At 46.3% G+C, this 144,179-nt stretch overlaps 2 protein-coding genes across 6 annotated transcripts; one reads left to right on the top strand and one right to left on the bottom strand.

Annotated features, from left to right (window-relative positions):
* The first annotated feature begins 6,646 nt into the window (after positions 1-6,646).
* Positions 6,647-31,202, top strand: Cby2 (chibby family member 2). 4 transcript variants are annotated; one of them, XM_041676831.1, is made up of 3 exons: positions 24,121-24,195; positions 24,498-24,578; positions 30,027-31,202. In XM_041676831.1, exons 1-3 carry the CDS (start codon positions 24,121-24,123, stop codon positions 31,200-31,202), a joined length of 1,332 nt encoding a protein of 443 aa, XP_041532765.1. The 4 variants fall into 4 exon arrangements, with proteins under 4 accessions (XP_041532793.1, XP_041532765.1, XP_041532775.1 ...); XM_041676859.1 differs by lacking the exons at positions 24,121-24,195; positions 24,498-24,578 and adding an exon at positions 6,647-6,684; XM_041676841.1 differs by lacking the exon at positions 24,498-24,578.
* Positions 31,203-72,914: 41,712 nt separating this feature from the next.
* On the bottom strand, positions 72,915-137,868 carry Siah3 (siah E3 ubiquitin protein ligase family member 3). 2 transcript variants are annotated; one of them, XM_041670913.1, is made up of 2 exons: positions 137,630-137,868; positions 72,915-77,092 (listed from the first exon to the last, which is right to left on the bottom strand). In XM_041670913.1, the coding sequence occupies exons 1-2, from the start codon at positions 137,762-137,764 to the stop codon at positions 76,424-76,426; spliced, it is 804 nt and encodes a 267-aa protein (XP_041526847.1). In that variant the 5' UTR covers positions 137,765-137,868; the 3' UTR covers positions 72,915-76,423. The 2 variants fall into 2 exon arrangements, with proteins under 2 accessions (XP_041526847.1, XP_041526855.1); XM_041670921.1 differs by lacking the exon at positions 137,630-137,868 and adding an exon at positions 80,020-80,072.
* Between the last annotated feature and the right edge of the window lie 6,311 nt (positions 137,869-144,179).

The following is a 144,179-nucleotide window of genomic DNA, read 5'->3' as shown; positions in this document are numbered from 1 at the left end:
TCTGCATCCTGAGTTGGGACTAACTAATGTGGGTCTTTAAGGCAGAAAGACACACCTTCAGTCCAGATCTGTTGAGCTGGGAAAATCTACCTCTAATCTGAGGCACACCTTCTGCTGGAAGCCTGTATAAGAACACGGAAGATGGAAGCTTTTGCTCTTTGCCTTCTTGTTCTCAACTTGTTAGCACCTCCATTCCTTTGCGGCGTTACAGCTTACTTCTTTCTATTTATAGAAAGGCTAGCCACCTCACTGCTCTGCCTGATGTCTTTGGGTTGATCTGCTCTTGTCAGTGACACCACACACCCACGGTGACAGCTGGGACTTCTGAAGAGCTCTTGATGCCGTTACCCATAGACTGTAGGAGGCTCCGGCAGAATCTTTGAGGCCTGTCCTCAGCAGGATGTGAGATTTCTTCTTTTCTCTGCAGAAAACCACTCTTGATTGACCATTCTGTTCATGAGAAGGGATCATTGGCGAGTTGCTGAACAGCTTAGCGATTCTAAAAAGAAATACCTAAGAGCTTCTACCAGAAACTATTGAGTCGGTGAGTGTGGGCAGGGAATGTTAGATAAGCCAGGGTAGCGCGTTCCAGTAAATCTTTTGACCCTTTGACATTTGGCATGCCCTGCCAGGAAGGCCAACAGAGTCTATCCGAAGGAGATAGCTCTCAGCCTCAGTCAGCTTAGAACTGGGATACAGGACAAACACAAACGGCTAGAGTGTGTACATGTGGTGGGTGTACCGCACATCCCACGTAGCCTTTGTCCCTCTCCTGTGCAATGTTTTAGCAGCGGGCCAGGTTTCAGTGGGATCAGCATATAAACTCATTGATACTGATCCAGTCACTCTTCAGTTTACCTATACGTTAAATTTACCTATACATTAATTTCATCGACTGGCCGACTCTTGTGCAGGTTTTATTGTGTAGACATGGCAACTGGGAATTCATGTGTATGAAAACAGTGAAAACCCAGAAAGCAGCAGTCTATGACACCCCTTCCATCTTCCAGCTCTTACATACAGAATACATAAAAGAAAAAAACCTAAGAAAAAGTAAGATCACCAATTGATGATAACATGGTTTGGTGTCAATGAATTTTGAAGAAGGTAATTTAGTTTCAGTAATCAATATGACTCCCAGCGATGAGTCAAGAAAGAAGAGAGGAGGTGTCCTAAGTACGGTCCATGGCACTCAGACCAAGCCTCAGTTTTACAGCCGTTAACACAGCCACCACAGTAGTGGGAAGAGGATACAGGTGTACTTTTACCCACCTTCCACAAACCAGACAGCAGGGCCAGACACAAAATACAAACAGGGATTTGGAACTTCCTAAGTTAGACACACTTCAAGGATGCGGAGAGGTAACTCTGCCTTTGTTTCCCCCGCTGACAGAGCTCACCATGCTGTGCTTTGATTTGTGTATATGAGCACACATCAAGAATACACACTTCAAGCGTGTTAAGTCTTTAAAGAAGAGCATGTGGGGTAAAGTGTTTGCTTGAAAGCGCAAGGACCTGAGTTTGACTCCTGGCATCCGTATGGAAAGAACATGGGCACAGTGATGCATGTGTGTAGCCCAGGACTGGAGAGGGGGAGGCAGGGGAATGCCTGGGCTACCCTGCCTGCTAGCCTTGCCTACTTTGGGAAGCTTAGCTTCAGGGATCAGGCACATTCAGTATGGTATGGCTGTAGGGGTAGAAGGATCATTCCTAAGAAAGCAGCTTTTGATCTCCCCATGGGCAGACAGAGTCAGGTCAACAGTGACTCCCTATACCAGAGTTCACAGGCCTGCAGTCTTAGCCTTCTCTCAAAGTATTAGGGAGAATATTGGGGGTGTACTCTCATTTTACATGATGGCCTGAGTCGAAATGAGTCTGGTCTTGGGGGAGATAAGGCAGTGATTCCTGAGCACAGTCCAGGGCACAGAACCAACTAAGAGCAGCAGCTTATTAGGCCCACACTGGGCTTGAGGGGCCTTCAATCAGCTGACGCCATTCCCCGCTAGCAAGGCTCCTTCCTACTCTGCACTAGGTACCTCTTGCCTATAGCAGTCATTCAGCCGTTACCCAGTCGTACAGGACTGATGACAGTTTTTTATTAGTCCCCCGAGAAGTCTTTTCTCTGGCTCTGAGAAGAGCCAGGAACAGGAGCCTGGCTGCTGATTGGGGCGGGCAGACGCGGATAATCACTCAGCTTGTATTAGCGCCGAGCGGAAAGTGACAAGTCTGCAGTTCGTGTTCTCACAAAGCTGATGAGCTGTCTCAAACCAGCAATTTAGCCAAAAATATGAGTCTGTGAGACTCCAAGTATGTTTGTCACTTTCTGTTCCCCTCCTTTTTCCGAAGCGTTAATGCAAATTTGCAGTGGAGTTTCAGATATTCTGAAATCGCCTTTTCTGGCGTTCACTGCTGTTCCACTAGAAGCAAGATGCTAAGTACCACATACATTGCTTGTGCAGCTAGACACACCTTAAAGCTGTGTGTGTGTATCTGTCTCTCTATGTGTATGTGTTTCTTTCTTTTTTTCTTTTTAACTTAAGCTTTACAGTCTTTCCTAACCCGACTTACAAACCATCTCTGCTATGGGATGCTTCTGTACATTCTAAGTATGTATTGTTCTCATTGGTTAATAATAAAAGCTGTCTGGCAAATAGCCAGGCAGCATAGGGTTAGGTGCAACAACTAAATTGAGAACTCAAATGAGGAGGGGCAGAGTCAAGAGAGACACAAGCAGCCACCTAAGAAACAACATGCTAGCACACCAGTAGAAGCCACAACCCCACGACAATATATAGATTAATAGAAGTGGGTTAATTTAGATGTAAGAGCTAGTTAGCAATATGTAGCCTGAAGTTTTTCTGTTGTACCGCCTGGTCTTGCTGGACCAGTTTCTCTCCTGCCTGCTGGTCCCTGTATCCACTTACAAAATAATCATTCGGAGGCTTCCTATTAATTATATTTGATTGACTGATGGCTCAGGCTTATTACTAGCTAGCTCTTACATTTAAATTAACCAATTTCTATTAGTTTATATTTTACCATGATGCTCATGGCTTTTTCCCTCTCATCTCGCTTCTCCAGCAGCTGCTGGCATCTCCTTGACCGTGCCCTCTTTCTCCCTGTATCTCTACTTGGATTTCCCACGTAGCTATATTCTGCCCTGCCATAGACCAAAGACGCTTTATTCATCAACCAATAAAAGCAACAGATACTCATAGCCCACAGAAGGGCATCCCTCATCAGTAATAAGCCTGAACTATAGGCCAGACAATTTGTAATCAACCTAGGTTTCTGTGTGATTATTTGGGACTATGTGGTCGGGGCACGAAAGCATATCATCTCATTTTGGTTCTAGAAGTTTTTGGTCATTCACTGCTACTATGTCAACAATGCTAACATCGCTCATGAGTGGTGCTCAGACTTTTTGCAACTGCAGACAGAAGTGTTTTCTCTGGAACTGAGTGACTGGCATCTGATTTCAGGATTTATTCTAATGTTCTTTGATGTCTGGAAAAACTTGAGAGAAAACAGTCCAACCCAAGGGACTGGAGAAGGACTCAGAGGACGTGTGCTTTGTAGAGATCCAAGGGAGAGGTGATCAAAAGTGTCTCTACCCCAGATAGGGCATCGCCAGATCGGGCAATGACAATAAACCAGAGAAACTACACCCGGAGTAGATTGGTAAACCTGTAAGCATACTGGGGTGACTTACAGCAGTGTGAGTGATGGGTTATAGGAACATGGATGAGCAAAGGCAGCTGCACCCCTGAAATGCCCACTCCAGCCTGGGTGGAGGCTCCTGGACCTCTCTGCAGGACTTCAGACAGCTCAGCCAGTAAGTAGAAGGGTCTCTTACACCAGCGGTTGCTACTTACTCCAGTGGTTGTGACCTTTGTGAGGGACTTTATAAATCTTTTATGTTTCAGTAGCTTCTGGAAAACTCTTTTGTTTATTTCCCCAGCTGAAAACAAATATTTTAATTCTGAGGAAACAGAGACAACTGTATATTTCACAAATTCAGACATAAAAGCCCTTGAGTTGCAAAGGGCATTATTATTTCAGGTCAGAGGCTCTCAGAACCTCCCAGAAGAGGAATTTGCCTGTGAAAATGAGCCTCAGCCATCATATAAATGAAATGAGAGTAGCCATTGCAGGGGGAGGAGTAAAAGGTGATGGGCTGAATTCTGGGACTCTCATTTAGATAATGTAAGTTTTGCGGATCCAGTCTTCAAAGGGTGATGGGCACATTATTTAGTTTTGCCAGCATAAAGAACAGAATCCCAGGCAAGCACTGCTGACCAGGGAAGGGATTATCTTCCTACTGAATAGCTCCAGTGTTCTGAGGCCAGTACTGCCTATGCGGTGTTGCTATAGAATGATGCCCCGTGGGCATGACACAGACCTTAAGATAAGAGCAGCTGCATGCCTCCTCAAGAGACACCCTCACCAGATCAGGAGTTTCTTTACTGGCCCTGGTGATGCTGTGTTCTTTCCAGTCTTCTTCGACCTGTTCTACATGTGAGCACCTTATTTGTACGGAGCTTTGGTTATTTATTGGCACTAAGGCTAAGCATGCCCCCTGGCAGCAGGACAAAGCCAAGGTATGGAATCCATCACTTGCTTCAATCGCCCCTGAGAAGCTGGAACAAGCAGGAAGACAAGGAATCGTACCGGGAAAAGCCTGTCACAGCTCCTTGTTGCTGTCAATAAAGATAATTACAGCTACAGAGCCCTCTCCCCCAAGGAGCTCAGACACTTCATAGATGCTGCCCCATTGATCCTGATAACAAGAGTGTAACAGAGAAGAGCGGGCACTGTCATCATTTTGAAGATGGAGAACTCTCCTCGGGAGGTGGAGACAGCTTGATTCACAGGGTTTTGGTGCAGAGATTTTATGATCTTTGATGTGCTATGCTAATCACCTCACTGAGGAGTGTCACCCCAGATCCACATTTCTCAATTAGGATGTCCACATAGGGAGGGGTGAGAGACTGGCTTTTCCAAAATGGAAAATCATTGATTTAAAGGTTATTTTGTTCTCTAGAAATATTTTTTCTCTGTTCTCTCTCTCTCTCTCTCTCGTGACTTGCTGTAAAAATTATATCTAAGGAAAGATGGAAGAACAAAGGCTAACATTGTATAATTATTTAGCTGAAATGGGCATTACTCATAAGGAGTATTTAAGATAATATTCAAGATCCCTGAGCTTTTCTAGAATGTCATGAGCATGAGGCATGAGTAAGAGGACATTTCCTGTCCTGACTGCCTGCTCTCCGACCTGGCAGCTGCCTCCAAATTACTGTTCAGAGACTTAGTGTTATTTACAAATGCTCAGTCAATAGCTCAGGCTTATTATTAACTAGCTCTTACATTTTAAGTTAACCCATATTCCTTATTTATACTCTGCCACATGGCAGTACCTTTATTAGCATGGCACGTTCATCTCCTCTCTCTGTAGACACTAGCAATTCCTGACGCCACCCTTCTCCTTCCCATCATCCTTTTTTTTTTTTTTTTTGTCACCCTGCCTGTACTTCCTGCCTGGCTACCGGTCAATCAGCATTTTATTAAACCAATTCTTAAACCAAAGTGACAAATCTTTACAGTGAACAAGAGGATTATTCCACAGCAGACAGGAGAGAAAGTAAGACAAAGCTGGTGGAAAATGTGAGCAGTTGTGAGCTATATCACATTAAAGCAAAGCAGTGGGCTTGATTCTTGCTAGTTGAGATGAAAAGGAAATCACGTTGATTTATGATGGTGTGTATCTAATAAAGTAAAATAATAACATATATGAGGCCAAGGGAGTTTAGATGTGTGAGCTCAAGGGGTCAAGGAAGCCTTCGAAGGATGGTCAATCATAAAGAGTGACTGTTTACCCCATAACATGGCCGTCCTCATCCCTCACCTGCTAGAGGAAAGAGAAATGAGGTTAAAGTTAGCACAATGACAGCTTGAGAGGGCTTGTACAATCAGAAAGCTCTGGGAGCCTGCCTGGTGCCTGGCAGGTGGGAGACCAGGGAGCCTCAGCCTCCAAATTCCTGTGATATTAGGTGATGGAGGACAGTCTTTTGGCTCAGGCACCCCAATCTTCTCCCTGACGTGCAGTTTTACTGCTCATCTTGTCCTGGGGTGCAGCATGCCCCTGAGTTCTGACCCAGAAGCGGTATCAAATGCCTTCTGTTGCTGAAAATAACTGGCTTCTTGCTAATTGGGCCTCTCTGAGTAGACAGAGAAGCTTTCAAATGTCCGAGAGTCACCTTTCTGAGGGCCATACGCTCAGAGACCTAGCTTTCCTAGAAATGCCTGGCAGATGTGTTAACAGCCCTATGCCTAAGTGTTGCCCAAAACACCAGGCTGACATTCTAGAAGAGCTCAGAGATCTTGAATGTTCTCCTACGTATTTCATATGAGCAAGGCCCATTCCTGCTAAATTTTACCCCCATGTATTTTCCTTTATAGTCAATGTGCACGTATAAGAAATGTTAGCATCCAGAGTGCGACAGAGAAGGCAAAGTTCCACAAATGTTGCCTTAGTCATATGATCACTCACGACATTTTCTGCCTTTTTAGCCAGGGATTAAAGACAACTTGATTTCGGTGCTGCTGATATCACTTCTGGCTCTTAAAGACCTAGGAAATGGAAACGAAGCTTTAAAGACTTTGCTGTTAATTGCTGCTGAGGTAAGTGTTTTTTTTTTTTTTAAACACCTTCATGCTGACACATAATTTAGAAAAATCAATCTGTGAGATGAGTCAGAATATGGGTCTGAAATGCTCCTGATTAATTACAGGAGGTCCTAAGAGGCAGCCTGGTACGGTCAGCAGTAGAGGGGCTGAGGCCGCTGTGGCAGGCTACAGGACAGTTGGGGCATCCCAGGTACAGTGTGTGGGGTGTACAGCAAGTGCTTGGGGGGTACAGCAGGTGCTTTGTAGGGGCTGGGAGAAGGGCTCTGTCTGTTGGGAGGATGATGCTTTTCCCTGGCCCACGTCAGCTCCTCAAGGGCTGCTTCTGCCAAACTGAAAGGCAGAGCTCTCAGTGTGGTTGGAGGTGGTTCCTAATTCCACCTAACGAATAACAGGCGCCATGTCCATAAACGTGGCCTTCTAGTTCAGGTCTTGATGGTCCTCCTCAGTTGCTCCTCATCAGCTTGGAACTATTGGGAGGTGGTGGTGGGACACTCAAGGGAGTGGGCCTGATGGTGGGTCTTAGGTCATTGGAGGTGTGTCCCTAAGGGGGGTTTGGTAACACTAGCCTCTCCTCTTCCTGTGTCTTCTGCACTGCTTTCTGGTCACCAGGTTTTTATCACACGAGGTGCTGCTGCCAGGAAGAAATGTCCTTTCCACGGGGACCAAAATCAGGATGGATTGACATTTCTCAACCCAGGAGTTGTGACAAAGCTTTCCTGTTTTTAGCTGGCTATCTCCACGATGCTGACATCTAGTCTGATACTTGACAATATTACAAAAATCACAGATTGGTCATTGACTGGAGCTAGCAGGCCTGAGCATGGCAACCATGGCTCTGGTAGGCCTTGCCTTTCCCATTTCCTCTTCCTTGCTCAGCCACTAGATTGCATCCCTAAAGCCACCAAGGTCTATTCCTGATTTGGCCACTTCCTACTGCTAAGATGGCTCACCAAGGTCCAGCTATTAAAGTAGTGAAGTCCAGCAACCAAATGCCTCCTTTTGAATCACCTATTAATATGCCCAATCAAAACAAAGAGCTCATGCTAATACAGGGGTGGGGGTGGAGTGTTCCCCCTTTCCCTTTATAACCTGCCATTTGCTTTAGGACGATGTCTGTCTCCTCTCCATCCAGAGGCAGTCCTTTGTCCTTCAGGGGCGAATACCCCTCACCCCTCTCTCTTGTCCCCTTCCCGGTCTTCTTGTCCTCTGTCTCCTGTCTTTGTCTCCTATTCCCTGCCCTCTGTCCCTCTTCTGAGAACTTGGTCTGGGTGTGTCCTGTGTTGCCTCTGGTCCTTTCATCCCTCCCTCTTTCTGAACCTTTTCCTCCTTCATGGTCCATCTTCCCATCTGTCGTTCTTACTATTCCAGAAGATATATCTTGCTACTAAATGCCATTACTTTTACATGAATTTTAGACTCTGCCTTTCCTCCCAAAGGACAACACTTGGCTCTTGAGAATCCAAGAACCGCTCTTTTATGAATAAATCACAGTTTTGCCAACACTTCACGTCCTGGTTAAGTTGCTGTGTATCTTTCTGGGCTACTAATAGTTCAATAATGAAAATATGGTTTGAATGAAATGAAGATATGATTGAGGAGAAGGTTTTTTATTGTAGATATGAGGGAGAGAACAGCCAGAAGTATCTAGAAGCTTCCAGAGCAGGGAGAGAAAATAGCACACTGAACATGATCAGTACACTGAACCAGGCCATGAAGTGGGGAGTGAGAGAGAGGTCAAGTGGATCAAGAGAGGAGTCAAGGACCAAGAGGACCAGGAAACACACACACACACACACACACACACACACACACGCACACACGCACACACGCACACACACACACGGCTGGAGAAGTTTAGGGTAGGGTGTGGTGTATGCCAGTCAGAATGACTCTATAACTGGTCATGAGGGAGCCTAGAGGCCAGCATGCTCTTTGGTATGCTAATAGGCACCACAGTTAGCCATTTGAGTTTCTCTGGATCCTAACAAGGTTGGGAAATACAAGGTAGGTCACAAAACTTTGACTCAAGACCGTATGGAGCCAGTTCTTAGGTGAACTTGGTTGGATCCTTTCTTTGGTTGAACAAGGTGACTGATGATTTTCTGGGGTAAACAGAAAATGCTTGCTACACGGAATCTCCCACTCCTACTGCCTCTTTAGAGAACAATGCAAAGCTGCCTTTCTCCAGCTTTCTCGCTTTCTGTCTAAGTGAACCTTTTATTTATTCTCAGAGTGAGATTTTTCGGCAACTGATCCTATATTTAACATCAGTGGAGGGACATATTGACTATTAACAAGTTTTGACAAATCTTGCAGATAAATACCCAGCTCTCGTATCACCGTCAGGGCAGCCAAGCAACACAGCAATCGAAGGAAGACATGCACAGGAAATTACCAACCCATAACTCTAATTCCCTACCTGGTAAATTGCTAAAGCAATCAATAGCTCGGACAGTCTGGGAGCCCCCTTGGGAAGCTAGAGTGATATATATTCTGTGATCCTGTCACAGAGGGGATGGGCAAATGGAGACCCTTTTCAGGGGGGACATTGGGGCTGCTATGGTAACTGTAATGTACCCTCCCTATCTCTGGCCAGCAGATCTGGAATGTACTGGTCTGGTTGGAACCAGCAAAGGGCAGTATTCACAGAGTGTGAGGTTTCTCTGTGGTGGGTCACGTGGTCATAGACCCATATGTGTTCGGGCACACAAATTTTTCAATGATAGCAATGGCCAGTTGACAGAGTCTTTGCCGGGCAAACAAGTATTACACTCAATTCACGCATGTGTCACGGTCACTAACGACCTTATTCTTACTTCCTCTCTGGTCATTCATCTTTTCGGTGACCCGAGTTTATGCTGTTAGTTTTATTAAACATTAAAGGCTCCAGTTTGAATGATTATGTTGAGCTTGTTTTACCCAATGCAGGCTGGCTGGCGTGACACCTGGCAGTCGGTGGTCACCTACACAAGGAGAGTGGTGGACAGATGGTCATACCCCATGGCCTGTGCATTCATGTAGATCAAGCAATTTGGAGAAATCTTTCCTTCTCCTGTTTTTTTTAATGATTCTCAGAATCCCGTGGAGGCTGCCCTTCATGGGCAGGTGGGCTGCACATGGTGGCCACTCTCATGTTCTGTGTTGAAGGCCTGGGGTTGTGGGTAACAGCTGAATGACAGGTGGAGCTTCCTTTGGGCACGATGTCTGGACAAAGGATCTGGGGAATCACGTCACCATCCCTGCAACCCAAGCCAGAAAATCTGGCTTCAAACTTCAGAACCCCTGAATTCGAGTTGACCTTGCACAAATCACATCTCTTTGATTCAAGTTTCTTACTTTGCTCCATGGAGCCGACTCTTCCTTCCTTGAGAATAAGATTGTGTGGGGCTGGGGATGTAGTTCAGTCTGTAGAGTACTTGCCTAGCATGTTTGGGCCCTGGAATTGATCCTCAGCCTTGAAAAGAAAATATTTGTCACGTGAAAGATGTTGGCATATTAGGAGTTCAGTGGATACTAAGTGTTTTGGTTTACATCTCATCTTTTGAACACCTGTTCTTTATCTGGTGATGCTGACTGAGGGGATTGTGAGACCTGTGAGAAGTGAGGCCAACTGATAGAAATCGGCTTGCGAGCCTCCTCAGCCCCTGGTTCCCGCCTCTCTTCCTGGTTTGCTGGGATGCGAACAGCCGCCATCCACACTTCCATTGCCATCAGCTGAGCCGCTCCATCTTGCCCGAACTTTCCTCAAGTTATGAGCTCAAATGGATCCATCCTTCCTCCAGTTGTTTCTGTCAGGTACCGTGGTCAGGGTAAGGCAAAAGTAACAAATCCATGTAGTCTAATTTCCAGGGCGGCCTCTCCCAGGCTGAGGCCAGGGAGTTAGCCACACTGAGTCTCAGGAAGGGCGTGATGCTCAAGGACTCCCAGGAGGGAGAGGTGTGTGTGGTGTCTCAGCTGACTGCAGGGGTCCCTCCACTGAGTAGAGCGTCAGTCTACTGTGTCTCAGTTCCTGTGTCTCCCTGAGGAGGTGGTGCTGGGGTGTCTGTGCCATCTCTACAGACATTGCTTTGGCTGGAAGTCAGTCTCATGACCTCAGCCCAGCTCACAGGGACTGGAGAACGCAGTCTCCGGCCGGTTACTTTCCAGCAATTGTCCTTAAGCTATGGAGGGACAACAGTGCACATGCCTGCCGATGGCCTGTACTGGCTAGTCTTATGTCAGCTTGACCCAAACCAGAGTTAGCTGAAAGGAGGGAACTTCAATCGAGAGAGTGCCTCCATAAGATCCAGCTGAAGGGCATTTTCTTAATTAATGATCCATGCGGGAGGGGCCTATCCCATTGTGGGTGGTACTGTTCTGGGTTGGCCGTTCTGGGTTCTATAAGAAAGCAGGCTGAAGCCAGCAGTGATGGGGCACAGCTTTAATAGCAGCACTTGGGAGGCAGAGGTAGGTGGATCTCTGAGTTCAAGGCCAGCCTGGTCTATGGAGAGAGTTCAAGGACAGCTAGAGCTACACAGAGAAACCCTGTTTCAAAAGAATAAATAAATAAATAAAGAGAAAGAATGAAAAAAGGAAAAGAGAGAAAGAAAAAGAAAGCAGACTGAGCAAGCCATGAGGAGCAAGCCAGTGAGCAGTACCCCTCTATGGCCTCTGCATCAGCTCCTGCCTCCAGGTTCCTGCTCTGTCTGAGTTCCTGACTTGACTTCCTTCAGTGATGGACTGTTACCTGAAAATACAAGCCAGATAAACCCTGCCCTTCCCAAGTTGCTTTGGCCATTGTGTTTCATCACAGCGATAGTGACCCCAAGACACTGCCTTTGCCACAGAGGTAAATGCAGGAGATTCCTGGCAGAAGAGATGGGTCATGGACAGTTAATAGGGATTAAGAAAAAGGGATTGCTAATCCGCCAAAGCCAACTTTCTTGTTATTATAAAAACGGAGAACTGTTTCTTCAGCACCTGACCTTCCAGCCCCTGTGTGTGAGTGCTTTTAAAGCCCACTCTCTGCGAGAAACTTAAGTGCCTCTTGACAACCATTTGGTCTCTCACTCATTGCAAGCAACATTTTATCGCAAAGAGGGACGCAAATATTGGCTACCATGGGATACAGCAACCGAAAAGAGTTTTCACTCTGATAGAGAGGCATATTTCATTTCTGTTCTTCATGCCAAGAAATTGGCAGGAAGCATTTAAAAGCTCTGGCTCAAGGCTACATGGAAGATTAATAGCCTGCCAATGAACAGGCCCCAGGAGTCCAGTCACACCAATCCATTCAGTGTATAGATCAATGTACCCTTTCCAGTTCCAATGTCTGCAGTCAAACACAGCCTTTTGGTTACCTCGCCTGTATTTACCAGCTTGCTTCTGTGCTGCTGCGATAAAACACTGACCAAAAGCAACTTGAGAAGGAAAGGGCTTATTTCATCTTACAGCACACACTCTGTTGCTAAGGGAAGCCGAGGGCAGGAGCTCAACGCAAACTGAAGCAGAGACTCCAGGAATGCTGTGTAATGACTCGCCCGACCACTGTTCATATACACCTTAGGTCATTCTGCCTAAGTATGGCACTGCCCAAAGTGGGTTGGGCCCTCCTGCGTATATCAGCAACGGGAAAATACCCCACAGACCACTCTGATGGAGGTAATTTCTCAATTGATTTCCAAGGTGACTATTTTGTGTCGAGTTAACAAAAAAAAAATACACTGTGCAAGAAAATAAGTAATACCTTCATTGCCACCTACTTCCTGTGTGTGTGTGTGTGTGTGTGTGTGTGTGTGTGTGTGTGTGTGTGTAGGCACACGTATGTGGAGGTCAGAGTACAACCTTAGTGTCACCCTTTAGGAATGTTCTTCACCTTATTTTGAAACAGGGTCTCTCCTTGGCCTGGAACCTTCCCCCACCCCATTTGTCTTGCTAACTATTGGGCTACAAGTGCACAACACCATGCCCTGATTTCTCATATGGGTTCTCATATGGTTGATATAGAATCAGACTCAGGTCCTTGTGTCTGGGAGGTGAGTACTTTACTGACTGAGCCATCTTTCCGCTCTTTTTTCAGAATTTCGTTAAGCCTGGGTGCGTGCATTGACTGGGAAAGCACTTTTGCAGAAAGCAATGTGGGTTTTAGATGTGCTGCGAGATTGGGCAGCGTAAGCTGTTTCTTCTGTTTTATTATGTAAGAAAATGGGCAAGGAGCAGGCCAATGTCAGGGTCGGGTTGGACATTCCTTGTGCTGCTTCTCGGAGTCTTGGTGTGTGTAAAAACTTGTATTCCTAGACCCAACACTTTTCTTCATGTCCTCTCTGGGATGAGCTGAGTTAAAATGGAATTTTCTTTAATGATGTAGGTGAAAGGAGTTTCACGGAAAGGAATTTTAATTTTAAGAGTACCGCGAGGACTCCTGGGAGTTTGTGAGTTTTACTGTATTGGATTAATAGACTTGTCTGATGCTCAGATTCCCAAGCACAGGCTATCAGACTTATTTCCTTGCTTCTTGGATTTGCTTCAAGGATCATAATGGGAAGGATGGTCTTTAAATGAAATATCCAAATGACATTATTGCCACCCAACAGCCCTCTTGCTAATATAGTTTGGCTTAGCCACTGGCACTATGGCAGGGCACAGGTTGAGAGTCTGGCTTCATGTGAGGGGTTTCCAAGGAATCGTGTCTTTCTTTGGGGGTGATTACTTGCATTTTCCACTCAGGGTAAAAGGACAATAATGATCAAAGTTAATCTTGTTCTGAGGCTCAACTGTCGTCAGGGTTAATCCTTGAGGCCACAGTTCTTTCTTTGATAAGAGCATTCTCAGTGAGGATACTATAATTGTTCAGAATGCAATTACTATATAGAGGGTTCTTAAGTGATTGGATTCTGTCGGGCTTGATTCTGTGTTGAGAAGGGGTTCTGTGACCTCCCTTGACATCTTCAAGGTCATTGAATGTCTTATAAAATTGGGTGATCCTATATATTGCTTACTCTCTTCCCACCTTCTTAACTCATTTCAGGGCTTCAGATGGCTGACTGATTTGGAAGCTAAAGGGTAATGGCAAGCCAGCATCATAGCCCAGGGAGAGCTGATCTGGCTGTCTTGATGGAAGAGATATGGTCCAGTCAAAAGCTATCTTAGTTTTCTTTTGAAACATATACTGGGAGAGATGGCTCAGAGGTTAAGAGCACGGACTGCTCTTCCAGAGGTCCTGAGTTCAGTTCCCAGCAACCACATGGTGGCTCACAACCATTTGTAGTGAGATCTGGTGCCCTCTTCTGTCCTGCAGGCATGGAGACTGAACACTGTGTACATAATAAATAAATAAATAAATAAATAAATAAATAAATAAATGAAACATATGCAAAATCTATAGCTAAAGGGTTAGAGAGATGGCTTAGTGGTTAAGAGTGCAGATTGTTCTTCTAGAGCCCCAGATTGGATTCCCAGCACCCACATGGTGGCTCACAAGGATTTATAACTCTAGTTTCAAGAGATCTGACATTTTCTTCTGTCCTCCATTGGCACCAAATGCCATATAGTATACAGGCATACATGCAAAACACCCATAGACATCACACACACACACACACACACACACACACACACACACACACGCATACACACACCAAGCTAGGAGAAGGACTGGCTTGAATGACTTAGTCATTCTCTTCAAACTTGACCTGCCCAGCCCGCTGAGTAGCTCCAGCTCTCCCAGGCCTGAGTGATAAGACCTTGAAGAGCTCTTGAGGAGTTGAGGTTATGGCAGGGGAAAGCATGAAGCCATTTCATTGTCATCCAGTGGATTCTGGAAACTTCCTTTTCCCCTCAGGGAGACTTCTAAACAAATTATGTCTTTGCTTCTTGGAAAAATATGCAGACTGTTTCTCATTTTCTTTCTATTTCAGTTTCAAGCTCACATTTGGGTTTGGTGCAAGTTGCCCCATAATTCCACAGAGGCTGAGCAGGGGCATGATTGGCAGATGGCCCTGAGCCATTCACTGCAATGTTACTAATACGAGTCCAACAAATTCTACTTTACAGGCAGAGTCACCTAGACACAAGGGACTAGTGTTTATCTAATTTCTGGTGAGTTGGCTGGGCAACATGCTGCAGGTGATGGAGTGTCGCTGCTTCCTTCAAGGGGTCATCAAGTTTGGATTTTTGTGCATACAGAGTTGACATTGAGAGTTCTTCTGGATTGTTCTCCACCTTATATATGGAGAGAGGGTCTCTCTGCTGAACCCAGAGTTTGCCAATTGTGGTTATTCTAGCTGTCAGCTTGCTCTGGGGTTCTCTGTCCCCTGAGTGCTGGGGTTACAGGCTATCCAAGTCTACTCTTCTTTCACGTGGGCTCTGTGGATTTTTAACTCTAGACCTTGCATGGTGAGCACTTACTGAACTATCTCCCCGGTCCTTGGAGAACATAAAACAACAGCAAAAACCATAAAACATAATGCCAATTGCTTCAGAGGAGAAAATTTGCAGTTTTAATTTTTAAATAGCTCCCAGACAAGTCTTCAATTTGGACAACTTGGGCTTTTGAATGTTTTCATCTTTAAGTTTTAAATGTTGACTTGGTCTTTGTTCCGTGTCACTGGTGGGTGGGAATCTGTTGGTTCAGAAGCTAGGGCCCACTCCTATTTGACTCGATGGCAGCCTCATTTGTTTCTTCCTTTACCGGTGACTGAAAGGGCCTCCGTCAAAGCAGTTTGTGAGTAGAGTTTCTCAAAGGACGTGTGTACCAAGCACTCTATTGAGTTGGGAAGAGAACATGATTCTAATTTCATAGAGCTTGAGACTTTTAATCTCAGGGTTGTGGCTTTGAGCCTCACGTTGGGTACCATTTGTAGATGGATCCTGTACTTTCATTTCCCAGCCACCCAGACCCAATAATCACACAGAAACTATATTAATGACAACACTGTTTGGCCAATGGGTCAGGTGTATTCTTAGCTAGCTCTTACATCTTAAATTTCTATTAATCTATGTATTGCCATGAGACTGTGGCTTACTGGTAATGTTTTGGAATCTTTCTCCTGTGGCAGCCACTGGCTGAAATAGCTTTATTCATCAACCAATGAAAGAAACATATGTACAGAAAGACATCCCACATCATTGATCAGATTTATTTTTCCATTTTTAAAATGCATGTGAGTATTCTGTCCGTGCATGTCTGTGTACCACGGGTGTGCCCAGTGCCCTCTGAAGTTAGAGGAGGGCTGGGAACTTAACCCAGCTCCTATGCATAAACAGCCTGTACTCTTAAGTAGCGAGGCATCTCACCAGCATCATTTTCCATCGATTTTCCCCCCCCAAAACAAACCAAAATAGATGGAAACTGAACTCTGTGAACCCACAACTCAAAGACAGACACTAGCATCTTTGAGTGGTCTCAGGGGTGTCCCTGTTTGATAGGGGGAGTGTTTTCATGAAAAGCAGATTCTGCAAGAACTGAGTAGGATCTCTTTCTGAGCATTGTGTTGATGGGTGACAGTTTATTTGCGCTAGATAAAGTAGATTTATAAACAACATTATCTGGTCACTGCTAGACCCCTTATCCGAGAATGGACACGTGGCTTACGATCTCCCAGAAGAGATGGGTGGGTCCGATGGAATTGCAAGGAAAGTGAAATGGACAATAGCAAAGGCCACAGTGGCAGCGTCTCATCCGCAACATTCTTTTTTACAATGAAGTTGCTAGGTATTGTACAAATACAGATTTATCTCCACATTCTGCAATGAAGAACCTCACCTAACTGTGTTATCTTGGGATACTCACTAATCAGAATTTGAAGTCATCATTTTTAAAAAGGCTATAAAAAGGTATGCTATATTTTTTAGTCATCTAAATCATGTACAATGCAATATTTTAAAATGTCAATAAATGTAATGGGAATTTGTGCTTCACGGCCTCTTTTGGGTTTGTTACTTAGTAGTGGGGAAAAAGAGTGGCATTTGTCCAGAGGAATACCAGTTCTTGCTACCACAATGAACACACGTGAAATGAAGAATGGAAAAATCTAAAGGCAAGGCTTTTAATCCCATTTGAACACTAACAAATCCTAAAATGATATTTCCATTCCAAGCACCTTCCTATAACTCCAGACTCTTGCAAGGGACTCTTTGCTTGGCTCCGATACTCAGTCCCGTCTCTAGTCTTTCCATGTCCAAACTGAATTCTGCATCTCCATGCCTGGCCCACCTTCACCTCCCTCCCAGTCCCCACCCCACTCCAAGAATTGACCTTTCTCCAGTGCTCGCATTAGAACTGTGTAGCCCTCTATCTCCCTTCTCTCTTACCCCACAGCGAAACTTCCAGCAAGTTCCACTGGTTCTGCATCAAAATATACCCAGAATCTGATTATCAGGTCCTCTGACCTTCACTAATGCACTCATGTCTGGTCTAGACAACTGGAACTGGTCCTTTGCTCCTGCCTTAGCTTTTTGCTGCCTACTCTCCACTGAGGCCAGAAAAGTCCTTTTCTACCTGTGTCACCTTATGCCATGTCCAATGCACACCTTCCAGTGACTTCCCATTGCCACTTAGAATAAAAGTCACAATCCCTGCCTTAACCTTCACAGTCCTCTGTCACCTCCCTGGGCTGCCTTTAGCCCTCTACCCTCTGACTCTTCTCTACCCCTCACTCTGACTCCAGGTGGACTAGCTTCTGTGGTCTAGTCAATTCTGTAAGGCTTCTGTTTCGGAGACTTTCTCCTACTGCCTTGTCTGTTGGCAGCCTCTTCTCAGAGGTCAGACAATCCCACTCACATGCTCAGAGGCCTCTTCACTGCCTAGAACCACTGTCTCAGGAGGCGGCTGAATTTGCCTGTGGGGATACATTTATTACATATAAAGTTGGTCCTCCACCTATCCTGGTTCCATATTTGTGGACTCAAGAGACACAGAGCAACACATTTGGAAAAATTTGAGTGAGCACTGAAAGTGTACAGAATTTTTTTGCCATCCCCTAAACAATCTAATCTAATCACTATTTCCATTGTTTCGTGGATATTATAAATAACTCAAAGATGATCGAACCATAAAAGATGTGGATAGGTTAAGTCACACACTATTTCATTTTGTGTTCATTTTTATTTCATAAGCTACTATTTTTGATTATCTTGATTAAGCAAGCAAGGCATTTGTGTCCTGGAAGCAATCCTCAGCAGATTCTACAGACTAATTTGTATTTGATTTCCAGACCTTGTCTATCATTGGCCTTTCTTTATAGGAGTGTAGCTTTATAAAAATTTAATTTTGTTCATTACTTCCTCAGACAGTGGCTGGCTCATTCAAGGTCCTCAATAAGCTGTTCCCGAATGATCGAATGGAGTGAATTCTCATCCTTTGCTGCAAAGGTTTTTTTTTTTTTTTTTTTTTTTTGCTGGTGGATGCGGAGAAAACTGGAAAGGAATGAGCGATGGAAATAAACCAGGAAGTGGTGGCTGTACTGTTGACTGAAATATAAATGCAGCTTCTGCTCTGACACTAAAAACGTATAGAATTCAAAGAGGATGCTGGAGGCACAGGTGGGGGGTAGTGTCATGCGGGAAATTTATTTGCCAGGCATTTATTTACTTAGAGTTATAGAGATTTATGTCTGATCACAGAGAAGTCGCGGCAGGAAATGGATGACACACCAGAGCACAATGCGGATGGAGACAACCTGCTCTTAAAAAGTAACAGGGTTGTTCGCCATGCTCAGAGAGTCCAGTTTTATCCCATGCTTTTTCAGTCACAGTCCAGCTGGCCTTGGTGAGCTCCCAATAGATCAGCTCCACTGTCTCAGTGGGTGGGTGCTCCCCTCGTGGTCCCGACTTCTTTGCTCATGTTCTCCCTCCTTCTGCTCCTCATCGGGACCTTGGGAGCTCAGTCCAGTGCTCCAGTGTGGGTCTCTGTCTCTGTCTCCATCCATCGAGGGCTGATGAGAACCCAAGGACAATGGCACGGGGTTTTGAACCTACGTAATGTGCTGGCTTTGTGGGAGCCTAGCCAGTTTGGATGTTCACCTTCCTAGAAATGCACGGAGGGGGGAGGACCTAGGACTTACCACAGGGCAGGGAAATCTGACTGCTCTTTGGGCTGGAGAGGGAGGGGGAGAGGAGTGGGGGGAGGGGGAGAAGGGTGGGAGGAGGGGGAGGGAAATGGGAGGCTGGGAGGAGGAGGAAATTTGTTTTTTTTTTTTCTCTTTTCTCAATAAAAAAAAAGTTAAAAAAAAAGTAACAGGGTTGCATGAAATTTGAGCGTCTCTTTTAGTTGATACAGAGAATGATGTGCAGTCATCTTGTTTGCTGGCCTTTGTGGTGGCAAGTGGCTGTTTACAGTGTGTTATCTTGGAACCATTTGAAAAGAAAGAAAACAGTCTTTTTTTCCCTTTTTCTTCTTCTTGCTAGAGATGATGGTTTAACAACAAGTTACTAAGAGTTTTTGAAAGAAGCATATCCAATGAAGAGGGCAATCTGAAAATGGTTCTGGAAAATATCTTCATTGATCAATGCATGCATTGCCCTCAGTCTGCACGAGATGGCCAGGTCTGACAGTGATGAGCATGTCAAGATGCTTAGTCTAAAATGTTTTTCTAGAACATTTAGGTAGGCTTTGATTTGGGGTCAAAAATCTTCTAATGAGTATTTTTTAAGTTGAGATTCTTTTACTGTGTAATTTTCCTCTTTTCAAAGCATATAGCAGTAATCTTTAGTTGCTCGTAGAGTTGCACACACACTATGCAACAGTTTCACCTTTCTAGCCACTGAGAATAACTGAGTAACACGAGGAGAAGTGGAAATTCCACAGGGAAGCTTTACCAGAACCTTTGCATCCTTTGGGCATAAGTTTGAATATTGATTATTATGATTTAGAAATTACAATCAGTAATATTTCGTTTATTTTATTATTTTATTTTTCAAAACTGGGTTTCTCTGTGTAGCTGTGGCTGTCCTGGAACTCACCCTGTGGACCAGGATGGCTTTGTACTCAGAGATCCACCAGCCTCTACCTCCTAAGTGCTGGGATTAGAGGTGTGTGCCACCACTGCCTCACAAGGGATGTCACGTCAATAATAAACCTTTTAATTTAGATTTTCAGATCTTTCTGAGTAGCCTCTTCAGGGATGGTAGGTACTTATTGCAGAACGCCAACTAAACTGAACTTACTCTGATGCTTGGCTCATAAGAAGGATGGGAAGCACATTTAACTGCACTGTGGTTCCAACAGGTGAGAATATCTGGACCCTGGATTTGGTAACTGTTGTACATGGGGGCACTTGCGAAGTATTGGGAGAAGAATGTTGCTTTTTATGTAAAAAATCAAATGATGTGAAAACCAATTCCAACCCACTGAACAATTAGGTTGGTTCAATAACTCCTTTTCTTTGCTCCTACCTCTTGTTAGCCCCCAGTTATGCTGTATTTTATTTTGATGCTTGCTCGTTGCCTTGTACAACATCTCCCATGACAGATTACCACTATTGCTAGAATTATCACCCATCAGGCTATGGTCCACTATCAGACCCTGGACCCCTTCAGTACAGTTTATAAGGCTCTCAGAACCTATAATGACTCCTCTCCATCATAAAATAAAACAGGGGGAGGTGTTGGAGAACCCTGCTGTTCAGGTTGCACTCCACCATGTCCAGATAGCTCCCTGAGCTCAGTGCAAAATGGGGGACTCCATTTCTCCTGGGGCTTCCGCTCCTCTGTCTAATCTTATTTGGAGAGTCTCTCTAAGCTCAGATCCTGACCTTATTTGGAGGATGACCCTGTGCAGAGCTCCCTGCAGATGCTGGATGACTCAGCACACAAGTCTGGCTCTTTCCTCCCACCTGTATGATAACTAGGTGCTGTGGCATGGCCCGTCCCTGAATCCTTATTATATACCTTACTCCTGGAGCAATAAAATGATCTGTTTCTCTGAAGCTGGCTCCCAGTTCTTTCTGTCACACTCACGGCCATCTGAACCTTGTTTGCTGCTTCTGCTCCCCTTTCCATCATGAGCTGGTGGCCCACGAACCCGAGGAAAAGTGATAAATTACCTTTTGATGAAAAAAATGTGTTTTTTGCATTATAAACGAATGAGATAAATAAAATGGCATTATTTGAAATACATGTGTGTATTTGAATGAAGGTCAGAGAACAATTTACAGGAGCCCTGTTTCCCTCCATCCACCACGTGGTTAAACTCTGATTGGGAGGTCTGTGGAACACATGTGATTGAGGGTTGCGTTAACCCGAGTAATAACAGGCATTTGGGGCAACTGGAATTTGGCAACTGGAATGGCCCAGGTAAAATGTCTCTTTAAAAATAAAAGTGAAAATCAATCCATCCAGCGAGCCGATAAAGAGGCCCTCGCAGAGGCTCTGGCATGGCCCTTTCTTGACCGCTCACAGCAGAAGTACCAATTGTGTGTCAGCCGGTAGACATTCCACTCGAGGGGTTGGGAGCAAATTTTGTATCAGGGAGCCCCCTCCAGGCCTCAGTTTGTTGGTGGCATTAGTTCTTCCGGTGACTTTAGACTCCTCTGCATCCAGGGGTGTGCAGGAATTTCTGTGGGGAACGTGCATGAGGAGAAATGAGACCATGCTTTCAGGCAGCACAGGTATGGCCTGCTGAGACCAGTGAGTGTTGGTGAGGGCATGGGGAAATGGGAAGTCTCCCGTTGGTGGGAAGGCTAAATAAAACAGGTGCTATGCGCAACAGTGAGGAGGGACCCCCCCTAAATTAAAAATGGAATTACCTTGTCATTGAGCAACTTTACTTCTGGGTACGTACCCACAATAATCCAGAGCAGAGTCTCAGAGAGATGTTTGCACCCTCGAGTTTACTGCAGCAGTGTTTGCAGCAGCCAGGGGACAGACACTACCCAAATGACACCTGCACACCGTGAGATGTCCTCGAGCCTTTCAAAAGAAGGAAAGAACCGAGACTCTGTAATTCCACGCACATAACACATCTCGTTGTGCTTGGTAGCTGTTTGGTTGGTTGGTTGGGTTTTCTACTTTGCACAAGCTAGAGTTATCTAAGAGGAAAGTTGTCAGGGACCATTGACAGGCCCATGGGCAAGCTTGTGGAGATGACTGTAGACATGGCATGGCCCAGCTCACTGTGGTTGGCGCTACTCCTGGGCTGGCAGTCCTGAGTGCTCTAAGAACCCATGCCGAGCAAGCCATGGGAGCAGGCCACTAAGCAGCACTCCTCCCATTAAATTTGCCTTTGTTCTTGCCCTGACTTTCCTCAGTGATAAAGTGTTACCTGGAAGCGTAAGATAAAATAAACCCAAATTGCATTGGGTCACAGTGTTTTATCACAGCGATAGAAACCCTAGCTTAGACATTAATGTGGTTTAAATCATAGAAACAGAAAATAGGAATGTGGCCGCCAAGGACTGGTGAGAAGGAAGAGGGAGAATTAGGGCTTAATAGAAGTCATAGTTTCCCAAGAGGAGAGAATTCTAGAGTGTTCTTACACAGCGACGTGAATATACTCAAAACTATTGAACTAGAAACTTAAAGATGGCAAAGATGGCAAATTCGGCAAATTCAGTGCTCTGCATTAATAACCACAATTTCATAATCAACTAAGTAAGTCTTGTAGCTCGCTCAGTGAAGTGCCTGCCATGCAATTGTAAGGACCTGAATTTGATCACCCAATCTTATGTAAAAAAGAAAAAGGTCAAGCCGGGCGGTGGTGGCGCACGCCTTTAATACCAGCACTCGGGAGGCAGAGGCAGGCCTCTGTGAGTTCAAGGCCAGCCTGGTCTAGAAGAGCTAGTTCCAGGACAGGAACCAAAAACCTTTCTCGAAAATCAGAATAAAAAAAAAAAAAGAAGAAAGAAAAAGGTCCTAAAAATCCTGCTGAGGCCCCCTCTTGTCAGGCAGGGCTGGCAAGGTGGATGCAGGCAGATCCCTGGGCTCACTGGCCTCACCTCACCTATTTGTCAAGTTCGGGGCCAGTGTCTTAAAATACAGGATGGATGGCAGCTGAGGGCTGACACCCAAGGTTGTCAGTCTGATCTCATGTACCAGCGTATGCACACACGCACACACACACACGCACACGCGCACACACACACGCACATGCACACACACGCACAGGCACACACACACACGCACACACACATGCACACACACGCAGCGCACACGCACGCACGCACACGCACGCACACACACGCGCACGCACACGCACACGGTTAAAAAACTTCCTTGAAGACATAAATTTTTTGGCAACGGAATCAGTCACTTGGATTTTTCTCTAGGTGCCGCTTTCAGCTTTTGTACATTTGAATTTTCTTATATCAAGATTTGCTTGTAATTTGGGTGTTAGGGACTCAAGGGGTTAGTTCTAGCATCTCTGGGGCTGCTCATTTTGGGTCATCACTCTCTTCCTATTCCAAGGGGCCAAAATCTCATGGAATTGGGACTCTGGAAACACAAGAGAGTTCTCTCGAAGGGCTCTGGAGGTCATGGAATTGACAGAATTAAGGATGGAGGGACCAGATGTTGTGGCCTTAATTGTATAATTGTACCAGAACCCTTGGGATTTCCTGACAGGACCTCATTGGAACACACATCAGTTTATGTTAGCTGCATGACTTTGGCAGGGTTGGGGGTGGGGATGGGGATGATTGCCAGAAGAACCAATCAGGTGATTCGAAGGTTGGAATTTTCAGCAAACTTCCCCCTCTGGGGAAGCAGGAAAGACTTGGCTTTAGTTAAATGATCAAAGGCCAATGATTTAATTAAATTTGCCTACCTAATGAAACTTTACAAACAACAGGATTCAGATACTGGTGAAGATGCTGGGAGGCGGGTGGGTCCAGAGAAGGCCTGAAGCTTTCCAACATCACCCTCCAGTACCCCACCCTTCATGACTACCATTTGGCCATTTCTGAGCTGCGTGCTTCGTAATAAAGCTGTGATCCTAAGTAAAGCACTTTCCTGAGTTCTGAAGACAACGATCGAACCCATGCAGCAGGTCAAGGGAGCCCCTGCACAGCTAACCAGTTACGAGTGTAGGTAGCCCTGGTCTGGGATTGGTACCTGAAATAAAGGTCATCTTGCAGGGCTGAGCCCCTAACTTCTGGGACCTGATACTAAGTCCATGTACCTATATTGGAGAGGAACTGAACTGAAGGCGCCCTCTGTAGTACCAAACCTTACCAGGTCTGGACAGTTAATGTTTCTCCTTTCCTGAGTAATATGGTTGAAGTAGATGCCACCTTTGAATGGAGATGGAGAGTTTCAAGCCAGCCTGGCCATGAGGTGTGCATGGCAGCGAGGCTGACCAAACAAAGGCTGGTGTTAGGGCTACTGTGTGTCACACTGACCCGGGCCGGACACCCGGGCACAGCCAGCGGCAATTCTTCCTTCCCGCAGAAGCCCTGTTCCCACCTGAGATGCTCAGAGGGAAACCATGAGCTCAGAAAAGCACCATATTGTTCTGTGATGTCACCTCTGGAATGTTCTGAGTGTTTTGGCGACCAGTTTATGCATAGGACCTATACCTGGCACCTCACGTTGGTATGGCTTTTTACTTTACATAGAAATAATAGTTCAAAACCAGGAAGAGCTGAAGTGATCTCTGCTTCAAAGACTTGCAAGAGGGTTATATCATTTAATCCCTGTCTTAATTTTTTGTTCAGTGATCAGTAAGACTTCTGGGTAGGTACCTTCTACACACACCTTTAGGCTGAGATGTTTTATAAGGGATATAATTGGTAAGAAGGGTATAAACGTGTAGAAAGTAGTTATGGGTTTCAGGTGAGCCACTGAGGCCCTGAGGATGGGTTGGGAAGGAGAAATCTAATTTTTTTTTTCCGCAGCACTCCAGGCCTAATTTTACAAGAAAGAGAGATACCAGATCTGAAAGCCTAGAAATTCCAATCAATGTGATTCTACCTCAGGTAGGGACGATCACGGGAGGATAGAACTTAACCAATTTTCGCTAGAATAACCCTGCTTCCAAACCTTACAGGATGAACAGAGAAGTCAGCTGCTCAAATTCTTGTCATATTGGTTTTTTTTTTTTCCTGGCTACGTGTCTAGGAGAAGATACATGGACTCTCTGCACCTTGGGATCCTCTGGCCTTGAATGAGGGGACTGGGTTGGAGGGTCAGGTTCTCCAGTGCTAGCTAGCCTTTCAAGGATAGATGATATTGTGAGAAAATTCTAACCTTACCAAAGAGCACCTCCCCTGCATGGTGGCATATAACCATTCTGGATATCTGTGGACAACTGGAGTTGACCTTGAATCCAGATGCTTGAGAGTAAACACAGGAGTTGAGACCCCAACATGCGGCCCATTTGCAGCCCTCAAGAGAATCCAGCCCTGCTATAGCTCAAAGATGGTTTACTGAGGAGGGACATTTACTTGTTTCTTTTGAGGCCAGTGAATGGTTAAAACCCTTACAACTTGTGGTTTCCAGGTCTCCTGCACACAGCAGCTGTCTTGGAGGGGGGGAACCCCTTTTAGTTAACTGTTCCTTCTGCTGCTATGTCACAAAGGGGGTGGCCTTGCTTTCTCCAGAGTCACCCAAGAGCTCACTGGAAGACCAGGGTCATGCAGCCAGTGGAGGTGAAATGTAGGATGGAGGGACCCAAGGCACAGGTAATTTACCCAAAAGTTTGGTCTAGGGAGGTACGAACGAAAGAGGAGGGATCTCTAGCTGGTGTTCTGTATTAGTGTGATTATAGCAAGCTCAGTAAATGTGGTCAGGAGGAGGCAAAACTACAGGACAAGGGGACAGCCTGGGTATTTGTTTCCCTTACAGCATTGTGGTGAGCAGCCACTGTTAGTTACGTCTCTTTCAGCTCGTGAAAGCTAAGCCAGAACATTAGCTAACTATGCCCTTGCCATGCTATAGAAGGACAAGGAACCTGGCTGGATCTGATCCCTAGTAGACAAAATGAGGGTGGACATGGTTCCTTGGGCATGTAGGGGCAGACAAGAGACACTGGCCTAGATGTGGGAGTAAGAAAGGGGTTGGGAATAACATTTGAAAGTAGTGATATGACTGTTCGCATTGTGACCAAAGACCCGGCAAGAAGCAAGTTAAGGGAGGAAGTCTTCATTTTGGTTCTTGGTTCAAGGGACAACACCAGTGTGAAGAGGAAGCTGCGGGGGCGGGGCCACTGCCTCACATCGTGGAAGATCAACCTGTTTTATTCAGTCCAGGATCCTAGATCATGAACACTAACCATCTGCAGTATGGGCCTCCCTTCTGTCAGTTCTGACCATAAAGTCCCTACCCTTTCCTTACTGTCACATGATAAAAAGATTAGAAAGATCCATCTACCCCTGGCACGACTTTCTGTCCCTAGCTCCCAGCACCAGTTTAGCAGTCAAGGAGGAAAGGGGGATTGAGAAGTCTTGGGTTTGTTCCGGTCCCCTCAGGCCTACTTCCTGTGCTGTGGGACCTTGGGTCTTGGATCTTGGATGACAGAGGGATATGGAATGAAGGGACCACTGCTGCCTGGAGATCTTTTATGGCTGGATGTGGCCTTGAGTACGCTAGCTAGGCTTAGTCAGCGGTCACCTATAGGTCACTTAAGCAATCAGCTGGTGTTGAAAAGCAGGAAGAGGAGATTTCTTCAATGTGGCAACCCTGGAAGGAGTAACTAGGAGGTCTAGTGATCCTCCAAGTCCATCTTGGACAGGAAGTTTGGGTTTAAGTAGAGTCACAGAGGTTCAGGTAGCTAAGCAGCACTGGTCTGGGCGTGGTCCAGCCCAGCATCATTGGGTCACCCCCAGTCTCTTCTGCAGGGTGGTCTGAAAAGTTATCACGACTCTGTGAAATCTCTTTCTGAGAGATAATCTTCCTCTCTGACTGGCTCCAATCAGCCTTCAGTCTTTACCTTCTCCAAACATAAGACTACTAGAGAAATTTCTTGGGGTCCATTGTTTCAATCATCTGATATCTAGAAGAATGGAGGGTATTTCTTTAGACTATCTTCATTTCTGCCAGGATGGTTACAGGCACAAGCCAGGCAACCTGCCAGGATACCCTCGACTGGTGGTCTTGGGTAGGGAGGTAGGCATGGATTACTAGATATTAACTGATCCTACCTATAGGGTTGTGAGAGAGGCCTGTACGCTCATGTGCTTCCCCAAATGAGATAGTGGGGGTGGCGGGGCAGGATTGCTATGAGTAACAAGGTGAGGAAGGATACTGAGGGATCATTGATGGTGTCATGTGCTGGCCACAGGGCCGCACAAGTGTAAAGCAGAGATTTCACAGCTCTGGGAAATGGGAGACTTAGTCACAAGGACAGAGCTGAGATGGAACCCAGGTCAGTGTCATGCCTGTCATTGGTACTTAGCAGGGCCAGGTGATGCCTTAGCTCTAATTCTTCTCTTGCTTCTAAAAGTTCTGCATCCTCTCCTCTTACCTGAACTGTTCTCGCTAACCCCCAGGCTGCCTGTATGTTTCTGCCCCAGGTAGCTTCATTCTGAGTTGAGTTCATTCCCTTTGGAAGGGCATTATGACAGTACCTCTGGCTCCCAGCTCCCAACCCTATTGGGTGGCTGGAGTTCTCAATCACACTGCAAAGGCCATGATTCACTAGTTTATCGCCTTTAGGTCTTTTCAGGTCTTATTGATTTTGCATTTTTCTTCCTCATGCTGAACACGAGCATTTTCACATCTGTTTTCTTCTAGCACATTAGCTTGTGAGCTATAGTGTTATTTTCTGCCCAAGCAACTAATCCCCTTCTACACGGAGACTCACTCTTCCAGGCATTCAAGCCTCCCAGTGAGCTCTCCGTGCCTTTCATTAAGTCCTTCAGTGCTAGACTGTCAATGAAAGACTAGTCTTAGGTCATCAATGAGAGTTCCACATCTGGATCAGAATACATCTGGATCAGAATGCTCTCTGGCACTACTTCCCAGTGCCCACTCCACTTCCCTTTGTCTTTTTCTCCTTCCTCTTTGGCTCACAGCAACACCAGCTGAAATAGCTTCAGAGCAAGATTGTATGAGAGCCTGTCAATTAGCATCTTCTTTATTCTGGCAATCTTCTTTATTCTCTTTGCTGTTAGCATTAAAAGTCTATCAAAACTAATCACTTTTACCTTGTGAATTATCTTTTCATCTGTTAGCATTTATTAAAGCAAACACTGTATTTAGCTATTTAGCATATCATTAGAGAGGTGAGAGGTTTTTTTTTTGTTGATTGTTTTTTCTTTTATGACAGTGGGACTCAGCTGTTAGCATTAAAAGTTAGCACTGTGGTTTTTCATTCTAGGACCCTGGTACCCTTCAGGTTCACATGCATTAAAAGCACTTCAACCGGCTGAGCTTCCCCTACTCGTTAACCCTCAACAGTGTTGGCAAAGCAGCCACTTTTAAAAGCTTGTTCGACTGGCTTGGGTTTTCTTGGGGCAGGTGGACATCTCGCCTGGGTGGTAGTAGCTACGTCTTTCATGGAAGGGGGGGAACTTCAGTGCTGTTTTCTCAGTTTTCTGTTGCTATAACAAAGTGTCCAAGGCCAGACAGCGCTCACAGAATAAAGAGCAAGACGTGACACTATCCTAGCTGCTGGTCATCTTCTGGCAAGGACCTTCCATTGTGTCTCAACATGGTAGAGGGCATCACTTGGTGAGATACAGCAAGCCACAGAGAACTCACTTGGTAGAAGGTTCCGACAACAGCCCCTTGACCCACGAATGGGGGTCATCCGTTTCCTCATGACCCAGTCCACCTTGCAAAGGTCTCACTTCTCAAACACCATTAGCATGCACCTTTGGGATTAAGTTCCAGCACGAGAAATATAAAAGACACATTCAGACCACAGCAGTGCATGTCAGCTGCTCGCTGTCCAGTCCTGTTCCCAAACTCTTTAGGGGGAAGGTCGGCAACCCCAGGAACTCCATCTAGGAAGATTTCTCCTTGAGAGTTCTGGCCCACCATGGTCTGGATCTCTCCACATCAATTAACCCAAGCAACAAAATCTCTCAAAAAGAAAAGAAAAAGAAAACCCCTTCTAGGTATTTCACAGGACATCCTAATCCAGATAATTCCTCACTGAGATTCTTTCCCCCCAGGTGATTCTAGATTGTGTCAAATTGATGATTAAAACCACCCATCATGGATGCTATGTGCAGGAGGCAGCGTCTAAAAGGGGGGTGGATTTCAGAATATTTGAATATTTACATGGAGATAGAAGGGGAGGGAGGTTTTCAGGGATGGAGCCCATGCAGAAACATTAAATCCATATCTATATCTGTATGTCATCTACAAATCATAATAATTTCGTGCACTTGTTTTAGTGCACCTGTGTCTTTGCATGAAAGGCAGGTGTGGAATTTTCCCTTATGGCGTCACGTGGATGCTCAGGAAGCTTCAGAATCTGGAGCACTTTGGAAGTGAGATTCTTCAGGTTAGGGATGTTCGAGCTGGAAAAATACTTTATTTGCCAGTGTGGTGAGAATTAAGTGAATTGCGTAGACCACATGCAACCAGATAACCAGCTGAGCAGCCCGCGGATGCCTGCAATTCCCTGCTCTGAGGGATCTGACACCTTCCAGGAGGCGTGGTTATCCTAAGTTAAAATTTTAGAAACGGAAAGTCACACAACTTGCCCAAATTCTTAAAACTGATAAGTAGCAAGGACAGGTCTTTTTTGTTTGTTTGTTTGTTTGTTTTTTGTTTTTTTTAAAGCCAGTACTACACGTACTGGCTTTGTGGGAGCCTAGGCAGTTTGGATGCTCACCTTACTAGACCTGGACAGAGGTGGGTGGTCCTTGGACTTCCCACAGGGCAGGAAACCCTGATTGCTCTTTGGGCTGATGAGGGAGGGGGACTTGATCGGGGGAGGGGGAAGGAAATGGGAGGCGGTGGCGGGGAGGAGGCAGAAATCTTTAATAAATAAATAATTTTTTTTTTTAAAAAAAAAGGTTGTTTCTAAAATCCATGCCTTTAGTTTCTACCATATGATTGGACCTTATTATCTGTGGGTTTTCATTTTCAGAGACAGTGTCTTTCTCTACTTCTGGTTGTCCTGAACTTGCTATGCAGACCAGGATAGCCTCGAAGTTCTCTGGTTATGTTCCTGCCTGCACCACCTCTACTTAGGCGGGTTATAGGCTTGTAATAGAAACACAATGATCGACTGAGAGAATTTTTATGGCCAGAGCCTTATAGAAAGCTAGCCCAGTATCTCCCCTAGGGAACCGTGGTTCAGTATCCATCCATTAATTCAAGAAGAAAGGTACCCACCCAGACTAACAAAGGCTGTCTATAGTTTCCTATGAGGATCCCGGAGCTCAGGGGAGGGGTCCCTAGGCCTCGCAGTCCACCAGCAGGTACTTTACCAGTTCCTCCGTTGACTGTTTCCCCGCTCTCTCCCACAGAGGGGCACCAACGAGCCCTTCCTGAGGCTTCACAACTTGTACAGCACCCCTCGATGCTCCCGGCAGGCCGCCTTGCCCCGGATGAGCCGCAGGGTAGTCAGCCAGCATTCCTACCCACTCAACCGCTTCTCTTCTGTGCCTTTTGACCCCATGGAGCGCCCCACCTCCCAGGCAGACCTGGAACTGGACTACAACCCTCCCCGGGTGCAGCTCAGCGACGAGATGTTTGTCTTCCAGGACGGGCGGTGGGTGAATGAGAGCTGCCGCCTACAGTCCCCTTACTTCTCCCCCTCCTCCTCTTTCCACCACAAACTGCATCACAAGAGGCTGGCCAAGGAGTACGTGCTACAAGAGGAGAACAAGTCCCTACGGGATGAGAACAGGGCCCTGAGGGACGAGAACAAGGCCCTCCGCAAGGAGAACAAAATACTGCAGGTCTTTTGGGAGGAGCACAAGGTCACTTTGGGCCAAGAGGAGAGTCAGTCCTCAGCGCCCCTGCTGCACAAAGAAGCAGCCTCCCAGGAAGCGGTGAAGAAAGAGAATGTCACCTTGCCAGCCCAGCGTAGCAAGGAAAACACCCTGCAGCTCATTCGAGAGGAGAACCGGGCCCTCCAGCAGTTGCTGGAACAGAGGCAGGCCTACTGGGCCCAGGCAGAAGACAATGCCACTGCTGCCGAGGAGAGCAAGACCATCTCCTCACCCAAAGAGGAGCCTCACCCAGATCAGAGCCCAGGCCTCTCGGCCGCGTTTGAGGAACCCAAAGGGCCCCCTGCAACACAGGAGGACTCTAAGACACTGCGTGCTTTGAGGGAGATGGTTAACAACTTATCTGGTTCCTCGGGGGAGGAGGAGGGCAAGGTCGCCCCCAGCCTAGGTGACAGCACCCAGTCTCTGCAGCTGCTGAGGGAGATGAACCAGGCCCTGCAGGCCCTGAGGGAGGAGAACCGGCTGCTGCAGGAGGAGAACCGAGCTCTGCACGTCCTGCGTGAGGAGCATCGCGTCTTCCAGGAGGAGAACAAGGCCCTGTGGGAGAACAACAAGCTGAAAAGGCAGCAGCGCCTGGTCATTGACACCGTGACTGAGGTCACAGCCCGGATGGAGATGCTTATTGAAGAGCTGTATGCCTTCATGCCAGCCAATAACAACAAAGACCCCAAGAAGCCCAGCAGGGTCTGAGGCCGTGGCAGCAGACACTGAGATCAGTCAAGCACAGCACACAAGGCCGGAGGGAACCCTCAACCTTCTTTGTCTCCTCACCTTCAGCGCCCCCCAGCGCATGCCTGTGGAACAGCAGAGAAAGGGTCATCCTACACCCAGAGACACAATAAAGGCAGCGTTGGCTGGGGCCAGCCATCCCCAGCGTAGAGTTTTGGCTTCTTCTCGTCCTCCTTCCTCCTTACTCTTTTAACTTACTACTTCCTCTTCTGCCTTCTGTCCTCCTTTCTTCTCCTCCTTCCTCGTCAATTTCCTTATTATTCAATCCCCCTTTCTCTTTCAACCCTTGCATTTTTTCTCCTTTCTACTTAGCTAGGTATGGTGGTACATTTCTGTATTTTTAGGACTCAGGAGGCTGAGGCAGGAGGATTGTGAATTTAAGGACTTATCTAGGCTACCATAGGAAAAAAGCAAGGGGCTGAGGCGGGGCACACTTTAGTCTTTAGACAAAATTGAGCTTAAAGTCAGAGTTCCTGTAGACCTTTGCTCAAACTCATAAACATCTCCTACCAAAATTTATAAAAATTGATGAATCTACATGGAGTCATTGTTAACATGCAAAGTCCATAGATTTTTTTTAAAGGATTATTTGGCTAAGTTCCTTAGACATTAAGCCAAGAACTATAAACCACCCCTCTCCTGGAGGCCTTGGCATGTTGTGACCCTTGGCACTCTTAGGACCCTATGTGGTGGGCTTTTTCATCTCTAACAGACGTGGAAACAAAAACTCCCAGACACTCACCGATAGGCAAGCTGAGTGGGCCTTCTACTGCAGACCAGGTCAGACTCCTTCTGTGAGACTCACTGCCAGGTTCCTAGTCTCTAAAAGGTGGTTTTGGTGCCTGTTTTCCAGATTGGAGAACTTGACAAGTGCTACTCCCCACAGCAGCATCAGAAATCCCAGAGGAGGGGTAACCATAGGAGAGGTTTTTCTCTCACTGGTCAGGGGCACGTTTGCTCTGCACACAGAGGGGACAAGTGAAGGATGAACGGGAGAAGGCCAGTCATTGTTCTACTCACGCCATCAGAATCTGAAACATGGGAACTGCTTGTTGATGAGTCTCTGGGCTTTAGTCGTTTTTTCCTCCTCTGTTTGTTAAATTAATTCATCGCTCAGGGTATCATAAAATATCACATCTGTTTAAGTCAGTGTAATAACATAACCCCAGTGTGTGTGTGTGTGTGTGTGTGTGTGTGTGTATTGGGAAGGGGTTACTTTTGTCTTTTGATGAAACCAAATTGAGTCTGTTACCCTAGACCACAGGAAGACAAAAGGCACACTCTCCTAAGCATTGTGTCCCCAGTATCTAGCTTGGACTAATCTATATACAGCAGTTGAATGTTGTCTCAGGAACTGAGACTGCTCAGAGAACTTAATACACTTTAGCCATGTCAACTTTCTCTGTCGGTCAGAATCTAAATGGATGAAAAACAACCCAGACAAGCCATAAGATGCCATTTTTATGGCATAGGGGAGATTTATTTGAGAACATTGCTTCATTGTACAGCACAGCGCAATCTGTCAGATTGTCTAGCGGAATCTAACTCCTGGTGGAACTGTGAGACTCACTTTTCATTCTTTTTTTTAAAAAATATTACTTATTTTTTATTTTATGTACATTGGTGTTTTGCCTGCCTGTATGTCTATGTGAGGGTGTCAAATCTTAGAGTCACACACAGTTGTGCGCTGCCATATGGGTGATGGGAATTGAACCCAGGTCTTCTGGAAGAGCAGTCAGTGCTCTTAACCACTGAGCCATCTCTCCAGCCCCTTACTGTTCAATCTTATAGGAAGTTTTCCTTGAGGCATCCCAACTCTAGGTCTGCCTCTAGTCCAGCACTGGGCCCTCATTGAATACTGAAGCTTTCTTTTTGCAAGGTAGATCTTGGAGCTGAGTCCCAAAGGTTTGCATTTGGAGAGTTGAACATCCCACCTTTCCTGTCTTTTATCATTTGGCCATCAGCTTGGCTGGCTTTCTTGGTTGCCACAGTCAACTACAATTCTTTGCTGAGTTGGCTGGGTCCTGTCCATGGGATTATCTAGCTATAAGTCGAAGGTCAGGGTCAACAGAACATATTTACAGTCTGAAACAGAAACAGCCCCCGAATTCATGGGGGCCTTTCTAACAGGTAAACCGTCTGTGAAAGGTACACCATTGTGTTCCTTTTTCTGTTATAATGACACAAAGCTGTGCCCTTATTTAAAATAAGTTTATATTAGTGCTGTAGAAATCCCTAGGGCATAGAGCTAGCCTTGGGCCAGCTCGGATGAGAACTCGTGGTGGGTGACAGTTCAGGGGTAGAAGTACACACGAAGAGATGAAATGACTTTGCAGCAAACCAAAGAAGCGGAGGCCCAGGCTGCTTGTTCTTTCATTTTCCTGAGACCTCATCAAAGGGTCTTACAAGAGTGGAGCTTTCCCAGGGGTCCCGGATCAGTTTCTCGTCTGCGGCTGTGATAGAACTCCCTGTATTTTGGCTTATGTGGTTCCAGGGGAGTATGGTCCACAAGAGCAGGGCAGCATGGCAGTAGGCAATAGGCAGCAGGCATAGGAAGCTGAGAGGACACATCTTGAAACAAAGCAAACGAAGTGGCTGGGGATCTAAGCTCTCCAGTTCCTTCCCCACTGATGCACTTCCTCAGGCAAGGCGCACTTCCCAAATCTCCCCCAAACAGCGCCACCAACTGGGAACCAAGTGCACAAAAGCTTGAGACCATGGGGGTCACTTCTCATCCAAACCACCCACAGGTCCCAATGACCGGAGACTCTTTCACTGTGTTCTGTAACCAGACATGAAGTCACATCTCGGTGAGGACAAAACCCAAACCAGCATGGCCAGGAAATAAAAGAGTGGAAAGAGATTTGTGACCTTTAGCTGGGAAGGAGAATATGGGGATTATTTCCAAAGTAATCGAAGCCTATGACCCCATAAAGCATGAGGACAGTTTCCTGGGGGGGTCTGTATGTACAGGAACACACGCTAGGGACAAGCACATTCCTGAGCATGCTCAGTTAAAGTTTATTTCTGGGCCTGTTCAATTTAAGGTCATAGTTCAGAAATATGGAGGCTATATCTTGCCATGCATAGCTCAAGGTTATGGAATACATGTGTAAAAAGTTAAAATGTTGGACATGAACACTTTGGCACATGCTAAGCTTGTGACTTTAAAAGTCAGGCAGGAATGCCTGTGGCCATGCTCAGTTTTCTCCAAAAAGTTTTTTTTTTAATTTTCTATCTAAAACAAAAGGAAATGGTCCTCTGAACGTGCTTTAGTATAGGAATTTGTCCTTACATGTTCATGTCAAGCTTAGTGTTTAACATTCCTACCTCTTAAAGGCCCCACAACCCTTTAATATTGCCACCCTAAATACCAAACTTTCCCTTGGATAAAACACTCAAGCTCCATTTAAACAGTGGCAGTCATCTTGATCTTTAGTCCACAATGGGAATGAATATCAGAAAGACTCGTAGGGAAGTCCTGGGTGATTAAATTCTATTCTTAAACTCTTCTCTTTGCTCTGGAGTCTCCATAAATTAGAGTGACTGTAGTCTCCACAGAGTCGGTGCTTACCCAGCGGTATGCTGGGAAATATGGGAGGCAGAAGAAAGAAGAGGCTGATGGGATAGCGTGCCTGACAGAGGAAGTTGGGTGATCTCTTAGTGCATCTCAATGCGTAGTTTGTTGTCTTCCAGTTGAGTTTCGAACGGGAAAGAACTCAGTGCGAAGCAGTCATTTTCACGCCGTGCTGAGAGTCGCTGATGGAAATGGGTTTTCTTTTCATTCATACTTTGGAGCCTCTCAGTGGGATGGGATGGGTTTCAGCAAACTTAAAGTGCTTGGATCTCACAAGGCCTCATTCACATGCAGATCTTCTCCAACCTGGGCTCTTATCAGTTCCTTCCCGCCTGTTCACTCCAACAAAGGCCTTTGTGACCAAGAACAGAGTTAGGGGTGGGAGACATTATTTTTTTGTACCGTCAAGACAAGTAGCGGTTTAATTTATGGCGCTGTCTTTCTAAGCCTGCCTTTATTCTTTGCAGACAGCTCAGCCCATTCAGAAATTCTTCCTTTGGAAACAGCAAGTCCAAATCGTTTGTTAAGAACTGGATCCTTTGCTCCCCAGGGAATGTCTCATGCACTACAAGAAATTTCTTGATCAGTTACTTTCTGTGGGTCTGTTTGGATGCTCCTCACCTTTGTCATCTCCTTCTCGTCCACACAGTCACCTGATTATCAACTCCAGGATCTCCCCCAAGACAGCCCTAGAACCTTCCACATCTATCTATTTACACTTGTCAAATCCTGCTCTGGCCAGTGTCTGTTGGGTGAGAGCTGCAGCTATGAGTTGATCACATTCTCCGTCTTGTAACCCGACTGATCTTATAAACATGAAAATAGAATCATGGTCCTTCTCTCCTTAACACCCACCATTCCCTGTCCATGTCTTTGGGCGAAAACTTTCCTATGGGTCTCTGACTTAAGTGTAGATGTTACTCACATTCTCCTGACTTTCTGAATTCACTGATATCATTGCTTCTTGGGGAGCCACTTGACTTCTTTAGATGGCTCCAGATGCCACCCCTGGCCCACGGAAGCACCAACTAGAGAGCACAGAGGGTTTTCCCTTTTAAGAAGGACAGCTGGAGGTCTGAGGAAGATGTGCTTGATGGAGTGGGAAGGGATAGCCCCAGGGCTGAATTGTGTCACCTCAAAATGATAAAAGGACTGAGCTGAAAACAGTGACAACCTTTCTCAGGAACTGGAGGAGGAGATTGTTACATGTCTGCAGGGGCTTCCCCTCCAGAAGAGTGCGACAGAAGAAGAGGATAATTCTGCTAGGAAGTTCCTGTAAGGGAACATAGCAGAGCTCAGCTGTAAGGGCTCTCTAGGACATGAGCCAGATTGCTACATCCTGTGGGGAGAGCATTCCCCACCGCACCTCAGCTTCAGGTAGCCTGGATTCCTGACAAGTCCGAATACCTCTTCCTCCAGGGCTGAGCTGCCCTACTGCGGCTCCAGCCTCGGGAGCTCCTCTATTGCGGCTCTAGGTATAACCTGGCTTCCTGATAAGCCAGGGTTTCTGGGCAGCCCCAGAGCTGTAACACTCACATTGGCTTACGCTGGGTGGTAGAAGGACACGGGTTGAGCAAGCCATGGGGAGCGATCCAGTAAGTTGTATTCCTTCATGACTCTCCTTTAGTTCCTGTCTTGGCTTTCCCTTAGTGATACAGTGTTACCTGGAAGTACCAGACAAAATCAGCCCGTTCCTCCGCAAAGGTCATAGTCTTCATCACACCAATAGAAAGCCCTAAGACTCTAGACAAGCGCTCTACAAACTGAGGCCCCTCTCTTGCTCCCCGCCCTCTTCCCGATCATGTCCTTTTCCTTTGTTGGGTCACTGACCCTGGTAGGGTCTCATCTCCTCTTGTCTGAATGATGAGGATCAAATCCTAAGTTAATCCATTTTGTTTTACCCTGTTCTAGGTGAGCAATTTAAAATATAGTCCTGGCTATTCCACAACCTTTCTGCGGTGCTTTTAACAGCTCATTATTTCTTTCAGTGAGCTTTCCCACTAGTACATTGGGTTCAGTTACAGCTGTGTAGGCATATTGATTCCTTTGGCTCAGAGTGTCCACGCTGTGAGCAGACTCTCTGACTCACTCCCGACCTCCCATCCTGTGTGGGCATCAATTATTGCAGGTGCCATGATGGGGGAAAGATGTATAGAAGAGACTCCAAGATGCTCAGACCACTCTCCTCATGGGAGGTCTGTCACTGATATCTTGCCTTGTGCAGTACTAATCCAGTTCCCTGGGTATCACTCTCCACCCTTGTAGTACTCTGTATCTAAAATATTCTTTGAGCAGGCTTGTTTATGTGTTTGGATTCTTTTTTTTTTTTTTTTTTTGGTTTTTCGAGACAGGGTTTCTCTGTGGCTTTGGAGCCTGTCCTGGAACTAGCTCTGTAGACCAGGCTGGTCTCGAACTCACAGAGATCCGCCTGCCTCTGCCTCCCGAGTGCTGGGATTAAAGGCGTGCGCCACCATCGCCCGGCTTGTGTTTGGATTCTTAATTATCCTTCAAGGCTCAATTGGGAATCATTTATTTCAGGAATCTCTCTAGAAGCTCAAGGCTAAGGATGACACATTTGCTCTTTCCCTTCATCTTTTCTGGGGTTAGAGCTAGGGGTTAGTGTAAGGTTAGGGGTTAGGGCTAGAGGTTGGAGGTTAGGGGTTAGAGGTTAATGCTAAGGTTAGGAGTTAGTTACAGTTGAGGTTAAAGGTTAGGGGATATATTTAGGGATAGGTCTTCTGTTATGTTAGCCCTGACAATATCACCAACATGCAGTTTTCTTTGCATCTGCGTCTCCTTCAAGACTAAGAGTTCCTTGAAGGCAAAAGTAGTTACCTTCTCCCCAGCATCATGCCAAGAACAGGTTAGTACTCAGTAAATTAGAAACTCGGGGAACATTAGGAGCTTGGGTACAACGCTCACTTGTGTGCTGGCAGAGCTAAAATCTTGAGGCTTGCTCCTGCATTTTATTTACATCTCATCAGCATTGCTTGCTAAAATTTTAAGTCCCATGCATTAATATAAAGGAAAAATATTCTCTAATTCTTAGCTGTCTTCAAATTTTTGAACAGCAGCAGATGTGAAGAAGCGTGGCACACCAGACATAGAGACAGGGAAGCAAGGATTGCTGTGTTAGAACTGGTACTCTATAAGATGCTGGTACTATATGATGCTGGTACTATACGATGCTGGTACTATATGATGCTGGTACTCTATGATGCTGGTACTATATGATGCTGGTACTCTATGATGCTGGTACTCTATGTTGCTGGTACTATAAGATGCTGGCAATATATGATGCTGGTCCTATATGATGCTGGTACTACATGATGCTGGTACTCTATGATGCTGGTACTATAAGATGCTGGCACTATATGATGCTGGTACTCTATGATGCTGGTACTATATGATGTGGGGTGGCTCGATCCCACCTCCATGGCCCCAAGGACTTAATGTTATTCTAGCTATTAGAGTCTATAGACTATTAGTTGATAGCCAACAACCATTTCCAACATCACATGTGCACAACTAGGCTGGTATAGAAACAATATTAGAAAACGATGCTACCAGTTGTTACAACCAACCGTCAGTTTATGAAAAACCTCACATTTTGTTCTTGGGTACCCCACCCCCACCTGCCACTCCCACACAGCGGAAGTTAGAGAACATGGCAATTTTAGAAATCTAATTTGTTGGAGTTCAATAAGTAAAGAAGCTTTTACCTGGGTGCTGGGCTGAGAGAGGTCTCCAGAGATGCTCGACATCTGTGTCCTGAACAGCACAACACTGGTGGATTCCAGTGTTGTCATCAGTGATCATCCGTGGTGAAGGCATGGTGAGGGAAGAAGGCTGCCACATCTCGGGTATCAGAGTGAAAAGAGAATGGGAAAACTGTGCTGGCGATTTTCTGACTGAGGAGAACGAGCTTCTAAGTGATGTATGTAACACAGCGTGGGGAGGTAGAGGGTTTGTACACTGTCTGCTGGGTACCCCGACCCTTACAGTGAGCACAGGATTATTCTCTGGAGCAGAACCAGGAGCAGGAACTGGCTCATGGAGTTACGGATGCTGAGACTCTGTCATCTACAAGCTGGAGAACCAAGAAACAGGCTGTATGTCTTAGGGTTTCTATTGCTGTGAAGACCTTAACCAGAGAGTGGTTCTTATAAAGGAAAACATTGAAATAGGACTGGATATACAGGTTCAGAGGTTCAGTCCATTATCATCATGGTGGAGAGCATGGTAGTGCATAGGTAAACACGGTACTGGAGACAGAGCTGACAATTTTACATCTGGATTGGCAGGCAGGCATGAGAGAGAGAGAGAGAGAGAGAGAGAGAGAGAGAGAGAGAGAGAGAGAGAGAGAGAGATACTGGGCCTGACTTGAGCTTCCTCCAAGCCCACCCCTAGTAACACACTTCCTCCATCAAGGCCACATGTCCTAATCCTTTCAAGTAATGCTACTCCCCCTATGAGCCCACGGGAGCCATCTTTATTCAATCCACTTTCCATCTGAAGGCCTGAGAAGTGGCCAAGAGGTAGAGAGGGACAGGCAAAGATGATGCAAGTCTAAGATCAGACACAAGACCCTCGCCTCCTCCACCTCTGGATTCTGCTGTGTGTGGCCGCAGTAGACCGGATGTCACTCGCCGGCACGGATCTTCCTTCCTTGTAGGCACAGCAAGAACGAATGCTTTCCCAGCTACCTGGGGGGTCCCATGGCCCAGCCGGTTTCACATATAAAATGAACGGTCACACAGTGTAGTGGAGAACGATAGGATCATTGCAGCTTAGCCCATTTGTCTGATACCAGGGACTCCAGGGATTTGCTGCTGTTTGAGCTAATTATTCTCCACCGTTAATGAATATTCATACCCCAAATGGATCAAAAGCCTGATGTATTACAATGACGCAGGGAGGGGAGGAAGGAGAGAAACTGTGAGATAAAGCTGAGCAGGGCACTGTGATAAAAGAAAAAAGCCTGTGGAGAGAATTACTCCACATCTTATTGGAATTCTAAATAGTACCTATATATCAAATTGGTTTTTCTCCATGCATCTGTGCCTGACGGCACAGTATGTGTGCACAGTAATCTTGGCTGGCATTTTCCAGTATGGAAATGGTTTTGTTGGCAAGTGTGCACTTACTTGTCTGGTTATTCCTAGAGTACAGAGTTAGAGTACAATCGAACTATTCATTTATATATAGTATTATATAATATATATGTATACGTGTATAGTACATAAATACATACATGGTCAAGAAAAATTAAAATACTGTCTTCGGACTATCCAAAAATATAAAACATCCAACTTAAGTTACACTTCATGAGAAAGCAGGCAAAAGAGATGCATACCAGTGGGTCTGTATTTGTTAGTTATTCAGTTACTTACCACACATTTACCATGGTCCAGGCTTCATTATGACTATTGAAGAACAAAACAGACAAGGCATTTACATTCTAACGGGGCAGACAGGTCATAGACAAGTGGGCACATACGCAAAGTGATCTCAGGAAAGTCACGGGAAGAACTGAGCTGGGAGTGCCGGCAACAATTTCATTATAGCATTATCAGGAGAGGACCCTTGAAGGCTTCTTAATTAAGACACGAGATGTTGTCATAACTTGTTCAGGCATCTTCTCTCAGCTACCCATGCCATCGCACCTTTGTCTTTTTCTTTCAGGGTTTTCTTTATCCTGCCACTTCCCTTTGTTAAGCCTCTTGCTGTCTTAGGGAACTTTGTTCTCTCTCAAGGATGTCCTGACTTTAGGCATTTTATTCCTCTGGGTTTTCTTCCCAAAGCTGGAACTTCAAGAATTCTTTCCTTTTTAATTTTGTATTCCCAGATTCGTCCCCCATATAGGCACTTGAGACTGGTAGACATGCTGCTGCAAGATGACTGGGCTGTCAGCTCTCCAGTGTGACAAGACCTGGGACCAGGGCTTCATATATATATATATGACACTATAAGTCCTTTTCTGCAATCCATGATGAGGGCTCAGTTTGCTTCTCTACACTGTGAAGACGAGAAGACTCCTGTGTGGCTGGAGAAAGGCTCCTTACAAATGTAAGGCCTCTGTAACCGATTATCACAGACTCAGTGACTTAAATCAATAGCAGTTTATTCTCATAGCTCTGGGGCCAAAAGTCTGAAATTAAGCTGCCCACAAAGCTGGCTCCCCCTCCAGGCTCAGTTTGTGTGTTGGAGATGGGGAGGCTTCCTTATATTTTTTGGGCAGCAGCAGGCATGCCTTGGCTTGTATTCCATCACCTCACTCTTCATCTTTCCAGAGTCTCTTGGGCTGAGTCTTCTCCTCAGTTTAAGGACCTTTGCCATTTGGGTTAGGGCCCACCTGTTTAAATGAGGATGAACCCATCCTGAGAGCCCAAGTGAATTAGAACCACAAAGACCTGTTTTCAAATAAGGTGGTTTCCACGGGCCCCAAGAGTTCCAGCATGGGCGCAGCTTCCACGGGCCCCAAGAGTTCCAGTACGGGCACATCCGTTTGTGATGAAGAAATGAGTGACAGGAGGGATAAATAATTCAGATCAGTTTTCCTTTTAAGGACTCGAAGTGTTTGCCCGATGCTCAAGGTTAGTAATTATAGCTCCAAGGAATGGAGATCTCATTTTAAAAATCCTTTATTTCTATTAATAAAAGGTGCCTCATCTCTGCTAATAGAACTGCCTACAGTGTTTGCCATGTGAGATTTCATGCCGCCCGGTGCACAAGCGCTTTGTATTTGGGGGCCAGTCAGACCGGGTTCTGGCTCTGGTTATCCCATTAAATTAGTTAGGACTTTGGGGGTAAATATTTTATTTCTCTAGGACTCAATTTCCTGGTCTGCAAAAGCCAGGCGAGCAATCGTAGTTATCTTAGAGGTACAGGAAATTTGGGGGCAAAGCATGCTTAGGGAACTTGAATTCTCAGCAAGTGTCTGTTGTTAGGACGTTCTCAGAGAGTAAGCTACCCTTCCTAGAGCTGGTCAGCACCAAATGGGATTGGAAGGACACACAGTATGAGGTCATTGAGTGTCCTCTGCACCAGCATAGGGCTGCAAAGGGAACAGTTTAACACAGCTTGTTGATGAAGTATCTGGTTTTGCCAACTCAGCAAACCTGGAGGGTATGCTCCTTTCAGCTCCCCAGGTCTGCTCTCCCTGAACCAGAATCCCGTGCACAAGGCCCTCCAGGCTCCCCAAGCTCCCAGGGAGGTGCAGTGGTAAATAGGAGTGTTAAGGGGAGTAGAAGGCATTTTAAATCCACCTTACAGAAGTGAGGGTGACAGTGGAGGCTACCTATGTGTCTAACGGCTTCCCATTGCAAATTGAACATCTTTCCTTTGATCCCATATTATGGCAGGAAACGAACACGACTCTGTGATCCCAGGCCAGTATCTAGAGAAATTACAGGGTCTCCAGGATAGGATAATAGAGTGTCATCAAGACTTCCAGCTTTAGGCAATTACTTAATCTCCATTCTCCGTGGCTGCTGCTTTGAGACAGCTGTGACAGAAAGGTCCCAAGTGCTATTGAAAAGAGCTCATCAGTTCAGAACAAAGCTGATTATGTAAATTGGGCATTAAGATGCAGCTCCAATTTAATTTTACTCTGTAAATAAATATCCCATTAGCATCCATCTGTTGCCAGTCAGGTAAGGCCTTCTCTGAAAGGATATGGCCAAGACCCCAGTGACTTCTCTCGAAATACTGAGGGGGTGTGGGAGGGTGAGGGTTAATACACTCAGATTCTCTGTGTAGAACTTAATTTTGTTCTTTAAATGGCAAGTCAGCTATAAAAATCAATTGAGGGCAACAAGAAGCTGTGATTGGCCAAAACCAACAGGACACCTCATCTAATTCTAGCCCTGCTCTTCAGGGACCTGCGAAAGCTTTCTCTGATTGTTGTCATGGAGATCAATAATAATTATAGCTAGCCGATTCCCTCCCAAAATAAAAACATTTCAGCTGACGAGAAGCGAGCACTAAATTAGCACCCGCTTTTTTGGCTGCAGGGCAATTTGTCAGGCAGAGCCACCCATGAGCGTTGTCTTCGCTGAACCTGAGGATACAGCTCCCCCTCAGAACAGTGGGTGTTGGACAATGGCACTGGCTGGGTGCCAGAACCGGGGGGGGGGGGGGGGGGGAGCGTGTTTTCTCCAGGACTGTGCTGTCTAGGATTCAGGAGGCCGAGTTCTAGAAGTTTCTGATATTTCTGGGGTAGTCCATTAACATGAGAAACAGAAGCCAGGCGAGTGGGGGAGTAAAACCTGTTGTATGTTTGGAGTGTGCTCCTGGTGGTGATGAGGGAAGAGGGAAGAGGAGAGGGATCAGCCAGCATCTGGGTACAGACCCAGGAGACCTGTTGTGGCCTGTGCACTCTAACCCTGAGTCTTTCTCTTCCGAGCGATCAGTGACTGCTGCAGCTGGCTAAGGACATCCCAAGAGGGATACAAAGCAGAGGATCTTCAGGCAAAGCTGCAATGCCACGGGCATAAATCAAGGTTTTTGAGCACATTGAAAGGAGGCAAAAGTAATTCCTTCCTCCGAGCTAATGATGCCTAAACCAAGGCCCATGGATGCGGAGGAAGATCCGTCCTTCTCCATATATTCTTTTCTCCATTGTAGGGCAAATTTGAGCCAGAGCATCTGTTCCAGGATTCCTAAGGCAGGGAGGGGCCTGTTAGCTCCCCCCCCCCCTTCTCTTTTTCTGGGACTTGAGGTTGACTATGAGGCCTGGGTCATAAAATCAGTGTCTTAAGAGCCTGAGGCAACACCTCATCCTGCTGTGAAGATCAGAAGGAAGCCGGTCTCTGATCCTGCACTGGCCTGGGACTGGCTGCCTCTGAACTGCTAGGTGAGAAAGCTAAATACTGTCAAGAGTTCTATTACTTTGAGTCACAATAGCCCAATCAAAACAGGCAGTGAGTGTAATAGCACAGCCATGATAGGGGCAGGCAGAGGAGCCTGGCGGGTTTACCTTCCCAGGCAGAGCTCATGCTTCTCGCTGAACTTTATGATCCCTTTCTCAGCATTCACCCTGCACTGTGACACCCTGTGTCCTTCCGCTCTGCACTGTGACACTCTGCGTCCTTTCATAGAGTGCCCCTCCACCCTTTGTTCTAAGGATGGTTCCTTCTGTACTTTTATCCTGAATTCTGAATGAATCAAAGATGTAGATTGAATGAGGCATCATGGGGACTGTCAGCCCTAAAGCAGAGGCTCAGAAATGGCTCTGTGTGCTGAAATGAGGTAAAACAGGTCAGTCTCCACAGGAGACACACAGCCTTCTCAAAGCCTGCTGGCTCCACATGCCAGATGCCTGCTCACATGACATAGGTGGTCAGAACTGATACCGGAAGAAAACAGAGCATTTCATGTTTGGGTCTCCCTTGATATAAAAACTGAAGGTGTGTGTGTGTGTGTGTGTGTGTGTGTGTGTGTGTATGTGTGTGTGCATGCGGGTCCTCAGGCTGTGCAGCAAGTGCCTTTATAACTGAGCCTCCTCCCCACTCCCTGCCTTGCTTGTTCTTGACTACTCTCCCACAGAGGTAGGTAACAGTTTTGCTTCTTCAGAGCTGACAACAGCTGACATTAAGCAATTTGCCCGCGTGTTTCTATGGAGCTAGTAAGTGATGGAGTCGGATTCTCACTTGTCAGTGTGGCTCCTGAATGCACACTTACAATCTCATGCTGGTGGAAGGAGGGACGCGGTGAAAGGGCAGGGCTGTTCTTACATGTGCCAGTTACTTCTCAGTCAGCAATGATGTTGACTGATTGTCTCAGTAGGGAATGGTGGCATATCAGGCGTGGAAAGTCACGGTCCCCAGAGTCATAGGCAGCCCTTGAACTCAAGTAGGTTTGAGCAGAGCCTTTGGGTCTTCATGTGGCAGTTCTCTGGAGCTGAGTGTTCTCACAGACACCAGGAATCTTGGGTTTCTATACTCTGTGAGTCAGAGATCACACTGGGAGTGGTGACCTATAGTCTAGAAACTGCCAGTTTCCTTGCCTCTTCCTCTCAGGATTAAAAACATGGCCACTAAGTAAGCGTGAGGATGTTGCAGTAAGAAAACCCCTCAAGAGCCAGTGAGATGGGTGTGGGCGCTGGCCACCACGTCTGGGGATCTGAGTTCAAACACTGGGACCTACATGATGGAAGGAGAGAACCACTTCCAACAAGCTGTCTCTGACCTCTATGGCACACACATGCCCAAACATAGATACCCCCAGGCACACTACATAAATAAAAGTAAAAAACAAACAATTCATGAGCTCAAACCAGCTACGTGTTCCACGGGAGACCAGAAATAGCTGGCAAACAGCAGTGGTGACCTCCTATTTCTCAGTTTGACCAAGGATGGGGAAAAGGTGGAAAAGGGGAAAAGCCAATATAATAATCGTTTGGGGAAAAAATAAAAAAAAAATAATCGTTTGGGGATATAAAATGGTTTGTTTCTCTAATACTCGAGGAGGCACCAGTTGATGGAGCAGGTGGAGAACCCAGGACTGCGCCTTGACTGTGATTTTCAGGTACAGCTGAGGAGAGCAAGGCAGCCGCTGTCCCTGAGGTCTTAGAGAAAGTGAACAAGGATGGGTACCAGCCAGCCCTTGTTGCGACTGACTGACATGCGTTAAATTAAGAAGCACTCAATGTAGCTGGTTGTTTTCCTGCTTTCAATGACTCCTCCATCCATTTTTTTTCTCTGCATCTTTCCTTCTCTCCTCCCCCATCTCCTGAGGTCCTGGTACTGTTACCAGTGAGGCCCTTATGTTGGCAGGAGACCAATAGGGAAGCGCTTATTTCCTGTGATTTCAAGGTTGGCCATGTCCATGACAAAGGATGTGGAGCAAAGACGTGTTTGCAAATATTTTATGCACATTTGCCGAGGATGCTCTCGTAAAAGGGGGTTTCCTTTCCTACCTCTCTGCCATAGTGTGTTTAACCTTTGTACAGTTTCTGGTATGTGGGGGATGGAGCTCTTCCCGGGAGACTTTCTGTCAAATGTAATTCTGAAGTGATCAAGAGCAGCAGCGGAGATAAAGAGAGCTGCCACTTCCCCTTAGTGTGACTGATTGTGGGGAACTGCTCGCTTTGGCTCTAGGATAAACCGAGGGGCGTGTCTCTGAGTTTGTAGACACACACCGGGACCAGCACCACCCCAGGGGTCAGGATCAAGGACGGACCTTGATGCAATGCGGCCTCAAGCTCTGCCCCTGTGCTTGCCCCCATGATGGACTGCATTCATTCATTCCTGATCTAGGGAAGCTACTGTCTATGGTATGGAGTTAGGTACGAGAAAAGCCTTGGTAGGAGCTGGGGGTATAGCCTAGGGGCAGAGCAGGTACTCATGGGCTTAGAATGCATAAAACCCCGAATTCCATCTCCATGACTGCAAACCCTAAAAGAAAAAAGATGCAGACTAATTAAAACCAATTTCTGCTTAGTGTCAATAGCCCTGCAAGAGCATTTGATAGTGGCCTGGGTATTACTGGGAGCGAGAGTGACTGTACTCGGTCCTCTTCCAGGGAGGGGGAGAGGTGGCCTCCTCTGTGGATATCTTCCAGCCTCCCAGGTGAAAGACAGTGCCATGTCTACCACGTACGTCCATTTTTCTCTTCCTTCCTGCTCTACTCTGCCCCGTGAGTGTGCGTCCCCCTTGAGTTTCCATGCTTGCAAGCACACTGCTGGTAGCTCCTGTGTTTTAGGACCTGCATTTCCCAGCTCAGGTGTCATTCTGAGTAAAGGGAAGGTAGTCACATCCTTGGTGTCCTGTGCTGAGCCACAGAAAGTGGCTCTGTGTGTACCACAGGCATCTCCTTTGGTCACCTGTAAATTCTTCCCTCACTAGGAACTCATTAAGAAAAAAGTACATTCCCTTTTGTACAGCCTTAGATAGATTTGGCAGCTAGCACTCCACCGCGCTCGTGCAAAAATAACCATCTTTGTCTACTTGCGGGCTGATTGTCTTGGTTGTACATGTGCTGTGTATATATGCTAACTAAGTGCGAACGATGTGTGCACCGCCGTGGTTTCCGGTTATTTGGACAGGTTTTGCCGTGAAGAGAATCATCAATTTGAAATGACTGCAGCCTGGTTGCTCATTAAAATTTCACTAATGCCTTTCCTGGGCGTATTAAATGTGATGCTTTAAAAACATCGTTCTACTACATTTCCACCAATGATGTCAACTATTAATATCCCGGAATATTTTAATATTTCTCAAGTTAACGCAAGAGAAGGTAATAAGGAATGACGGAACTGAGAAACAACCTAACACAGTATCGGGCCCTCTCCTGCCCTGTTCCCACCCTTCACTATCTCTATAGAAATCAGTCAACGCAGGAGAGACTCATAGGAGGTTCTGGGGATACCAGGAGGCAATCAGTAGATGCTGGGTTAGCAGGCTTTGGGTGCCAGTGCTGTCATTTGACTGGTAAAGGGGACCCAGGACTGGGAACGTGTGTCATGGCTTTTCTTTCTTTGGTGGAGTCCTACGGGCGACTGGGACTTTGAAACAGGATGACTGGCCAGCTGATCTCTGAACCTTGGGGCCTGTTTGAACATCAGGGAGGCAGTACCTGGGGTGGTACCAGAGCCAGGCTCCACCTGTGTGTTCTGCACAGAGGTACTTCAAGCCTTACTTCTCCTGTGGACCGTACATGGCGTCCACCGCCACACATAGCTATAGCATTCCAAGACTCCGCAAACATCGGGTGTTAAATAGCACGGAACACGAGGAATGAAGACATACAGTCTCACCCATGCTCAAACTGCCCCCTCCAGCTGCTGTAGCTTAGTTCCATCCTGGGCAAATAAATGAGACGCCTTTATGTCTCCAAAGAGAGTCATTTAAACTTGCAAAGCCTCTCTTCCCACTCATGAAGTCCAAAGGATTTCTGGACAAGAGACCTTTCTCAGCAAAGACCATTACTATTTTAACATAATGAAAACCATTTGACGGCATCAAGGCATGGAGTAGGCCCTATCGCCCATCCTTTGCAGCCACCAAGGTGTTTAATAAAGGAATAGAGGAGCGAGGGAATACGGGACAGGCTGCTTCATTATTGGAGTTCTTACAGAATCGGCAATATTTACCTTCTTATACAGTTTCCAATTAGTGGGAGAGAAAAGGCAGTCGGCTACCCTAGGGTCTCCAGGGAGATGCAGAAAAATTTACATGCTACTTGGAGCGATAGAAGGAGTTTCTGGGACTGCCACCCTAGCTAATCTCCTCCTTGTCAAAGGGATTAGGCAGAGAGCTGTGGATCTGGGGTGTTAATCAAAGGAGCCCTGGAACTTATATTGCACCCTCTAAATTATGCCCATTGCTCCTTCATCCCCTCATGGAGTAGGTTACTGGATCCATCTCACAGGAGGCAGGGCTGTCAGAGACTTTTGGAATTGCTGTGTGGTCAGCACCCAGTGCTTCATTTTTAACTCAAAGAACATCTCCTTTGCTCTGGGCTCCTCTGCCCTCCCCTGGGTTTCTCTGCCCTCCCCTGGGCTCCTCTGCTCTCCCCTGGGCTCCTCTATCCTCCCCTGGGCTCCCCTCTCCTTCCCAGGCTCCTCTGCCTCTTCTAGAATCTCCTCCCCTCCCCTGTGTTCCTCTATCTTCCTCTAGGCTCTTCTGTCCTCCCCTGGGCTCCTCTGTCCTCCCCTGTGTTCCTCTATCTTCCTCTAGGCTCCTCTGTCCTCCCCTGGGCTCCTCTGTCCTCCCCTGTGTTCCTCTGTCCTCCCCCAGGTTCCTCTGTCCTCCCCTGGGCTCCTCTGTCCTCCCCTGTGTTCCTCTGTCCTTCCCCAGGTTCCTCTGCCCTCCCCTGGGCTCCTCTGTCCTCCCCCAGGCTCCTCTGTCCTCCCCTAGGCTCCTCTGTCCTCCCTTGTGTTCCTCTGTCCTCCCCCAGGTTCCTCTGTCCTCCCCTAGGCTCCTCTGTCCTCCCCTAGGCTCCTCTATTTTCCCCTGGGCTCCTCTGTCCTCCCCTGTGTTCCTCTGTCCTCCCTTAGGCTCCTCTGTCCTCCCCTAGGCTCCTCTGTCCTCCCTTGTGTTCCTCTGTCCTCCCTTAGGCTCCTCTGTCCTCCCCTAGGCTCCTCTGTCCTCCCCTAGGCTCCTCTGTTCTCCCTTAGGCTCCTCTTTCCTCCCCTGGGTTCCTCTGTCCTCCCCTAGGCTCCTCTGTTCTCCCCTAGGCTCCTCTATTTTCCCCTGGGCTCCTCTGTCCTCCCCTGTGTTCCTCTGTCCTCCCCTAGGCTCCTCTGTCCTCTTCTAGGCTCCTCTGTCCTCCCCTAGGCTCCTCTGTCCTCCCCTAGGCTCCTCTATCCTCCCCTGTGTTCCTCTGTTCTCCCCTAGGCTCCTCTGTTCTCCCGCGGGCTCCTCTGCCCTTCCCTGGGCTCCTTTGCCCTCCCTGGGGCTATAGCCCACCAGGAAGCTTTCTGTATGTCATAGGACCTTAATATTGTCCAGGTATCGAGAACGGTGTCATATAACTTCAGCAGCCTGATCAGATTAAGAAAGAAAAAGATTTTAAGTTTTTCTCAGAAAGATCACTATGCTTCACTCCCACTTATTTAGTTATTTTTAAGAAGTCTTCCCCCCTCCCCGGAATATAAAATTATTGATAACGAGGATCCTGCCCACTTTGGCCAAGGCTGTTACTTCCACTCTTTGGGAACAAGGTTTGACAAGTCGTAGACAGTCAATGTGATTGGAAGACAAACCTCGTCAAGCTTCTCCTTCCAATTCAGCTAACAACCATTGATTTCCTGTTGCAGGCCCATCCCTGTGCTGGGTTCTGAACACGGCATGGTGGGCAGACACAGATCTGGGGTGACAGGCCCTAAACAACTTACCACAGGAGTCCTGTGAAGGTGACAGACACAGAGAGGGCCCTGGTTTCCCTCACACCCTGCCCCATGCATATTGCATTTGATAGTTGCTGGGTTCTGCACAAAAGAAACTCGTGCTAATCTTGTCATTGGTGCCACTGTTTCAATTATATTTAACTAGGAATTTTTTTTCAAGAATTGATTTCTTTCCAGGGATTGATTTCTATCCAAATAAATTTTCTTGTTTTATACTATGCATGAAAAGCTTATATATGTGTAAGGCTAAGACTATTAAAATGATTTTTGAAGTTGCTGGAGGACTGGGGAAGATGTTTTGGTCTATAAAAGGCTTGATGTGCAAGAATTAGGACCCAAGTTGATTTCTCAGAACCCAGGTACAGAACCCAAGTGTGTGGTAGAATCTACTTGTAATCCCAGCTTTGGGGAGGAGGAAACAGCACATCCCCGGGTCTCACTGGCCAGCTAGTCTAACTAGTTCTCAGTAGTCAAGCTCCAGACCTCAGAGAGAGGCTTTGTATAAAAAAAAAAAAAAATCAAATGCATGGCCATCCTAAGGAATGCCAGCTGAGATTGACCTCAATCTAGCTTCCACACGCAAATATGCACATATATACCTCCTTGCAGGCACAATTATGAACATGCACCATACACACACAGTTGTTGGAGACAGAAGTAATAACTAGGGAATTTTCACTGAGTTCTGTAGTGTGAATTCTAATCGGTTTTAATAAATAAAAACCAAGAGTCAGATATTAGGGGGTGAAAGTTGAAAGACCAGAGAAGCAGAGCAACAGCTGCTAGAGTTCTTACCTCTACTGCATCCTCAGACCAAAGAGTTGATCCTGTCCCTATGAATCTGCACACTAAGTGCCCTGAGCTCCTGTCTCCTGCCACCTTATAGTCCTCTTTCCACCCAGCTATATCCCTTCCTGTCTCTACCTTTCTAGTGCTGGGATTAAAAGTGTGTGACTCCCAAGTACTGGGATTAAAGGTGTGAGCCACCACCACCTGGCTCCACTTTCTCTTTTAGACTAATTCAATCTCGTGTAGCCCAGGGTGGCTTTGAACTCACAGAGATCCATCTGCCTCTGTCTCCCGAGTGCTGGGATTAAAGGTGTGCGCCACCACTGCCCGGCCTCTATGTCCAACTAGTGTGACTAGCTCTCTACTCTGATCTTCAGGAAAGCTTTATTGTTAAAATACAAACAAAATATAACCACAGGGCTCATTGGATTTTTCCAGGGCAGTGAAAGCGATCATACAAAAACTAACCGGTAAATATATTTTTATGATTATTTTTTTCCCATTTCATTTTTATTTGGATGTCAACTAAAGGTAATTTAAATGTTATCAATGTTTTGGAGTCCACCGCAGTAGCAGTTTATATTGGAAACACAGTGCTAAATATAAAGTAAACTTTCTGGCTTTTTGTTGTAAATAAGATGGAGGTTAATAAAATCAAATGTGGTTTGAATGAGAGAGTTAAATGAGAATGCCCCCCTGGCTCATATATTTGCATGCTTAGTCCTAAACCAATGAACTATTAGGGACAGAATAGGAGGTGTGGCCTTGCTGGAGAAAGTGTGTCACTGGGAGTAGGCTTTAAAATTTCAAAAGCCCATGCCCCCAAAGGGAGTGATGCTATAGGAGGTGTGACTTTGGTGGAGGATGTGTGGCCTTTTTGAGGAAATGTGTCACTGCAGGGATGGATTTTGAGGTCTCATATATGCTCAAGTCACACCCAGTGTCTCAGTTCACTTCCTATTGGCTTTGGATCAAGATGCAGAATTCTCCAGCACCATGTCTGCCTGCATGCCTGCATGCCTGCATGCCTGCATGCCTGCATGCCTGCATACTCTTCCAGCCGCCATGCTTCCAGCCATGATGACTAAACCTTGAACCTATAGAAAAGTCTCCCCCATCTTGCTGTACCTGCCTCTCTGAAATATCCATCAATGTACTTTATACTTGCCTTGATTTAGGAATTTCTTTGTTCTATAAAACTATAAACTTCCTGAAAGTGCTACCACAATAGGATGGAATTTGGAGTAATCTAAATCTGTGTTCCTGGGCCATAGCCACTCAAAATGTCTCTAGGATAAACGATATTTTATCCTCTTTATAATGAGAGCCAGGGTTTTGTGTTGACAGACTCATTTGTATGTTCATCATAATATAGAAATCCACAATCTGCACCCTAGAGATTTCAATTGCATCGGCTCATCTTTAAAATAATGGCTTTTAATTCATTCAGTGTTACCTCAATTGTAAATGCTTTCAGAAAGGAAACAAGTTTGGGGCCAGAGAGATGGCTGTGTTGGCAAAGTGTTTATTGATCAAACACAAGGACCTGAGTTCGAGCCCCGGAATCCACATTTTAAAAAGCCAGACTATGTGGAGTGTGCCTGCATTCCCAGCTACGAAGAGAAGGAGCCAGAAGGATCCGTGCAACTTGCTGGCCAGACAGTGTACCTGAATTGACAAACTCCAGAGCTATGTCAGATAAAAAAGGGGAGATAGATCCAGGAGGACAGCTGAAGTCAGCCTCTGACGTCCACACGTACAAGCTCACACACGTGAATACACACAACAAATAAGCAAATAAACCAATAGCTTTTTACAAAATGTGCAATTCTGATACTTGCAGGCTCCTAGCAATACAGTGCTGGTGTCCTGGCGTGGGTCTCTGGCAGTGTTACAAACAGGGGGAAGAAGAAGAAAAAAAAAATGGAAAGAGAAGCAGCCATAGCCAGAAAAGTTCAACCTAGTGGGATGGACTTGATCTATACCAACCTGGTACTGTAGAAACTAAGTCATTCGGAGAGCCCAGCGGTACTCCTTACGGTGGTGACAGTGGCCCAACAGATCCCACCTCTTAAAGGTTCACATCACAGCATTAGATAAATCTCCAAGGATATTCTTTTTTTTTTCTTTTTATTACTCTATTTACTCTTTACTCTTTTGGGGGCTCACCAACAAATTCCCAAATAAATAAACAGAGACTTATTCTTTCTTATAAATTTCTGGCCTCAGCTTGGCTTATTTCTAGCCAACTTTTCTTAAATTATCCTATCTACCTTTGTCTCTGGACTTTCATCTTTATTTTTATACCTTTCTTTACTTCTTACTCTGTGGCAGCTGGGTGGCTGTCCCCTGTTGTCATCCTCTCCTTCTCCTTTTCTTACTCCTTGATCTTCTCTTCCCAGATTTCTCCTCCCATTTATTCTATGCTTTACCTGATCTTTCTCCTGCCTATATGTTTGTAGTTTAGCTCTTTAGTAGACCAAGCAGATGTTTTAGACAGGAAAAGCAACACAGCTTCACGGAGTTAAAACATCTTTGAAACACATCTTTGCATCATTAAACAAATATTCCACAGCATAAACAAATGTAACACATCTTAAAATACTATTCCGTAACACCCTTCTTTGGAACTTAGACATTGGTCCCATTCATTCATTCCTGCTGAGTTAGTTTTAGCTCTGAACCTGACTTACACCCTTCAGACCTAAGCAGTGACCTCATTCTTTGAAACCCTTATAGTGGCACCACTCCCTAAGCCTTAGGCTTTTCCTCTACCCCTCTGAAACTTAGGCACTAACCCCATCCCTCTCTTATGAGGCCTGGACCTGGCATTTGGCACTCTGACAGTGTACCTACACCCCTAGCCCTTGGAATAACACTTTACTTTAAATCCAGGAAGAGTTATAACACCCTCAAAGATAGTGACTGAGTCTTCCTTCTGAACTCAGATAGTGGTCTCCATTCATCCTGGGAGGCTGATCCCCTCTCTGGAATCTAAGAAGTGGTCTCAGCCTATTCAACTTGGGCAATGGTTCCTCCATCTGGAACCTTGGCAATTGCTTCACCTTCTTAGATCTGGCCAGTGGATCTTCCCACTGTAATTTTGTCTGTTCTCAAAACCTCTTTGTTTTTTTTTTGTTTGTTTGTTTTATATTTTATTTTTTTAATTTATTTATTTATTAAAGATTTCTGCCTCCTCCCCGCCATTGCCTCACATTTCCCTCCCCCTCCCCCGATGAAGTCCTCCTCCCTCATCAGCTCGAAGAGCAATCAGGGTTCCCTGACCTGTGGGAAGCCCAAGGACTGCCCACCTCCATCCAGGTCTAGTAAGGTGATCATCCAAACTGCCTAGGCTCCCCCAAAGCCAGTACGTGCAGTAGGATCAAAAACCCATTGCCATTGTTCTTGAGTTCTCAATAGTCCTCATTGTCCACTATGTTCAGCAAGTCCGGTTTTATCCCACGTCCAAGGATATTCTGAATGGTCAAGGAGGCTGAAAATAAATACGAAGGCTCCAGCTTTTATGAGTAGGACCAGTGCCTAGAGTGACAGGACACAGAGAGCTCGCAGAGGAGGAGCTGAACTCAAGTACAAATGAATTAAAGACTTCAGTACAAATCCTGTTTTTTTTTTATAGCCTCCTCCAAAGTAACATTTACAAAAAAAAAAACCAACATAAACACACACACACACACACACACCTGTGAACTGAAGCTTCCTGAAACAACCACACACACACACCTGTGAACTGAAGCTTCCTGAAACAACCACACACAGGTTGAATGTCCTACAGGCTGTGATTGTGGAAAGTTGAAAGGTCACTGGTCCATAACCATAATTACCTTGGGCTTTCCTTAGCTCCCTTCAGAGTCATTTATCACTAATCTCTACATCTGACAGGACAACTTTTTAGTTATCAGGTAAAAATCTAGAGGATATATTACCTAATCTACTAGTAGATCATTAACTTCTACTTACCCCAAAGCTCAGACGTGGTCAGACAGTGTTGACTCCTTCAACAGAGATTGCCTGCTGTGTCCTGACCACCTACCAGATGCTCTAAATTAACGCGTCATCAGATAGTGTCCAACTCCTATAACAGAGATTGCCTGCTGTGTCCTGACCACCTACCCGATGCTCTAAAACTAACACGTCATCAGATAGTGTCTGGCTCCTATGACAGAGATTGCCTGCTGTGTCCCGATGCTCTCACTAGTGATTTGGTATATGAATTGATTGATGATTATTCTTTGCTCTGTGACTGTAGGAGTTCCCATAGCCACTCCCACAATGCAATGTGCAATTTGGGACAACCAGAATCTGTGTGTTCTAAGGCCATGATCACGCATACTTGGCTCAGAATAAACTGTCTCTCTCTCTCCTTCAGAATGAGGGCTGTGTTTTGTATCTACTCTTCCAATTTCTGAAGTCAGAGTTCAGTAAGCAGAGCAGGATGGAAGTCATTTACACTAGAACATGTCAATTCAATATAGACTGGCCATGTATTCCCACCCACACCAATGCCATGAGGAAGGTGATCATTACAGCAAGACATGTCTGGTGTTTCATATGGTTACTGTGATGACCTTGAGTTATGACCCCATTTGTGATGTCAATTTTCTGACAGGTACTACACATCTTGGAAAGCTTGAAATGTAGAAGAATCAAGTAGTCCGAGGTGCAATGAAAAGGTGGAAAAGAGAAAGGTCCAAGATGTCCGTGGAATCTGGGCCTAATGGTGCAGACCTATAACCATAGCATGCTAGGAACAGATGCAGAACGATTGCAAGATCAAGGTCAGCTGAGCTACAGAGTGATTCCAAAGCCACCTTGTACAACTTAGTGGAACACTATCTCAAAACAAAAAATTAGGAAATGGGCAGGGAATGTAGCTCAGGCATAAGAACATTTGCCTAATATATGCGAGGTTTCAGTCTTATGTACTACGGGAGAAAACGGCTGCACAGTATCCATCCCTAAGAAGCAAGTACTACTATGCCAGAAGCCGGAAGTCAAGAGTGAGAGATTCTGGGGTGCTCCAGTGCAGCAAAGAATGCAGGAAGGTCAGAGGAGCTGGAGACAGCGGGCCTCCTGTAGAACCCATGACCATCCACAGCACGTGACACGGAGTTCAGTCTCATGAAGATACAAGGACCCATGGCATTGAAAGGTCAGAGAGAGCAGAGTTCGGAGAGACAGAAAGAGAAGATCTCCATGGGTAAAGAAGCAGATGCCACAGGGGTTTCGAGTCTGGACCTCAAGGTAAATCTCTCTTTGATCTGTCTGTGTCAGGTTCTTCCTAGACTCTACTCACTGACGCGTTGGCCTTGAACTTTGGTGTCCTTTTTGCTCTGCCTACATGACCAAGCCTTAGCCAGGATCCTGTTTAGTCCATATAGAGGGAGTCCCAGCCCATGGCATCTCATCTCTCTCCATATCTAGCCAGTCTCCTTATCCACCATGCCATTAAGCCGGCCTGCTTTCAGAAAAACCCTGTTAGGACAATGAGTTCCCCTGCCCTGATGTCACCTCTTCATAATTTTGCAGCTTCAACTCCTTCTCCAACCTGGTACTTGGCCAGAAACTACTAATTTCCCTGTATTCTGAATTGAATATATTCTGGGGCCTTATTTGTAGCCGTTTCTGAGTAGAACATGGTTTTAGCCTTTTCAGTTACTATCAGGTTTTGGTTCTTTATCAGTTGTGAAGGGTAGGGGGTGGAAAATGAGGGTGACCACAGTGTGAGGTGTGTGTGTGTGTATGTGTGTGTGTGTGTGTTTGTACACCTACGCCTGTGTGTGAAGACATACGACGTAGAAGTGAGGCAGATGCATTTGGCCTAAGTCTCATAAGCAAAGTCCAAACACAAAAGAGAGTTGACAGCAGCGATTCCACGTTGCGACCAGAACGCCCTCTTGTTCTGCTCTTGTCATGACTGCTCTGGCAGCTTCTTCATTAGGCCAAGAGAAAGGTATTTGCTTAGAAGGGTTGTGCAATTGACCCCTGTTAGAACAATGATTTGGATGGCTGGGCTAGGCTCTGCCCGTGAGTGATAGAGATAAAATTGCCCGGTCACTCTCCAGTCCTAGATGGACTGAAATGACTGTGTAGACCAGGCTGGCCTTGAACTCCCAGAGCTCTCCTGCCTTTGCACCCTGAGTTCTATGACTAAAGGCTTGCACCACCATGTCTGGCATCTACTCGTTATTCGTGACACAGAGGTGACTTCACCCACTGTAGCTGTCTTCTTGTGGCCTTAAGAAAGGACCCTAGATGGCTCCCTAAAGGGGCACAGTGTGGTTTCTACTGGAATCTATGATCTGTGTACTTACAACCCTAAGATCCCAAGCAAAAAGCTTTATTAAAAAAAAATTACATCATCTCAATTTCTTTCCGTGACATAAAAAAAAAAATCTGTTTCTTAAGAAATGTAAAAGGCACTTAGCCTGGGGTCCCTGGTGCTTTCTCACTGTCTCTCAAATCAAGGCATTAGTTGGCCTTCCAGGAAGCTGGGAAGTTTCTTAGAGAAGGATGTAAATGTGGCCGCATAGCAGGGGAACCAGGCCAGAGGACCTCCTGCAGTGGCCAGAGGACCTCCTGCAGTAGCCAGAGGACCACCTGCAGTAGCCAGAGGACCACCTGCAGTAGCCAGAGGACCTCCTGCAGTAGCCAGAGGACCGCCTGCAGTGACCAGAGGACCTCCTGCAGTAGCCAGAGGACCACCTGCAGTGACCAGAGGACCTCCTGCAGTAGCCAGAGGACCACCTGCAGTGACCAGAGGACCACCTGCAGTGACCAGAGGACCACCTGCAGTGACCAGAGGACCACCTGCAGTGGCCAGAAGACCACCTGCAGTGGCCAGAGGACCACCTGCATTAGCCAGAGGATCACCTGCGGTAGCCAGAGGACCACCTGCAGTAGCCAGAGGACCACCCGCAGTGACCAGAGGACCACCCGCAGTAGCCAGAGGACCACCTGCAGTGACCAGAGGACCTCCTGCAGTAGCCAGAAGCTTCTCTCAGGCCACTTTGGAGAGGCCGAGGACAAATCCCAGGTTATCATTCCTTTCCTGGCTATGAACAAAAGCAATGTGGGCTGTGCTTTCAAAGTCTCCTATGTGGCCACAGGATATAAACCCTCCGGGCTGAACTGGGAGATCAGAATGTAGACCTTCCAGGCTAGTGTCAGAACTCCCTGCAAGGTGGCCCAGCCCCACAGCCACCTGCTGTCTCAACCTGCTCGGTCAGTTTGCTGTGAAAAAAAAAAAAAAAAAACAAAAACCCAGTGTCATCGTCTGGCTTTTTGGGAGCCTAGTCTGTTTGGATGCTCACCTTCCTAGACCTGGATGGAGGGGGGAGGACCTTGGACTTCCCACAGGGCAGGGCACCCTGACTTCTCTTAGGACTGGAGAGCAAGGGGGAGGGGGAGGAGGAGGGAAATGGGAGGATTGGGAGGAGGTGGAAATTTTTAATAAATAAATAAATAAAATTAAAAAAAAATCCAGCTGCTGCCACTCGGCCTCCCCTCTCCCATCCTCCCACTTGTTTAGGACAACTGAATCAAGCTGACATTTTGATAACAAACTGCAGGCTCAGCTGAGTTTTCAAATTTGGTCTCTTTTTCCGTAATGCTGTTTTCATTGATTCTGAGAGTCCCTGGGACACTGGTGGCTCTTTTGCAAGCCCTGGGCAAGGATGCAGACTCCACCTGTGTGTGTGTGCAATAATAGCTGTCTCTGTACAGAGAAGCCTCGGCTGACTCCTGTTTTCTCTCCCTCATCCACTCAGGAAGCAGAAAGAGTGCTGGGGCCGTGTCAAATGGAAATGTTTGGTAATTTCAAAGCTACCAAACCAAAACCTATTTTCTGTGACCACGTAGTCCTCGGTGTAATCTCTCCCCTTTTTCCTTAGCTTGCGTCTTTTACATTACTTCGACACTAGCAGAAAATAGAATTTCTCACCTGCAGATGGAGAAGAGAAAAGAGGCCCGCCTAAACATTAGGTAGAAATTGCTTGTCAAGTCTGATCAATTCAAGAGAAAATCCGAAGCCCCTTTGAAGAAGAGACACAGTTGATGCTGGGAGATTAGATGGGCTGTCCCTATGCAGTCATTGTGTGGCTAAATTGTCTGCATATGCAACCTGTTTGCTAAATGTACGATACATTTGCATCTAAATGGCCCATAAATTATTTGATTCTGCTCCCGAAAGCGCAACGCAGACGCCCCCTCCTCCTCTTGGGCGGGGAGAAGCGTCGGTTGGCCTCTCCTCTGTTATTGCTTCTGCGGCGCTATTATCTGACAAGGCTCCGGGGGAAAAAGTACAGGAATCTATTAGTGAGAACCCATCTCCATTATGAGCTGAGATTTGAGTGAGCAGGCAGAGGAATCTTTCATTATGTACAGCGTTTGGTCTCCAGGTCTCGGGGCCACACTGATAAAAGTAATAAGAAAAAAGCTGAAGCTGGTACGGAGAGCCCATTGCGCTCCCCCCCCACCACCCCGCCCCCGCCCCGCCCATGCAGCCACCAGCATGCAATGTGGCTTTGCATGAGGCAGACCAGTGTGAGATGTCAATTACTGCGTCTTGGCTGCCTTCTGTGAGGACGCTGGCTCCCGTTCCAACACTGGGATAGGGAGTTATAGAGCACACACTGCTGTCGGGGTGGCTGACACCCCAAGGGGGTTTAACTGCTCACTGAGCACAAGGAGGTGTTAGGACCACACAGTTCACTCCCTTTACAACCACACTGCTACGTTTTAGTTGTTTGAAAGTAAATTTCTAGCAAAAAAGACACATCAGCGTTAAATACTCTGCAAGGCTGACTGATTGAAACTTTAATGAGGGCCTGGAGAGATGACTTAGTGGTTAAGAAGAGCCTCCTGCTTTTCCAGGGGACGGGAGCCCAGTTCTCAACACCCACATCAGGTGGCCTGGAACTCTAGCGTCGGGAGTTCCAGTGCCTTCCTCTGGCCTCTGTGGGCACATACACACACACACACACACACACACACACACACACACACCCACACACACATCTATGTAAAAAAAGAAAAACAATTTTACTGATAGCAGCAAAGCTAGGATGTTGCAGGCTGGGAGCTGTAGTGATATTTTGTGTTTTAATAAATAAAGCTTGCTTGAAGATCTGAGGGCAGAGGCCAGGGAGTGGTGGCACACACATTTAATCCTGGGACTCAAAGTCACCCTGGGTTGAATCTGTCTAAAAAGAGAAACTCACACAAAGGTGTTCCCAGCACTCAGGAGTTGCATGCTTTAATCCCAGCACTGGGGACATGGAGACAGGAGTGATATAGCTGGGCAGAGAGAGGAGTATAAGGCAGGAAGAGGTAAGAGCTTACTGCAGTCTGAGGTTGGTGGAGAGCATTGCAGCTGGCAGTCACACTGAGGACAGATCACCCCTTTGTTTGTCTGAGCCCTGGTAGAGGTAAGATCTCTCTAGTGGCTCAGCTGCTTTGCTTTTCTGATCTTCAGCCTGAACCCCAATATCTGTCTCTGGGTTTTTATTATTCATGCTACAGGTAGCCAAACCATCTTGAGCTCTTTAGCCCTCAAAATAGCTATTACCGGTGTACTTCTGTGTGTGACCTGATGTCCTTGAGACTATTAGGTAAATCTTGTTTGTATGTATACACAGGTCACTAGCTTCCTCCAATCCGAAGTAAGAATGCAGCAATGGCATTGCTGGTGGTTGGTGTTGGCATTGCTAGGGGTGTTGGCATTGCTAGCAGTGATGGCGTTGGTATTGATTATGACATGGCTAGCAGTGATGGTGTTGCTAGTGGTGATGGCATTGCTAGGGGCTTCCTTCTAGCTGTGCTTCCCTTGTGTCTGGCACTGCAAAGCTGGGCCTTTTTATGGCCTCCTTTCGTGAAATTTGCGATGTTCTATTCTTTTAAAGGGTTCCAGGCGGATGGCGTGTCTTGATTTAAGAAAGTTCAATATATTAAATCCAGTTTCACAGAGAAGAAATATGGGTGCACGGTTATTCACTTTGTGAAAGGATTCACGGCGGGATGCTGAGGGTGATAAATATTATATGTGCTACTTAGTGTGTGATTTAGTTCACTGTTTCCAGGATATGTCTGTGGGCAGAATGTTGCGTAGTTACTTATAGGGTCTTGGCGCTTTCGTCCTTGGATTCCTCGGCCTTTGCTCCCCAGCTCACAGGGACACAGGGATAGGGGAGCACAGGGCACATGGGTGTTTGTCTCCATGACAGTTGCTTCTAAGCTTTTTTTTTCTGGAATTCTGGGGTCTCATTCTTTACTGTAGTCCCCTATTGGTCGCTTTTCTTCTCATTGTAAGCAACATACCCAACAGAAGGACTTAAGAGAGGAAAGGTTGGTTGGGGCTCACTGTTTCAGGGGATGCAATTATCGTGGTGGTGGGAAGTATGTCCTCTGGGACAGTTGCATCCATAGGAGAGGAAGGGTGAGGAGGGGGTTCTCACATCTGACACATCAGGAAGCAGAGAGCTCAGGTAGCAGAAGGAGCAGCTCTACTAGCCTCCTGCTAACTAGGACACACATCCTAAAAGTTCTATAACCCCCATAACAGTTTACCAGTTAGAGACCGAAGGTTCAAACACAGTCGCCCATGGGGGAAATTTCATACTCCACACAGCACAGTGTGAGCTGGCCAATCCAAATTCAGTCCCCTCTTGGATTGACTTCCTGAGCTAGAGCCGGAAAGTGAGGGCTTCCATTCTCTAATTTCCCTGGTATTTAGGACTTTTTTTTTTTTTATCATCAGGCGTGATGGCAGAGATAGTAGCCTCTTCTGAGGTGTCTGGAACAGAACAACTGGTCCACTCTACTGTCAGCAGGAGCGCACAGTTCGATTCTGTCGCCTGCAGCGGCCTAAATGAGTTTCACGACTCATTTAGGGGGGGGGGGGGTACCTCAACTCAGATAAAACCAGATCCCTGGCTTCCCTGCAGAAAAGGATTTCAGGACAAGGCAGTGGGAAGCAGAAATGGACTCTACTAAAAGTCAAAGAGAACTGCTTAGGGAAAGAATAGGGAACCACGGAGGCATGGGTGTGGCCTTCCAAGAAAAGTTCCGGATGATTGAAAGATTTTCTAAACATTTATGTTAGCATGGGGGTTAAAGAAAGAATGATGCTCACAGTGGAAAAGAGACAGAGCCAAGTGTTGTTGGTGTTGGGCGAGAGCCACATCGTTTCGGCTCAACTGTGTCTGTGCTTACTGAGGCCTCCAGATGTGTCTCAGCGTGCTGCTCGGACACACTTGCTCCGCCTCTTTCTTTTTGATGAGTGAGATTGTAGGGTTTCCCCAGAGCTGCCTTGGATGGAAGTATCTGATAAAACCAGGAGCCACCATGATGGCTGGGCAAGGGGCGGAAGACATGATTGTTTGTTGTTTTGTTTTGTTTTTCTGTAAATGGGGTTTCCGGTGAGAGTGCTGGAAAACCGTAGGTTTACAGTTGGGAAGGGAGAAACAGTTTACGCAAGTGTTCTTATTTGAAAATACCTCCACATAGAAGGGCGCCAACTCTGTGTAGGTGCTGGCAGCTTTACTGGGGTTCTTGCTTCTCAGCAGGTGAAAGACTTCAGCCAGAAGCTAGTTCTTTTTCCCTTCTATGCCCCCATAATTTTCACCATCTTTCTGTCTATCCTGCCTCACCAACCATCATGGCATCTAGCACAGAAGGCTCAAGCTCAAGTCATATTTTTGTTAGAAGAATTATATATTGTAGCCCAGTGGGATTTTTTTTTGTTTTGTTTTGTTTTTAATCTATTTAGTCCCTGGAAGTAACTCTCTAGTCCTGTAATACCCTGTTGTAGGGATAAGTCTCGCCCCTTAGGGGGCGTGTTCGCCTCGGGCTAATGTCTGCCTATAAATTTGGCAAGCGTGCTCCGAGCTTCTCTTCTGCTTTCCTGGTCTCCGCAGGAACGGTGGTTCTGTAAGTCTATTTCTACATTAAAACTATATATATATTTTTACAATCTGTCTGCATTCGTTTACGCCGCTACACCCTGTAAATATTTTCTGTGCCACCTCTTCTTCTTCTTCATCCTCCTCTGCTTTCTCCTCCTCCTCCTTCTTCTGCTTTGAGGCAGGGCCTTCCTATGTAGTCCAGGCTGGCCTTGAACATGAAACCTTCCCCTCTCAGCCTCTTTTGTGCTAAAATTATAGGCATACACTAATGTCCCTGGCCTTAATATTGTGTTTTGATTCAACTAGCTGAAATGGGTTTTGTTGTTTGTAATCAGGGACTTTAGCCAGCATCCCTTCCTTTTCTTGCCTGCCCTGGGGAACACCCTCAGAAGGGCTGTCATCTTAGGAATCACTATGGTCATGACAGGCTGCCACCCTTCTCTAGGCTCTCCTGTTCTTTACTGCCCCAGTTTGGGCCTCACTCCACTTGGCTAGCCAACTGTGAAGGGAGAATTTTCCACAAAGATTACAATTCCTTTCACCCGCAGGACCTTTCTACAAGAGATGGAAGCTTTTGGATTACAGTTTCATTTGTCCAGAAAATTGGGATTTTACAGGGAAGGGGTTGATCCAGTCATGTTTTATCCTTTTTGATACTTTTTGATGTGTTGACACCTGGGATTTACAGGCCTGGGGGATGCACTGTTCTTCCAGGATTAGCCAATGACTCAGCGGAGTCCATGTCCAGTCCTTTTATGAATACTGTTGCCTGCCCTAAATCATCTGAAACTCTATAGCTCAGGATTCACTTCCCTCCCATCTTTTTCTTTTTCTTTTTTTTTTTTTTTTTTTGGTTTTTCGAGTCAAGGTTTCTCTGTGGTTTTGGAGCCTGTCCTGGAACTAGCTCTTGTAGACCAGGCTGGTCTCCAACTCACAGAGATCCGCCTGCCTCTCCCTCCCGTCTTTTTCAAACAGGCTTGCTAGACACTAACTCTGCCTCCCCTGTTCCTCCGGCAGAAGCAACACGAAGGCTTTGCCCAGGTTTCCCTCCCTCCTTCTGCCTCCTGATTGACCCTGATCTTTTCTGGGTGCCTTGGGGACAAGGTTTTTCCCTCAAACTGAAAGAATACGCTTTTCCCATAAAAGTTTATTGTCTCTGTCTTGTATCTTATCATTCCCGATAAAGACAAACCCTGGCTGCATCTTACAACACAGAGAGCGAAGCTGTTTAAGCACGATGTATCATTATCCAAAGATTTTCATCTTTTGCCGTAAGCTGAATTTCCCATCACAGAGCCCTGGTGGTCTGTCTTCTGTCTCGGGGAATTCGATCACAGGACTTCCCATCAATTGATGCCCCTCACTGTTGAGAAGACTTGCAGTGTTAGGGACACAGGTCACCCGTCAGCAGATTCAAGGGTCCCTTCATCAACTTTGAGCTCTTCTTTAGCGGTGGAACATTCAACCAGCAAGTTCCTCTTCAAGCCCTGCCAGTTTATGGGCCATCCTCTCCTCCTCATCGTGTGATGCTGCGTGATGTTGTTGGTGGTCAGTTGTCCACAAATCTTTCATGTTTCTATGTGTTTGAGTAGGAATGGCTAAATGTTCCAGAACTACCTTTAATTTTTGAAAGCGGTTTGCTTGTTTATTGTTAGGTATGTACTGAATATATGTGTGTGGTGCATTCATGTGTGCGCACCTGTATGTGCAGATACTTGCATGTGTGGAAACCAGAAGTAGGTATAGTGTATCTTTCTCTGTTGCTCTTGACCTTATGTTTCTGAGATGGGGGTCTTTCACTAGAGTTCAGGTTTTGGCTGGCCTGCCTGGTTAGCAAGCACCCAGGATCCACCTGTCTCTGTACCCCCAGCTCTGGGGTCATAGGGCATGCTGCCACACCTGGTCTTTATGTGGATACTGAGAACTCAAACGCAGGCCCTGTGCTTTACCCACTGAGTCATCTCCCTAGCTCCTCTGCAGCTATGTTTTCAGCCATGTGTATCTAAGCCCAGTGACAGTGACTCTGTCTGGACCAGATTCATTTGCAAGGCAGCTGGCTCCTCAGAGGGATTTGCTTACATTCTGGGGTACACACATCCCCCCACTTCCTTCAGAAGAAGGGATGGGCATGTTTGCTTGTAACTGATATACAAAGAAGGGTTCTCCTAATCTCTGGGTGCTTTTTCACTGACGCACACGTATTGTGTGTGTGCAAAGCAGCACCCAGACCCTGGCGCATTGTCTTACTGAACTGGGCACTCAGAGACCCTGCATCAGAATGTTTCCCTTGCTGTAAATAGTGAATTGTTACATTTGGGTGCATTTTCTGCTTATTTGCCAGTCTGCAGAGGCATGCCAACCAGCCCAGCTGCAGCAACTGTGAATTGGGAACCGCTGACGGGCTTGTATGTGTGAGCTGTGTGCTACAATCAACCTTGAGGTTGCTTGATTAGATGAAGGGCATTTGGTTACCTCAAGTACACTAAGAAATTCCTGAGGGTAGGGACGACATCTTCTCTTCCTTTCTTGTCTTCCTCTTTGCTACAATAGACACTCAGCAATGTTTTTGCTGCTCAAGCATTTCTCCTACCCCCAAATACCCTTCTTAATAGATCAAGAACATTGGGGACCACTTTCTACATTGAGAGCTCCCCTCTGCTTGAATTCTTCTGTGCCCACATCCACGTCCAAAACATGCAGATTCAGTTATTTTATGTGTGTGTGTGTGTGTGTGTGTGTGTGTGCGCGCGCGCACATACCCCAAACAAACAAACAAACAAACACACATTGGGCTTATTAAGATGCAGAGACAAGCACCACCTAACAGTATTTAACTTTCTAGTTGAAACAGGTCCATGACCTTACAGTCTTGCGGCCAGAGAAAAGGAGTCACACACTAGGCTCCCCGGATAAGGAGTAGAGTTAGCAAGAAGAATATAGATAGATAGCAATCTACTCTCGTAATAAAATGACGTCCTTTCAGTATCTAGAGCCAACCCAGGGCTTTGCTGTGCTTGTTAGATAAGCGCTCTATTACTGAGCTGTATCCTAGCTTTAAACGGGGTTTATTAGACTACCCTTTGTGTCTTCTTCTACATTGGCCAGATTCAACCAATAAAAAATGTAAGACGCCCAATTAAACAGGGATTTCAGATAAACGCTGAAGTGTAACGACATCCTAAATGTTGCATGAGATATACTCAAGTTGTTGCTGTTTATCGGAAATCCAGATTTAACCGGTTTCCTATGTATTGTTGAGCAATCCAAGTCCCTGCCTTCTCTGGAAGTGCTTTCCCCAACTCAGCAACACGCTCAGACCAGCTTTACACTCCCAGAGGGTGATGGTTTGTTTATTCTTTTCTATTGAGTTGGGGCAGGCACAGAGCTGCTGCTGAGGGAATACGGACAACCTTCCTGTGACCTTTATTGTGTTTTCAGTTAGATTTTGTCACTGTTCAAAGGAGACCAAGAGATGAAGCCGGTGGTGGTTTAGCCTTCTGCTGGGAAGCCTTTTGAGGTCTTTGATTTCTGATTTGACTGTGTATCATGTTGAAAATCTGTTATTCTTTAATTATCTGGTGTGAAAGGGAATGAAGTAACCGAGGCAAAAGTCTTCCTGAAGTGGACTTGGGGGGCCACGGGAGCACAGCACTCATGGCTGCTCCTTCAGAATGAGGCAGCTGTAGAAAGACAATGACAACCAAAAGATCCAGCTCAGCCTTCTGGGCCGCTATTGCCACTTCCTCCCCTGAAGTTGCCAGCCACCCAAGTCCCTTTTGACTGTACCTGGGCACAAACACACAGCTTGTGGTGGGCACATCTTCACCCCTCACCTATAATCTCTATAAAACTTTCCTGCCCTGGCCTGGGAGAAAGACTTCTCTGGACCTTGATCTCTGGGATAGGAGAACCTACCCAGGAGTTGCTTTGCTCAATATATCTGTTATTACACTTTTTCAGTTTGGTCAGGCTTACTGTGTCCGCAGAGAAACTTATTATTTGGGGGGGGGGGAAGAACCTATTAATGGGGACCTGAAAATAGAAAGAAATCCCTAGCCCTAGAGTCTGCTTGAAGCCTCTGTAGCCAAGAATCAAGAACTCTAGGAAAATTAGCAACACTTGCTGTTTGGTTACCTACACAGAGGCAATGCTCTTTTTTTTTTTTCAATTAGAGAAAATGGTTGGCAATGCTCTTTTATATAAAGATATTTCAAATAATGTTAAAATAGCAGTGGGCTGTGCTCCAGGCTTCAAAGCAAATGGTCTTCTAATATGGCTTTGCCATAAATGTTTCTTTTACAGCGAGTAGAGGACAAGGAATGCCGCAAAGTCACTCCATGCCACATGCCTCCTGGGAGAGATTTATTGGGGGTGGGGGGATCTACAAAAGGCTGTCTCTGAGTGAGGATGGAAAGGGAGCAGGCTGTGAAGGTGCAGGCTCTGTAAAGGGTATAGGGCTCGCACCCAGGGGAAATACACGATGGTGGAAATGCATAGCGTTTGGTGGCTGATGAAGTGTTTGCTGGCACTGAGTCGCTGAAGGTGGGCTGGACGAGCCCTTGGCTCTGGAATGTGGGTGGTTCTCGGTTTTCCAACACTTACTCCTAATGAGAACATGAAAAAGACACCAGCCAGTTTAGGTGCAGAGACCTGAAAAACCAGCAGATCCACATCTTGTCCATGCCAACCAATTCTGTCCTGTCTAGAAGGCAGAAAGGTCCTTGGTTCTATCGGCAGTGCTGTCCCGACCAAAGTCTAGAAATGCCAAAATGTTAAATGAAGGGTGCCGCTGGTTCAACTTCAGTTCTAGCTTTTGTCTTTCAACTTTAATGAGCAAGGATGCCTAGAAGCTATGGGAAACCAGATGCCCTGGAACCTGTTCAAAACTCCAGTCTAGATACCCATCATGGGGTGGGATAACTGAACCAACCAACCCACATCCCCATACCTCCGCCAAATAGAGCCTTATTAATTTAGAGCAGGCCCTCAGTCGCAGCCCTTTCCAGGAGCCCTCCTCTTCTGGAGCTGCACGGTGTGCTCCCTTTCTCCTTGAGCTCTTGTCTGTAATAAAATTCCTTTCTGAGACTCAGCCTTCCCTTGTTCACAAAATCCATTCTGGATCTGCAAGACAGAGGATCCAAAAGTCTCTTGCCTGGTGTGGTTTTGGTGGTCATTGTACTCAGGGTCCTCTGATCACTCACCTCCCATGGCTCCTTTTCCAGAGGTAAGCCTGGTTTTCTTCGGGAATCTTCCAAACAAAGCTATAAGCGTTCACACACTGAGAGCATTCCCTATAACTCTGGTTGTCCATGATTTGATCTTTTTTGCTGTGGGCCTCTCATGCACCTGGTAGCCCCTCTAGGGTCACATTTAACCTCCTTTCCAACTCTTTAAAGACAATAACTTCTTTAATCCCAGCACTCGGGAGGCAGAGGCAGGCGGATCTCTGTGAGTTCGAGACCAGCCTGGTCTACAGAGCTAGATCCAGGACAGGCTCCAAAGCCACAGAGAAACTCTGTCTTGAAAAACAAAACAAACAAACAAACAAACAAAGACAATAACTTCAAACCCCATCAGCCTCCTTTATATGGCTGTTATAAAGGCATGAAGCCCGGACTTGAGTGCGTCTTGGTCTCTCACAGAATGCATCTCTTTCCATTAATTCCTATGCTTGAATCTCTGTGAACATTTTCTTTCAATAAAGTCCTACTCTGGGGGCTGGGGAAATGGCTCAGTAAATAACTTGTTATGCCCACACGACAACTCCAGTTTGGGTCCCTAGCTCCTATGTCAAAAGCTGAGCATGCCGGTAAGTGTCGATAATCCCAGCACTGGGCAGCAAGGGAGGGAACAGTAAGGGCATAGGTAAGAGGATCCCTTGAGTCCCCCTGCCAACCAGCCTGAAGTTCCTTTCTTCACCTGGGTGGGAGGCTTCTGAGGACACCTTGGGTTACTGTAAGTAAGGCAGGGTCTATATGTGTTAATCTTGGGAGTTTCACAACCTTGAGAAAATCTGAAGCAAGCTTTAATTAAATACTGGCCAGGAAGATGGATTCTGGCCAGGTCCACTCCTGGGTCCCCAGGAAATGGCCACAAGTCTTGTCTTGGAGAGGTTTAAAAAGGCAAAAACATCAGGCTACTGTATATCTCAACAGGACCAATCAGAGGCAAGGATACATCCTGACATATTTCTTGTCTACCTACCCTGACCTACATCCAATCAGGGGCCAGCCTACATCCTATTGTATTTCCTGCCCATGGGCCTCCTGGATGCAATGGCTGCGATGGATCAAACACTTCCAGTGCAGTTGGGTCAAAGTTGGGAGTAAAAGCGTAAGCAATAGCCTCCAGAGTTTAACTTCCGTTCTCACACATGCTACTGTGTATCACCTTCTATGGCTGATAAAAACTACAAAAAGAGAATTAGATAAAATCCATTCTCCTGAAAGGGCCTTCCAAGCCTCTCATCAAATGTACTTAAGGACTAACCAGTCAGAATGGATTTGTGATTTAGGATGTCTGACCAATCAGTCAATTGTCTCCCAAAACAACATTGCTGGAAATCTATCAAAATGAGAACTCCTCCTCTGAGCTTATTTTCTGGAACATTCTCTTTGGTACCCTGATACAGTATGCTAGAATTACAATCCCTGTTTTTCCAACTGAATGTCATTTCCTTTGACCTCAGTGTTGGATCTAAAAATTGAGAAATGTCCACCTCCTGTGTGTTAATGGACATTGAATTGGTACCTGGGAAGAGGCAGAGAGAAGGGAAGAGTCAATTACCTTCTAACTGGGTGGTAGTCAAAGCCCCCAACTTAGATACTTAATGGATGCTTTTCCCACTGCCCCCTCCCCTTGCAGAGCAAATGCCAGTGTCCCATCTACCTCTACGCTAACAGGAAGTGGTTTAGTGATTTCTTTCTCTGCTGTTTCTAGGCAAAGCTTATGTGGGGTTTAGTTCTGAGCTGTTGGAGGAAGGAGCACGATAATTCACACCACCCAGGGGAGGCCCCCAATGGCAACCCTGTTCAGGCAGCCTGGGATTTTCAGGGTAAGTAACTGCATCCCAGGGGATTTTCTGGGAACCTTCTGGTGAGGATAGGACAGAGATTTAAATACAAATTCCCATCTCCGCGTCCCCCAGACAGGGATTTGAAAGATAAACCCCTTCTGCTCAGAGGAAGATTTACACAGTTGCAGTCACTTCGCTGGGGACTGTGTCTGTGTGACACTTGGCACCGGGACTGCTCTCCACTGGTTCATCCATCCATCCTGGCTGATAAGCTGTCGCACCCCTATCGGTCTGTGCAGGCCTTTCCACTCTTCTGCCTGCCCCCCACTTTAGCTGTCACCCCTCCCCCCAATGGCAAGAGCAGAGGCCTCTATAACCCTGGATGGCAGACCACTTCGGTTGGGTTGGAGTCCTGGTTATGTCTTGATTCGCCATCAGAATGCAGCCTGGGTCCTATTCAGTCACCTCTTCTTGAAATTCCCCTCCTCTTACAGAGTCACCAGCTGGTCTCTCCAGGGGACTTTGCCTGCCTTCTGTGTTTCCTGTGCCCCATTTTTCTCACCGAACCCTGGCTCTGGGTTTCAGAACTCCTAGGGGAGAGCTTTAACAATCAGAGCCCTGGGCTTCACTCTGGCCCTCTCGAATCAGAACTACAGGATCCGGGGGCCTGGAAATTGCGGTCTCCAGGTAATCAATAGTTCAGTAACCCCTAGATGCAGTGGAGATGAGCCTCCCTCTAATGGCTGATTTTTGGAAAGGCTCCCTTTCCACCTTGGTTTAGGGGACACTCTGTCCCCACGATTGAGCAGCGCTAGTGTATGTGTTTGAGGATGTGAAGAGAAACAAAACAAGTACCTGGGCTTCTGTGAGGTGCAAAACAGTCAACAGTCAATGGCGTGGCTTGAAAGGTACCCCAGCTCATGAATATTCATGTTAGCCTTCTGGTCACTTTTGATCATTCAGATCAATTCTCTCTCTCTCTCTCTCTCTCTCTCTCTCTCTCTCTCCTTTTATGAGAGCAGGAAACAGGTTCTGAGCATAAGATGGTAGGAAGATTGAGGTTTAAATGAATTGACAGGCAATAATAGGATTAGAACCATGCTCAATTCTGATCTTGGGAGTAACTAACAGTGGCCTGGAATTAAAGAATTAAAACATGAAGGCTTCTTTGACAAGTGATCTGATAGACCCAGGAGAAAATTTCAGAGACTGCGCTGTCAGGCAGAGGCAGGGGACAGCTGAGATAAGGGGCTCTGGGAGGCCAGGGCCAGGGGTGAAGCCCTTTTCTTTCTTTAGGATGCAGGGAGATAGGCAGTGGTCCCGCCTCTCAGGGCAGCGGGACCGGAGACATGGGAGCTGTCACAGTTCCAATTCACCATGGCTAGTGTTTTCTTCCTTCCATTCAATGATGGCTTTAACTGGAGGCGCACATGAAAGGGGCGGGAGATAATGAAACAGAAGGCAAGCATGGTAGTCCGTGAATCTCTGGGTACTGCCCTCTGCCCGGGAGCTTTCCATTGCTCTTCCCTTATGTTGCAGGGAACAAACCAGCAACAAGAATGAGCAGATTCCAAAGGGCTCAAAAACAATGGTATCGAATGCGGTTTAGTGGCTTTTCTATGGAGGAAGGGATGGAGAGACAGTAATATTCTGGTTTGCTACTGCTTCTTGTCTGTGACATCCTAGGAAAAGCTAGAAGATTCTATATATGTCTATTGGAGTGAGGTGTCTTTGGATGTCCATTCCCTTTCTTATCTCCATTCTCCAAACAAGGTTTTAAAAGGGCAGGGGATGTTTCCGGTGCACTCAAAATGAAGTATTTCCACACGCTGTGAGAAAGACAATCTATAGCCTACCTAGGTAACTGCTGTGTTCTGCTGATCGCACGTGCAGTCTCCTGGAGCTCTTTGCAGGGGAATTTCTTCAGTTGCCCATTGAAGGAAATCTTCAAAACAAATAATCAGAAATTTGACAATCTGACTAGCAAACATCACTTTTCATATCAGAGTTGGATTTATATCAGAGCCTGTGACTCCCCACCCCCTTCTTCTAGATGTTGGGTCCGATTTGTAGCCTCGGAAAGCCCTCACAATTTCTGTCACATCCCTTCCACAGAAACCAATGGACTCAGAGGCACTGGCTCAAGTGTGTGTGTGTGTGTTTGTACATGTTTGTGTGCATGCATGTGTGTGGTGGAGGTGGGGGTGTGCATGTGTGTGATCATGTATGTATGTATGTATGTACAGAATGAAGGATAATAGCAGTATGTGTCTTTGCCTTAATTTTTGGTTCATAGTCTCTCATTGAACTTGGCTCTCACTCCTTCAGCTAGATTCTCCGATTAGGAAGCCCCAGGGGTCCTCCTCTTTCTGTCTCCCCATTGCCAGGATTACAGGCACACACTGCATCTCTTGAGTTTTATGTGAGCACTGGGGACCCGAATTCTAGTCTTCACACACCCTCGACAGCCCTTTACTGACCAAGCCATCTCCCCAGCCCCCTGAGTCATTCTTCACCTCAGAGTATCTGCCTGCTTCCAGGCATAGGACTTCCAAGGTCCAGTGTGACTTCTGTGACAGTGGGAACCACACCCTCTCTGGCAGACTCCTTGCTGGGCTGCATGAAGTAAAAGTAGCCAGAGCAGGAAGGAAGGTGCTGGGCTCCGTCTTTCCCATGACAGCCCCTTACCTGTTGCCTTCTCCGCCCCTTGATTCACAACAAATCAGAGTCTCACTTTCCTTTCTTGGCAACACATTGTATGTGATACTCGAAACCACTCCTTATTCTGTCCTTCTCAAATGTTGGATGTTTCCGATCTCTAGTTCCAAAGTAAAGCATTTCTTTCGAGACCATTTCGGCCTATAGGTCAGGAAGAAGGAGGGAGGGGAACCTATGAGAGAAAGTGATGGAGGTGATTCCATCTTATAGAGCTTGGTTTTGCTTTTAGGTTAGCATTACCAATAGGCTGGTTTTGTGGAGCACGGTTCTCCATGAGAGCCATTAGAGAAAATTCTGCACAGTGGTTTAGGTCAGGGTAGGGTGGGGGGCAGTTTTGAAGGGTGTCCTGGGCAAGAAGTACTCTTGGAACCCTCAGGGTCTCGTCCCCAGAAGCGCTGCATTCCTGAACAGTTGGCTGACCTTCATCTGTTTACTCAGCAAGAACTCCTCCTTCCAAAGTCCTTTCTCCCCACCCTGTATGCATCAGCACTATTTATTTAGACTGTGCAGTGATGGGAAAGGCTTATAGTTTTTGCCAATGGCTGTAGTGTAAATCCTTGCATCCTGGCTAATTGTGAGCTATCACCATAGACAGTGGTGAGCTATCACCATGGCATGCTGAGCTGGAAGGCAGGTGATGGTGCGTAGTTGTGAGCTTGATCTTTGCAGATGTGAGGCAAAGGGCATCGGGGGCACACAAAATAACACGTGGGGAAAGAATCAGGAGGCCTGAATGTTATGCTCATTTTAAATAGAATTTATTTAATTGTAAGATTATATATAAGTTAATTTTCCAGTGATGGTTGTAATAACTGACCTACAAAATTCTAAAAATGTAACCGTGTGAAATACAAGTCAGCTGTTAAGCTGGGAGAGAAGGAGACAAAAAGAAGAGAAAGGATACATTGAGTGCTGAAATACAAAAGCAGGGTTTCTATGCCCTTCAGACTTTATGACTGGGTCCTTCTGAGACTCTGGAACACAGTTGCTAGAAATGACACAGGTGGAGCTGGTTAGAAGCCTGGCTATGGAGCCAGCTTTCCTACTTGCTAACTGCAGTTTCTCATCTATCCCAGCACACGGCAGCAGCTTCACGGGGCTGTTTTGAAGATTATATGGATAATATATTCCAAGTACTTATCCCCTTGGGTCATCATATAGGGAACTTTGAGTTGGCAGCCGCCACAAGGTCTCCCGGAACAACTATCCTGTTCCATTTCTAAATGTCCCCCGCCCCGCAGAAATGTTAGCTCTGTTCCAGGCCCAGGCTCACTGTGTACTCGCTGTTAGGAATGATATTCATCGTACTGCTAAACCTCCACCAGTCATTCATTTAGGCTCAGACTCAAGGAGAGGCATGCTTCTCTTTAAACACCTTCTAAACAAACTGCTCACAGCTGCCAATTCAAAGACAGACAGCTCGTGTCTCTTAAGTGCTCCTGTCTGTCTGCCTATGCCCTCTATTAAAACACAAACACTCCTCAGACAGTAAGTATCACTAAGCTGAGTGTTTTGGCCTGAATGAGGCAACCACGTTCCAGAATCTATGAACAAGAGGCTTGAGAGTGGGCGGCGGAGGCCAAAGGACACTGGGCCCCTGAGACCTCCGTGTGCCTCGTCCTTCCCACCTCCCCGGGACCAGTGGACTTCCACAATGCTAAGACGCCACTAAAAGCGGATTTCCCTCCAGCCTTTCCCTGTGGATTCTCCTTCTCACCCATTCAGTTTTCAAGTCTCCAATCCACTGCTGAAGCAAGACCCTCCTGAACACTGTGGGGTGGGGGTGAGGGCAGGGAGTCGTCTTCCTATGGAGAATACAAAGTCTGAACTGGTAAAGTGGAGTTTTACTTGTGGTCTGACATGTGACCTTGAGAAGGTCACGGCACGTCTCTGAACCTGTGTATTGAGGAGAGTGATGGGCTTTATTCAGGGCTAAAGGAGGGAGCCTTTGGGTGATAAAAACACTCAAACATGGTTTGTTTTTATTCCTCTCTTCGGTTTCCAATGCACCGGTGTTAGCTTGTTAGTTTGCGCCTTCGTCTTCTGTTCTTCACACCTGAGTGTGAAGAGAAAGGCCGTCTTGGAAGCACCATAGTTGGATGAAAATAACACATCTCCTAACCTTTCTTCTGGAGATTTCTAGAAACCGCATTCAAGTCACTCGCTTGAATACAGTGTGCAGTTATGACAGCCGGCAGTCCTTCCTAGTTTGGCTCAGTAGCAAGGTCAAGGCAATGCTGTGAGAGCTCCGAGGCCTGTGAGCATTACATGTCATGTATTCTTCTTGAGGTGTTGTGTGTCTGTTTAGCTGGGACACTTAAGATGTTACAAATGACCCTCAGAAGCTAGTGGAGGAACTGTGCCTTCTGATGGATGCCTTTGGACAGTTGGGGAGGTCCTGGGTAGGAGGGATGGGGCCCTACCAGTAGTCTCTCCAAGGACTGACACACCAGCCTTAGGTCTAGGTGTGGTTGGAGATTAATGGTCTGGAGCCCACAGGACACAAGCTTCCTGATACCTCCCAGCTTCATCTTTGTGATAATCTGTGAGCAAAGTTAATTTGCTCAGGCCCTGGATAGGTGAAGCCTCGGGTCAGAGTCGCAGCAGGGACTGGGTGACTAGGAAGAGCTGTGTTTTCATAGTTCTATAAACGCATGCTTCGAGTGTGGCTCAGCAGGCAGCAAAAGCGGCTGGGAAAATCAACCCGTTTGGGAGGATGGGTAGTATATTTTAAGATGAATTAGTTTTGGTGGAGAAAAGATTGCTGATGGGCAGCCAGGACAATCTGCCTGGAACTCAGTGTTCGCTGGGAGGCCAGTCAGGCCCAGAAAGTGTGCCTGAGGTCAGGGAGTGAGCTGGAGAAAGGCCCATACAGCCCTCTAGAGAGCTGTGCTGGTTTGGGGTGCCATGCTTTCCCCTAGCACCTGACAGTGACAGAAAGGACGCTGTGGACATGTGACCCCACTGGGAAGGCTTTAAGGTGTGCAACTAAGAACAGAAAGAAAGCAGAGCAAAGACCCCCACTTCTTTCCAGTGCAGGACGGCCTTTCCCCAAAAGTTGATGCTTTGTTCTAATGGCAAAACAAGAAAGAGAGAGAGAGAGAGAGAGAGAGAGAGAGAAACCTCTGGGGGGTGAGAAGATGGGGGGTGAGGAGGGGTGAAGGTGAAGGTGGGTGAGGGATGGAGTGAGGGTAGGAGTGGGTGGGTGGGGTGTGGGGATAGGGAACGGAGTGTGAGGTGAGGCAGGTTACTGAGGTTCCCGTCTGCCTATGCCGAACTTACTGCTACACAGCCATGTTTATGTGCTGGACAGGGCTACAGAACGTGTTAGTCAGTAAGGAGAGAAAAGGGGAGGCCCAGAGTGTGTCACGGTGAGCTCTTCATGCTAAAGGTTCTAGTTGCTTCTTTCTGGGGTCCCCGTGTTTGATGATGGGTCTTATGCATACACCATCAAGGACAGAGTGGCTCTCTGTCTGATACAAAAAGGTGTGTGCACATGTGTGTGTGTGTGGGGGGGTGATAGATTTATAATTTATGCATTCAAAGTGTCTCGTCTTGCTGAGGCAGGCGTGCCCTCCCAGAGGTCAGAGGTTAGTGCCGTCTTTTTCCTTGCAACTCTTCTTCCGCGTCATGCCTATCCCGCTCTCCCCAGAGGCGAGGCGATTTTCAGAGGAGCACCAAGAACATCTGGGCTCTAATTGCAAAGCAAAGGGGAATGGCATGGCCAGGGAATGAGGCCAGAACCTGAAAAACAGAGGGGTTTGTATCCGATGGCTGACCCCAGCCCGGGATCAGGTGACCACTTCTGACCCAGAGTGCGCCTCTAGGTGACCCCACTGTTTGTGGACAAACAGCTTAGCTTTGACCCCAAGGCTCCTGGAAAGGTGGCAGTCACGGCTGGCTGCCTCAGCCATGACAAGTCAGACTCTACCTGAAACCGCTCGAAAAGAGAAGGAAGGAGCTGTTGGGAAGCCAAGTCTCCCGTTAGCCCCAGTGTCCTGCTTCTTGGCATTTGCTCCCTGTGGAAGCAGTAGCAAAAGCGACTAGTGGTGGCCGGAAATAACTACTCTGGTAGAATCTTCCAAACGTTCTACCAAACTGTACCAACAACACACAGGACAGATTTCACACCAAGACCTTGACTCACAGATGTTTACATAACAGAATGCCCGTGGCCGATGAATACTAATACCACAAATTACCTGAGACGAAAAAGAAAGAAAAGAAGGAAGGAAGGGGGAATAAAAATGTCCTGACATCTGGAGGTTCAAGGTACCCAGGCAGCATGAGTATCAGCAGCTCCCGGCCTCAGATCTCGGCATCCGTGGCGCGGACCTCGGTTGCGGTGATAGCGATTCCAATGGCGAGGCTGCCGTTGTCAGAGAAGAGCTGGGCCAGTGAGGTGTTGAGAACCAGGCAGTCCCCATCAGTGATGACCGAATCCACACACTCCAGGACAGATCTCGGGGTGGCCTCCCATTTGAGACGCCTGTGGTTTCTGTTGAGCTCCAGGCGATAGGTGAAGCAGTCGGCCTGGGTGGGGGTCCCGATCAGCATCATGGTAGCAAAGAACTGGGGGTGCCCTTCGTGTCGTTCCTGTTTCCTGAGCACCAGGAGGAAGTGGTGGCCGAGGCAGGAGTGCAAGATGATCCAGTCGGCTGGCGCGGGGAGGTGCATGTCCGTGGCCAAGAAGACGATCTCGGCCCCTTGCAGGATGTCGATCCTGTGGATCTGGCGCAGGTGAGGCACCACCACCTCCAGGTGGCCTTCCCACTGGCAGGAGAAGAGTGGGCATAGGCAGGGTGTCACCTGAGCACTGTGCGTCCCTGCCTCCTGGTGGTTGAGGTGGCGGGGGCGGGCATGGTGGCACAGGTGGTTATGGTGACAGTGGTGGCGATGGTGGTGGGGAAGATGATGTGGGTGGAAGCTACCTTGCTCTGTGGAGTTCTGAGTGATGGCCCGTCTACTGGACACATACTAGAAGGAAAGAGAAGGGCATTAGTGGGGTGACAGACTTGTCTCTGGCTCCAAGTGTGGCTTTCCCGATATTCTATTCGAAGTGACAGTGAAGGCATGGAATGTTTCTCTCTCTCTCTCTCTCTCTCTCTCTCTCTCTCTCTCTCTCTCTCCTTGGCTTTGCCTGATAGAATTTAACTCTCACTTTTCCTCGGAGACGGAGACCATTACAGACAACCACATCACTCAAAATACAGAGGACAAGAGGTACTCAGCCCCAACAGCTCCATCTACGGCACAGCGGTACCCAAGACCCAGGTGACATCGTGGAAGGGGACTGAAAACATTGTGAGAGCCAGAGGAGCACACATCCTGTGAGATCCTGTCCCCTAGAAATGGCACGATTTTGCAACAACATGGCTACATAAACAAGACCTGGAAAAGTACCCCACCAATAGTCATGCTAATGTGGAATGGGAAATCTCACGGGGGGGGGGGCTGTCCCTAGACAAAGAAACACAGGCAGCTAAGGAATGCTGGGTAGACATTCAGTTTTCTCCAAGGATGAGCCTACTAATTAGTTATACAATATCAAATGACTAGTCCTGAAACTGTGTGTATAACAAACAATGCTAAGCAGATTTAGCAGGTTGGAGTTATCTATTGATAGATAGATAGATAGATAGATAGATAGATAGATGATAGGTAGGTAGGTAGGTAGGTAGATAGATAGGTAGATTATATATATATATGTAGGTAGGAAGGTAGGTAGGTAGATAGATACATAGATAGGTAGGTAGGTAGATAGATAGATGATATATAGGTAGATAGATGATAGGTAGGTAGGTGGGTAGATAGGAAGGTAGGTAGGTAGATAGATAGACAGATGATAGATAGGTAGATAGATAGATGATAGGTAGGTAGATAGATAGATAGATAGATAGATGTAGCAATAACAATTAGAGAAAAAGAGGCCATGAATTTGAGAGGGGGCAAGGGGAGGTAGGGAAGTTTGGAAGGAAGAAAGGGAAGGGGAGAAATGAAAAACTGTTAGAGAAATAATATCAATGAGGGGAGTGGCGTGAGAGGGCTCAGTGGGTAAAGGCACATGTCACCAAGCCTGATAACCTGAGTCCTATCCACAGAACTCACTTGGCAGAGGGAGGGAATGAATTTCCTCAAGATGTCTTCTGACCTTCCCATTCATACTGTTATTCAGTACATGTACACACACACACACACACACACACACACCAATTCTTTTAAATGAGGTGGAGAGATAGCTCAGCAGGTAGAGTGTTGGACCTGGATCCCCAGAACCCACATTTAAAAAGCAAACAAACAAACTGGGGTTGGGGGGACACACTTGTAGTCCTGATATTGAGAAGATGGGGACAGTAACTGTAATTTTGCAACTGTTATGAGTCATAATGTAAATGTCTGTGTTCTCTGATGGTCTTAGGTGACCCCTGTAAAGGAATTGTGACCCAGAGGTTGAGAACCACTGCTTTAAGATATTTGGGAGGAGGTTCATGGGCTATATATGAAAATACTAGGCTATTTTATAGAGGGATTTGAGCATCCAAGGATTTTAGCATCTGGAGTGGGAGGGGCTTCTGGAACCAAGCCCAGTGAGTCCTAACAGACGACCATATACAATGGGGCCCTGGAAGTTACTGGAGGGGGTAACTATTCTAGCTGGTGTGGGGTGATGTTACTCTGAGTGAAGATAAAGGGTGGCTTCTCTAGCAAGAACAGAAGGTTTACCAGCAAGGAGAACAGAAGGTCAGAGAAGCCAGAAAGAGCACAGGGTACATTAGAACTGTTGAGAACTTTGCGAGAAGCCGCCCGGTCTAGTGCAGACGGAGAGTAGTGGGGTCATACTGCTAAGGTCTTCTAAGTCAAACTATGGCTGAAATGGCCTCTGTGCCCAGCAGTCAGTAGCAGGAGGCTCGGGAGACTCTCTTGATAGCTTTAAGGGACCCCCGTGGGTAGCATGGCATTTTTAAGCCAAGCAGTAAAGCTTGCTCCAAACTGGCATTCAGAATGGGGCCAGCAGATCCCTACCTACCCTGTCCTGCTATGGTACCCAAGCGATGGTCCTTCCACATAGTCTTTCTGGTTGCTCCCTCTTGGTTTCATCTTCCACCACGACCAGCCATTTTTGTTTTTTAATTGCTGCGGCGCCACATGGTAGATGAGGGTAATCAGAGGGGAAGCAAATGACTATGCAAATCAAGTCTGGCATCACGAACTCACGGAGACCTGTGCTTGCACTCTCTGCACTCTGAGAAAGAACTAAAAATAAAGGCAGCCTTAATTCTTCATTTCTCCCCGTTCCGTCTTTTGATGCAAAATATGTTTCATTTAAATGATGCAGGGTGAGGGAGGTCACGGGTTCTGCTGGCAGGGAGAAGGGATTTGTTTAATTGGCAAAATGCTAATCATTTTTGGATGATGAATCCTAATCTTCCCATCTAATACAGTGGATGTGAGAGTAATTACTTTCCTTCACTAAACTGTTAACGCAACATTAGTGACTACACTAATTAAAACTAATGAACTCTTACCACTGATAAACCCTCCGTCAGGCAGTGGATGGCATCCCTCCTTTGGCCGTGTTTAACTTCCCATTTGCAAGAGAGGTTTTGAATTAACCTTTAGAGTAGGCCACGAAATTGGGTTTAGAAATGTTAGGCTTTATAGACTGGGTATAATTCTATCCCTAACCATTAGTGAGCCTACTTCCACCAAGGGTGTAATTGAATTTTAAGACACATTTCTCAATTTGATCAGCCACACTCCTAGGCTTGGTAATGGCTGTCCTTTCTGAATCCTGATTTCAGGAGGGGAAACCTGTCCTTGGAATTATCCGGGACCCTTTCTCCAGCTTCTGCTCCCTATGGGTAGAAGGCTCACCCAGAGGGTTGCTTTTCCTTTCCACTCACCTCAAGGAACTGGGGCATGCTACTTGAACAGGAAGAGGATTCTGTGCCCAGATTTAAATGATGCTCAGATGTGTGTTTGTGCTAGTTAGCAGAGGATTGAATCCTGGGAGAAGGGACAGGTCCAATGTTGCCAAGGCCTTTTATCTAGAGGGTGGAAGAACAAACAGGACTGGTGGCAGAACATTTGGGGCAAGTATTAGAGGGTGGGGCTAATGTCAAGGCCTGATCCCTAGTAAACAGTCAGGTCGGCCCAGAAGTGAGGGTAAACATGACTTAGGGCTTTAGTGTTTAATCATTGTCTGTTTCTGAGAAAGATAGGCAGAGAGAAAAGCTAAATGTTTTCTTATTTGGTTTTCCTGCTTCTCTGCATCTTTCCCTCAAAACCAGTAATGACTGTGACCATCAAAAGCCTGGGAAGACATGGAAACACTCCACCAAAGATTAAGAAGTGAGTTGAGGCCAGGGGTGGCAGTGCTCGCCTTAATTTTCCGGGAGGCAGATCTCTGAGTTCAAGGTTAGCCTGGGCACAGGCAAATTCCAAACAGACAGGGCTCTTACCTGAGAAACCACATTTTGAAAAACTAAAATCAACCAACCAAACAAAACAACAAAACAATCCTTAGGGGTGAGGGTTAGGGTTAGGGCTAGAGATAGAAGTCACAGTGAAGCTTCAGCACGCAGACAGGATGTAATGTAGCACTGTTCTCCCGGCTCCCTGGGATTCAGTTCTCAGCCGATTGACGGGGCAGAGTTGGGTGATATGTTTCTGTGGGCCTTATGGTCATGTCTGCATTCTTCGTTAAAATACTTCTGCATAGTGAGTAGGATCTAAATGCATACATTTTAACACCATACTCCGCTGGGGCTGTCAATGCCTGTTTTGGGAATTCACACCTCAGCACGATCACCTAACGTTTTATTGGAAAAGACCATGCACCAGAGATAACGAGCACAATTGCCTCAATTGCTAGCTGTAGCTCTGATTCACACCAGATGCTGCTAATTAACACTTACGCATGGGTTCTCATTGGGGAAATTAGTGGCTTGTCAATCAGCGGAACAGATGCTCAGAGTGGACTCTCTGTGATGTGCGAGAGTCAACTAAAGAGAAGTCAGGCAAACTGAGTCTCTGAGTCTTTGGCGAATGGGTCCTGAAAGTTCCTTCTCTAAGTAAGCACTTGGTGCCCAGCCTCTGAGATAGGACTTACGGTAGCCGGATACCCTCCCTTAAGAGTTCAGGTGTTACTTCACTGCATGCTGTAATTCTGGCATTTGGGAGGCTGAGGCAGGAGGATTGTCATGAGTTTGACATCAGCCTGTATAAGACCCTGGCTCAAAAAAAAATTGTCAAGCTGCTTTGTAAATACTCATATTTAGAAGCATAGATTAATGTATGCTCAGACGTGCTCCTTAGAGCAGGGAGGGGCAGTTAACGCAGAGACTCAGAGCTGGTCAAAGGGCAAAGGGTAAATGATGGTGGAAAGCTTGACCCTAAATGGCGCAGCTCTATCTCTCCCTCCTAGGCTCAGGCAACATTTATGAAGATGGGGTGGAAAGAATATAAGAATCAGAGGCTGGGGAGATGGGCAGAAATACATCTTTTGGACACAACATGGCCAGTGCATTCATGAACTCACCGAAGCTGTGGTTATTTGCACAAGACCTGTACAAGTCTGGTCCAGCCAACATTTCATCATGGGTGGGGGGCTATGAGGTCCTATTCCTAACAGTGTGTAGTGTGTGTGTGGGTGGGGGGGGGTACTGGCAATTAATGGTTTCTGGGGGAGAAGGTGTCACTTTCCTCAATGCTGTAGACTCTGAGCAATGGCCGTTGGGCCAGAAAAACAAAAACAAAAACCTATCCGTGCTGGTGGAAGCAGCTGTAATGGAATGATGGGTCCATCCAAAGGAAGGAGATGTGGAGGTGGAAGGGAGAAGAAGAAGAAAGTTTCAGAGGGAGGTGAGCGGGAGACGGCAATGAAATGACCGAAAGCCATTATATTCATGCATGGAACTGCGAGAGAGAGAGAGAGAGAGAGAGAGAGAGAGAGAGAGAGAGAGAGGGAGAGGGAGAGAGAGAGAGCGCCCAGTCTCACCCCCCCCCCCAAAAAAAAAAACAGAGAAAAAGGACTATTTCTACATGCAGTTCCTTTCCTGGTGACTAAAATCCCTGAAGCTGGGTGTGGTGATCATGGATTCAGGATCTATCTATGCCACCAATTCACTCAGGAAGAGGGAAACAGGATGCTACTGAAGAAAGAAACAACTGTGGTGGATAAATCTGTTTTAAACCAAGACCCATGCATGACAAATAACTTAAGGAACCCATAGAGATGACCACATAGACCTATGTGGTCTCAAAGCCTCCCAAGTGGTCCTCTTTGAAAGGAGATCCCTGGTTATGTGAGGGATAGGAAAGAAAACGGGGATGATGCTCTGAGAGTGACAGAACCCTGCGCGCTTGAGTCCCTAGACTTGAGATCATGGGGCCTTTAGCTTCTAGTTCCACCCCCTTGCCCGGGCAGCGTTAGTTGGTTCGTCTGTGTTACCTTCTCACTAGAATCATTGTTGGTGAGAGTACAGTGCCCGGCACACACAGGCGCTTGGCACACGTTTGCAGCACAGATGCACTGGTAATAGCCTCCTCTAGAACACACTGGCTCAGCCTTTACCTCACTCAGCTTTGTCAGCCATGGGCCCAGGCTGATGCCGGTTTGAGGCAATCATCCCTTCTGGTTACCACCTTGACCCCTGTCCTGGGATGTGGTCAGAAAGCAATTGAGCGTCAGACAACTTCTTTATTCAACCTTCATTGAAAGCCGCTAGTTGGTGGCCCTCTCTCCTTGGTTGGGCTGGAGTTATTGATGACAGGGGTTATATTCATTTTCCCAGTACTGTATCCTGTGGTGGGCAAGACCGGCACTTTTCAGCTCCAGGGGGCTCACAGATTTTCAATGAGTACACACTATTGGAATGAAAGAATGAGGCATGGCTTATCAACTGAACCCCTTTCTTGCCCATATGCACTGGTGGCTCTCTCCTCTACCCCGGCTCCCCAGCTGCTAGAGAAATCTCTCTCTCTCTCTCTCTCTCTCTCTCTCTCTCTCTCTCTCTCTCTCTCTCTGTGTGTGTGTGTGTGTGTGTGTCTGTGTGTCTGTGTGTGTGTGTCTGTGTGGTTCCGTGAATTCACAGCTGTGAGCTCCTGGGGATGGAGTCCTGGAAGAGTCGCATCCTAAGATGACAGGAATGGGACACAGAGGCTACACTCAAGCTTGACGAGAACCGTCACGTGCCAGAGAGGCATTCATTTTGCTTTTACTTTTTAGGGTTTACTGGAAAGTGTCAATCATTTGTTTCCCAATTGTAAGCGGCAAATAGGCTGGGAAGCGCAGTCTGCTGGATTAATAGAGGAAATCTGTCTGTCTCCTAGATAGATCTAGATGGATTTTCTCTCATGTGCCCCAGCAGGATTATTGACCTCACAAACGACTGAAGAGCCCCATGCTCACCTATTATCCACACAAAGATAGCTTCGGCTCAAGCAAAGATTATTGTTGATCTCTAGGTCCATTCTCTCCTAAGATGAGGAGCTGGGGTGGCCTGAACAAGAATGGTGGCCCCATAGGCTCATCTATTTGAAAGCTTAGTCGCTAGGGAGTGGCACGATTTGAAAGGATTAGAAGGATTAAGAGATTGGCCTTGTTGGAGAAAGAGTGTTGCACTAGGGGTGGGTTTTGAAGTTCCCAAAGCCCGTGCCAAGTCCAGAGTCTATCTGCCTGTGGATCAGGAGTCTCACTCTCTCTGCTACAGATCAGAATGTAACTCTCAATACTCCTCCAACTATGCTTCTTGCTGTGATGATAATGGACTAAAAACCTCCGAAACTGTAAACAAGCCTTTAATGAAATGTTTTCTCTTCTAAGAGTTGCCTTGGCCATGGTGTCTCTTCCCAGCAATAGAGCAGTGACCAAGACAGTAACTAATGGATTGAGCCCACTGAGAGCCCTACAACCTACCATATTCTCTCTATATTTCAATATACCACCCAGATAACCAAGATGCTGAAAATCCATCCTAATGACCAAGACAGTTCCCTGCAGTCTAGGCTATCCAGGGATCCATTAGCCAGAAGGCAATTCCTTGAGCTCAAAGAGTAGCCAATGGGTGGGTATCTTGGGGGAAGGTGGGAAGAATTTGACTGTTGAGTTGGAGTGTGCTCTCGGCTTTATGGAAGGTCTCTCACAGTGTGGAACGAGCCAGCTTTGGGAGAAAGGGACCCAGACTGCTGACTGGAACTGTGCACATAGTTCATTATGAAGAAATGAATTATTAAGTTAGAAGCATGAAACATATTTGTAGAGTCTCATACCTGGAGTTTTACTTAGAAATATTTTAGGTATGTGTGTACGTGTGTGTGCATGCATGTGTGCAGGTGTATGTGCGTGTGTGTGTGTGTGTGTGTGAGCTTTCACTTGTAATTTTGCCTTGAACCCTGCAGGCGTTCAGGGCAGACCTGCAGTCTAAACACAAGACTGGAGAAAAGCTGCTGTCTTTCCATTTATCTCTGGCTCTCATTTTTTTCTGTGTGAGGCTTGGAGCATGCTAATGAGTCTTATAGATGAAAAGATCTTCCTTAGAAGGAACTTTTTGTAGAGTTCGACTTTTATACTGCAGCTGTAAGTGGAATCTGGGCTTACATGAGCAGTTTAAAGGTTAAGATGTAATTACCTGGAACCCCATTAACAAGAAACATCCATGGAGGATGGGTTCAGGACCATCGGATGACTGAGGGGAGTGTGTTGAGCTTCACTGGGAGAGCACGCTCAGCAGATCTGGACAACTCCAGACCGTGGGCAGTAGTGTGGATCTGTTAACAACAGAGGCCGCTGCAGCTGACTGAGTGCCCTAACCTTAGGGAGAAGGTAGGCTTCTAGAAACTGTCACGTAGGTAAGTCTAAACATCGAAAGCATGCATACTTGCAAATTTTGAGGGTGCGGAAATGTGTCCTGGATGGCATGAGACACTCCGATGGCCTGATTACCCCAGGTGTGCTTGTGTCTCAGTTCTTCAAAGAAATCTCTACAAATTCAACTCCCCACCTTCCCATCCTCCACAGAGCACCCTTGGCTTGGCTCCATTGTATCCGCCCACTAGGGGCCCCTTCTTCTTAGCAAGGTCTAGTCTATCTGTTGCATGCTCATTCTAACACACAACACAACTGTCCAGAGTCTTTTTTTTTTTCTGAGACAGAGTTTCTCTGTAGCTTTGGAGCCTGTCCTGGAACTAGCTCCTGTAGATCAGGCTGGCCTTGAACTCACAAAGATCCGCCTGCCTCTGCCTCCCGAGTAAAGGCGAGTGCCACCACCACCTGACTCCAGAGTCTTTCTTGACAGTGGCCTGAGCTCCAAAAAGGCTTTCATAAGAGTCTATTCTTAAAATGGGAAATATATCATTTTATTGAGTAGATTGGAAATCAATGATGCAGAGTAGAAAGAAAACTGATTTTTGAAGTCACACCAATATGAGTATGAATCTTGGACTCTTTAATTAACCTCTTCATGCTTCAGTTTTCCAATTTATAAAGTAAGAATTATAAGATATCCCAGAGCGGGTAAGGATTGAATGAGACGCAGAAAACATTTGTAACGTAGAGGCCAAAGTAGAAAAGACATCGGGGGTAGATATAACTATCACCATCATCAGCAAACAGCTAGTTGGGGCTAAGGACCCACACTTTACATAATCTCTAGAATTATACCTAAAGTAGATGAGATTATAAATCATGAATGTCCTTTTAGATATTGAAAGGGTTTTGCAGCAGAAGAGTTCTTGGCAATTGGGGCCAAGGGTTGTCACAAAAATCACGCCAGGCAATAGATCTCACGCAAGAGATTTATGGCAGGCGAGTGGGGGCACAGACTGGCTGACTCTGAGCAGGGAATGGAAATCAGACATTAGTGGACCATGTCAGGATGGTGGGGCTTATAGGGAGGATGGAGCATGCACACAGTGAAAATATGATACAGTGGAAACATGTCATTCTGGGATGTGGGTGGTTCTTAGTTGGCTAACAGATTTCCTTTAAAGACTCCTGATGATTTCAGTTGGGGTTAAAATTTTCATCATCAAAAGTCTTTCACTGAGTATTTCTGCCTGGCCACTAGACAGTGGATACTGGCTACAACACACAGAGCAAGCCAGCTGAGTACCTGGAATGTAACTGGCAATTCACAAATGATTGCTGCAGCCACCACCACTGCCACTGCCACCACTATTATCATCATCATCATCACCATCATCCTTATCACCACCACCACTATCACTGTCATCATCATCATCACCACCATCATCGTCATCATCATCATCATCCTTATCACCACCACCATTGTCATCACCACCATCATCATCACCACCATCATCGTCATCACCATCATCCTTATCACCACCACCACCATTGTCATCATCATCATCATCATCACCATCATCCTTATCACCACCACCACCATCATCATCACCACCATCATCCTTATCACCACCATCACCACCATCATCATCATCATCACCATCATCCTTATCACCACAACCACCATCGTTGTCATCATCATCATTATCATCATCGTCATCCTTATCACCACCACCACCATTGTCATCATCATCATCACCATCATCCTTATCACCACCACCACCATCATCATCACCACCATCATCCTTATCACCACCATCACCACCATCATCACCACCATCATCCTTATCACCACCATCACCACCATCATCATCATCATCACCATCATCCTTATCACCACAACCACCATCATTGTCATCATCATCATTATCATCATCGTCATCCTTATCACCACCACCACCATCATCATCACCATCATCCTTATCACCACCACCACCATTACCATTATCGTTGTTATTATCATTATCATCGTCAAGTGTTTGGTTAAGGCAATGATGCTTTGTGAGTTTAGACAATCCTATGAACAAATCGAGTTGTATCCCATGGTCCTCATCAGCAACTTCCTTGAGTATCTTTCCTGCAGGGCTCCTGAGCAGAAGGAAAGGGGGAGGGTGCGAGGGTGTCTATGGCTTTTGTGTCTAGGTCACTGATAAATGAGACTGTCTCACAACAGGAGTAAGAATTTAGGAGGTCCTGCCTTTCACCTCTCCATCTGTTGGAGGGTGTCTCTTTTTTTAAAAAAATTTATTTATTTATTAAGGATTTCTGCCTCCTCCCCGCCACCGCCTCCCATTTCCCTCCCCCTCCCCCGATCAAGTATCCCTGACTTCAAACTATATTACAGAGCTACAGTATTGAAAACAGCTTGGTATTGGCATAAAAACAGAGAAGTCGACCAATGGAATTGAATAGAAGACCCTGACTTTAACCCACAAACCTATGAACACCTGATTTTCGATAGAGGGTGTCTCTTTTGCCAGTGATGCTAATAGCTAGCTTATCTAGCTAGGAGATGGGAAGAAGCCACACTTGGGTCAGAACAATGGAGAACAAGAACCCTGTGGGTGAGTTCTCCAGAGCCACAGAGAAACCAGGACTGGCACTGAAGAAGTCTACAGCCTGCCTGCAGGAGGCTGTGGTCCTAGAGCCAGAAAGTTCCTTTCTGAGACTAGACGATAGGGCTCAGCTCTGAAACAAGGATGCACGTGGCTCCCCTCACCCCAACCCGAGAACAGTGCAATCTCACACAGCTCCTGATAGCATTGAGCATCCTCTCAAGTGAGGTGGGGGAGGTGTTTTATTAAGTCTACGTCTCTGCCTATCAGTGCTAGGTGCATATTTAATAAAAATCCGGCTTGGGGGCGGTATGAAGGAAGAAGAGAAAATTGCTGCCCTCTGGGCTTGGGAGCTTAGCTATCCATGCAGTACCAAATAATTCATTCATCTACAATTCATCTTTGAGTTATTAAAGCTGTGATATGTCTCTAAGGAACAAGTTTATTAGTGTTCCAAGATAATTAGTTGGTGCTACTTCAAGGCAATTTAAATTGTCCCCATGTAGGTATTCCTTCCCAGAAGTCACCGTGGCTTTATTTCTACCTTGGTCTGTTTTGTTCACTTTTCTCCCTATTGGAGAGCACTCACTTTCTATGAAGCTTCTAGACTCTCCAAAAGGCCTGGTCTCTTAATGACTAAGTCCTCAACCTCTAGTTCAGCCTTTTCTGGATTAAAGTTCTTCCTCTTGGGTCATGCCCACAGCTGGGTTGCTCATGACTGCCTAGGAGAGTGGGTTTACCTCTTTTCTTTTCTCTCCACGCCTTGGGGATCCGTGGAGGAGAGGACATGCCTGGAACTCCCCCTATGCCGCATGTGTATAAATCACATACAACATTCCTAGCAGCTGCACAAGCACCAGAACCCCTGTTTACTACTCTGCCTAGTGGGCTAGACTGCAGTCCTCAACCCCTGAGAAGTGTGCATGCAAAGCACCTGTGCAGCTTGTTAAAATGCAAACTTGGTTGCAATAGGTCTGGACCAGCTCCCAGGCCACTGTAGCCTGAAGAGTGAGAGAGGCACCTTCTCTCCCTTGACTACTGCATCAGACCTGGGGTCACCCCCAAGCACCTGAATCCCTGTAGGAACCAAGAAGAAGCTCCTAAATGACCTCAGCCATCACCCTCTGTGTCTTTGATTCTTTAACAACTCTAAGTCCCACCGGGATCCATTGTCACCTTCACAATAGATGTGATGGGACTGTACTCTGAGCTGGACGGCTGCCTGATTTAGTAGTCAGGCAGAGCCCTGCAGACAGCAGGCATAGCAGGAACTTATAGAGGGACTGGGGAAGCAGAGGCCTTGAAGGAATTCTTATCCACAGAATGGAAGTTCCTTAATCTTCTTTCTTCTCACAGTATTTAAATTTGTACGTTAGTAAAGAACTTAGCTTTAATTAATAAATTATCTATTTTTATAGCTTCTCATAATTTTTTACTGTTTAGCTTAATAGGGTTTTCATGTGCAGGGTTCCAAAGCAGCTTCTCTCTCTCTCTCTCTCTCTCTCTCTCAGTTTTAAGTAATAAGGCATAAACAAATGTGCTTTTCTCCAGGATCTACTGGTTTCCATACCTCTCTATGTAATAAATCCATCCATCTACTCATCCATCCACCCACCCATCCATCCATTCATTCATCCACCCATCCTCCCATCTGTCCTTTCATCTGTCTATTCACCCATCCACCCATCCATCCGTCTGTCCATCTGCCCATTCGTCCATCCATCTGTCCATCCATCTGTCCATCCATCCATGCATGCATCCATGCATCCATCCATCCATCCATCCATCCATCCATCCATCACTGTTCATTTTATGTTACAGTTTATGAGGTGCTGGGGATAAGGCAGTGAACAAATCAAGTGTAACCCCTTTCCTCTGAGAGGTCACTTTTCTCAAAGGGAAGGAAACTATTTCGCCTGTAGGAGAAAGGTCAGAGGTTATCTTCATCAGGTTCTGGCAGAGGTTGCTTGAAAACTTTAGTTGAAGGATGTGATAGTTGGTTTTAAGATCAACTTGCCACAAATTAGAATGACCTGAGCAGGGAACCTTACACCTGACCTGACTGCCTTAATTGATGTGGGAAGACCCACCCCAAATGTGGGCGGCACCTTTTGGTAGCAGCCTAGGCACAAAGGGGCCCGCTGCAGGAAGATTGTCTTTGGCTGGCTCAGCTTTCTCTCTGGCTGTTGAGTTGATTTACCCCATTGCTGCTGCTTCCTTCACTGAAGTTAGAGCCATGGCTTCCAGGCTTCCACTGTCTCACTGAGACTGGTAACTCTCCAGAAACCCTCCATGGCTTTAGCACCAGATTGGGGCTGCTGAGGTGGGTCCAGCCTTGTGTTCTGAGAAGCTACGGGATTGTCAGGCTCTCCAGTGAGAGCAATTATCAGACTATTCCCACTGCTGAAGCACCAACCTCAAGGGCAGAGCAGCACCTACAGGGTTCTCAGCTTCTCAGGTACAAGACAGCTGTTGCTGCTATTTCAGTATAAATTGATTTAATAAATCCCTAAAATATATATTGATTCTATTAGCTTTGTTCTAGAGAACCCTGGCTAATACAAAGGACTGCTAGTCACAGTGGTTCTAATACACTGGGTTCCTAGACTATCCAGACAAAACTCAAACTCAGTCAACCTCAGGCAGCTAGCTGGACATTGATTACACTGTCTTAACCTCCTTACCTAAAGAAGGCAGTAGCTCATATTTTAACCAATCAAATAGTTCATTTGTTTTGTTTCCACATCCCTCTTACAACAATTTCCCAGCAACTGCTTCTACCCACTTTTGATTTGGTGGTTTCTTTTTCTTTGACTATCTACTCAAATAAACCCTTTCAAAACTTTAAAATGTCAAAGAATATATTTTACCCTGTCTTGAGTGCAAATTGTCCCAACCTTTTTGCCTTCTTATCTCTTAATTCTCAATCCAGTGGGAGAGGAAGTTCAAAAGGGGAGAAGACAGAACCTTGCTCAATAGTGAGAAAGGGTCTAGGATTCCTTTAAGGAGTCTTAAAAACAATTTATGTTTGCAAAAAAGGATGGTTTGGAAGGACTTTGTCTTTCTCCATATCGCTGCCCCAATTCTATGACTGCCTCCCAAGTTCCTCCATGATACTAATATTGGAGACTATTTCTGACAAAAGATAAGCCAATAATGGTACCCAAGCCTTCCCTAGAGAACAAAGAAATGGCAAGTCTTTGAGGCCAGCTCTGTAAATGTTCCAGCCTTGTGGCAAGCAGCCAGAATGAACCCAAACCTCCTCAGTTTCCCACCATTGCTAGAACTCGTCATGTCCACAACCCTTGATCTCCCCCACCCACTGCACATTAATCCCTGTCTAATGCCACACGTCCTGATGACTGGGTCGCAGAATGAAGCTTATATGTCCCCGTGTGGGATAAGAAAAGGAGCTAGGAGCCGGGCGGTGGTGGCGCACATCTTTTATCCCAGCACTCGGGAGGCAGAGACAGGCGGATCTTTGTGAGTTCGAGGCCAGCCTGGTCTACAAAAGCTAGTTCCATGACAGGCTCCAAAGCTACAGAGAAACCCTGTCTCGAAAAACCAAAAAAAAAAAAAAAGAAAAGAAAGAAAGAAAAAAAAGAAAAGGAACTAGGCACCACAAGCAGACTCAGTGGTGACTGATGAGGTAGGGGACAGGAACTCTGAGAAAGACAGAATAGACATGGGGATCAAGTTCCTCCTCCGCTTTGATGGGCAAGGGGAAGTCCCTTTTTCTTTTTCTTTCCAACCTCAGTTTCTATGACTACAGGGTGGATATGATACTTACTTCTCCCCTGGACAGTATGAAAAATGATGTTTTGAAGACAAAAGCCACTTGCAAGGGAAGTCTTCGGTGAATGGAGGCACGGGCTATGTCTGAGTCTGAGACATAGACTGTCCATTCTAAGAACATCACGTGTATCATCTCAACCTTCCAGCTGGGAGGTGGAGACAGTTTCAACCGGTAGCCGATATACAGGGACAGAGAATGGAGAAGGTAGGGTCTATCTGCACGGGGGCACTTCCTGTCCCTCCCTATCTAGCTGCCACACTCAACCATCCCCGTGCAGACAGTATGCAGCTCATATCTCATTCCATCCCAAGCTGAGCTTTCCTTCCTAACCCGCTTAGCTCATCAGTTGGCAGAGGAGCCAGGGACCTGGATCTAATCCTAATGTTAAGTAAAGAGCAAACATAATGAGGAAGATAAATCTTCTGCAAAGAAACGATGTGTGTAACATTCCAGAGTCAAGCCTGGGTGATTCCCGTCTCCTCTAGATGGGTCCTATCAACAACCCCCTTTCCCATCTCAGATATCAGCAGGCTGGTGGGGAATTGCTTTTAAACTTACTGTTTCCCGATTAGGAGCTAATGCAATCTCATCTCAAACATTTGAGAAAATCCTACATTGTACAAAGACAAGAGTAGCACACCTCACACTGCCCCATCCTAACAGGAGAATTATTAATGCTTTGATAGGGCACTCCTCCTGCCTTGTTCTTTAACATAGATGTCTAAATAGTGCATGTCTATTCTCGGAAATTATTTTCCCAAATCTGAGGGTCATGAAAGAATATGTGTCAAGCATGTAAAAGAGAAGTGCCATCGTAGGGGCTTCCTTGGCCTTGGAGAACCCCGGGGAGAACTTCCATGGATGCCACATAAATGCCTTTGTTTGGACCATGCTAAAGGCGATTGCTCCATATAGTCCACCATTTATATGTTCTTTTGTTCGGCAACCCTCCACACATTTAGGATAAAAAGGAAAGTGGATTTTCATTCAGAACCTCAATGAGGACAAGGTCCGGTCCCAGAGTCACCGTGTGACTTCCTATCTGGCTCACTCTCATCCACCTCTCTTGCTCGAGCCTCCCTTGTCCACGTGGTCTCTGAAGTTGCTGGCTTTGTTGTTGGAAGCAGTCAGGCTTTCCTGTTGACCCTCCCCCACTTTCAATCCACTCTTATTCGCCTCTGGGTTTAACAGTGGCATCAAACTAATTTATAGCTCTTGCTAGTAAGAGCACAAATTTTCATCTTAGCCTGTCAAGCGGAAGGAAGCTCTGGCCCAAATGAGTAATTGTTGACCCATGCTCCTTATTAGAGATGGAACTGGGGTCACCCTGTTTGTTGTTTTAACACAAGAAATTAAGGGTCCCGACAAGGGCTTCCATTGGAACTGAATTGGTAATGAGACAGAATATCTTTGTCTTTGTGGGTGACCTCTCTCGGTACTGTGTTCACAGCAGGCAGTGGGATGAGGCCTTACTTCCCCAACCATCCCAAGGGAAGGGCACACTGCCAGGGTTCGCTTCTGATCTTTATGTTCCCCCAGGACTTCGGGGAAAAATGGCTATGAACATAAAGGCAGACATAATTCCCCTCCACCTATGGAGCATCAAAAATATACTAGAAGTGTTGAGGGGGATATGGTCCTAGACGCTGCTGCTTTAGCCTCCAGCACCTAGCATACGAGCAGCCGTAGACTGCTGTGCTGTGACGGTATGAAGCAGGAAGTGTTCCTTTCAGAACCCAATGGCTTGATGTTCAGGGGAGGCTTGTTTAAGAGGTGTCAATAAAGTGAGCCAGGAATAATAGGTGAGTCTGGGTCGTGGGGGGGGGGGGGGGCTGGTGCCATAGATCCCATAGAACTGGAGTTACGGACAATTGTGAGCTGCCATGTGGGTACTGGGAATTGAACCCAGGTCCTCTAGAAGAACAGCCGGTGCTCTTAACCACTGAGCCATTTCTTCAGTCCCGGCATATGCCCTTCTAATGTCGGTGACTGAAATGACAATGGAATTGTATGAATACGGCCTTTCATGGAGCTATGCAATCCTCTTGCCATCTCTCTAGTAAAGAACAGTTACCTTGAGACATCATTTCAGCATTATAAAGTGTTTCTTATACCTGGTAGCTCCTGTAATCTCTTAAGCAAGGTCTCTTAAGCATTGGTTACTATGATGTCATGTCAACTTGACAGGCTTTAGAGTAGCCATGGAAGCTCACCTCTAGATGTTGTTTATGCTTTTATTCCCAAAAAGGTTGAACCAAAGGGACAAAACCTGCTCTGACTATGAGTGGCACTATCCCCTGGTCTAGGGTCTCTGAATGAAAAGGAGAAAGCAAGTAGCATGCCACCATTCCTCTCTTTCTGTGTCCTGAGTGTGGATAAAATGTGGCCAACTGTTTCATTCCTGTCTCCGTGACTTCCTCACCATGATGGACTGAACCAAAATAAACCCTCCGTCAGTCTGCGAACCAAAATAAACCCTCCATTGCTTCTTGACTTCTTTCTTGTTGAGTGTTTTATGACAGCAACAAGAATGATTACTAATATGGTTGCTTAGGTGATAGTCATGGCTTGCTGGTAGACTCTCCCAGGCACTGGTCTAGGCCAGCTGGGGAAGACACAAGAGGGCAGTGAGGTGAAGCTTTGTGGAGATGCTGTCTGTTCATGCTGATTCATGACACGGGTAGTAGGAGAAGAAAATATCTTCCCTAGAAATTGTGATATTTCTCAGGAGAATTATTACAATGTGAAAATTCAACAAAGTGGTAAGAATTCATCTCCCCTAGTCACCGAGTCCTAATGATGAGGGTTGAGATATTGTTACGGAGTGAGGCAAGGAACAAATGCCCCTGAGATCATCTTTCTTCTGGACTTGGGGGTATAGCCCCTGGGAAGAAAAAAAGAGTAGACAAGACGTCAGGGTTGTCAGGATAATTCTCAGTAGAAATATGTATACGGTAAACAGAAGAACTCCAGTTGCTGTCAGCAAGAGTCACAGCTCATCCCTTGGGACAGGCAGCTGGTGATGCTGTGTTCTGAAACATAGATCAGAAACCCTGGCGTGGTTTACAAGAGTCCCCAGCTGGCTCCAGATCAACATTAGATATGTTGCTAAGTACGCAGCAGGAACTTCAAGGCAGCAGAACAAGAGTCTGTCTGTATGGAAACAGCCATGGACGAAAGGGCTTGCTTGGCTATTGGTCCCTCTCCACAAACTGATATAAGGCCCTATTGCTAAAGAGAAACATACACAACTTAAAGAACATGGAGAAGCTGAGCTGGTGCCTGCCTAGAGCCTTCACCCCTATGTTCCAGTGTCCATGGTACTGGAAGGTACTCTGCCTGCTACCAAAGAGAAAGGTAAACACCGGCTCAGCTATAAAATGTTTACTCTGCAAAGATGACCTGCCTGCAAGATGCGCTAGTGCAATACGGCATAAGGCCTTTGGGAGGAACCAACCAAAATCTAATTGGATTGAAGCCCCATTCCATGAGGTAGAACCCATCTCTGACCCGGACCCTGGAACCAGATAGACCAGGGACCCAGAGGAAAACCAAATACTAATCTATGGCTAAAGGAACATAGCCATAAGATGACGTCTATGACATTCTGCTGTACTTAAGAGTATCAGGGAAGCTTCCTCCTGCAGATGGGGACAAATTCAAACCCACCGCTGGTCAAGGGGAAGAGACCGTAGAAGACTGAGTCCTAAGTGGAATGTCTCCATCAAATCCCCACCCATCAGGACTCAGGAAGCTCTAGTGAAAGATGGTAGGGAGAGAGTAAGAGCTGGAGAGAATGGAGGACACTGAAGAAATAAGGCCTACTAAACACAGCAGGACCGAAGCCCATACAAACTCACAGAGACTGGCAGCATGAACAGGGCCTGCACAGACCAGTCCCAGATGCAGGCCCAGTACTAAGAGGAGACGTAAACACAAGCCCCATCCCTAACCAAGAGGTTATTTCCAATTGATAACCACTCACAAATGAAAAATTAGTTTTCCTCTATGGAGTCTTACTGGGTATACAAACCACTCTTAAGGGCAGAACCCATGGCCAGCAGCAGATGGCCAATACACTACAAATGCATTGGCATTTTTGGCGGTTCTTTGTTTCATAATGTTTGGGTTTTTTTTTAAGTTTACAGTTCATTTGCATATATATTATGGTTTCCCATTTTGTGTTTTTATGGGATTCCTGTGTGTGTGAACCTGTGTGTATCTGTGTCTATAAGGGTTTTTCATGATTTTTCTTTGGGTATTTTTCTTCTGTTTGTTTGTTTGTTTTGTCCTATGCTAGTCTGTTTTTGCTTATCATTATTCTTAGAAATCTATTTGTTTTCTAGCAATAGAAAGGAGTGTGGATTCAGATGGGAGGAGAAATGGTGGGGCTCTGGGAGGAGTTGGGGGAGGGGAAGCTATAACTAGAATGTATTGTATGAAAAATACCTTTTCTCAAGAAAAGAATAGATAAATACATTTCTTTTCAAAGAAACAAAAAGAGAAAAGGAGAAATAATGAGTATGGTATTGGGTGGGTGCACAGGTGAGGGCCATCTGGGAGGAAATGGGAGAGGGGGAATTGTGATCAGAATATATTGGATGAAAAAAATTCTTTTAATAAAAAGAAAAAAGCTACAGTATTTTATACTTGGGAGAATGTGTACATATGACTTCTTGTGTTTTCTAGCAACCATATGCATTTTTAATAATTATTTAGCATAAAGTTAATTTAGTGTTGTTTGAAGAATGTAAAATTTTTGTAACCTTAAAGAAAAGACATCTCTTGGTAGGATGTAGATAGGACTGACTTAATCTTCAAAGACCTCTTGGAAGAAGGCCTCTATTTTGAATATTCTGTCTTTCTCCAGTCACTGGTGGGTATGCAGCAAGTAGCTGAGTCTATCCTGATATGCCTGAGGCTTAAATGAATGGATTTAGTTTCATTTATAAATTCATTTATTCAGTTAGCCACCAAACTTTATTGATCCACGTCCATGTGTCAGAAATGGTGACGGAGCCCGGTCATAGAATGATTAATAAGACCCAGTGTCTAGTCCCGAAAGACAGCATATTATAACAGCTGAAAAATAGACCAACACATGACACACATGATCAGTGTTATGATGGGCATAAGCCGTCCCTGCCCTGTGTGTACAGAGGAGACACAGCGAGAGTTAGACCCAAGCATGTCTCTTAGGGGAGCCTCTCAAGGCCTTGGAGGATGAGTGGGGACCATCTCTGCACAGAACAGGTTTGCAACAGGAAGAATGGTCATTTAGGTAGACAAAAAACCAGGACATCCCCAGCTCAGCATGTTGTGGTTAGCCCAGCCAGTCTAGGAGGTTAGAGTGCTCAAGGTCAAGGTTGGCTAGGAAGAAGCCCAGCTAAGGAGCCGAGAGCTTGCGCTTTAAGGAAGGTGGAGAGGAACCTGTTATAAAAAGTGCCTCTTGCAAACATTGCCAGATGGGTAGGGTAGAATGAGAAGGATTAAGGTAATAGTGACAAGATGTTTGTGTTTACCCAGTTATTAATGTGTATAGCCCCTTTACAGAGACATGGATAGCTGTACCCAAAGGAGAAAACTGTGCTTAGAACTTTGACAAATAGAATGTTTCTGTATATTGAATTTTAAACATAGAATCACTTTGTACTTTATGTGAGTTCATTACTATTAGTAAGTTAATGTTTATATATATATATATCATCATCATCATCATCATTATTACCTGCTACAACATGATTAGACTCTGCAACTCTCATACTGAGTGAAAGAAGCCAGTTACAAAATCTATGTATTGCACGATTCCCAGTTGGATAAATGACAAGAACAGGAAAGAACGTCCATCAAATCCATCCACGTCTGTCCAACAATGCATCAGCCTATGTGCACCGATAATTAACATTTCAGGAGCTTTGTGAGATGATCATTAAACATAGCCATTGTTAGAATGAAATCATATAAACTTATAATTACCCCAAGTGTATTAAAAACACAGGGACAAAGTAATCACATTTACAAATTTTCATTGTCTTACACGTGTGCGTCACACCTCTGTTTTGTGGAAGTCATCCCGCATAGTGTGAAGCATGCGTCCTGACGTCATGCCCCATGATGGGACACTGGCAGGTTGAAGAGAGCCATGGTGGGGACACTTGAAAGTGTGCTGTGTGTTCAGGAGAAGCTTTGTGCTGACCGGCACCAACACTGGAGGAGATAGATGGTCTTTCCAGAGCTAAAACTGTCGGCTGATTTAGCCCAGAGGTTCTTGCCATTCGGGAGGGAGTGATCTTTGCTGGGTCATTTTTATCTCTTTAACATAGAGAAAAATGTCAGCCAGCATTCCTCCCTCCCCTGAAGGTACACATAGTGACTTGGTGACTTCCTTCCTGCCCTGGAGAATCATGACAGTCCGAGTCTGTCACAGCTGTACATCGGTGATAAACACAAGAATCCGATAAAGCCACTGAAGGTCTGGAAGTTAAAATAAAGGGGGTAGAGGGGTTGGTTCAGGCGATAAGATGCTGACCACATAAGCGTGGGGACCTGGGTTCAGATCCCCAGCACCCACACAAAAAGCCAGGTACAGTGGCATGCGCCTATGATCCCAGCGCTGAAGAGTGGGATTCAGGAGGCTCCCTGGTGCTTACTGGACAGCAGTTTAGCCAAACTGGGGAGCTGGAGGTTCAGTGAGAGGCCCTGTCTCAAAACTAAAGTGGAGCAGGATTGAGGAAGACATGAATTATCAACCTCTGACTTCCACATGCTTGCACACACACAAACATGTAAATACATCACATACATAAAATAAAGTAAAACAAAAATTATGTATTGCATTATTTGCATATATCATTATAGCCTCAAATTTTATAATAAATGTGCCCACACAGAGACCCACACATGCACAAGGTGCGCGCGCGCGCACACACACACACACACATACACACACACTTTCTCCAGAAGAGCCAATTATTAAACCTCTGCCAAAGTGTCTCTTCACAGGTCTCCAAAACTTGGTCCCTGTTCTGAGCAAAAACGGGGATCTCCAACTTGTCTAAATTTCTACCTCTCATGGGATGGCATCCCACCTGCAAATTAAACTCAGCTCTGACGGAAAGAATGTCACCTCTACATCAGAGCTCCAATTCTGAGTGTGCGCAGACTTGTCTTCCATTTTGCACCTGAAGGCTGAGCCAAGCAAGGCTGCTGTGAGGCTGATCCCACCGGCGGTGTGCCCCACTGTAGGAGGGAATGGACTCCCAACCCTGTTGTAACAATATTGATGATCCCTGCCTGGTCCCGACTCATAAAAGAAGCTGATGGGGGTCAATGCCTCCTGAAATGGACATAAATCCTGAGGCTGTCCCATCTGACCTCTGACCTTTCAGCAGCTGCTGCCTTTGGGTAATTGGCTGAGCTGCCGAAGGGAGATGGGGACGTTGGGGGACTCCACAGAACAGAGACCTTTAAAAATAGACTTCATAATTTTTGTTCCACGCTTCAGGTTACACTGGGAATTGGTGGATTGTGAGTTGAAATTCATTACAAGCATGTGTTGTTATGTTGACAGACCCATGGACTCAGAATCTCTGGATATCGGAACAGAGGCCTCAGATAAATCAGGCGTACCCACTAGAGATTGTATCTCATGGGGAAATTGTCAGGCATGCCCGCCGCTCTTGCCTGCAGTCTTTTGTTTTGCTTCTTTGAACCAGAGAATGAACGACTTAGGTCACCTACCTCTAGATTGGACAGGACTCAAATCAAGGAACACTGAGCTGCAAAGTCCCCAAGCTACTTGCCAAACAAGGCTCTGTCTCCATGCTATGAAGATGCTTACACCAATTCCCTTTAAAAAAGTGAGACAGGAGGCGAGGGAGCTAGCTCAGCCAGTCCAGTGCTTGCTGCGTAAGCATGAAGACTTGAATTTCAATCCCCAGATTCCCTTGGACAAAAGCCAAGTGTGATACAGGGCATCAGGAATTCCATTGAGGCAAGACAGGTAGATTCTGGGGCTCCCTGGCCAGTCAGTCTCACCTCCTTGTTGAGCCATAAGTCAGTGGTGAGAGACTTGTCTCCAAAGATAAGGTGAAGGTGTTCTGAGGAAAGGACACCCGAAGTTGACCTCTGGCCTCTCCTTGCACATGTGCAGTTGTGTATGAACACACACATGCACACACATGCGCACACACTCTCACAACATAAACACATTACATTTGAAAGCAGCAACCCCAGGTAATGGCGGTGTTCTCTGGATGGGATCATAGGGAATGCGCTTCTCAATGGTTTTTACATGTCTATACAGAGCGTGTATAGTACTTTTATGATTTAAAAAAAAATAGCCAGTCAGTGGTGATACACATCTCTAATCCTAGCACTCCAGAGGCAGAGGCAGGTAGATTTCTGTGGGTTTGAGGCAAGCCTGGTCTGTAGAGCGAGTTCCAGGACAGCCAGGACTGTTACATAGAGAAACCCAGTCTTAGAAGAAGAAAAAAACTTAATGCGGTTGAGGGAGGATGAAACAAAAAAGGACCCACCCAGAGAAATTCAGAGTAGGGATGAGAAAGACTGTCATTCAGCCTTTGCTGAATTAGTCTTGACCCACAGTCCTGCCTCCTGCAGCCGCCAGCTGAACGGACAGGTCACCAAGGTGAGAGGAGCTTAGATGACAACCACGGCCAGCATTCTAGATTTTGAGCTCCCTACCTTCCCACAAGAGACACCAGGATCCCTGGATGCTCAACCCAGTTCTGGCTGCCAAAGGATGTGAGAGATGCTGGGGTTGGCGCCATCCCTCATCCGCGTCCCTGGCTGGTGGGTGACGGGACTGATGAACCGCTAGCTAGCACAGGTACCCGAGTGAGGAACTGCCCACACCGGGTGTTCACATATATCACCTCTGGCTCTCACATGTGTTGGGGGCTGATATAGTACCACTGTAAACCATTCTGGATGCTTAAAACTTGAGAGGTATTTTTCAAACTCTGTCACCAGCAGCTGGTGTCTAGTGGCTCAGTGAGGGAGCTGGTGGTATATCCTGGAATAAAAGCAGATTGTCCTCTGGAAATAGGAAAATTCTGGTACAGGGGCTAATGGAGAACTGAAAATTGAGGCTGGTGCATTTGCCTCGGACTGGCTGGTTTCTCCATGCTGGGTTCAGAGTTGGGAACAGAGCCTTAGAGAAACAACACACTGCTGCATGGGTGGGGCTGCCAATAATCTAACAAAATGATTAATTTGGATAAGTTTGACTGCTAAAGGTTGGCTCTGTATTGTTGTCACCAATTAGTTAGATGTCTCTGGAGCTGAAAAGGGCAAATTGCCCTTAGTTGGTAGACACCACGAGCCTTTCAGTTACAGTAAAAATTGGCAAGCATGCTGCCTACAGGGGACTAGGATGGACGTTCTGAAACTCAAACACAGAGTCTGAGCAGAACCAAGCATGTGAGGCTTGCACACCCATGTCGGATGGTTGGCTTCTGAGCACACATGGCTGAAGGGTTGTTCTGATGCTCTCAAGAGAGGCAAAACAAGTTAGAAGTGTGGAGAATGGGCTTGGAAACCCCAAGTCCCAGTGCAGTCATTCATGCGCTGTGTGGTCCTGGGGTACTTATTTAACCTATCTGAGTTTTATCTGTGAAGTATAAACAAAAGCCAGAACTTCTGTCATGGGTTAATTTCAGTAACTGAAAGAATTCCATGTGAAAACAAGTACACTTCTGGGACATAGTGGGAGTCAGGGTTGTTGCTGGTGATGGTGATGGTGGTGATGGTGATGGTGGTGATAGTGATGAGGGTGGTGGTGGTGGTGATGATGGTGATGAGGGTGGTGATGATGATTGATGATGGTGATGGTGATGATGGTGATGATGGTGATGGTGGTGATGGTGGTGATGGTGATGGTGGTGATGGTGTTGATGGTGATGGTGGTGATGTTGGTGATGGTGATGGTGGTGATGGTGATGAGGGTGGTGATGGTGGTGATGATGGTGATGAGGGTGGTGATGATGATTGATGATGGTGATGGTGATTGATGATGATGATGGTGATTGATGGTGATGATGGTGATGATGGTGAAGGTGGTGATGGTGGTGATGGTGATGGTGGTGATGGTGTTGATCGTGATGATGGTGGTGATGGTGATGAGGGTGGTGATGGTGGTGATGATGGTGATGAGGGTGGTGATGGTGATTGATGACGGTGATGGTGATTGACGGTGATGATGGTGATGATGGTGATGATGGTGGTGATGGTGGTGATGGTGATGGTGGTGATGGTGACTGATGATGGTGATGGTGGTAATGATGGTGATGGTGGTGATGGTGGTGGTGATGGTGATGATGGTGAAGGTGGTGATGGTGGTGATGGTGATGATGGTGATGGTGTTGATGGTGATGATGGTGGTGATGGTGGTGATGGTGATGGTGGTGATGGTGTTGATGGTGATGATGGTGGTGATGGTGGTGGTGATGGTGATGGTGATGATGGTGATGGTGTTGATGGTGATGATGGTGGTGATGGTGGTGATGGTGTTGATGGTGATGGTGGTGATGGTGATGATGGTGATGGTGTTGATGGTGATGATGGTGGTGATGGTGGTGGTGATGGTGGTGATGGTGTTGATGGTGATGATGGTGGTGATAGTGTTGATGGTGGTGATGGTGGTGATGGTGGTGATGGTGATGATGGTGATGGTGTTGATGGTGATCATGGTGGTGATGGTGGTGATGGTGTTGATGGTGATGGTGGTGATGGTGATGATGGTGATGGTGTTGATGGTGATGATGGTGGTGATGGTGGTGGTGATGGTGGTGATGGTGTTGATGGTGATGATGGTGGTGATGGTGTTGATGGTGGTGATGGTGGTGATGGTGGTGATGGTGATGGTGGTGATGGTGTTGATGGTGATGATGGTGGTGATGGTGGTGGTGATGGTGATGGTGATGATGGTGATGGTGGTGATGGTGATGATGGTGATGGTGTTGATGGTGATGATGGTGGTGATGGTGGTGATGGTGTTGATGGTGATGGTGGTGATGGTGATGATGGTGATGGTGTTGATGGTGATGATGGTGGTGATGATGGTGGTGATGGTGGTGATGGTGTTGATGGTGATGATGGTGGTGATGGTGTTGATGGTGGTGATGGTGGTGATGGTGGTGATGGTGATGATGGTGATGGTGGTGATGGTGATGATGGTGATGGTGTTGATGGTGATGATGGTGGTGATGGTGGTGGTGATGGTGTTGATGGTGTTGATGGTGATGATGGTGGTGATGGTGACTGATGATGGTGATGGTGGTGATGGTGGTGGTGATGGTGATGATGGTGATGGTGGTGACGGTGGTGATGGTAATAATGGTTACTGTCATGGTTTCTCCAAGAGTTCAGAGAGACAGAACAGAATAGGTAGGAAGAGAAGAGATGAGATGCAGTGAAAGTGCTCTGGCCATGGTGGGAGCACACTGAGCAGTTCTCAAGGGAAATTAATGTTTTTAGCCAGATTAGATTTTCACAACTCTAGAACTGGGCTTTGTTGCTAAGAAGTGTGGTGGTCTTCACTTTCAAGGACCTCTAAGAGAAACTCATTGGGTGACACTTTGCAGCCCAGGAAGTCATTTCCTGATGCCAGTGCTCTGAGGTCACAGTGGAGGAAGGTGTAGGAAGGTGTGACTACTTGTCTCGAGCTCTTTTTTTGATTGCCATTGCCAGTCTGCTAGAATCTATGGCTCTGGGCTTTTGTTTATTCTCTTGAGCACTCCCCTCTGCTGACCTAGGGATCCAAGGTCAACAGCCCCATCTTTGGCGAGCCAGAGAATCTCTGCTCTGGTCCCATGATCAGAGGGCTCAAGTCTGAGTATGTGACTCATACGAGGAATAGCTGAAGATAAACAGTCAGTGAGCCCCGAGCTGTGTGACCCAGGACGGGACCAAGCATGTTGCTACGTCCCTGGCTTTGTAGTCTTCTCGGGGCATTCACTCCCAGCCTCTCAGCCTCTCATTTCATCCTTCCCAAGCTGATTTTACAGATGAGAAATCACTAAGAGAAATTCCATGGCTGGCTTAAGGTTCCACAATGAGGACATGACAGGCAATGGACAGATGTGACCCAGTGCAGTTTTAAACATTTTCAAAAGAAATAAAAAATAATGCTTCCTTAAGAACTTTTCCCATACTTCTGGAGCAGTATGAAAGATCTCTTGTTAACCTTCATGTGTGTAGGAGCAGCACATGGCTAATATTACAAAGGTCATAATGATCACTGTCATCACCCAGTCACTAAGCCTGGGATACAGCTTCCTTAATGTCACATTTTCATGTAATAAACAGATGCATGTATGCCCACAAGGAGACCCCTGCGTGTGTGTATGTGTAATGCAAATGTGTATATGCAGATATATGTATGCAGATGTGTATGTAGAACAGATGTGTGACTGCAGTTGTGTGTGTGTGTGTAGTGCAGATGTGTGTAGTACAGGTGTGTGTGTGTAACCATGAAGGTATGGTCTTTGGTCCCAGTATAGAAATTCTCTAATATTTTTCTGGTGTGCCAGGGACATGAAAGCCTTTGGAGGTGATCTACACAGGGGTGGAGGCAGGGAGGTAGCACATTCAGGGAAAGTTTGGGGTGCCTCCACAAGCCCATGTGCAGATAGCATATGCAGATGCTGAGCACATCCTGGGCTGGAAATGGGAGGCCACTTGTCTCCCCGGAAATGGGAAGGAAGCCAGTGGTACTGAAGCCTACTAGACCTTCTAGGTTTCCAGCAGGATGCAGGGCAGCAAGGGGGATGCCTTCCTTAGCTGTCTGCACTATCCCACAGGGAAGGAGACTATGGCAAGCCCAGTGAGCCCACCTCACGGCTGAGTCCCAGCTGCAGCTGTCCACATCTTTCTCACTTTGATTAGTAGAAAGCAGAAGTGGGGAAAGGGTGAGGACAAGACCGGCTGCCTGGTGGCTTCAGTAGTGCAGAAAGCAAGAGCAGAAGCCTATGGCTTGGTGTCACAGAACCTAGGAAATGTTGTTTCTAGGGTCCTGAGTGTTGTCCCCACTCCAGTTGCTTAGGCAACCTGGTGACCACAGCCTTCCCACCGAACTATTCATTCTTTCTTTTATCCGCTTTCTCAGCCAGTCCAGGCTGCTTCAGCAGAGCATCACAGTCTAGGTGACTTAAATAACAGCCAGAGATTCTGCTCTGTTCTGCTGGCAAAGTACGAGACCAAGGCACGGGCAAATTGGGGTACAGGGACAACCTACTTCCTGGTTTGCAGCTGATACATTCCCAGTCTTCTGCTTCATATGGGAAGAAAGGAGGGAGAAGGAGGAAGAGATGAGGACACAGGGAGGAGCGGGGAGAGCCAGGGTTGAAAAGAGAGATATAGAAGGAGGCAGAAGGCTCTCTACACTCCTACTCTTCTTACAGGGAAATCAAGAGGGTCCATCTTCCTATCCTTCCCAAAACCAAATTATGTATGCCTGCAAAGCTAAGATGTCAGCAGGCAACTTTGAAGGAATGCAGGTATTCAGTCCATAACATGCATGCAACTGTTCAAGGGTGTTTTAGGCACGCACTTCACAAAAGGCTACAGTTCAGTGCACTGGCCATTATGTAGAAGTGCACGAGATAGGCGCTAGGGACCAGGGGATGTTGAGCAGGAGAAACAGCATCATCCTAGGACATAAGAAGCTAACTGGGAGGATGAGTAGGAGCCACAGAGGCAAAGCTGGGCAGCTAGCAGACCCGACACAGCCCATGCCCTGAAGAGGTCGCTTCCTTCTTAGGCTTGGTTCTCACCCTTTTCTCACAGTAGGACACTGCTCAGATCATTCTAGAACACTTGGAAAGTCATGAGTGCTACAGGAACTGCTTCCGCTCCTTCAGCCAATAGACTTTAAGATAACAGCCCATTTGGGCATGGTCTGGTTTGCTTTAAAAAACAGAGGCAGCTGTGTGCTTGCTCTCTTCCCACTCCGCTTCCGGCTACTAGACTCCTTTCCTGATCGCGCAGAGGGCTGTTGTCTGGGACGGTGATCTGTAAGTTTTTCCCCTTTAAATAAATAACCATTCTATTAATCATAATTCCAAACTGTGTGGGATTGTTTATGACTTACGCCTTCACATGAGTTTACTGCCTTCAGAGATCCAGTATAAACAAACAAACAAACAAAAATCATGGTGTATTCCCCTGGTGAGGACTGCTTTGTATTTCTGGGAAAAGTATTGAGTAACTTTTCTGTGTCCACTTGGAGGTCACAGCAGCAGATGTTTTGGTAAAACCCAAGTCTAACTGGTTCTGTGAACATAGTGCTTAGGTGAGGTGGATACCTGAGCCAGGGGACTTAGAGTAGAACAGAGAGGGGTGGACCTCTGTCCAACCAGCTGAGGGCTTCAAAAGGAAACAGACTGAGATCTTGCAACGAGAGGAACTTTTGCCTCCAGATTACCTCGCGACTCAACCTCTGACGTCATCTGTAGCTGCCTACCCTGAGGATTTGACCTTGCCAGTCATAAGTGCATGCACTAATTAATGCCTTCTAGTCAATCTGTCTCTGCTTGTATATGTCTGTAGTGTATATGCATACAGCCATGGGAGTTAGTCCATTCCATTTGCTACACCAAAATACCTAAAGCTAATCTATAAATAGCAGACTTTGTTTCTCGGCTGGCAAGTCCCAGATCAAGCCTTCGGCAGAGCGTGACAGGATAGTGTCCTTCAGTGTTTTTATGTATTCTTTGAAATTGTCTGATATTTATGCAATGCATTTTTATTCTATCCATCTACCATACCCCCTTCCGTCACCCCTAGAGCCTCCCCCCATCTCCTTCTCAATTTCATGTCATAAGCTTTTGGTTAATAACCCCTTAATCCAATGAATACTGCTCACAAATGCATGGGTGTAGAACCATCCCCTGGAGCGCCCTCTTCATAATACTACCATGGTGTGAAGCAGGTCTCAATCTATGAATCAGGAGGTGTCACTGATACCAGGACCAGAACTTTACATGTGTGTACCAGCAATATAGTATGTCTATACGGCAGTTCTGTATCCTCAAATTTAATTGCCTACAGGTGGGCTGTGTGTGGGCCTGTGATGGGGGGGTCTGTAATGAACATGGGCACAGGTTTTCCCATTGTTATTCAATACGACAGTAACAACCATTTAAAAAGGTTTTTAACATTGTTTGTTACAAATAATTCAGAGATCACAAATATTGAGGAGAATGTGTATTATATAGGCACACATATACATATATATGGCAGACTTGAGTACCTATGGACTTGGGGATGCACAGTCTGGAGCCAATGTCCTATACTGAGCTATGACTGTCTGTCTATTCTTGCTCACTGTCTGTTCCTTAGGGGAAGCCTGACTAGCCCAAGAACTTGAGGCTTTTAACGTTTGAAATTGTTACATCTCAACCCCAAGGAAAGCCAGGCTCCTTGGCACCTCCTGAAGATTCCAGGCACCCGCAGCACGATCTGAGAACTCGCTGGAGGACACCCCTGACTCCCACTCTGGCCCCAGCCTGTCTAGACGGCAGCCTCCAGACAAGTTGATAGACTTCCTGAAGTTGTTTTCTTTACATGTGATGCAGTTGACCAAGGTGACAAGGCAGTGGGAGGGGTCATACAGTCTGATGATAACCGTTACGACGTGTCATGTTTTCCAGGATCCAAGCCCCACATGAAACATGTGGCATGCATCTTCTCATTTGTTCTCACAGCAGAGGCAGGACGTGGGATTCATCATCAGTCCCATTATAGAGACAAGGAAACTGAGGGCCGGAGAAACTCAGCAGCTTAGCCTGGCTTCCTACAGGTCACTAGCTGGATGGGGGACTGAAGCCTCAGGGTCCGGCTGGTCCCCTGTGCTTCACAGATCTGACGGACTTTGATGGACACCAGAAAGAGCTCACATCACCGTCTAATTGATGTTTCTACTCTGTGCCACCATGTCACCCAGCCTCAGGGGATGCCCCTCTCTTCCAACAGAGTACAGTGCTCCTGCCTTGAGCAACCAGGAGGCCCAGTTTCGGCTAGGCTTTCCATCTCAGATGCCAAAGGCTGCCCCGCCATCAAGACATCGATGGGAGATTTACCTAGTCAAATACGATAACAGTCCAGCTCAAGAACAGACGTGACAGCCACTTATTTCCACTAACATCTGCACTGGGAAATAATGTGCGTCTATCTTAAAGTCCTGTTATAAATTAAGGCAGCTGTGCTATAAAACACTCAGGAAGGGCATTCATGTGAATGTAAATGTCGGCATGACCCTGGCAACAACAACCTGTCCGGAACTCTGTAATTACGATAGCACGTCTCTGCCTCGCTCTGCTCGTTTTGACCTGCTTCCTTCACCGACTGGGGAATGCTCACTGAGACTGCTTAGGCTTCTCGGCGGTTGTGGAGCTGGTAACAGCTTCTCAGGTTGTTCTGGGACAGCCGGGACCGGCGTGATGGCTCAGAGCGTGACAACCGCCAGGCGGAAGAATGCTGTGAGGAACATCACCGACAAGCAGCAGCAATTAGCAGGACAGTGACAGCTCACAGTGATGTACGGAGTCTCTCTTAACATCCAGGCAATCAGTTCATTGAAAAGAGGCAGAATTCCGCAGCGGATAGGGATTTGCACTAAGCTACCAGATCCGCTAGCACCTTGGTTTCTAAATGCTAACTTCCAGGACGTTAAGACCCTAAGGTTTTGCTGTTCAAGTGGCCTAAGTTATAGTCACTTGAAGTGCAAAGAGACACTCCAGTCACTCCATCCCCATGTATTCAACAGTGGTCTTGCAGGACCGTGGTAGATCTGAGAAGTCCCTATCGCCTAGTGCCGCAGTAGCTGTGCTGAGACCATGGTGTGACCTACTACTCACAGGTTTGTGGTGATGCTGCTGTAAACACACCTACTACACCACTAGGCATATGAAAATATAGTACATGAAAATCGTGGGCAGCATGCAATGCTTGGCAATAATAATAAATGACTATAGAACTGTTTAGGCATTTACTAAATTTTATCACTATTTTGAATGCCCCCTTTCCATGCAGAAACAGTTTTGTGGTTGTTGTTTTTGAAAAAAAAAAGCATTGGTTTCCACTGACAACAGCCTCATATACACCACTTACAGAGTCTCCTGAATGCATCAAGGGGCCATGTTGCCTGCCTGTCCTAGTCTAGAGTTTAGTCTGAGCTGACACATGGTATGACATGCCAGAGATGGAGAGCCGGAGGATGCATTTATCAGAATATATCTCTGTTGCTAAGCTCTCTTGGCTGTCCTAATAGCCCAATCACAATATGTGGTCGATGCCTTGCATGGTGGTTTGAATGAGAATGGCCCCTGTAGGCTCATTTATTTGGAATGTTTGGACCCTAGTTAGTGGACCTATTTGGGAAGGACTAGGAGGTGTGGCCTTGTGGGAGGAAGTGTGTTCATGGGGGTGAGTTTTGAGGTTTCGAAAGTCTCTGCCAGACCCAGATTCACCCTCTCTGCTCACAACTTGCAGATAAGGTGTGAACTCTCAATTCTGCCTCCAGCGCCATGTTTTTCTGCTTACCGCCATGATGGACAAGGACTCACCATCTGAACCTGTGAACAAGCCCCAATTAAATGCTTTCTGCAATGAATTGCCTTGATCAGGGGGTCTCCTCACAGCAATAGAGCAGTCATTAAGACACCTTGCTTCCACTACCCCATCAACCTCTAAGGGTCCGGGCCTTATTGCCTTTAGACCCAATGTGGTACCTTTCACATAGTATGCCGTCAGTAAGTGCTGGTGCCGGAGGAATAACCAGCTTCACAGTGGACAACCTGGGCTAGGGAGAGAGCTTGGCCAGTAAGGTGTTTGTCTTGCAAGCACAAGGAACGGAGTTAGATTCCTAGGAACCATGTAAAAAGCTGGGCTGACGTGCTGGGGAGGCAGAGACAGCTGAGGCTCATTGGGGCTCACAGGACAGCCCGCCTAGATGATTTGGCCAGTTCCAGGTCTAGGCTACTAAGAAACCCTTAGTCAAAAAGAAAAAGAAAAAGGGAAAAAAAGGAATGTGATCGAGGAACAAGAGCAGATCTCTGCACAGCCAAGTACACCTCTACCACAGAGAATCATAACCATTGTCCTAATTAACTTCAACAAAGGTTCTAATTGTGAGAGAGTGTTATGCAGATGATGCTGTGGCCCTCTAATTATAGCACCAGTGAGATGTGCCCTACCCCCAGGAAAGAACTGTTCTCGCTCATTGGGTTGCTGGTCAATGAGGCTGGGCTAGAACAACACTCACGAGCCAGCGTGTTCAGCGGCTGAGCAGGGAGAGAATTGGGGCTGTCAGACAGCCTTCTCCGTGTGCCAAACTGATTTCCGGAGACCTGACTTCCAGCACCATGCTTCATGGGCCAGGAATGTGGGACTGGGTGCCAGGAGTGACTTGACAGGACCAACTGTGGGATGTGCACACCTGTGCGCTCCTAGCCTGCATCGCTGTCTATGCTCCCATGGCATGTGTCCCTGCTGTAAGTGACAAATGTATCCCTTGGTGTCTCAGAGGAAGATGGCCCATGCTCCCCCAGGACCTGCTCAGAAAGGATGCTTTCTTGAGACACTGGGGTCTTGACTCTGTACGGTATCCCGCTGCCTTATCTCAGAAGAGAGGGAGACTTCCTGAGTGTGATCTGGGGGATGTGTCCCTCAGTTCCAATACAGACTTCCTAAAGCATCTCTCCTATGGTCAGGCAGCAGCTTCATCCTGTGGTGCAGGCAGCGTATTGCCGTTTGAGAAAAGGCTAAGATAAGACGATGGGAGTTGTAGTTAAACAAACTGCATTTGAATACGAGTACTCTGTAATGGAAGTGGCGCTCTGAATCACCACTCGAGAGTCCTCAACACATGGGAAAGCGAGCTGAACTTTATCAAATATAATAGGGGAAGATTGAGGGAAAAACCAACAAAAAATAGTATTAATAATGATTGCCTCTGGAATATAGGATTGTACGTGATTTTAATTTTTTTATATTTTTATTTGTAAAAATGAACACACACCCATATATAAAATCAGGAAAAATGTCACTTTTTCAAAATGTATTCCTTTAGCGTGGGTGGCAGGTGTGTTTGAAGCTGTCAACTTCCTGTACCCATCTTCTGCGCCCATGAGCTAAAGCCCCAGCTTTAATGTCACTCCTATGAGGGTCTCTTGATTTCTTTTATCAAGGAGCAAGCGAGGTTCAGAGGACATGAAGGTGTCCACGGAGGCCTTTCTCGAGGGTCACCCTAGAACAGTGGTCCTCAACCTTCCTAATGCTGCAACTCTTTAATGCAGCCCCTAGTGTTGCGGTGACCCATAACCATAAAATGATTTTCATTACTACTTCATACCTGTAATTTTGTTGCTGTTATGAATCGCAATGTAAATATCTGATATGCAGGCTATCTGATATTTAACCCCTGTGAGGTCGCGACTCACAGGTTGAGAATCACTGCCCTAGATAGAGGCAAACAGAGATTTCTTAACCTTACTTCAACACAAATCTCCTCCTTCATTTAAGCCCATCCCTGCCACGATAGATTAAAGCCGCTATGTGTTCCGTGAGCCTCAGGGGTACGAAGGGGGTGTCTTATTCTATAGCTGTCTGGGCTTGCTCGGAGAAGGAAATAATTACAATTCACATTTGCATACTGCTCAAGAGTGGCGGAGCCTCAACTCCAACTGTACAAATGCCCGAGGGTTTGTATGAAAGCGCTTGCCTGACCCGTGCCCCCACACCCACTCCATTAATCTGGGCTGGGACCCCTGCCTCAGCAGCTTCAGAACGCAGCCAGTATAGAGAGCTGGCTTGTCCACCGTCTCCGCTAATCCGTAGACTCCGCGCAGGGAAGGCGAGTCTGCCCTATTTTCCCAGTCAGGCAGGTCTTTTTATAGCGACTACTTTAAAACCTTAAACCTCATTCTGCCACTGGAGTTTCTCCAATTTTCCTTCTCTTTCATGAAGTCTACAACTGATAGACCTCTCGGCTTGAGGACTCTGAAGAGAAACTCGGAGCCCTTGAGAGCCTCATCACCTCGCTTTCCCTCTGTTTGGACATTTTGGTCTCAGCATTTTTTTCTTTTTCAAAGACACCAGAAGAGCCATCTTGCCTCTCTGGTACTGGTAATATCTTGTCCACTCTTTAATGCAGTTGGGGTTGGGAAATGTTTTTCTGGGCCTGTGGTGTGGGGACGGGGGCTGACGCAGCCTGGTCTGAGAGCTGTGGCCTTGGGCAGCTGGCTCAGCAGCTCCTGCCTCTCCAGCAGTACTGGGAATGTATCTTTAATAGTCTCCACAGTGGGCCCCTACAGAGCTCAAGTATATGCGTCCCTCTGTTTCATGGTCACAAGACTGTACCTTAGGGCCAATTTTTACATCTCATTACACATACCAGGCAATTTTTACTTCCAGAGGTTTCAATAAATATCAGTGTGCGCTTTAAACTCATGGAGTAGAAATGGGCACAACTTGCTTTTGAAGTTATTTTCTCTTATGTCCTTTGTTTCTATAAGCCTTCTGTTTGGTCAGTGTGCCACAGCCAGGTCTTGTGAGGGGCCAGTTGTGTTCCCAAAGTTGATGGTTGGATGGAGTGTGTTGAGGTCAGTCACTCAGCTGCCTGCTGTTGCTGTCCATAAAGCATTGCTAACTAGTGAAAGGGAGGGCAGAGGGGGACCAAAGTGGTGCGGGACAAGGTCCTCTCACCTGTCACCAGTCCCCCTTGCTCTTCCATTCTCTAGAAACTTGATGGCTCTGGAGACAGACTCGTGGGATGGAAGCAGAAATTCCTAGGGGGTGGGGCCCCATTTCCAGAGCTTTGCCTGTGTTTGCAGCTTTGTACACGAAGGTAACATTCTGGCACATTGAAAACCACTGTTTGAAAGGACACCATGTGCTAAACGTCTTTGGATCCCCAGATGCTCGCCACCTGGCACAGGAAGCCCTGGAGTATACTCAGAAAACAGTATACCAGAATTGGAAAACCCAGCTTAAAATCTGTGTCTATATTTAGTAAAGAGAGGAACCTATTCTCTTTGGGCCTTAGAGTCTTCATTTAGTAAAACGTAAAATAAATAACAACCAGTCCCATCCTCTCCTCCCTCCAGGGCTGTGCTGAGGAGGAAGAGAGCAATGCACGCGAATGCACACACACTAGAGAATGCTGACTCTGTGCAGGGGGGAGGTGACTTGACAGCATTATGGGGCTTAATACATATTTATTGATCCTCACGAGGTCTTATCTACCCATCTTTTCTTCACCCTTAAATATAAAACCAGGGGAAATAAATAAGAAGTATAATTGCTCCTCACACCTCAGGACTCCCCAGGCAGCTCGCATTAATAGGGTCTCTTCTGCTTTCCTCTAAGTGCTAATAATTCCTGGGTGTGGTGATGGTACCACTCTCTCCCCGAGATGAATTGGCCCCGGCTAAGAGCCAGGCTCCTTCCCAAATCTCATTACAATCAGCCTTGATGGCAGCCAGGCTTCGGAATGTAACACAATTAGAGCTTTTAAATCATTATCTCAACTCTGGGAGCATGATGCTAATAAAAGGGGATGTGGAGAGTGGAGGCAGGGATGGATGTGTGGCCCTGACGCCAGTGCCTGGCCCCACAGCCCTCCCAGTAGGGGGAGAATATCGATTGACCTCACACCACATGAGTGGAGCTCGGGGGCCCAGCCTGGCAGCGTGCTCAGTTACAGTGCAGGGTACAACATTGAGCTGTCTCACTTCTGACAGTCATCCTCTGGGAGCTGCCCTCTCCCAGGTCCCTGCCTGCTAACGGACAGAACACTGGGGCCTTTATGAGGCATCTTTGTGAGCGAGGAGTTACCTAGGAGACAGCATATCGCATTCTGCAGTTCTTTCTCAGCTTCTAAATGGGCTCCTCATCCAGCCACTCACTGGGCGGCATGTGGGTACATGTGTAATAGGTAAGGTACCAGGAGGACAGCATCTAAAGATAGCAGTCTTGCCAAACTCACACAGTGGTTAGGTTAGGCACATGCCCGTCTCCATAGTTGAAGTCAAACGATCAAAGCCTCTTCTAGAGAAATGCCACCCAAGGGGTGGAGAGATGGCTCAGCCATTTAAAAAAGGCTAGGCTCACAATCAAAAATATAAGAGAAATGCCACCCAAACTCTTTGAGAGCTGAGGCTCTCTCCTTTTCTCCAGGTGATGTCTATGACGGACCCTTAGCCTTAGAAGGCATGAGACAGAGGTTCTGCGAGTATAGAAATGCTATCCTGAGTGCTTTTAAAAGTCTGTAGCAAAGCCAACTTCTCCTTTCGAAGTTGCATCAAAGGGGACAGCAGAATTTTGCAACAGTATAATAAAGAAGCCGTCATAAGGACTTTGTGAGACTCAGGAGCCAACGCCATTGCAGCTGGCCTAACAGAACAAAGAAGTCTCCTTTCTCTGAGACTAGCTCAGAGTCAAGGCATCGAGACATCGCTGTAAGGAATCAGATCCCAGCACCGGCACCAAGGTCCTTCCAGCGGCCCAGGTGAGGTCCAGAACAAGAGCAGAAAAAAGGCTGTTTCAATCAGCCCTCATTGGTAGCTGCTGGTGCTTCCTTGGGGTTGAAGTCACACTGAGATGCTGATGGTGACCAGGCAAAAGGCAGTATCTACACCTAGTGGCTTAAACTGAATCGGTCAGAGAGAGAGAGGAGATAGTGGCATTGGCATAAAAGAGCGGAGGAGACTCTGGGGACAGAAAGAAACTGATTTTTTTTTTTAATTTAGTAAAACTGCACCTTAAAAAACAACCCACCAGTTTCTGCTCAGAGTGTGTTCATAAGTGAAGCCTACACATGGAATCCAATGGCAGCAAACTTGGAGCCGCTGCCACTTCAAGCACCAGCTCCTGTCATCTCTGCAGCGCCACGCGGGAGACAGGCTGGCCTAACCCACTTTGTAATCAAGTAAATGGAGGTTTCCGAGGATCAGCCACTTGCTCAAGGGCAGCTCGCTGGCAAGCCCAAGCTGAGCGACTCCAAAAACTACCTGCACATGAAGCGTCTGACTCTCAAGTGTGTAGCTTGAAGAATTGCAGCATCTGCATGCTCCAGAAATGCTACTCAGGCCCTGAGGTTAAACACTGGCTACCTTCTAGGAGGCTCTGTCTTGCTACATCTTACTTAGACCAGGGGCAACCCTTCCCAACACACACACACACACACACACACACACACACACACACACACACTTCTATCCCCAGCAATGAGTTTCGGGTAAACCTCGCTTCCTTGTTGCTCTGTCTGCACTGTTGACCTTCACAGAAGACTAATAGAAGCTTCATCTGAAGCTGGCTAACACCTCTCAGACTCAAATGAGGATATGAGAGCTACACACAGAAGCTGATCCAGGCTGAGGCTCTGTCACTTTGGCTACCTCTAACATCTGGAAAGCCCATACAACATTTATCTAGATGTTTTGGTGTTAACTAACTAGGCCAGCAGACGGTTAAATTAAACCTGTCTTTTCCCTCCGCTCTGTGGGAGGAGCATCGTAACGTGTGAGAGGACCCAGTTTGCATGGAGGCTGCTCAGTTTCCATACACAGAGTTCTAGAATGCAGAGAGGTCGAGTTAGTGCCACGCTGACAACTGTTCCTATTCCTGGCTCTTTTTCCACAGGTGATGTGCGCATCACCTCAGCCTGTTCATCCGAGTTCTGGCCAGTCTCTATAAAAGCAAGTCTTACCCATACGGCTGAGGGACAGGCTTGATGCCGGCATAGTTCACGCTTGCAGGGTAGTGGGTAGAGAGGTGCAGACAGTGAGTTCTGGGTACCCAGAAAGAGGGGGTGAGAGGTGCAAGAGCCTGGCAGGAACAGTCACTGTGGCTATAGATTCCACGCCCTCAAGGTGGAGCGAGCCGCCCCAAAGCTGAGACTCAGAGAAGCCTCTTAGAAAGAACCTCATGCAAGGGGCTCTTCTGTCTCAGTCAGGAGGGAGTTTTCTTCATTAATTCTACCACTACTGCCGATAACAACAATAATAGTAATAATAGTAATTGTTATTATTAGTGATAACAACAACAATAATTTGCTTCGCTGAGAGCTTGCCATACACCCACCAGAAGATTGGCCATGTCTAGAGAAGAACTCACTGAGTATCAGCTTCTCAAAGCCTCCAGTTTGGTGTGGAGGGGACAGAGGCTTAGCATCCTTATACCATGATAGATACATACACAAGATAGTTAGGAAGAGATTCTGTTTTTTTTTTTTTTGCGTAACATAATTCTTATTTTTATTTAATTTTCTGCAAACAACATGATTTCATTCTCCTGTACGGCTGGATAACATGTCACTGTGTTATGATAGTTGTGGTATCTGAGGCTCCCCTTCCCCGTGTCCTCATCAGCCTCGTTGCCATTTGCTTTCTTGAGTTAGCCATTCTGACTGGGCTGAGAATCGCTTTTTATTTTTTTTTTATTTTTTTTTAATTTATTTATTTATTAAGGATTTCTGCCTCGTCCCCACAACCGCTTCCCATTTCCCTCCCCCTCCCCCGATCAAGTCCCCCCCCCTCATCTGCTCGAAGAGCAATCAGGGTTCCCTGACCTGTGGGAAGCCCAAGGACTGCCCACCTCTATCCAGGTCTCGTAAGGTGAGCATTCAAATTGCCTAGGCTCCCACAAAGCCAGTACGTGCAGTAGGATCAAAAACCCACTGCAATTGTTCTTGAATTCTCAGTATTCCTCATTGTCCGCTATGTTCAGCTAGTCCAGATTTATCCCATGCTTTTTCAGACCTAGGCCAGCTGGCCTTGGTGAGATCCCAATAGAACATCCCCATTGTCTTAGTGTGTGGGTGCACCCCTCGTGGTCCTGAGTTCCTTGATCGTGCTCCGTCTCCTTCTGCTCCTGATTTGGACCTTGAGATTTCTGTCCGGTGCTCCCGTGTGGGTCTCTGTCTCAAGACAACTTTAAGATACCACCTTACACCTGTCAGAATGACTAAAATAAAAAACACCAATGATAGCCTTTGCTGGAGAGGTTGTGGAGAAAGGGGTACACTCACCCATTGCTGGTGGGAATGCAAACTTGTGCAACCACTCTGGAAAGCAGTGTTTCGGTTTCTCAGGAAATTCGGGATCAACCTACCCCTGGATCCAGCAATACCACTCTTGGGAATATACCCAAGAGAGGCCCTATCATACAACAAAAGTATATGCTCAACTATGTTCATGGCAGCATTGTTTGTAATAGCCAGAACCTGGAAACAACCTAGATGCCCTTCAACGGAAGAATGGATGAAGAAAGTATGGAATATATACATGTTAGAGTATTACTCAGCAGTAAAAAACAAGGACTTCTTGAATTTTGCATACAAATGGATGGAAATAGAAAACACTATCCTGAGTGAGGTAAGCCAGACCCAAAAAGAGGAACATGGGATGTACTCACTCATATTTGGTTTCTAGCCATAAATAACGGACATTGAGCCTATAATTCATGTTCCTAGAGAAGCTAAATAAGGTGAATCCAAAGACAAACACATAGGCATCCTCAGGAATATTAACCTTCATCAGGCGATGAAAGGAAGAGATTCTGGCATGAGGTGAGAGCCAAGCAGTCCTGGAGGGTTAGAACTCACTAAAGAAGCAGGGAAGGGTGCTTTGTGGGGAGGACAGAACGCATCATGCAGGCTGTACGTAGTGAGCTCAGAGCTCTGTGTCAGTGAGTGAATGTGGACTGTGAGATGGGGTACAGAAAAGGCTAGCGGGTACCAGGGAGAACGGTCTTTGATAGACACCTAGACTGATGTCTTACAAAAACTGCCTTGGGGGGGTGTTTAAAGAGAATTCCCCAGGCCCATAGTGGGAGATGGCAGGGAGAACTAACCATTCCAAGTGGCTGGAGGGTGAGGGGCAGTGAGCTGTTGACTGGAGTCACCTGTCAGGCAAGGGTACCACATCGTTCATCTTTGTCCAGAGACCATGCTTTTGTTGTTTCTTTTCTTTTCCCATTCATTCTGCATGCTCTCCCCCAACCCCCATGTGATGTACCCTGTGTATGTGTGCTTGCTTTGCATACATGTGGGCACATGTGCATGTGTGTGCATCTGTGCATTGTGTGCAGACACATAGGAAAGTCAGAGGTTGATGACAGGAATCGTCCTCGGCTGCTCGGCACATTCTTAGTTGAGGTAGGGTCTCTTAAACCTAGAGCTTGTCAAGATGGCTAATCTTTCTAGCCAGCTTGTTCTGGGAGTCCCCTGCAACCACACCCATCTGGTACCACATGGGTTCTGGGAATCTGAACTTCCATCCTCACACTGTATGGCAAGCACATTAATCACTGGGTCATCATCTGTCTGGCCATTAAATGTTGTCATCTCTTAGTTAGAATGCCTGTTTTTATTATGGTAACTCTGTCATAACACTTAGCACCTTAAGTTTTCAAGTGTATAATTCAGTAATGTAAAGTATGTCCGCCATATGCAGCCATCATCACTGTTCTCAAAGGATACTCATTACTCTAGACAGGAGCCCATGGCCACCCAGCAGTGATACCCACGTCTTCCTCCCCTTACCCTCTTTACTTATCACCTACCTTATGTCTCTATGGGTATTTTATATAATTCACACAAATGAAAATAGATATTGTTTGAAAATAGGTATTGTTGCTTTGTTTCTAGAATATTTCACAAAGCATAGGTTTTTAATCTTTCAAATATACGTACATTAAATTCCATTTTTATGGCTAAATTATGTTCCACTGTATGTATTACTACATTTTTTTATATTGATTGATTGATCTATTGGTGGGCATGTAGGTTGTTCTCATCTCTTAGTCACTGTGGGTAATGTGTTTAATATTCATGTATAAGTATCTGTTTCCATTTCTATTTTTAATTCTTTGAGGTATATAGCTGGAAGCAAAATTCTGGGTCATATGGTAATTCTGTGTTAATTTTTTGGGGAAGGAAACTCCATCTGACTTTTTATAGCATCTGGGCCATTTTCTCTTCCTTCCAGCAATACACCGCGGTTCCAAGTTCTCCAGGTTATTGGCAGCCCTTGTTGTTTTCTGTATCCTCAGAGCTCTGCATCCTCTCAGAACCTCTGGCCACCCACGTGTGCAGTCTCTGCAGAGTCCTCTGTGTCCTTTGGTCAGTGGGAAGAGCTCAAGGGGCTTCTGAATTCCTGTCACCAATGATGGAAAGCGGGACCAGACACAGGAGGACACAGGGTAGGGAACTGGGTCAGCTTCTGCCATTGTGACAGAAACATCTGAGATAAACAAGTTCAGGGAAAAGCACCTTGTTTTGACTCATGGGTCCAGCGGCTTCAGCTGGCTCTGTTGCTCATGTTGCCTGGCTCTGTTACTTCTAGGCTGTGGTAAGTTGAGAGGTCATGGCGGGGACCACACAGGGGTGGAGAGCCATTTATCTCATAGTGGACAAGGAAACGGGAGAGGTGATGGAGGGAGAAGGACCAAGGACAAAAGAGATTCTTCAAGAACCCCCCCCCCCCAGTGACCTATATTCTCAGCTGGGCCCCATTTTCCAAGAGATTAATTCAGTGACAAAGCCAGAGTCCCGCTCAGTGACCCCACGTCTGGACTTGGCAGCCCTGGGGATCAGGCATTCAAACATTGATCTTCCGAGGACATTTCACATCCAAAATGCTTGAAACTGGAAGACTGGTGAAGAACTTGGGATCTCTCCCGTTAGATGACCACTATGGGGACCGTCTTCCAAGGACTCTCCCAACCTCCCTGTCATAGCTCTACTCGTCAGAACGGAGTAAATAAAAACACACTCAAGGCAACAACAGAACGTGGAACAAATAAGCTGCTCCATCATCTTCCCACCACCTCTTCACCATCATCCGTGATCTATAGACATTTAGGCCCCTGAAGCCTGGCAAGGCTCTGTCCTCCCAGGCTCCCTTATAGCAGGCCAAGTCCCTCCTAGGCTCTCAGTGTGTGGTCCAGCTGAACCTAGCAAACCATCCCAGGTCTGTCTCAGTCTCTGTCTATCTGTTTCTCTCTCTCTCTCTCTCTCTCTCTCTCTCTCTTTCTCTCTCTCTCCTGCATATGTATAGATGTCAAGTATCTTTCTACACTACCCTTCACCTTTTTTTTTTTTTTTTATTTTTCGAGACAGGGTTTCTCCGTAGCTTTTTTGGTTCCTGTCCTGGAACTAGCTGTTGTAGACCAGGCCGGCTTCGAACTCACAGAGCTCCGCCTGCCTCTGCCTCCCGAGTGCTGGGATTAAAGGCGTGCGCCACCACCGCCCGGCTTCACCTTATTTTTGAGACAGAGTCTCTGGCTGAACTGTACTAAGGCTAATTGCCCAGCAAACTCTGCACCCCCTTGCCCCTGCTTCCCAGTGCTGGAATTACAGCCACATGCTGCTGTGCTCAGGTTCTCGTGCAATCCCAGTAGGCACCTTATCCACTGAGTCACCTTCCCAGCCCGCATCGCAGGTCCCTTTGATTTTGAATCTTTGTTTGCTACTCTATTCTGCACAGTGCACAGAGTTCTGGAAGAAGCTACAAAAATGCATGCAGGTTGGCTGGGGTCTGTTTGGAGCAAAGCGGGGCAAACACATAAAAGGACTTGAAATGGGTGGTTTATTTATACACCCTCCCCACGCTACCTGTGCTCTGAAGACTGCTGAGCAATGCACCAGGCCTCTTCTTATTCCCTACCCACAACCCACCCCTGGGGTTGGCAAGGTGAGTGCAGCCATCCGGCTGGATTTTGCAGGAGGGGGAGGTGGCTGCTGAAGGTCAGTGCTTGGGAGAGCAGGGAGGGTCTGACTTTGGGCCCTGAGTGGGTTCCTCACCCAGCAAGTAGGTGACTCATTTTGGCCTTGTTGACCCAGAGTTGCCCAAGGCCTCCGGTAAGGACTCAGCCAGGCTTTTAAGAATCAATCAAGGCTTTTCCTGAGACAGCAGCGTGAACTGTTCACCAGTCTTCCCAGGCTGTTCTTTCAAAACAAACAAACAAAAAAAGCTTCCTCATTTTTTTGACCAATCAATACTGAGGTCAACCACTCATCCCCCACCTCCCTCAAAAACTCCTGTCCCCCTCAGCCCATTTCCCTCCTGATAGTCAAATTGGAAACCTCTTTCTGGTCTCATTAATTTGGATTGCAGTAGTCATTACTGCTGAAACAATTAATCCCCAAATGCCAATTTCTTACTAGAATTATCCTGGACTCAATAGCTTATTTTCTTAGCAGCCAGGCTGAAGCAGTTATTCCGGGCTTTGGTAAGCAAACCTGCAGTGCTGGGCACTTTGCCTGTGTTCATCATCGCTGGCTTCTCATCTCTGCACAGTGCAACCGTGAGAGCCCGGCATCACTGGCTGGAAGCAGCCTCCCTGCTCACCCACCCCTAGCCTTGAACCTAACTGCGTGTCCTAACACTGTTCCCACTTCATTGCACGCTCCAGGAGACATGCTCACCTTGAGTGGTTGTCTCAATGACGTGCTTAAGTATGAAGTTTTACTCCTTTCTTTTCTTTTTTTTTGGGGGGGGGGGTACTGTGAGGGTGGGTCAGCTGAGGATGATCTTGAGCTTGGGATCCTCCTGTCTGCATCTCCAAAGTACTGGGATGAAAGGTCTATAGAAGGCTATACCCCCATTTTATGTGGTGCTGGCAATCAAACCCAGGAATCATACGTACTAGGCAAGCACTCTACTGGCTGAACCATGTCCCCAAACCCTCCGTAATCGGCTAATGTCTGCCATCTCTTGCCTTCTTCTTGGAGTCCTTAGCTTGTTTGTGAGTTAGACCTCTGTTTGCACAAGCGGTTTTTTGGCACCACAGCCTTGGGGTATGGACCCTTGGGGAACTCATCATCTAGATGCACAAGGGAATGAAAGCTGAGTCAAGTCTTAGCACTGCTTCAAAGTACTCCAGGGACCTGGGACGTAGCCATGGGGGTTTCCCCGAGGAAGGGGTAACCAGCAGAGTCTTTACTGGAGAGGAGTCAGGAACCGGGTGTTGGAAAGTCCAGTGTCTGTGGCCAGTCTTTGGCTATGGCTCAGCCTTCTGCCACTGGAGGTCCTCAGTTGCTTGGGATTCTTGCCAGTGATCACTCTGCAGACCCCACATCTGTCTATTTGGAGGCATCTGTGAGACCTCGGGAAGTAAGGTGCCACACCTGCCGTCTTGAGTCTGTGATAGGTTAGTGATAACTGTGCAGATACTTGCTGCCTATTCCAGACACGGGGAAGAGCAGGTTCTAGATCCCCCTGGGCCCACTAACTTGCTTGCTTGTGCTCAGCTTTCTCTACCCTCATACAGCTCAGGAACCCTGCCTAGGGAATGGGGCCGCCTTTGGTGGCCTGGGTCTTCTCTCATTAGTTATTATAATTAAGACAATGCCCACTGCGTGCCCATAGGCCAAATCAATGTAGACAATTCCTGAGACTCTTCCCTGGTATTCCAGATTGTGTCAAGTTGGGAATTTAAGCTAACCATCACAGTATTTGATCTTTCCAATATATCTGCAGATTTTTATTTTTCTACTAACTCCCTGCCGCCTCTGGTAAAATGGGTGAAGCTACCCAATCAAGCCCTTCCCGTTTACTCTCATGTCTGACCACTCCAGCATTGGTGGAAAGTATCTCGAACTTCAAACTTTGTTTGGTTTTGGGTTTTTGAGACTCACTCTCGTGTGGCACTCAGGCTACTGTGTAACCAAAACCGGCATTGAGTTTCTGATCTTCCTGTCTCTGCCTCACGAGTGGGATTAGAGGTGTGCACCAGCGCATCCAGCCTTCAAATTGCTTTCAAACAGAGGCAGTATCTCAAGTCAACTGTAAACCCCTAGCGCTGTCCATCAAGGTGATCTTGGAGGAGGCAATGGGAAAGTGTCACCCCTGTCATTTGACAGATGGGGACATCAAGGTTGAGTGCTCAGGCCCCTCTGGGAAACAAGAAGGAGGCTGGCAAGGCTTCGCCTCTGTGCTCTGAGCAGACCCCTTCTCCAGGTGTGCTCACCAGCAGGGGATAAGGCCTGTGCACTAACCTTTCCAGTCCTCATTTCTCCTGGATTATAGGAGAGCAGCAAGCTGCTGGCCTGTGTGTCAGTGAGAAGGCTAAGCAGGGTCCAAGAGGCATTTATTCCGTTGTCAGAAGCAGGTGGATCCATTTGGCTTTAGTGAAGCAACGCTTTGATGGACTCATCGGCTCTCCGAGTGAAGAGGAGACTTGGGGCAGGGTGTGGGGCAAGGGAGGGCAGCCTGGTGTTTACCAGGCCAGGGCCAGTCTGCTTGTCTCCATATCACCACCCTGAGGGGTGCTGTGACAAGCAGCCTACTCTAAGGGGGTGGGGCAGGTATCCGGTCCTGCATGGAGGACTTCAGTGTGTGATACCTGCCTTCTACAGCTGTTGGTGACTTCTTCCATGTCCTGCCTTACTGGGGTGATTTTCCCAAAGTTGCTGAATGAAATTTGTCCTTCTATGAGGTCAGGGTCCTTGAGGATGGTGGCCTACCTGGTTCATTCTGTGCGTCTCCCCCAGGCTCCCTCCACCTTGGGGCCCTTTCCACCCAACCCTCCCCACAACTGTCTTAGAAAGGAATAAACCAAAAAAAGTATAGACCCTTAGGGGAGTGGGTTTGCCTGATGCCTAGGGGAAACTGAGCTGAATTAGGTAGGAGGTGGTCATTAAAACTTCCTTCCTCTTTGATGTTAGGAAAATAAATTTAGCAATAACCGGTAGCCACTGCTGCCACTAATGAGAAAGATGTTTTAAAGCCCGTCGTTCTCAGGGAACAGGTACCACATAAGAGCCAATTGTCTCAGAGGGCATGCTTATTTTTGTATTTAAAAAAAAAAACATTTTTTTTCCTTTCTCTCTCTCTCTCTCTCTCTCTCTCTCTCTCTCTCTCTCTCTGTGTGTGTGTGTGTGTGTGTTTGTGTGTGTGTGTAGATGGATGGATAGATAGATAGATAGATAGATAGATAAGTGATATTCACCCTAGAGGAAAAACAGCCTAGAGAAAATTTACATTGCCCTTCTGAGGTAGCTCCCACTGTCAAGGCAAAACAAGTTGGATATTGACCAGACAGCCACATGAGTCTCAGTCTGGGGGTCAGCCTATGTTTCAAACATTTTAAAGCAAGTTCTGGTGCACAGTCTCCTTTTCTATGAGACAGTTGTTAGTTGGGTATGTCAGTGAAACTGTGGCAATGTTTCTCCCAAGAATTTTACGGAACCTGGAATTTTTATACAGCTTGACTAAGGGGAGCTGTACTCTTTGTAGACGCTTCCAGACAACCTGTTCTAAAAACAGAAAAGAGAAACATACCTTAAAACAAGATTAAAAGAACAAACTATACCCTCCCACTGTGACAAGGTGTCATGTCTCAACTTCCTCCTGTGCTGTGGGACAATGGTCTTTTGTCCTGTCACTTGTATTATTTTTAATAAAGTGCTGATTGGTCAGTAGCCAGGCAGGAAGTATAGGTGAGGCAACCAGGCAGGAAGTAGAGGCAGGGCAACAAGAATTCTGGAAAGAGGGAAGTTTCAATCTGCACTTGTGACCCAGACACAGAGCAAGCAAGATGAGACTGCCTCGCTGAAAAAGGTACCAAGCCACTGACTAACACAGACAAGAATTATGGGCTAATATAAGCTATAAGAGTTAATAAGAAGCTTGAGATACTAGGCCAATCAGTTTTATAATTAATGTGGACCTCTGTGTGTTTATTTGGGACTAAACAGCTGCAGGTGGTGTGGCTAACAGAGAGGGACCGGGTAGGATAGAAACCTCAGTCAACACTTTTGTATTAACGGGGTGTGATGTCTAGCTTTATGTCAACACAAGCTACTGTTATTTTTGAAGAGGGAACCATAAAGGAGAAAATGCCCTAATTAGATGGGTCTATGGACAAGGCTGTGGGGCATTTTCTCCAATCATGATTGAGGAAGGAGGGCCCAGTCCTGGTGGGTGGTGATACCCATGGGTTGGTGGTTCTAGGTGGTATAAGAAATCAGGGTAAGCAAGCCAGCAAGCAGGATCCCTCCATGGCTCCTGCATCAGTTTCTGCCTCCAGTTACTACCCTAACTTCCCTCAATGACGGACTATAATCTACAAGGTGAAATAAAACCTTTCCTCCCCAGGTTGCTTTTGGTCGAGGTGTTTTATCATGGCAACAGAAACCTGACCTAAGACATGAGGCATAGAGTTGGGGCTTGATTATAATAACGATGGATTTTTCTATATGAAACTATTTTATAACAAATGTGAATTATTCCATAGATCCTTTTTATCTAAAAGCATTTTATATTTCATCCTTAGACACAGTGTTATACCCAGTTGCAAAGATTGTATCCAAAATGCTTTAGTAAGATACCTAAATACTTTAATAAACACTAAAATAAATGCACAACACCACATTACATACCCAGATACCATGAAGAGTATACTGAATGATAGTTTATAAGAACTTTTCACCTTGAGAAGCATAATAATTTTTAAATTTATTATTATTAATTGTTTGTGTGTGTTAAGGAAGGGTCACTCTCCTTATATCTACCTCTCTGTGTACTCCAGGATATCTGGCAGGTGAGCTTCTGAGTTATTCTCCTGTCTCTGCCTCCCATGTGACCACAGGAGTGCTGGGGTTACATTTGGCTTCTTGAGGGTTCTCAGGATCCAAATCATGTCATCAATCTTGTCGGGCAAATGCTGTCCTGATGAGCATAGCAGTTTAACTAAAGAATCAGAATCTGGAAGGCTACATACTCACTTCTATATGACCATTCTAATTCCCGCAAGAAACAGATTGATGACAGCTTTGAAACATACTGTAGGTCAAAGTGTATTCCTCTCCTGAGATGTTTGTTCATGTGACGGTCCTTCCCTTGGTGATGTCAACCTGTGCTAAGTAGCCTATACATTGACAACTTCACCACTTTTGAAACTTCAAATGAAAATGTGTTTCAGATAGATGGGTTCCTTTAGAAAACCTATGACAACACTAGTCACATTAATGAAAGATTTCCTTTATAAATAAATGAAGGTTATGGCTGGTGGCAATTCTCCACCGGATCCTCTGACTGGAGTGTTTTTTTTTTTTTTTTTTTTTGGTTTTTCGAAACAGGGTTTCTCTGTAGCTTTGGTGCCTGGCCCGGATCTAGCTCTTGTAGACCAGGCTGGCCTCGAACTCCCAGAGATCCACCTGCCTCTGCCTCCCAAGTGCTGGGATTAAAGGCGTGCGCCACCACCGCCTGGCTGGAGTGTGTTTTACATGTATGTCCATGGAACCTCCATTGTGACTTCCAGTCAATTAATTACAAACTGGGAACCGCAAAGGAGACTTTTCTGTAGGTGCATAAGGAACACCCTTATAAAAGAGTTTCCTCGTAGGAACACACAGAGAAGCAAATATTGCTTATAATTATGCAAATAATCACACTTCCTGATAGGCCTATGTGATGCAGATTTTCAAACATATTAATAATCACCATAAGTTATTTTCTGTGTCTGAAAGGTAAAAATCATTGATTTCCGCCATTTTAAAAAAATTGGGTGAGAAAGTCATTATTTCCGTTTGCTTAGAGCCAACTCTGCCATGGCTGTGTAAACACAGCCAACAGTAGCATTTATTTTCTATTAAGTACCCTCTCATTTTCTAGGCAAAATGGAAGGGTTCTCCTTATCTCCCTCCTCTCCCAATACAAAGACCTCTGTTATATGACAGGCTGGGAGCCAGGAAAAGCAGCATCCTTGAAGTTGATTTCCAAAGGAAGGGATGGGCCAGGATAGCTAGCGGTGTGAACTACTCTCTTCCGTCATTCTCGGGTGTCATTTTCTCAGGGAGATGCTAATGCAAAGCTTTCTATAAAATAGCATTTCTATAACATCCCCGAGGGTCATCCAGGAATTTAAATGCAGTCATGTGACCCCTACCTCCCGTTCAGGGAGTCTGTAGTGTCAAAACTTTTTTCATAATTGTACGTGTCATGAACTTCTATTTTGTTCATTCATGTGTATGTAATGGTGTCTTAGTTACTTTTCTATTGCTCTGCTAAAAAAAAGTTTACTGTGGGCCTACAGTTTCAGAGGGTGAGTCCACAACCATTATGGCAGGAAGAATAGCAGCAGGCGGGCATGACTCGGGAGCAGTAGGTGAGAGCTTACATTCTGATTCGTGAGCTCAAGGGAGAGAGAGAGAGACTGGGAATGGCATGGACGTTCTGAAACCTCAAAGCCCACCCCCAGTGATACACCTCCTCCAACAAGACCATACTTTCTAATTTTTCTGAAACAGCCCCACCAACGGGGGATCAAGCATTCCAACACATAAGCCTATGGGAGTCATTCTCATTCAAACCGCAAGTGGCAACTTCTAGAGGCTGCGTGATGTGTGATATTGCATAACAAATCAGATTGTTAATTGTGTTATTTCCACAATAACATTATAAGTAATATTTGCTTCTCTGCGTGTATCTATGAGGGAACTCTCTTACAAGGGTGTTCCTTATGACCTATAGAAAAGTCTCCTTTGCGGTTCCCAGTTTATAGTTAATTAACTGGAAGTCACAATGGAGATTCATATATATACACATAAAACACAGCCTAGTCAGAGGACCCAGTAGAGAACTGCCAGTAGCCATAACCCTCATTTTTTTCTAACTGGGAAAACTTTTGTTAATGTGAAGAATATTGTCAAAAGTTTTCTCAAAGGAACCCACTTGTCTGATAAAACTTTTTATTTGAAGGTTCAAAAGTTGTGAAGTTGTCAATGTAGAGGCTACTTAGCACAAGTTGGCTTTGGAAAGCAGACATCACCTAGGGAAGGACCGTCACATGAATGAACATCTTAGGGAGGAATACAATTTGACCCATACTATCGTTTCAAAACTGTCTTCAATTTGTTTCTTGTGGATATTAGGATGATTATACAGAAGTGAATATCTAGTCCTCCAAATTCTGATTCATTGGTTAAACTGCTATGTTTACCGGGATAGTGAGCTGGTTCAACAGGTAAAGACATTTGCCACGCAAGATTGATGACCTGAGTTCGATCCTGAGAACCCTCAAAAAGCCGAATGCAGTGGTGGGCATCTGTAACCCCAGCACTCCTGTGGTCACACGGGAGGCAGAGAAAGGAGAATAGCCCAGAAGCTCACCTGCCAGCTATCCTGGAGTACACAGAGTGGCAGAAACAATGGGAACCACTTTGCCTCAATACAGTTCTATTCCTAAATGAACATACTTCTTAGATAGTGGCGTCGACTTAATATTTGAACATCTCTTGCCATACAGAGAGTAATGGGGAGCGCTGTGGGTTTGGGACTCGCTATGATGACAAAAAGGTCCTCCCAGCCTTTATTTTCTCTGTGATGGGTAGCTCTCAGTGTCAGCTTGACACAACCTAGGATGACCTGAGATGAGAGTCTCCACTAGGAAATGTCTGCATTTGGTTGGCATAGCTATGGGGGATTGTCTTAAATTCAAGGGTGCTGGTAGATGAAGTCTGTTGTGGGCAACAGCATTCCCTAGACAGGGGTTCTTGGACTATAAAAAGAACAGAGAAATTGAGCTCAGCACATGCAAGCAAGTGAGTAACCAGGAGGCTTGTATACACGTATTCTCTCTCTATTCTTGGATGAAATGTGATAAGCTCCCTTGAGTTTCTACTTTAGCTTCCCCACAATAATGGCTGTAACCTGGAATCATGAGCCAAACAAATGCTTTCAACCTTAAGCTGCTCTTCATCAAGGTGTCTTATCACAGCAACATAAATGAAGCTGGAACCATAATCCAATTATAAAATAATTACATTGGTGCTTTTGACCTTCCTTAATGAATTGGTATTTAAAAACCACGCTAACTAATGTTTATACAAATACATAATTTATATACATATATAATATAAGTATATAATATAAATATATTATTTGTCAATGATGTTTCAATAACTAATGCCAAGAACACTTTTGCTAATTTAAAACCTATTATGACCCTCATATTAACTATTTAAGATGTCATATGCAGATTCACTGATTATTTTGTTTTGTTTTTATATGTTTTTATTTGCCTTTTAAGCCAGATCTTGCTCTGTAGGTCAGTGTCTTAGTTAAGGTTTTTATTACTGTGAAGAGACTCCATGACCATGGCAACTCTTATAAGGAAAATATTTAATTGAGGAGGCTCACTTATGATTTTAGAGATTTAGTCCATGATTATCATGGTAGCAAGCATGCGGGCAGATGTGGTTCTGGCTACAACTTGGCTTGCAGGCCGCAGGAAGTTGACTGAGACACTGGGCAGTACCCTGAACATAGGAAACCCCAAAGCCCATCCCCACAGTGACACACTTCCTCCAACAAGGCCATACCCACTCCAACAAAGTCACAGCTCCTAATAGTGCCAATCCCTACGAGATTATGGGGGCCAATTACTTTCAAACTACAACAATCCAGTCATCCTGGAGACTCACTCTGTAGTCCAGTTTGGCCTCAAACTCACGTTCATTCTCCTGTCTCAACTTCCTAAGTGGCATGAGCCATCATGCCTAGCAATTAACTGGTATTTGAGAAAATATGTATTTTTCTCTAAGAGGTCTTTTGGAAAAGGTGCACTGAATATCGCTTCTAGCCATAGCTATGTTCATAACTTGTGATTATTTTTAAATTGTCTTGCCAAGAGGGACTTAAATCGCACTCAAACCAAAAGCCCAGTGATTGGCTTTTCCTTCCTCCCTCTTGTGCCTGCTCATTCCTAACTACCATTTCTCCACAAAATTTCCACCGAGTCTCTCAGAAATCAATGCCATGTAAGTTTTCTAAAAGGCCCTGCAATTTGCTTGAATTTGAATGATTGCAGCTTTCTGCAGATCTGCGTCTGCCAGAGTGAGGGCCTCATCCAGCAGTCTGGGAAAAGGAGCTGTCGTCAGGGAAAGCCGAGGACGTCTCTGAGACCCTCGCAATTTTTCAATGAAGTCTTCACCGTGGCTCACCCTGCGAGAGATGCTATTTCTGGACAAGCCCTTTCCCATTGGCTAACCAGATCTGTGTATCAGCCAGAGGTTCCAAGGAGATGAGCGGAATAGAGGGGACAGGGTTTTCCTTTCAACCTCAATACTCTTGCTTTAGAAAGAACTTGTGGCGTGGTCTGATAGGGCTGGAATACAGGTATCTTAGACATCCATGCTAATTTTAACATCCACTTCTATGTATCAAAAATTTGGTGGAATTTTCCCTCTTTAGTTGAGTTCAGAAGCTACAGACCTGCATCATCTTGAACCATCGTTGGGAATTCATGTTCCTGTAATTTTACATATACACATCTACCTGTTCCTTCTGTTTGGTGGGAGGACAAGAATTTGCTACCAACTTCGGAGCTTTCTTAAAAAGGCTGTCAACAAAATATTTACAACTTCGTGTGTGTGTGTGTGTGTGTGTGTGTGTGTCTTTAGAGGTTTGTAAGCCCCTTCCTCCTTTTTTCTTTTCAAAGCAATTCAAGGAAGCTAGCACAGTGCTTGGTACTTAGTATGTGCTCAGTAAATGTAAGATGATTAAGCAAACAAAACCACAACTAAAAATTACAGGCACAGGCTTCCCCTGAGTTCCCTCACAACAGAGCCTGAGCTAAGGACTCTGAGGCAAACTGTTGACTTGGGTGTGGTTGCAGCAAGCAGAGGAAAGGAATGAAGTCAACGCAAGCTGCAGGTGTCCAGCTCCACCAGCAGTCTTGAGAAATATAGAGAAAGCCTCCCAGGATTGCCCAGCAGGGGCTGGAGCATCATCCCCAAGTTTATATGTGTGAGGATGAATGAAACATGCTCAATATTCTACAGGGAGATAGAGTTCGTGTAATATCAGCCCTCAGCAAGATGCCTGGGTTGTGGGTTGTGAAGAGTAAGTGTGAATGGCCACCATATCAGTATTAGGAAGTACCAGAAGTTACAGGATTTTCATCAAAGAAAGAGAAGGCTTAACCCACCAAGAACATCCACATTGGGCCAGGTCGTTAACCTCTTTCTGTTTTGATATTCTGTAGGGTGCAGTAAGATAATAATACGCTGGATCCTGGTGACAATTAAATGATCAGTTCCACTCTAGAGAGATCTTGGACATAGCAAGCCTGCCTTCAATGTGACTGTTATCACCGTGACTTATCATCCAGAGTATGGCCAAGACAGTGAAAAGCTACTGTGTGAGAGTTTCAGGACAAGTGGCCTGGCTCAGCCTGGGAAATGTCACTTGAATATCTAATTTATGACAAAGAAACTGGAACCTCTGAGTAGCTACTTGCCTCAGACTCTTCAGCCCATCTTGGCCAAGTCCTGTGAGATACTTAGAGGAGCTACAATGTCTGGGTACAAAGTCAGGAGGCGGCTGGCTTAGCTGGTCTGCCTGTGGTAAAGCCTGTATTATTGAACTGGTTTGGGTTCTGTCTCTGTGGGACCTTCTGTGTAGGCTAACCTTGTCTTTCCTATAAAATCATGACCTTTGAAGATCCCATCCTCCCACATTGTACCCTCTTCTGCTTCATCAGGGGGTCTAGGTTTACACCCCCTCACCCCTGTATTAGGTCGCTGTCTCCTAGCTGTGATTCTGATGCCATGGGCTGCTGGACATGGCCCAGCAGCATGGAACACATTTTTCATCACGGACTCGTGGCATAAAAACACATCAAAAGACTCAGGAATTATGAAGAGATATGATATCTTGAAAGTACAACTGACATTCTCAGCCCACAATTGTAAATTATCCACAAAGAACCTGTTCTGCTGAAAACATGGGGCTGGTGTCTGCCAGTGCTTTCATCCCGGGCTCACAGCCAAAGCAAAAATGAAGCCTTTGGTAACAGGACTCCATCTCTCTGCGGTCTGACCATCTGGAGTGGTGGCTGCTTGACTTTGGTGACTTCCTGTAGACCCTCATATGTGCCCAAGTCATGTATCTGCATGAGCGTTTTAGGTACAAGAAACTGTTGTTTCTTTGATGCCCTGTGTTGCTCAGCTGGCAACATTCTGGGAGAAAAGCCCCTCTAAGATGATGCCCAATACTGCCGGTGAGCCATATTACCAGGGCACTTTCCTGTACCAAAGTGTCTCTTCCCTCATGGTATAGGCACAGGCGGAGCAACAGTCTGAATGCAGAGTATGAGGATGAGACCAGTCCCTGCTGCAGCTCTATCAGCTGTGACTCAGGGCTGGCTGCTCGCTTTGAGCCTCATGGGTCTAGCCTTTGAGCCTAGACTTTGAACTTGAATACTGTTCCCCCTCTTCTCCCTTGAAAAGCATGCTTTAAACTTTGTTCTTCAACAGGGGTCTTCCATTGCCTTAACTTTACCACTGTTAACTTCCTGTCTTAGTTACTTTTCTTTGCTGTACTAGAACACCATGACCAAAGCAGTATAAAAGAAGGGGTTTATTTAGGTCTTATGGTTCCAAAGGGTTAGAGTCCATGATAGTGAAAACAGAGGTAGCAAGTGGTAGGAACAAGCTGAGAGCCCACATCTCGAGTCACAAACAGGAGTCCCAGAGAGCACCCAAAACTGCTCAAGTCTTTTGAAACCTCATAGCCCAGTGACACACCTCCCCCAGCAAGGCCACACCTCCTCCAGTGAGGCCACACCTCCGCTGGTGAGGCCACACCCCCTACAGTGAGGCCACACCTCCTTCAGTGAGGCCACACCCTCTCCAGTGAGGCCACACCTCCTGCAGCGAGGCCACACCTCCAGATCATTCCCAAACAGCCACCAACTGAGGACCAAGAATTCAAATGTTTGAGTATTTTGAGAGGCATCTCTTCCAAACCACTATCCTTTGTAACATCTAGTTTGAAGAGTTTGTTCTCACATCAGGTTAGACACAAGAACTGGGTCATATCTACATTATGCCAAAGGTTTCAGAATGCGTACCCTTGCCAGCCTACGACAAACCATGGTATACCCTTAATGTGTGGGAAAGGCATTTCTGACGAACTCCCCCATTTTATTGATGAAAAGACATGAAGCCCACAAAGCTCAAAGATATCTATCACTCGAGTCCAGAGGTTTCCAGTCCCCAATAATCAATGCTGGAGGAGATGGGAATGACAATTGGCACAATTTGATGGCACATTGTGTAACATGTTGAATGGTCATCCTGGACCCCAGAAATGTGTATAAACATTGCATCTCCATTAAGAACCAGGAAGAGACACGCTCAAGGACAACACCATTGGATTCCATCCTGTTGTAACTCCAAATCATAAACAGCTAAAACACCACTTCCTTCCCAAGGCTACCACGTGTGGCTCACGGCAGCCTCAGGAAACCAGTGCAGACCAGGACAGGGAGTCCCCCTCTGTGGTCTTAGTTCCCCTGGCTGCATATAAGCTTTAACTTCCCTGCTTTGGCATGTCCCCCATCATTCCCTGAGCTGCAGAACTTAAGTGGAGTTGAGTCTCCCTCCATTCCCCAAGTAGACCTCTTGTCCATGACATTGCATATCTGAACAGGTCACTACCCTGCTGGGGGCAGACAGTTGTTCCCTACCCCGCCTCTGTTGTTAACTGCCAGAAAAGTAGTCTGTCTAAACTGGGGGGCGGGGAGCTGTTCAAATATCTGTGACCTTTCTGGGAGTTTCGGAGGAAGTTAAGGTCATCGGTTCCCTCATTTCCCCAGATTGGTAGAGAGAGCCTAGGTAAGGGAATTTCACCAAGGGTTCGAGGCTGCTGGGTAAATGCAGAGCCGAGGTAATCAGTTCACCCCTGCACAGCTTCCAGCTCCAGCCTATTCTGCAACTCAATCACTAGCGCACAGCTAACCAAATCACTGCCTGGGGCCCGGGGTCTCCCATTACGTGGCTCACGGGCCTCATTTACAATCACCATTAACCAGAAAGGCTGCAGGACTGTTTAGAGACATAGTATCATAGAATATTTGCAGAAACCAAGAGGCTGAAAGAGATTGTAGAGCTTTGGTATCAAAGTGGAAGAGGGTAGACCTTCGGCCTCCCCGTCCCGGCTCTGGCCCCGCCCCCAACTTCTCAGGCTTTAACACACAGTGAAGCTGCTCCACACTGGGAGAGAACCTGAGGGAAGTGTTGAAAAGACTAAGAACAGGGCCCTCGGATGTGGGTGCGAACTGGGTAACCCCACATACCTGCTCTTCAACAATCTTGCTGCAAAGCTTCAAGAGGTCATTCACACTGAACGGTCCAAAGGCGGCCTCTCAGTCTCAGGCGTCCTTGTTCTCATTCCAACCCCTGCTGCGCGCTGTGTCCACCAGAGTTAGCAAAGCTACGGGGCAGTTCAGGGCTTCCAACATCACCTCACACAGCAGAGGTAGGGCCATGCTTGACTTTGCCAGTCTCTCATCTCCCCTTCTCTAAGAATGAAAGGCGCATAGATACTGCAAGGATTGCAAATGCAACAACCCCAGTGCCAGATTTTGCATCTGCCAGGCACTTGAAATAAAACCACCACTGTCCTGCTTGTCACTCGAGTGTGTGTGTGTGTGTGTGTGTTCTTTTTGTAAATCCAAGATTAAACAAATTAGAAGAAAATTGGCAGGGAACTGGCTGAATGGAGACTCGGAGGTGGGGAACTAATGTACCTGGGCCCAGTGCAGAGGAGGGCACTGGGTAGCAGCATCAGACAGCGCCTTTCAGAAGTTTGCCAGAAAGCATTTTGCTAGCATTTCTTTTTTAAAATGTATTCATCAAAGCTGTGGATAAAGAGAGACAATCACCCAGCCACCCCAACTCACTTGGGCTCGGGAATGACTGAGGACCAAGAGGAAAAGGGTCCCAGGAGTCTGCAGACCCTTCCCTAGAGAACCCTGGCTACAGGAGCTGGCGGGGCTACCCTGCAAAGGGTGTGTCTGCAGACAGGACAGAGGGCAGGGCTGCATGGGTGGCTAGGCCAATGGGAGAGGAACTGGGAGGGAAAAGTCACGGAGTGTGCAAAGAGCAGCAGATGGGAGTGTGGTCTAGGGGCAGCCTGAGGATGGGCAGCCCCTGGAGACCACTAGCCAGAATGCTGGCTCCCTAAGGGAATACTTTTCATAGGGCACAAAGGAAAACTGGGTGGGGGGGGGGTGGCTTTGGAATTCTGCTCTAGGCAAAGATTACAGGCAGAGACAAACGGCCAATGGGATGGGGAATGAGTCTCTTGTACCTGTTTCTAGGCAGTGTTCCAGGTCAGCCATTCGTTCTAAAGGACCCTTTTCATTAGAGTGGGCTTGTGGGCATAACCGCTTTAACCAGAGTATCATCTGCAGTCCCTGGTAGGCCCTGCTTTCCATTTAGAAGGAAAGGTACCAGCTTGAAGGAATCCCAGGTCAGTGAGTCTGCTAATGAAGATAACCTGCAGAACCATAGCAGATACACGATTTTCTCTGCTCAGCGAGTACATTATAACTCAACACTTGCTTTCAGTCATAAAAACGCTGTTAAGAGTCTCAGATAAGCCAAGAACTAGTCCTCCGGTCCCCACAGCTCCCCCTGGTAGTTCCAGGTAACCGGCAAAAGGAAATCGGTGGCCCTGGTCACCATTTCATATCCTGGCCAATCTTACAAAGTGCCGGGAAGCGCCACAGATCAATAGCTATTCTGGGTTAACATTGCCGTACCTTTTTTTCTTCCCTCCAAAACCAGGAAGCCCTTCCCCCACCCATAGATCACAGCTTATTATAGCAAAGGCATATTTTATGTGGTCTATTTACGGACATGAATGTTTAGGAAGAAAACTCTTTTGAGTATGTTTGCACTTCTTAGTCTAACCAGCAGGCTGGTGGTGCTTTTAAATAGATAGCCATTCTTATGCATTAATTAATTAGCTAAGTAATGAATTAAAACATCTAAAAAGCCTGAAGCTGTCTGCTTAGCCTCGGGTTGGGAGGTGGGTCTGACCTTCTGCCACCTGGGCCCTGGGTAAGCTCAAGTTGATGGAGACCCCACAGAGCAGTTTGCCCGCTGGGTGAGTCCCCCTGCCTGCAGCGGCCTCCTAGTTCTGTGTGCTGTGACCCAAGCGGGATGGGACACAACACACTGTGTTTACTTGCAGCGGGGCTCTAATGAGCAGAGTCCCTAAGGGGATATTAGTGGAAATGAAAAGCCAAACGAGCGTTTATATGAAAAACTGGGCCGTGGAAAAGCACTGCTCAAAAGCGCAAAGCATCTGTTTTTCTGTTCCTGATTAGAGGACCTTAAGTTACCTTAAAGCATTACCCGACACTCTTTGAAGAGCTTGCAAATCGAATCAAGAATGTGTGTGTGCGTTGTGTGTGTGCGTTGTGTGTGCTGTGTGTGTATGTGTGTTGAGAGAGGACACTGTTACAAACACATCCATCATTAACTTCTACCCCCCCAAATGCTTGTGCACATACTGTCTCTTAGCAGCTCCAGAGAGCTGTGGAGGAACCAGGTTATTCCTATGCTCATCTTGAAGATGAGAAGGGGAAGGCTCAGAAAGGTGGAGCCATTCAAAACCTCACACAGCTGTCCAGAGCTGACTCAAAGTCCCGCACCCCCACTCTGGGTAACCAGCCTGGTAGTCAACAAGCAGTTATCAGGGAAAAGGTCATTCATGCATGGATTCTCCTTGCCCCCCAGCAAGGTCTAAGCACCTCTTTCTCCATCATCTAGTGCAAGCAGTGAACCCCATGAACTCAAACTTTAGAACAGCTACGCAGCCCGGTTGGTTTTAAAGGCATTAAAATGCAAAACAGGAGTAAACAACGTTTCCTGCCACCAGGAAGCAACTAATCTAAGTTGACAAAATAATGGGATTGGAGTAAGGTCTCCAAAGTGGCCATGAAATGGAAGGCAAGAATATCTTTAACATGGATACGATGTACTTGCTCTGCCAAGGATGACTGGAAGAGAATTCTCATTTATAAAGCCAGGCCATAAAGGGGGGAGGGGACAAAAACAAACACTGAGCAGGAGGAAAAAAATAAATGAGTAGGAATGAGGGGGGCACACAGGAACGCTTCAGGGAGATTCATGGATTCGTCATAGCCTGGGTAACATAGAAAGCCAGTTGCGGACTCAGTATAGTCCAGCCTACCCTCCATCACATCACCCCAGGAATATGGCCTCAGAAGCTCCAGAGACTTAAAGACTTCCAGGAATGCAGGTGGGGGCCACTCGTGAGCACTGATCTGCAGCAAAAGGGCTCTGAGGACCACCCCATCATGAGTTTAGCATCACGAGCATCACCTGACACTGCCCAACCACGGTAGTCAGAGTTACAGATTTGGTCTCCTGGAGACAGTCCCAGACTCTGCTGCAGACACAACCCCTCCCCCTGTCCCCAGTCCCCCAGTAAGTGAAGACCGGTAAGCAACACCCTCACAGTCCTACATCATATTTTATTTTCTCACCATTTCACCTTTGGGGAATTTAGATGTGTCCTCCCAGCAAACCCCTTACCCCGTTCCCTATCTTCCCCACGTCCGTCGGCAGCTGGCTCTTCATTAATCTCCCCATCTGGACTGTGACACGCAGAGGTCCTAGACCCGCATCTCAGCTTTAGAACACTGACTGGAGGTGGATGAACACAGAGGATGCAGCGCTAAGAAGCGGTGAGGCAGCCACTGGCAACTCAGCAGCCAGTCGCCTGCATGCTCCAGGCAGCCAGGGTAGCTCCTAGCTGGTTTCATTATTACACAATTGAAGCTAAGCCCTCCTCCCGCCGCTGTCCTCAGCGAAGGTTCGCGTCTAGCCCGCTGGAGGGAATGAAGCTCAACTCCTCCCAGCAACACTCTCTCTCTCTTTCTTTCTCTCTCTCTCTCTCTCTCTCTCTCTCTCTCTCTCTCTCTCTCTCTCTCTCTCACACACACACACACACACACACACACAGTTTGAAACAGTTTGAGGACAAGGGCAAACTTCTGCAGAAACGGCCCCTTGCCAACTCCTGTCTCAAAGCTCCCCAGTTCTGCAAGACCAGATCTTTGTCAAGGCAAGACAATTTGGATAACTTTTCGAATTTTTTTTTCTCTTGGTCACTGACCCACAAATGCGTGGGAGGAAAGTAAGGACACCTCTACCTGACTCTTTCCATCACCCTCCCCTCACCCCCACACCCTGCTCGGAGGACGGTACGGGGGAGACACTACACGCTTACTCCGCTGTTGCTTGCCAATCCAGGAAACACCACTCAGTCATTGTAAAAAACGCCACACAGCCCAGACAGCGAGAATGAGCCTAGGGAAGCAAGCTAGCGTCTCCAGAGCATCCGGATCATAGCACCAGCAAACTATTTGCATGAGTTCCCTGAGAGATGCCTCCCGAGAAAAGGCTAGAGCCCCCACGGAGAGCTGAAGAGGAAGTGACTCACCTTTAGGTTGTGCGTGGGGTTGACCACACAGACAAGTTGCCCGGCAGCAGAGAAAACCCGTTTAGCCTTGTAGTGCTGAAACCGGAGGTGAATGAGATCCAACACAGCCCCAAAGCACTGGGTAAAGAAAAGCATCCCAACTTTTGGGGGGTTGTTGGCACAGGAAGGCAGCGGAGGATGCTGTAAGTCCTTGGGCTCTGAATGGAGACTGCCTCTGAGACACTCTGCTCCAGCCCGGCTTAGCGCGCCTTCATATTCATCATCAAAATAAGACGGTTAGAATCTTGCAGCAGCGAGGCAGCCAATCAAAAGGACAGAAATGTTATCCTTGAGGTGCAGAGACAGCCAATAACAAATACCTCCCCTACCGGAGCTCCCTGATGAATTGAGCCTGGCGGAGAATGTATTATTGAACATTACCATAGATCAGCACATTGCATTCATCTTGTGATTACAGCCAACCATACATAATGCTGGGGAGATAGGCTGACAAAATTGATTGCTTAATGTGTCTCCATTTATTAATTGACTTAATTTAACATGAGAGCCTTTCTTAGTGCCCTGAACAACAGCCTTCCCTCCCCCCAGAAGAAAAAAAAATGTAAAACATTTAAACCTCCAAACAGGAGAGCATTGTGCTCCAACAGGCAGATGGGTTAGGCAGCTTGTGGTTCTACTCACCAGAGCTGCTGGAAGAAAATCAAATACTACAAGACCCTGATTCTAGATACGGATTTGGCAGCTGCAGAAATGTGTATCTTTCAATCTTGTGCTCTGACTCTCTGCAGTTTGGATTGTAGCCCCGTGATAATCTAACTCCCCACTATTCATGCAAAAAAAAAAAATCTGACAAATAAATTTGGAATTGAGGAGGGAAATATATATATTCAAAATATAGTAATCACTGAACTCTCTTTTATTAAAGCATAAAAATGCACAAAGCTCGCTTCTAAAAATAATTAAATTCCTGAAGAATGAACACACACACACACACACACACACACACACACACACAGAGAGAGAGAGAGAGAGAGAGAGAGAGAGAGAGAGAGAGAGAGAGAAAGCCGCTCGGGAAAGAAAGTGGCTTGTCGATTAATTACAGATGCACAGAATCTGTGCTTGTGTGCTTGTCCCTCATTTGCATATTGGTGGACAGCAAATTGCTAATGAACCAGTAGATTGTTGACGACATTAAAACAGAGATTAGGGCCACACGCGGCACATCACTTACGTGTTTGTGTGAATGCCAGCAGCATACTATGTTGGAATGGGCAGAGACCCATCCTGTCCTTAGCCGCATGAGGGCACTGACCACCCCAGTGCCCAAGGTAAGCCACGGGGCTGCCGGCCGGCTCCTGAAGGAGGCCTCCAAAGCAGGGGGCGGGGGGGGGGAGGCTTTGGACTTTCTGGAAATAAACTCCATGGTTTATTTTAGTCTCTGCCCAAGTACTGAGAGTACTGAGTTTTAGTTCTTTAGCTTTTTCGGCATGGAGTGGTCAGATAAACTCTAGCGCTACTGTGGCAGGACCAGCTTCTGGAATGAGCGCAGCCACTGGCTTGAGGCTGTGGCTCCCCTTCTTGGACCCTCACTGCTCTGTTCCTGGATAGCTATGAAGACAGCCAACACAACGTCGTAAACTTGCTTGTAACAATATGAGATTCAAAACAAAACTCTACAGCATGGTTCACAGCGTGAACTCTGAAGATGACATCTATCTTGATGGCAAAAGGCGAGATGTGTTGGGGTCCTAGGACCTAACTTGCAATAGATAGAGACTCTATGAACCCAGGACACCTGAGTGGACACTTAGTAAAGCACTTAAGGACAGACGAAAACACAGCAGGAAAGAATGTGCCTAGGTTTAGGAAACCAAAGCAGAGCCCAGAAAAAATCAATATTTAAAACAGTGTTCTCATCCTTCCTAGTGCTGCGACCCTTTAATACAGTTTCTCATGATGTGGTGACCCCCAACCACAAAACTATTTTAGTTGCTACTTCATAACTGTCATTTTGATACTGTTATGAATTGTAATTGTATCTGTGTTTTCTAATGGTCTAAGGCGACCTCTGAGAAAGAGTCTTTTGACCCCAAAGGGGTCAAGACCCATAGGTTAAGAATCACTGATCTAAAGAAACACGTTGAATAACAAATGAAATAGGATGTTAATGTTTGCACTTTAACAATAAATGCACCAGCAAACTATATGTCTGAACAATGTAAACCTGAATCAACATGCCCTAAAAATAGGGTGTGCGTTCCTAGACCCACAGCCTGGGGCCTCGTTTGCTTTCTACTTTGCTGTGGTGAACATATGACCCAACAGCAACTTGAGGGAGGAAGAAAGAGTTTGGTTTATACTTCCAGGTCACGCTCCATCACTGAGAGAAGAAGTCAGGGCAGAAACGCAAGGCAGGAACCTGGAGGCAGGAGCTGAAGCAGAGGCTGTGAAGACACTGCTTACCGGCTTGCTTTCTATGGCTTGTTCAGCCTGCCTTTCTATATAACCCAGGACAACCTGGCACTGCCCACATAATCATTAATCAAGAAAATGCCCCACCGACTTGCTTCCAGGAAAGCCAATAAAGGCAATACCTCAACTCAGGTTCCCTCTGCCCAGATGACTTTAGTTTATGTCCAAATGACAAAAAAACTAATTGGTACAGATTGCATGAAAATATACAGTTTATAGTCATATTTTATAAGCAAGTGTTCTTAATCTAAAAAATTAGAAGCCACTTCCAAAAGTTGTATCATTTGTAATAAACTTCCAGCAATTAAGCAGGATAACATTCAAAGTTTTCACTGTCTTTTTTGGGGGGTTCTTTGGTTTTGGGGTTGTTCACATATATTTATTGGATGTGTGTGCACACACGCATACCACATACTCACACACATCTTGTCCTGTGTGTAGAAGTCAGAGGAAAACTTGCAGGTGTCAATTATTTCCTTCAAGGTTGTGGGTTTCAGGAGGGGATTGAACTCAGGTCACCAGGCTTGGAGACTAAGTCTCTTGACAGCTCTCATTTTTTGGTGTTGTGAGATGTGATCTCATATAGCTGAGGCTGGCCTCAAATCTTCTCTGCAGCCTGAGATGACCTCTCTCTACATCATGAGAGATGGGATTATAGGTGTGCACACCACTGTGCCCACTCTTTTTTTTTTCTTGAATATAGGCCGGGCGATGGTGGCACACCAAAACTTGCCAGAAAACTGTTTGCTATTACCTACTAAAGCTAGCTAGATTAAAGAAAGAAGATAGATAGATAGATAGATAGATAGAAGATGATGATAGATAGATATATGATCAATGATATGTAGATTTAGATAGATTGTAGCTAGCTAGCTAGATGGTAGATAGATGATATATAGATAGATAATAGATAGATGATAGATAGATTGATAGATAGATAGATAGATAGACAGACATATCTCATAGGACCCAAAAATCTACTCCAGTGCCTAACAGAGATGCTAACCTAGCCTCCTCAAAAGTTATATACAGGGACTTCCATAGCAGCACACTGAAATAGTTGAAAGCAGAAAGCATCCTATCTATCAACAATAAAAATAATATTTTATGTGATTCCTCTCTAGTCAAATACTGCACAGAAAATAAAAATAGAGTAAACTGTGATTGCTTCAACTACTGCAATAACATAAAAGGATCTCACAGATATGATTCTGGGGTAGAAAAGTCAGACGGAAAGGAATTACACACTTCGTGGCTCCTTTTGTACAAACTCCAACATTCTAGGGAAGATCTAGTGAGATGATTAAGCAGGCGAAGGCACTTGTCTTGAAGCCTTGGCACGCGGAGTGTGGTCCCTAGAGCCCGCGCGGTGGGAGGAGAGAATGATTCCCTGGTGTTGAGCCTCTGGTGACTTACTTCCTCAGTGCAGGCCTGACACCCTAAAGCTCCCAGCACTTCCCAAAGCAGTACTACCAGCTGGGACCAAGTTGACAATGCACAGATCTATGGGAGAAATTCTGTATTCAAGCCACAGCATCTACCCTGGCAAAGTAGTGCAATAAATACGTCATTTCTCAGAAAGTTAGCAGACTGTGATCAGTGCGCATTACCGCATGGAAGATTTACAATCCCTATTACGTTAAAGTGGCGCATATGAGTGCGCTATTGAATTTTGGCAAGACGGTGTAAGTCGTAAAGATGTTTAAAATCCACTGAAGCAATCACAAAGGGAAATACTTGATTATACGAAATACTAAATTCTGCATGTCCAGCTAACACATCGGTATCCGACAATCTGAATACAAAAGAAAAACCAAACATTGGAGATGCATTTGTAATAATTATGGGAAAATATTTACATTCCTAACAAAGAATTCAATATGCACTTATAAGACTATGGTAGAAACAAGAGACAACGGATAATAAAGGAAACAGAAAAAGAAACAAGCAGGTGACAAGAGAAAAGCCAAGTTTGTGGATGGCAGCTCACGAGGTGCCAGCCCTCACTGTCCCCTCCCCTGGGAACACCAATTTCACACACCCCACAGATGAAAATACTCCAGGGGAGGTCCACAATCCAGATGTCCATATTAAATTCACACAGTTTAAAAATTATTTTTACTTATGTTTATGTGTATGTGTCTGTGAGAGAATATTCCATGTGTGTGCAGATGCCCAGAGAGGCCAGTAGAGGGCAGCAGAGCCCCTGGAGCAGGAGTTCAAGGTGGTTGTGTGCTGCCTGAAGAGGCTCCTGTGATCTGAACTCGCGTCCTCTGGAAGAGCTGCAAGCCCTCTCAGCCATCATCTCTCTAGTCCTGTGTGCAGCTTTATATCTTAATTATCTGACAGCAAAGTGATTTCGAAAAAGAAAAAAACAAAGATTAGTTAATTAAATTTAAAATATTCAGCAGAACTGAATCAAGGAAATGCAAATTAAAATAAGATAATGTCCTTTATCTATCAAACTGGTGCTTTGTAAACAAGTCACATCATGGAATAGGTTATAGCTATATTATTATGTATCTGGAAAAATGGGCGGGGCTATCCACATAAAGGCAATCACTGTAACAGTGCCTGCGACAGGGAAAGATTTAGACAAGTAGTGATAAATAAATGATAAAAGAATAGAGACCCCAAGATGATCCCCACTTAGAATAGAGACCCCAAGATGATCCCCACTTAGAATAGAGACCCCAAGATGATCCCCACTTAGAATAGAGACCCCAAGATTATCCCCACTTAGAATAGAGACCCCAAGATTATCCCCACTTAGAATAGAGACCCCAAGATGATCCCCACTTAGAATAGAGACCCCAAGATGATCCCCACTTAGGGGAGTGATAAACAAACTCTACAACACTGACCACCAGTAGACAGAACCGCAATGTGCCAACACTGCGTGTCAAATGCTGATATCAGTGCTGACTGTATTCTAATGTGAAGGAATAACTGTGCAGAATAGTGCGCATGGCACGCTCATGTTCATCATAGAACTCGGAGTGCATGCACGCACGCACACACACTCGTATACACACACACACACTTTCTAAAAGGAATTGTTTGTTTTCAGAAGGAATCATAAAGAGGAAGCTGGAGAGGAAGCTAACCTGGAGGAGGCAGAGGATGGAAGTGAACTGACAGTCCCAGCACAGCTGGCTTCCTTTGACACCGTGAAATTTATTTCTCAAGAATTTTGAACACAGCAATTTGTCTAAAAATCTTCATTAGGAAAGACTCTAAAATGCAAAAGTACAAATGCTCTAGCTACTTTTAGTAATTATACTGTTGGGGACAGTATTTGTATCACTATAAAAATATATCCCCACCTTGAGGAGGTGAAACAGTTGTCCCTTCCCTGACTGTGTGTGAGCTGGTTTAGGTAGCTTGCTGCTAGTTAAAAACAGGCCACAAAGACACTATGACACTTTCCTGATAGACTTCAAATTTGCTACGGATCAAGGCTCCTGTTCACCATTGTGTTCCCATTCTGACTAGTGGTGGGCTCTGATCACATCATGGAATAGCCTAGGCTTCATGGGTTGAGTGTGCATGGAGGGGAGAGTGAAAACCTTTCTCCTTAAAATCAAGGGTCTTCAAATTATGAGGAATTAGGCTTGAGAAGCTGTAAGTAGGAGCAATATAAGTTATTGCCATAAAGTAAAGGGGAATATCCTTCACATCCCTGTTCAATATGTCAGCTCTTTTTTCTTTAACTGTTTGGAAGACTTAGTGACCTGTATGACAGAAACAAGAGTGTGGGGTTTCAGAGCCTGCCTTCATCCCACTCTGGTGCCACCTTGGAAAAACAGAACTCACATGTAAGGACACTCCTTCAGCCTTGTGAAGACCACTGAAGATTTCTGTCACACACTCTGAGCTTGCCAACCAGATGAGGGGGCCCTGTGGGATGCCACCATGCTAGCCCCAGGCACCACTTCAGATGAGGAAACCCTGGACAGCATTTCCTCTGCCTTCTCATGGGAGGCTTTGACCAGAACAGGAGCTAAGCTGCTTAAGATGTGCCAACTGATCTACAGAAACTGTGATGTAGTTAGTGGTTACCTTTGTCTCTAAGCCA

This window comes from Microtus oregoni, unplaced genomic scaffold (genome assembly GCF_018167655.1).
Source record: "Microtus oregoni isolate MIOR12 unplaced genomic scaffold, Mior012 000001F_ref0000356, whole genome shotgun sequence".
In the NCBI taxonomy this organism is placed as follows: Eukaryota; Metazoa; Chordata; class Mammalia; order Rodentia; family Cricetidae; genus Microtus; species Microtus oregoni.
This window is presented reverse-complemented; position numbering and strand designations above follow the sequence as displayed.

Coding starts and splice junctions, on each gene's coding strand:
- Cby2 (XM_041676831.1), top strand. CDS start 24,121: ATGTCACCTCTGGAATGTTCTGAGTGTTTTGGCGACCAGTTTATGCAT. Junction 24,196..24,497: donor ATACCTGGCACCTCACGTTG/GTATGGCTTTTT, acceptor TTTTTTCCGCAG/CACTCCAGGCCTAATTTTAC. Junction 24,579..30,026: donor TCAATGTGATTCTACCTCAG/GTAGGGACGATC, acceptor TCTCTCCCACAG/AGGGGCACCAACGAGCCCTT.
- Siah3 (XM_041670913.1), bottom strand. CDS start 137,764: ATGCTTTTCTTTACCCAGTGCTTTGGGGCTGTGTTGGATCTCATTCAC. Junction 77,093..137,629: donor ACCCCACGCACAACCTAAAG/GTGAGTCACTTC, acceptor CTTTCCTTCTAG/TATGTGTCCAGTAGACGGGC.